This window comes from Haemaphysalis longicornis, unplaced genomic scaffold (assembly GCF_048455015.1).
Source record: "Haemaphysalis longicornis isolate Haplotype H1 unplaced genomic scaffold, Haemaphysalis longicornis Haplotype H1 scaffold_26, whole genome shotgun sequence".
Classification (NCBI taxonomy): domain Eukaryota; kingdom Metazoa; phylum Arthropoda; class Arachnida; order Ixodida; family Ixodidae; genus Haemaphysalis; species Haemaphysalis longicornis.
Window position 1 is genome coordinate 1,974,099 of NW_027526319.1, and position 144,179 is coordinate 2,118,277.

The 144,179-nt window shown below is 45.8% G+C and overlaps 1 protein-coding gene and 1 non-coding gene across 2 annotated transcripts; one reads left to right on the forward strand and one right to left on the reverse strand.

Annotated features, from left to right (window-relative positions):
* Window positions 1–47,759: 47,759 nt before the first annotated feature.
* Window positions 47,760–110,325, reverse strand: LOC144172791 (cytochrome P450 3A4-like). Its single transcript, XM_077701397.1, has 14 exons — window positions 110,167–110,325; window positions 97,304–97,403; window positions 96,996–97,048; window positions 94,035–94,131; window positions 89,218–89,343; window positions 88,560–88,797; window positions 87,657–87,787; window positions 84,809–84,902; window positions 78,773–78,836; window positions 67,844–67,952; window positions 56,277–56,368; window positions 54,165–54,305; window positions 52,248–52,410; window positions 47,760–48,221 (listed from the first exon to the last, which is right to left on the reverse strand). The coding sequence occupies exons 1-14, from the start codon at window positions 110,244–110,246 to the stop codon at window positions 48,132–48,134; spliced, it is 1,578 nt and encodes a 525-aa protein (XP_077557523.1). The 5' UTR covers window positions 110,247–110,325; the 3' UTR covers window positions 47,760–48,131.
* Window positions 90,497–90,568, forward strand: Trnat-cgu (transfer RNA threonine (anticodon CGU)). The gene has a single exon. It is a non-coding gene; the product is annotated as a tRNA-Thr (tRNA).
* Window positions 110,326–144,179: the final 33,854 nt, after the last annotated feature.

The window sequence follows — 144,179 nt, forward strand, 5'->3', positions numbered from 1 at the left end:
TGTATTGCAAATAGTCCCATTTAAGTTACTTATTTAGGTCTGAAGTTACTAATTATTTAATTAGCTCTGGCTCATCTTCCATCTCATCTCGCATAATTATCATCTTCAATAATTATCATCCCCCATCTCATATTGCGACTGTCACCGATCAAATAAAATTTCACGAACTAATAAGCACTACCATCACATTTTAATTTCAATAACTGTTTTCTTAGGTGTGTACAGACGGTATTCGTTGAAAAGTTTAGCGGTCAATTTCTTCGCTTGCAACACTGCAAAAGGCCACAGACATGGCCGATGCGCCACATACACGGCGCAGCCTGGGCCGCTGCGGCCGCACGCCGAAGAAAAAAAGACACCGGCGTGCGTCATCTGCTCCGTTCCAATCCGATTCTAAACTGTGGCGCCAACAGAGATGTTATTAATCGCACTCACAGTGAACTCGACGCAATACTGTGTGTTCGGCGAAGATTTAATAACGTGAAAGACAGTCATGTGTTTCACAGTCGTGCTTAGCACGGACAAGTGCCGCCATCTCGCAGAGCCCGACGTAACGAGTGACGCCTCACTCACATTGTGGCATGGAAGAGAGGAGGGGTGCCTGATCTGCGGTCCGTGTGCACAACGTCGCCTAGCAGCAGACGCTTGGCCACAGATATGGCGGCGCACACTTGGTTGCCTGCATGCATTCCACGCCATTGAATACCGAGGATAAGTGTTTTCGAGTTGTTATTTTTGCTGTAATTTTATTTTTCCTGTGCACCAACTTTTATCTGTGTCTTGTGCCTATAATGTGTTTGTTAGCTTTGTTTGCACTGTTATTTTGTAGTGTTTTCGCCCCCTATATAATACCCTCACAGTGAGGGCCTTTGGGGGTATTTTGAATGAATGAATGACGGAAATAATTAAAAAAACGGTATATGATGCTAGGGACAGTTTTGTCTGCAGTATTGAACATTCAAGGAGTGTGCCACAAGGATCGAAACTAGGTCCCCCGATGTTTTTAATTTGGTTGAATGATATTATATGTATACCAGGATCATCATAATGGGTATGTATACAGATGATGTAAACGTTTTCTTTTCTTCCTTGGTATTACTGAACTGGAATATAAGGTAATGAGTATTTAAAGCATTTAGCAAATGGAGTTTGCAAAATGAGGTGGGGGTCAAGCGTAGAAGAGAACATCTACATAGTATTCAGACCCCGTCAAGAGTGCACACTAAAGAAACTTCTGATTGATTTTTATGGTGTCACAATAAAGCAATTGAAGGAATAAAAAGTCTTGAGTGTCAGGTTTGCAGAGAAGTTCACGTGGTCTAAACAGATCGCTCAGTTATACAGCGAATGTGGTATAATATTTAAAATTGCACACCTGACAAGGCTTTAGCTGGAGTAATATAGTAATCTAATATACTCCTCAGTTCAAAACTTTGCTATTGTGCACTGCTGTGGGGCAGAACAACGATAACAAACTACGAAGCTAACCACTCTGAAAAAGGATACTTGCCGTATGTAGCAGTTACACCGACGCGTGCGGGTCTGCGAACGGCGCCTTTGTTTGAGCGCTTTGCTATGCTTCGAGCAGATGGGATATAGTATTTGAAGCAGTTGTCCCCCATACATAAAGGTAAAATACAAAATCATATAACCAGAATTATTTCCCACTATATTCTCAAGCGTAACACCCGAAATATACAAAGAACAATGAAAAAACAGAAAAAAAACTTTCTCATTTCAGTCGAGAGAAATATGAAAAAAAAATAAGAAGCAAGTTAAACGTATCGCTTTCTGACACTGTGTGGTTTCTTCAATGGCTTCGACTGTTGTGGTTTGCTTGTTTTGTTACCTTTTGCAACTACTGTAGAATTAGATGGGCGTTTTTTCTGTGCATTTTATTACCGCGCACTCCTAAGTAGGAGATAGGCTTTCTGTGCCTCTTGTTGTAAAAAGGTGAATTTATAAATTTCTGCGTTTTTCATTCTTCCGTTTTTTGTGTTTATGATGGTATTTGAACGCGGTTTTTTCTGTGTCGAACTGCGTATGAGAGTGTGTGTATGTAACATAGACAAATACCCATTTTCATTTATATTCGTTTACTCAGTTCTCTAAACGTTTTGGCTGGAATTCTTTGTTTTTTGTGCTCACTCTTTTTGTGATGCACCCTCTCTTGTTACTTTATCAGTTTTTTTCTTATTCCCCGTTTGCCATACAGATTGCTCCTTTTCGACTGAATACACAAACAGGTGTACCGCTATAAAAGTTATGCGAATATTGGCAGACTATGAAATCCTGCTAACATATTTTAAATCGACGGTAAATACCTCCATCAGTTTTTCTTCCTTGAGACCTGGTCTTTCGAGAAATAAAGTGTTTTTCAAGTCAGTGAAATTAAATTCAAATAAACGACCTGGGACGTTTGGTGTGGAATGACACCATATGTGTTTGTGTGCTTCATTTCGTTGCTATCCCTGTTTCTTTTCTGGGTGCTATAAAAGGGTGCTATAAAAGAGATATGCAGCGATGGCGTAGAGGTAGAACACCCGCCTCGCGTGCAGAAGGACCGTGGTTCGAATCCCGGTGCCAGACAATTCCCACCGGATTAAAAAAAAAAATCCGCGTATTGATGGAATTGCGCAAAGGGGCTTGGGGTGCGGCCTGATCCCGGCGACCATTGCCGGTAATGCACTCCCTCACCAGAGCAGGATTGGCCACCCTGGTGTAGTACAGGCCACAACCTCCCATGAATACGCCAACTAACCCTCGGCCCTCAGTCCCCAGCGGCTGCGAAGCAACTGACCACGGCGGCGGTCAGACCTGTGACGCAGCAGAGGGTGCTAAGAATCACTGGATCCGGACAGGCCGCCTATGGAATCTGAACCTGGCAACGTTTAACGTGCGAACCTTATCTAGCGAAGCAAGTCTCGAGGTGTTGTTCGAGGAATTAGAGGGCATTAAATGGGATGTAATAGGGCTTAGCGAGGTTAGGAGGGCAGGCGAAGCCTTTACGGTGCTGAAAAATGGACACGTCTTATGTTACCGTGGTCTAGAGGACAGAAGAGAACTGGGAGTGGGATTTCTAGTCAATAAAAGCATAGCTGGCAACATAGACGAATACTACAGCATTAACGAAAGGGTAGCAGCTCTTGTAATTAGGCTCAATAAGAGGTACAAGCTCAAGGTGGTGCAGGGCTACGCGCCCACATCCAGCCACGACGACCAAGTAGTGGAACGCTTCTATGAAGATGTGGAATCGGCAATGGCTAAAGTAAAAACGCAGTATACTGTAGTTATGGGGGACTTCAATGCTAAAGTAGGCAAGAATCAGGCTGGAGACAAGGCAGTTGGGAACTATGGTCTGGGCTGTAGAAATAGCAGGGGGGACCTACTAGTTGAGTTTGCAGAACGGAATAACCTACGCATAATGAATACCTTCTTCTGTAAACGGGAGAGTCGGAAGTGGACCTGGAGGAGCCCGAATGGGGAGCACAAAAATGAAATAGACTTCATATTATGCGATAACCCTGGCGTCGTGCAGGATGTGGAACTGCTCGGAAGGGTAAGGTGCAGTGACCACCGTATGGTAAGATCTCGAATTAGGCTAGAGTTGAGGAGGGACCGCAACAAGCTAGTACGAAAGAAGCCGATAAATGAGCAAACAGTAAGACGTAAAGTAGAAGAATTCAGGATCGCGCTGCAGAACCGATATTCCGCCCTTAACGAGGAAGCCGAGCTTACGACACAGGAAGCCAGCGACAACCTTACACGCATTATCACGGAGTGTGCAGTAGACGTCGGGGGCACTATGGCTAGACAGGATACTGGTAAACTTTCACAGGAGACGAAAGATCTAATCAGGAAACGGCAAACCATGAGAATCTCTACCGCAGCTGACAGAATAGAACTAGCAGAGCTCTCGAAGTTAATAAGCGCAAGACAGCTGACATACGGAAGTATAATATGGAGAGGATCGAATACGCTGTAAAGAACGAAGGTAGCCTGAAAGCAGTAAAGAGCGTCTTGGCGTGGGGAAAAATCAGATGTATGCACTTAAGGATAAGCAAGGCAATGTCATCACAAATAGGGATAAAATAGTCACAGTGGCCGAGGAGTTCTATAGGGATCTGTACAGTAGCCGGGACATACAGGATAATGCCGAACGAGACAGTAGTTCAGAGGAGATAGACATCCCACCAGTAACGACCGAAGAAGTAAGGAAGGCTTTGAAAGAAATGAAAGGGGGCAAAGCACCTGGTGAGGATCAGATAACAGCAGACCTCTTGAAGGATGGCGGAGAAATTGTACTTGAAAAACTGGCAAACCTGTATACGCAATGCCTAATGACCGCAATGGTACCGGAATCTTGGAAGAACGCGAACATCATCCTAATCCATAAGAAAGGCGACATGAAGGACTTGAAAAACTACAGGCCGATCAGCTTACTGTCAGTCGTCTACAAGGTATTTACCAAGGTAATCGCTAACCGAATCTCTGCAACCTTAGATTTCAGTCAACCTAAAGAACAAGCAGGGTTCCGTAAAGGTTATTCAACAATGGACCATATTCACACGATCAATCAGGTGATAGAGAAGTGCGCTGAGTATACTCAACCCCTATATATAGCCCTCATAGATTATGAGAAAGCATTTGACTCGGTCGAAACCCTAGCAGTCATTCAGGCATTACGGAACCAGGGGGTAGATGAGCATTATGTAAGAATACTAGAGGATATCTATAATGGGTCTACAGCTACCATCATCCTCCATAAGGAGAGCAGTAAAATACCTATAAGGAAGGGTGTCAGACAAGGAGACACAATCTCTCCAATGTTATTCACAGCATGCTTACAAGAAGTATTCAGAACGTTGGATTGGGAACAGGTGGGAGTAAGGGTTAATGGAGAATACCTCAGTAACCTCAGATTTGCTGATGACGTTGCCTTGCTAAGTAACTCGGGGGACGAATTGCAAAGCATGCTTTCCGCACTGGGCGAACAGAGTAGAACCGTGGGCCTGAAAATTAATATGCAGAAAACTAAAGTAATGATCAATAACCTCGGAACAGCACAGCAGTTTGAGATAGATGGCGAGGCAGTGGAAGTGGTAAGCGAATATATATACTTAGGCCAAGTTGTGACACCAGATCCCAACCATGAGGCAGAGATAATTAGAAGGATCAGAATGGGGTGGGGTGCATATGGTAGACATTATCAGATAATGAATAGCAGCCTACCATTGTCGTTGAAGAAGAAAGTGTATGACAGCTGCATCTTACCGGTACTCACCTATGGGGCAGAAACTTGGAGGCTCACTAAGAGGGTTCAACTTAAATTGAGAACGACTCAGCGGGCAATGGAGCGGAAAATGATAGGTGTAACATTAAGGGACAAGAAGAGAGCGGAGTGGGTCAGGGAGCAAACAGGTGTTAAAGACATATTAGTAGAAATTAAGAAGAAGAAATGGACTTGGGCAGGGCATGTAATGCGAAGGCAAGATAACCGCTGGTCATTAAGGGTAACAGAGTGGATCCCTAGAGAAGGCAAGCGCTGCAGGGGGCGGCAGAAAGTTAGATGGGCAGATGAGATCAAGAAGTTTGCGGGGATAAATTGGTCACAGTTGGCACAGGACCGAGGTAATTGGAGAATAATGGGAGAGGCCTTTGCCCTGCAGTGGGCGTAGACAGGCTGGTGATGATGATGATGATAAAAGTGTGCTGACTGGTGTTCTGTGAGGGACCTCTTTCTGCTGAACTCTATTGTACCCCTTGACTGCTGATGTCCCCACTGACGTCTGCCTTCTGTACCTCGACCCTTTGTGTGCTTCATCAATTTTTTGTTTCTACCACATTGCTGATGGCGGCGCACACACCAAGTGTAAACTCTTTTTATTTCCTGTAATTTCGCAGCGACAACTGTCTCCCATTCATCACCCTTCTTCCTTTGTTGATATCCCCACACTGTGCAGAGCTGGATGCTCGCTTCCCTGCTGCGTGCATGTGGCACACATGTGGATCAATCACATGCGTCTTCTTTAATTTCCGTCTTGTCGTGCAAGCAGGACACCTGCATTTGTGAGTCACATCTTTATGCCTTTTTCTCCTCTAGCTTTCTTGTGTATGCGCACACGCCGTTCAAAACACCTTTTTTTCCTTCTCTTTGTTTGCGCGGAGGTTATAGAAGAAAGGTGATTTCTATCTGTATGGCAGTAACGTGATCTATATAAAACCTGTCTGCGCTGAACGGAAGTGCCTTGCCGTGAGTACAAGTCCTTGTGATTGCTCTTCCGGTGTGTCCGAAGTTTTACTGATAAGGTATATATAAACATCTATATGCAAAAATATATATCATAAAATACACAATGAATGTAACAAACAACGCTTACTTAACTATTCTAAAAAGTACACTTCTGCGGTTTCCACGAGATTTCAGCAGAATACTTGCAAACCCAATGCTAAGCCCTCACAGAAAATTTTTGGTGGTCTCCAGCCCGCCATGGAACCGTAGAACTCTTGAAGAACGTTTTCGGCAAGGCAGCAGAAAATTAAGTGATTACGAAGAAATTACTAAGAAAATTACAGTTTTATCGCTCAATGGCGCATTGTTTAAAAAGCAAAACAAATTGAAAAACACGTTTTTGTGGACTTACCACCTCAAATAAAATCGCTATGTTGCAGCCACCATCTTTACGAACAAGAGTCCTTAATCGTATCGGTGCTTGCAATCTCCCCTGCAGTGAAGTATTTTGTACGAACTTATTTTCTTTCTTGTCGTTTGCACTAACATTTGGCGATTATAACGTCATCGTTTCTGTGAAGGCAACAGCTGTTTAAATGTCAGCCGCAAGCAAAGTAGCCTGTTCAATTACACACGTTAAATGGCACGTAAATTGCGAGGAGAGCTTTGCAAAGTACTTCTGCTGACTGCGCTGAGAGCCAAGTAGGAATTTTCAATATTAAAAAAAAATGGTTTTATATATATTTCACTAGTAAGGCACCGAAAACATAACCACGCATTTTGCAGTTAGAAGCTCGTCAAATACCCATCCGGGGACTTCGCTCTTGAAGGTATAAGAAACTTATTTTAAACCATGTTGATCGAATAACTTCCGTGCCATGGTCAGAGCTGGCATGTTTTTCCAAGACTTTGTTATTAACATATGATCTGGTTCACAAATAGGGTTGTTCATTTACGGGTTTAATGTTTTTTTGAAAGTTGTGGGGTACAAATCGGGTGGTATTTTTCGCACTGATTTTCGGGGAGAAATCGGGTTTTCCTGTGAAACCATTACGAAATTCAGGCTTTTTTCGGGTTAAGTCAATAAATGTACTATCGTTTATATAGATGCAATAAAAATATGTGCTAAATTTAATACACTTAGTTTATTTTGCAAGGTGTTACGGGATTTTTATCTCTAACGTGTTAAAATTGGTGTTTAATTCAAGCTGGTAATCGGGGGGTGGCTTCAGGGTTCTCTTTAAAATTCTCTCCGACATCTAGCTTTTGTGGAGAATCGAGTAAATAATGACAGTAAATACAATTCATAAATTCTAGCAAATGCAGCATATTATACAGGAAAAGCTGGTCATCGAATGTTCCCTCATCGTTGTTTGCATACATTATTGTGATCTGCTTGTGCAAGTTGCCGATTTTCATTCGAGGCCTGCCTGACCGCTGAACGTATCCAAACTGGGCGAGGTTTCTCTCGACAACACACATTTCATTATCTGGGCAAAACAATGTCAGATTAGCATTTGGCAGTCTTATGTTGAGGGTGGTAGAGTCATTCCAATGAATGAATTCCGAAGGTGTGTTTGTGCGCTTGCTTCCAGCAAGTACCGTTTGAGAACGGGGGAACGTCAGATCCCAATGGTGCAGATCGCTCCTTTTGAAAGGTCTATTCAGTATGAAATCGGGTTGAACCCGAATCTCTACGACATGTTCAGGGTGCAAGAATCGGGTAAAATCGGGTTTTACTACCCGAAAGCGAACAACCCTATTCATAAAGCACTTTGGAATGCAAAAGAGGCCAATTTTATCTAGAATTACATGAATTGTTGAGCCTTCCTCAAATGATAATTAGTGAAGTTAATTAGAAAGCTCTTTACGAAACTTGAAAGCAGTAAAAAGTACGGCTGCATTTGTCTTATCTTGTGTTATATCGTACAGCCAATGTCGCGTTCTGGAAACGCCAATCAAGACCGACTGGGGTTAGGTTGTCGGTGTTTGCTTAACATTTTCTCTCAATAAGAAGGCATGCGAAGAATAGCTTATGGCATTAAGCTGAGCCATAACTTCAATATCCTTGCACTTGAAATGCAGCCAAACTGTCTATTTGTGATTGTTATTGTTATAAGTGTTTTACTCTTGTGTGAAAGATCCAGGCTTGTTGTCTCCCGTTCATGACTCAAAATCTGCAAACAGTTGCAGTGTTCGGGATATCTCAAACTTCGCTGATTCAAACCGTGTTTCTACTAACAGGCAAGGTGTAGTCTAGCATTTAAATACCAGGGAATTTTCGAAATGAGGAGTCATGCTCTCATCCTCAGAAACATCACTCTGTAGGCGATGACGAAAGGCCACCTGCGCGAGGCTTGAAGCAAGCGTGTCTACGTTGCACTTATTCAGAATTCAAGACAAGCTTGCGTCCAGTCACTTCATCACTTTCTCAGATGCCCTTGAATAACTTTAAAATAAACAGCCCCGTCATCCAAGGTACCTCACAGGCAGAATTTACTTTAAAAATCTATGGTTCATTAAGGGGATCCAAGAACAATATAATGGTGATTGCATTCACGAGTTCTCTCATGAAAATGGAACATGCACCTTTCTTACAATTGGGGTTCGAACAATTCAAACGCTACTGTAGGAAATATGAGCACGGCAAAAAGGCGAATAATAAAAATAGCGCGCAATGCACGCGTAGTTAAGCAGTATTCGGAGCACCTGGTTTGCCTCAATTTTGCTATCATCTATCAGTACACTGAAGGTCGAGAATAGATCGGTTGAGCCCTGCCAACAACCCAGTTTACTTAGCCAGACGGTCATGAGTTCAGCCAGATTCCCTATGTATTATAGTCTCGTAAGTTGTTCTCCACGAATAAATTCTGCGTACAAAGAAAACATGTTCCAATGTGAAGGCTCTATCATGAAACAATCGCGCATTAGTCTGGGAATCTCTGAAGCACTTAAGAAACGTTTGAGCAAATTATTCTCCACACGTAATAGATCTGCACTGCTTTAAATCGCCCTTGATATAAAGAGGAGTTTAAGATCAAAGAATAACAGGAAATAAAACACTTTTTAACACCAAAAGGCATTGAGAACGTTTCAGAAGCTTTAACATGAAGATCAACCAGAACAAAACATAAAATGTGAATTCATGTAGTCATAAAAAACACCTCAAGCAAACTAAACAAACTTGTTAGTTTGAATAACCAACAAATAGCTACCATATCTGTCTATCATCAGTGTATAAAATTGTGAAACCTGCATTTTTTGTGGGGCTGACTGCCCGAACTTTGTGCATTTGGCAAAAAGTCCCCATGACCGGAACTCTCCCATTGTGTGAACTGTGACGTTCACTTTCCATCAACTTACTTCGTCAGGAGCTTATGATCTCTAGCTTTATTAAAGTGTTTACCTTACACAATTTCCAATTTACTTTTCTATAGTCAGCATTCACCATCCAAACAGGTTGCCGAAGGCAAATTTTTTTACATGAAAATAGATTTTGTGTACCCACCGCGGTTCGCACACATAATTTGTTTTTATTACAAACGACATGTTCTGCCGACTGCTTCCGGAATGCAAGCGAAGAGCCCAGCTTCAGCTACTTTGCTGGGGCCGCAAAAATCACAGTGCATTCCGCATATTGTCCACAGTCACAAATTCCCACGTTCTGCGTCGAATATCATTGTAAAACGTTTAACGCGAGCTGTTGTACAAGCCATATGTTCGCCGTTGCCGAAAAATACACCAAGAAAAGATTGAGCCCTCTTGAGCACGTGCGGCGCGCCGACAACCGAGTGTTTTCGGCACTTGCAGTGGTTTTAGCAAAAATAGGCAGCGACCTCGAGACGTGAGAAAATGGCAACCGCTCGTGAGCGCGCGCTTCGTGGCGACTGCCGAGTCCTGAGCTTTCACAGTGGCCTCAGGGAAATAAAGACTGCTGCGGCTTCGGCAGGTGTTATGGCACATGTAAAAAAAGAGCTCCAGGCCTAATGCCAAAGCTCAAAATACACTCAGCTTCGGAGAGGTCATCGCGGCCACCGCATTATCTAGAAGCCATTATGAATAATTGAAGCCATGGCCACGAGTGTACCGATTCGTTCTGAGACCACTGGCAGATGCCGCCACCGCTGCATACAGTCGATGCCGAAGAGCTGGTGGAAGTCTGCAATGCTGCGAATGAATTTGTATCCACCACTCGTCGCGAAGAAGGTAATGACGTATTCCATACATATGAAGGTTATTACTAGCACCGCAACGGAAACAAGCAATGATACTGAAATTTAACTATCTGTCCGCCAATGCTCATCTACGACAGCTCTGCCATTGAAGTGTTGCGCATGAGTGCAAGCTTCTCTTAATTTTTAATATTATTTATACCCTCGAATATTGCTGTAAAATTGTTCTATTTATGGCACGTTGCCTTTCTGTTCGCCCCCGATAGAAACCGCAGAAAATTCTCAAACCGGCGTCTATGACTCTTCATTCCGCCGCCGGTGCTAAGAGATGCAGCACATTCACGCGTGATAGCACGCAAAGTATACAACAAAAAAACGGCCACAGCTTCGCAGACGCGAGAGCAGTAGAGAGGGGTCGAGACGGTCGAGACGTCACGTAGAATTGCCAGCCATGAACCACGACGATGTTTCAGGAAGGGTGAAAGAGGTATTGTAGTCAGCCCTATTGCGGTGGGTGCTTTGTGTGGTATATTAACAGAAGCCCTGTTGCAGCTTGTAGGTCCGTTGTTAAGCGTTACCAGAAAAAAATTCACGCATCTCCACGAAGTGAATCATGACGAGTGGGTGAAGCACTGGGGATCGTTCTTACCATAAACCACCCGTGACATTGCCCACTCGCGCACGTAAATGAGTGACAACGCATGTGTACAGTATATACAATTCCAATCCAATTAATTTTAATCCAATCCAAACCAATCCAATTTAATCCCATCGATTCCAAATCCAAATTTATATTTAAGTCAATTGAGTCCAATCCAATCAAACCCAATGCTGCTCGCGCATGCGCAGCACGGCTCTCCAGGAGCCACGCGAAACTGCTCGACCTCTCTCCCTCCCCCCCTCCCTCTCTCTCTCTCTCTCTCTCTCTCTCTAACCTTTTGTGAATCTCTGTCTCTCTCTAACCTCTTGTGAACTTTTTATTTTATTGTTGGTAACCTATTTCAACCCTTTGTTCACAGATGTTTCGATTTACACGGTGCTGTGCCGTGAGCACGAACGCCGGACATGCCTCCCCTTTAAGGGGCTTCACACCTAAAAACACCGAACGAACGTGAGCTTGCGCCTCGTGAGGAGCGCCCTGCGTCGTCCAGCTCGACGTTATAGAAAACTCGGTGGCGTGTCCTTTCTCGTGCTGTTGTCCTCGCCAGTTTCCGTGCGCACTCGCCTGATGTGGGGAGCACCGACGCCTAATTTGCGTTACAGACCCCCATTTCGTGGTGCCGGTTTTCGCGGGTTCTAGAGCGTGCTAACGTGGTCGATGTATTGGAAGAAAATGAAAGGCTGCCAGCAAAGCGATCTGGGCCTTCCAGTCATAGAGAACTTCCAGCGGTAAGTTCTTCATAAATTCCTGTCAGGTGCAACAGCCGGTTCTCCAGCGACACAAGATTCCGACAGCTCGGTTGTTTCTCCAGCCTTGCACCACTATTGCATGCTATGTCATTGTTTTTCTTTCTACGCGTTTGCGCGGGCAAGAAATGATCTGCCGCGCGCCAATACTCCAGCAGTACTCTGGTGGAACATAGTATTTGTTCATGAAAAGAAGAAACAGCGGAAACAAAGCAGAACTGAGGAATAGAAACACGTAGTACACAACGGGTGCTGACTACAAACTGTTTATTTTTCAAAGGGTTTACGTCTGGGCCAGTTGGTTTTACTATTTTATGCTACAGCGTAATAAAAACACAAGCAAGGACAAGTTAGGGATACACTGGGTATGTCCCTAACTTGTCATCGTGTGTGTAGGTGTGCTTAACTTGTCCTTGCATGTGTTTTTATTCCGCTGTACCCTAAGCATGTTGTTTTTTCGAGCGTCCAAGCAAATTGGCATCAAAAAGCGAAACGAAAGTTTTTAAGATAAGAAGATATGGACGGCTAAAAACTAACAATATTCAAGACATCTTTGATTAGAGAAACCAGTCTAAGAATTATATCTCTTCAGCAAAAAGTGACATGGATGTTGTGCTTATGCCTCTTCATTCACTATTTATGGTAATGGGCATCTATTATCTCCCCTTCGTTTTATCCGAAGCTCACTTAAGGAACTTTATTTCCTCAAGTAGCGGCTGATAACCGCATCTTTCACAACGATCCATCACGTGCCCGCCTGATTTGCGGTGTATTTCAAATTTGTGCTCTCTGGCTGGCTGACTGAAGCATCGGTCCGTCGGTCCGATATAGACATGACCGCAGTTAAGTGGTACTTCGTAAACCGCGTTACTTAAGAAATCAGTGAAACGTTTTTTGCAATCTCCCCTGGCTTCCTTGTTTTCCAGCATAGAGCCTATTTTTGATAACTTGCACGGAGCAGAAAAGAGGACGTTTACCTTTTATCTTGCCGCACCCTTCTTAGCATTGTGGGAGATGCGTTGCAAGTGTAGAATAGCATGAGGGTTGTTTAATTGCTGCAGCGTTGACGCTCTTTTCTCCTTTCCCTTAATATTTTCGAGAAGAGGTGTACAAACATTCGTAATAAAAGCTGCAGGAAAGGAAGCATTACTTAGTCGCGTGGTCTCGTTTTTAACTTTCGTCTATTTTATGCTCACACTACTTCACAAGAGCAGATTGAAGGCAATTTGTAGTTATGGCCACTTTTAGCAACTTTGAATAGGCACTATTAAAAGGCAGGCGGCTTTCTTCCTTCTCGATTTGTGTATGTAAAACATAGGCTTTGGCGTAAAATCTCGTCCCAAGGCCAGAAACTGAATTATTGTTTTTGGCGGCTTTATGAGAGTAAATTTCATTTCCTTTGAGACGGCGGCGAACTTATTTATGACAATAGCGATTTCCAGAAACATTGATGAACACTAAAAAGTCGTGTACATATTTGTGGATCTGCAATACCTGGAGGACACCGATTTCATCTGCTACATGCCTATCTAAGGATGATAAAAGATGTCACTACTGGCAGTTGCAGCGGAAGAGCCTATACATATGTCTTTCTTTTGTATGTCAAAGCCATTGTCAAAAAGAGTGGCAGTCGACTACAAATAAAATTGAAGCAGTTCTAAAAGCTGCTCCAAACTGACAGCTGAAGAATTCTGGAAAGTCACTACTCCACTAACTTCAGAACCTTCACGAACAGCAATAAAAAGCTGTCATGAGGTAAGGGGTAAAAGGTATTTGATGTCCAGTGAAGAAGGGGTGGTGGCACAAATCAGTTTTCCGCATTTGAAATCCTGTACGACATCCGGTGCACTCTGTACAAACAAGGGGTCACCATTCGTCAAACTCCTTAATTGCCGCTGAAGCTATCAGCTGATCAAGTGTCACCAACCGTCTTTCTCCGAAATGATGACCCTAAGGGGGCACTCGGGATTGTGGGTCTTCCCTGTGAAAAACGCCCTCAAAAACCCTTCTCGGTCTCTTCCACTGAATTTTTAAAGAGTGAAGCTTGGCGACAACCTCCTCCTTCAGTTATTGCGGAACAAATCTTGTGCTTTCCATGCATTTTCCCCCCCAAAAATGATCAGGTACCCGAACAAATTCACCCTCCTTGTCTGCCTGCAGGTTTTTAAGCTTCTTTTGTGTGAGCAACTGACCACCTTCTTGACGGGACTTAACAAGAGGTTCTTCACTTACTGTGCCCCGCACAGCAAGTCGATGCTGTCGCCCGCAACTCTATCCCGCTGCTAGTAAGAAATACGATCTCCGACATGGCGCACCATGGCGAGTAGCGGTAACTCCTATGCAAAATGTTTAGGGAAAGAAGAAAAGAGCGAAAACCCAGCAGGACCTCCACAAACCTGATAAAATTTTATACTTTCAAAGCATCTCACCCAATGCCGAAAAGGTACGGCAAGTTAAAGGTGAACGTCCAGTTTTCTGCCCTGTGCAAGTTTTCAAAAATATGCCCCATGCTAGAAAAGAAATAACCCAGGGGATATTGAAAAAAAACAGGCAACACGTTTCACAGACTGCTTAGGTAACGTGGTTTACGAGGTACTACTGAACAGCGGCCATATCTATATCAGACAGACGAACCTATGCTTCAACGAACGGGAAGAGGGCACAGTTGCAATACGCAGCAATTCAGGCGGGCACATGAGTGACCTTGCAAAGATTCGGTTTTCAGGCACCACTCGAAGAAACAGAGTTCTTTAAGCGCGCTTCAGATAATATTGGGAGGGAGGTAATAGGGGCCATTTAACTTAAAAAGTGAATGACGGTTGCGTAATCCCACCATACTTTTTACTCTAACTACGGGAGTCCTCGATGCGTTGCTAATGGCACCGGTCGTGACGTCTTCCGGCTTCAATTTATCTGGCAGTAGCCCAAACTCGGGCGGGAGGCCTTTCAGTCGGCGGCTGGCTCTAGGTGGACTGGCTTGGTGCCTTCCAGATGTCGTTGGTAGCATAAAAGGTGCGTACCCCGCACCTCCACCAGATGTCACATAGCCAAAGACGACAGAGCTGTCCCGAAGAAAAAAAAAACAATTTTATTGGAGCAAACTTGTGCTCCCCTAACAACCCAAAGAATACACAGGCGGCAAAACAGCAGTCAACAAAGTGACGTGCGTAGACTGGTGTCGGCGATTAGAATGCCGCGGCATCTGCTCAGCGGGAATTTAGCACTAGGTGCGAGCGTTTCTGGAACAGTCGAATTGTATCGAGAACACTGTAGATCAACGATGATTATTCTAAGCTGTTCACATTCGTTCGGAACGCTCTCCCTATCAGAAAAGATAACACATGCGGCACAGACAGTAAGAACGGAACGCGCGCTTCCCTTTGCACAGACACAAAAGCGATAACACGGGCCGGCGCAGCCGGGCGACCAAAGCAAAACACAAATAAACAAACCCAATGCATGGTTCGTGGCATTACCCCCTCTAAGAGTCCATCGACCCGATGATAACAAAAGCGAGAGTCCGAACAAAGAAAAAAAAATTGAAGTCCGTCAACGCGCGTAGAAAGGTTTTAAGCAAACAACTTGGACGACTTCGGGCCGGGTGCGTCGTCGTGATGTTCCGGAATCACCTTCGGGGATCACCTCGTAGGTAAGGTGGCCAACACATTGCAGAATCCGGTAGGGTTCAAAATAACTCCGCAGAAGTTTCTCACTGAGTCCACGTCGTCGGATGGGAGTCCAAACCCACACACGATCCCCTGGGCGGTACTCGGCGTCGGAGGTTGTGGCGTCTCGCATCCACCAGCTGCTGCACCGTTGTGCGAACTCGAGTGAGCTGGCGGGTCTCCTCTGCACTCTGAAGGTATCATTGGACGTCGGCGTTGAGGTAGTCTTCTTCCATGGGGGAAAGATGGCGTCAAGCATCGTAGTCGGCCGTCTTCCGGAGACAAGCTTGAACGGTGTAATCGGTGTGGTTTTCTGGATGGCCATGTTGTACGCAAACGTGATATACGGTAGGACTTCGCCCCTAGTCTTATGTTCAACGCGGACGTACATAGACAGCATATCCGCGATTGTCTTGTTCACGCGTTCCGTTAGTCCGTTCGTTTGGGGGTGGTACGCCGTAGTTTTTTGGTGATCCGTGTTGCTGTAGCGCAAGATCCTTGCATAAGCTCCGCAATGAAGGCCGTACCGCGGTCCGTGATTAGGACTTCAGGGGCTCCATGTCACAGCAAAATTTGGTTTATGAAGAACTTGGCGAATTCTTGTGCAGTCACCTCGGAAGAGCGGCGGTCTCTGCGTAGCGCGTCATGCGGTATGTCGGTACGACCATCCACTTGTTCTGTGATGGTGACATAGGGAACGGGCCTAGAAGGTCCATTCCAATCTGTTGAAATGCCTCGACGGGACAGCGATCCATTGCAAATGTCCGGCTGATCTTGTCGGCGGCGTTTTTTGTCGCTGGCAGTCACGGCAACCTTCGCCTTGATTTTTGCAATAGTGTGAGCTGTTTTGAGGTGTCCGGAAGACGGGTCGTCCTGGCACGCTTAGAAAATTTTGTCACGAAGGTCTGCGGGGATGACAAGTAGATAATTTGTTCTTGTTCCGGGGCTGAAATTTTAAGTGCGAATGCACTTCTTAAGCGAGCCTGAATCGTCCGCCGCCGTCGTCCGCATAGCAACAGGTGCGGGTGCGCGCGCTCCCCGTCTTCCCTAGCAACGGGGGGAGATGTTCCTGCTGACATGGCACATACCCACGTGGGGGATTGGCCAGGAATCGGGCGTGAGAAGGGCTAATGCACCCGCTTAAAGGAGTACTGACACAAAATTTCAAAGCTGAGATAACTATGTAAAACGCTTCCTTTTTATCAGGAGATATCTCTCAGCAAGTTTTAACAGCAACCGTTCAGCGAAACATATTTAAAATCCATTTTAATCTTCGCCCGCACGAGAAAGCCCAGAGCGGGTCGACGTGACATCATCTGCTACGTGCCCCAAACTGCCGACGTCGGGGCTCCCGTGACGAAGCCGAGGCGCTGGCTGTGGTTGGCGCGAGCTGCTCGGGCGTGTGTACACGTCATGGTTTTGGGACTGACGTCATGCTGCCCGGGTCTGTGGGGACGGCGAAGACCTCGACCGGTTTGGGCGCGCGCGTGCGCTCGCTCGCGAGCGCTTCCAAAGAGGCAGCGATACGGCAAGAATGGTGACGTCACGTGATACATCCTGTCATGGCGGCCGCTCGGCGTTTTTAAGTGCGAATGCACTTCTTAAGCGAGCCTGAATCGTCCGCCGCCGTCGTCCGCCGCTCCTCCGAAGGTGTTATCGGGCGCCTCCTCTCCCCTAGCAACGGAGCGGAGCTGAATACCCCGGAGCTGAATACCCCGGAGCTGAATACCGGAGCTGAATGCGGAGATGAATAAATGCATCTTTCTTTCTTTGTAGTTGTGTGTGTGTGTGTGATCTCTCTTTCGCGAACATTACCGAACCGCGCAAATTCAACTCGTGCATTCGCACTTTCACATTCTTCCCCTCGGGGAAATGCGGGGTATTTTTTTCTTCACGAGGACGGAGTTTTTGAGGCTGAATGCTGGTAAGTTCCGCTTGAACGCCCTAGGCACGGCAACGTTGCGTCCTTCGAGGTTGCCGATCATAACGCGCAGGTCGGGGTCGGCGCGGTGCTGGGCAGCTAGGTCACTCTCTGTCACGACTCCGAAGAACGCGCTGTCGTCATCGGAGTATTGTGGTGGTGGGTCGACGGGGGCGCGGAACAGGCAGTCGGCGTCGGAGTGTTCCTGCCGGATTTGTAGATTATTGTAACGTCGAACTCTTGCGGGCGGAAGCTCCACCGCCCAAGACGGCCAGAGGGGTCCTCCAAATTGGCGAGCCTACACAGCGCATGGTGGTCTGTCACAACCTTGAACGGTCTACTATAGACGTACGGGCGAAATTTTGAAATGGCCCATATGATAGCCAGGCACTCTTTTTCGGAGACAGAGTAGCTTTTCTCCTCCTTGGACCGACCACGGCTTGCATAGGCGATTACCTTTTCGCAACCTTCCACGGGCGAAGTCAGCATTGCAACGGCAGTTCGGAGATTGGTACGCGTAGGGCGACGGGTAGGTCATAGCCTGTGGCTCGCGGGGTGCTTCGGATGGCATAGAAGTTCCCAAAACCAGCTGTACTTCTTCCCGGATGACGTTAGTCAGGGAAGCGACTTGAGGCTGTGACGTCATCCTCGGGAAAAGTTTCCGCAGCTCCTCCCTCACCACTGCACGGATGGTCTCGCGTAGCGAGTCGCAGTTATTAGCGCCGGCACCAATCGTATCTAAAACCAGCGCATTGATTGGGCGGTCGTACTGCCTCGTTGGTATTTGAAGCATCTTGTCCAACGCGGCCGCCTCAGACGCAAACTCCGACACAGTCTTCGGGGTGTTGCGGACAAGGCATGCGAAGAGCTCTTGCTTAACCCCTTGCATCAGCAACATTTGTTTTTTTCTTCAGTCATTTCTGGGTCCGCACGGAGAGAAATTCGCTTAATCTCTAAGGCTGGAGCCCTACGGCTGGAATCTGGCCGTGTGACCGTAAGCCGGTCGACTGGCCGACGGAAACTGGCCGTGGGACAGCCATCGGAGTACGGCCGTATACGGCCAAAAGGCCCACATTTGGACATGGGCCGAACATGGCTGCCGGAAAACGGCCGGACAGAAAATCACCGGCCAAAGTACACCGGCCTGTTTTAGGCCGGTTCTCTGCTGCCTGGGACCCTGCTGCATGGGTGAGTTGACGTCTCCCATCTCGTAAGGATGCGCACTCGACGATTGAGACAGAAGGACTTGCTCTCGTGTGGGTCTTGAACAAGTTTCACCTTTGTTTATTTCGGAAGCCCATAATTCTACAAAGTGACCTCCAGCCCTTAGATTATATAAGCCCTGCAAAGCACATCAATACCCGCATGTTAATTTGGTGCTGGATCTAACAGAATATCATTTCGTGGTGAAATAGAATAATTGTAGGGAGGATATTGGATCAGATTCCGCGAGCCTGCTGTCCACACACTAGCTGTGTCTATTTATCACGTCTGTCGTCCCCCCAGTACAGTGAATTTTTCATTAGTTTTAGTCCGACTGATAATGTGGTTCTTGCTTGAAGCTCATTATTGTATTTTGCTTTCATAATCCCATGTAATATTGCTTTTTTATCCTTTACCCTAAATATCCCACTCGCCGGTGTGTTCGCATTGTAAAAGACACTGCACGCTCCTCATCACTGCGCACGGACGCCCTCCGAACAGTCTGGGCAGGTTGCGTGAGTGCTAGAAGCTCTTGAGTTGGGGGGTGATTGTGAACATTGGCTACAAAAGTGTGCAAGAATGGGGACCACGCGTTGCCGCAAGAAAAGCTAGAAGAAGAGGAGGTGCTCAATGTGTGGAACGCGGTGTTGGCGGCGGCTGAAAGCGGAATTCGAGAAGCTGACAAGTAGACACGTACCGGGGACAGTTCCGCAGTTCCTGTGGTTACATTGGTTTCAGGCACGTGAGTGTGGGTCCGCCAACGCGTGTGTGTCCCGTAGATGACCTGGGCCTCATTCTACAACTGGTTAAAAATCTTTGAATAACAGCGTAAATACACAAACACTTTAGAAAGAAGACGACACGACGACTATATCTTCTTTCCCTATTTTCTTTGCCATACTTCCAGTTTTTTCGCTTTTTTGTAACGCTGTGAATATATTCTTTATTGTGCTCTTTTCTGCAGTACCGTTCGTACTCGTCACACGCCTGCAATGTCTAATGATGCCATCACAATACTACGCCTAGAATATAGCCTCGAATCTACTGAAAATGGAAGCTTCGTGTAGCTTTTAGAGTTTGTAATCTACCAAAAAGTACAACTTGCAAAAACAGAAAACAACTATAACGCACCCGGCTCAGAGGCAGCAGGTATTTATATGTTTATCGATATTGTTAAGAGGCTTTTTACATTCCTTAACAAGAGTTTTCGGGTCATTCGAGACATTTCTTACCTTCCCCTCATGTAGCCCCCCTTGTTCTCCAGCGTACCCGTATTACTTCTTTGTCGAGTACTTTGTAGCTACCTAGGATACTTTTTGCATTCAAAGAATTTTTTTTTATTTTTAGAGCAGACCCGTGTGTGCTATGCTTGGTCTAGCCCCTTCAGGTATTGCAATAAATAAAAGAATAAATTTTATCTGCGGGGTTTTTTTACTGAAGCCTGGCGCTTTACCTGATCAAAAAAAAAAACTTTGCTGATCAGATGGAGAAAACAAGTCAGCTAGATTTTGAAGATATGTTGCGCTTGCTGTGAACACAAAGACTTGCACGGGGAAAAACGTAGACTTTCACGAGAAGACGGCGCAAGTCTTTGTGTTCACATAAAGCGCAGCGTACCTTCAAAATCATGCTATACCAACTAGCCCGACATCAAGCTTTACTGAAGACAGCTAGGCTCAGTTCTCAGCCAAACATAAGATAGCCAAGTGAAGCCAGGCAGAAGAAAAAAAAGCACAATGGAACCATCACCACAACACGATTACCGGTCATGTTCTCATTCAGTGCTGCTTGTATTCGTTTGAATTTACTGCCCAATAAAGCAATAGAGAAATATTTTAAAATGGGGACCTCTGTGTTGGTGCAATAGCGACCCTTTTTGAGCTATGGTATGTACAACGTTTTGAATAAAGCCTCATAAAAGATGGCTGTAGTAAACAAATTGTTAAAACAAATATAAATTTTGCGAGTTGTATTGATGTATTGAGTAAAATGCCAGTGAGAATTACTGAAAGTGAAGAAGCAAAGTTACGTATCTGTGAAAAACATTGCCATTTCGGCTAGAAAGATCATACATTATTTTTTTCCAGCAATTCAAAGGGTGGTTTGAGGAAGATGATAGTGACATTATTTTTGATTTTCGTGCGACAAGTCATATCTGCCCAAGACACTTTTGACTCACTGGAAGTTGACAAGAATGGTAAGTTGATTTGAAAGTATTAAATAGGACTTTTTTTCAAATTTCGTCTATTTTTGTAGATGTAGAGCAGCTCATGAGGATAGGTTCGCGCAATACAATAGGTTTCAGGCACAACACAATCCATGACTAAACATTTACGGAGTAATATCTGAACTGCATGGCCCTTTTCAAAAGTCTCCAATTGCCCTATCTATTGAATAAACAGTCTGCTATGTTGCCTGCCTCGAAGGCGACCGAGTCATCTACCAGCTGTGCATGAAAGGTTCAAAGCGTATGGGAACGCATGAAAAGCACCTTTGGTCATAGCGCCGATGCAGTTGGGGTTTGGAAGAACAGCAGTTGAGACAGTAATGCTCTAGCGCAGAGAGAAATAAAGCAAACAAATATCGTTTTTGTCTGTAGCATAACCTGCCACAATTGGCGCAGGTTTTTTGTTCTAAAGACACTGCTAACCTTCATAGTCATTAGAAGGCAACGAATAGTAACTCAAGAAATTTGAGACGGTGAATAGGGAAGCTCAATGGTTTATATTTCTCAGAAGTGGTACAGGCAAATTGCATTGTTCCGTATAGGCGGCGGTAGAGATCACCTATTGCTAGTGCCACCTCAACTCCTCCAACGAAACTTGACGTGACTGCCAAGTGCCGTTAGGAAGGTGTACATATTGTCGGGTGTGCGTCAACGCCGCCGAGACATAGCTGCAATTCCCAGTGTGGGCATGTGCAATGGCATGTGGAGTGCTTTTAAAACAGACGGCCGAAGACCGTGGCAAAGAAGCGCGCGTGTTTGTGTTTCGGTAGCCATATGCACAACAACTTCGGTGCTGTATCACCTCGCCAACTAGGAGTATCACCTCACAAAGCCCTCTGTTTTGTGTGAAGACATCTTGCCCCTTCCTTTGGCAGGACGCAACAATACGTTTCCGTAGTATAAGCTTGTAGCCCCCCCCCCCCCCCCCCCGCCCACCACGAAGACTAAGATCCGGCAGTATATATTACAAGATGAAATTGTACAACACTAGGGACATGAGTATGGATAATAACCCCGAAAAGCATCATAAAGAGGTAGCAGCCTTGTCAATTAAGACATAAAATTAAGTCAATACTTGCATACAGTCCCAACAAAAAATTAACACAACACACTTGATACGCACATTTCTTGGTCTACACGAATATATACTGGAAGGTTCAATGCACAAAAGCTGAAGAAATGAATATGTACAATTCTTTCAGTGACTTAAACAGGGAACACCTAAAACAGAACTCAAGACGCAATTCATACAACCATAAAACATATCGCATTGAAGACATTAAAATCAGTTTGAAACATATCCTAGGTTAAAGAACCATTGTAACGTAGTTTTGTATATGCTGCTGTCATAAATGCACGTCTAGGAAGCGACGTAAATTTTCTTGGTTAATTTGGAACCATTTATCTGAAATACTCTGCCAGAAGCAAGTAGCAGTCGTAAGCACATGGACGTCTAAAGTATTTGTAAAACCATACATGCGGAAAAAACGTTATTGGCTAAATATTTTTCGGGACATTTTTAAGGCGATTTGGCTTTGCGGTGAGGAAGGACCACCGTTAAAACAATTTGGAGTGCCATGATAAAAGAGCTATACAGCGGCGGAGACGCAAATTCAAGAGAAAGGATCTAGCTTTAGGTGTGTAACACTGGAGCGGAGGCCATAATAACACGAGGTGAAACGAGAACGTTTGTTTTGAACCGTTTTAATAACGTCATTAAAGATGTGATTCAAATAGATGCCGCATGCTAGAGTTGCAGGCGAAATATTGCTTGACATGACAAAGCTGATTTACAAATTTAACGATGTAAACATTGCAAGGCCATAGGAGTGTAGCCATGCCTTAGCTCAATTAAACATGAAATCCCGCTGCGCATCCTAATAATTGGCGTGATGCGTTTCAAACGCTACAGTCTCCATCAATACCTTTTCTTCGTGTGTACAGTTATTTTTTGCTACATGAGCAAATGCAATTGATGAATACTTGGCCACTTAATTACGCGCAAGGTGAAATCAGACGAAAGCTTAGCAGCGACGTGTTTAACATCTATATTTCTGTTACCGGCTACCGACTCTGCGTAAATTTATTGCGGCGACTGATGTGTTTTCATAAAATTCGAGGTGTTCACTACCATAGACTTACAACGTCACAGCTAGACAAATGATTGAAGCAATGTGATAAAACAGCCTTTTCTTTCACAGTCGGACAGCGGGTGTTACGGGAGCCACGATGGTTCTCAGTTTGAGACTTAAAACCGTACAGAGGAAGGTATAGGAATACTAATATAGTGTTTTAGTACTACGGCTCGGTACGCCGCCCTAAGTACAAGGTAAATCGTACAGGTGCCGTCAGAAATAATTAGAACACGGGAGCTGTGGCCGAACCGTGTTGGAGCATCCTGTAGCGGCATCGGCGAGAAACGAAATGCCAACGAAATAATACCAATGCGTGCCTGCCGACAGTGATAGCATCTTTATATCTCTCCAACCACTTCATTTAATCTAGCTTCGAGCATTTTTCGCAGCACACTGGTTTCAGCGATGGAACTGATGGCATACACTCGTAACAATATCTCGAAGAAAAACTGTCACTGGAGATTCCAGCGATAGCGCTTCGCTTCTCTGGCAGCTCACGTGGTCTGTAAGCGTGCGAGAAACACTGCCAGATGCGTGTCTCCTATCAGCGCAATCGCGGAGACCAGTATGATACGAACAATGCTCAAGCCAGGTTGAAAGAAATGGTTTGAGAGGCATAGAGGGGTTATCACCAACGGCAGGCGCGCATGTCTGTTCTCGTCCTGGCACAGCTAAATGGAGCACCATTTAGCTCATTGGAGCACCATTTAGCTGGCACAGCTGGCACACAGCTAAATGGCGCTCCATTGAGCTTTGGCAACAGCTCCGTGTTCTAATTACTTCTCACGACACGTGTACGTCGGAATGGGGAAGGCGAACGTCAAGACACGGGCGGTTCAACTCGCTAGCGGGACAATTTATTTGCTTTGAGTGAGCCTAAAACTCGGCATGCTAGTCAGTGCATCGTCCTTTGGGTCCCACGGGCCGAAGATATACCTGTAAATCGAAACCGATCGAATATCCCAACAACAGCCCATGTAACGTACTTGACTCACGCCGTACCTTCCGTGCACTGTTCCCAGTCTCGCCGGTGTTACAACTTTGTCTGGTAGCCTATGCGTGCGATTTGGCGGTTTCGTTTGCAGTGAAGCAATCGAGATGCGTGGCTCATCTTTTTTTTTTTAATCGTGTTTGCAGCAATCACGATGTCTAAAAATGAATTCGAAACGACAAATGTAATGATGCTGTGGGGCTACATGAGTCGTCAGTGGAATGGGTGATATGCCTCATTTTTAATCACTTTGAATGCCCCGGCGTCGAAATGAATTGTACCAAAACACCAGGACGACCAAAAGCGGAGTAAGGAAAACCTGCCGTGCATAAGAGATAGGCCACTGCGATGGTGTGTCCACTAGCCGAGTTTCAGCATTGGCCAGAAAAAACGCGAAAATTCACCCATTTGTGTTTTATTTTTGTACTATAATTACCCCTCAGCAAAAGTTATTGAGGATATCCATTTTCTCTGCAGGTGTCCCGGTGCAGTTTTACGTAATTAAATTGGACGCCATGCTCTGCCACTTAGCGGCGTCATACCGTTATTGTGGTTACACAATGAAAGTTTTCTTTCGTAAAGTTTTTGCTGGTATTTATTTTGTTCCTTTTTGACAAAGCCTTTCTATCCAACTTTCTCGCTGATTGCGAAAACAGCATGCATACATTAATAGAAATCATTGGTTGGTTTATGTGATGCGACTAATTCACTGGGTCGCCATTTTCACTACGCCTACACGCGATGCCCTTGCAGGCAAGCCAGCCTCACTCCTGCAATACGGGGATATTGCCCTGCACTGCCGCCTTCTCCGCCGCCGATACCCACCCCCGTACCCACACATCTCCCCGGAGGCGGGCCACATGCTCCGCATCCTACAAACACACACCTTCCCACACAAAACACAATAATACGCAGTCATTCACACCTTTTTACTGACCCTACCTGTTCAGCCTGCGGGGCACTCGACACTCACTACCATTCCCTCTGCGGATACTCGGCAGACCCGTACTCCTCCCCCCCCCCGTTCCCTCCCCTCACCACTGGGAGCAGATGTTGCGTGACCCGGGGGAGTCAGGCTAAGTCCTGACCACCTCCCGGGCCCTGGCGGTCGCGGCGGCCCTGTGTGCCTCCTCCACCCCCAACACCTGATCCCGATGGACGAAAAAAACGTATTTCTTCCTTCCTTCCTTATGAGATGTTTGAATAAACGTTTATTAGGAAAAGCAAATGTTACAATCCCATCTTTCAATGAGAAAGATTCTACGACATCTACGCACCCCTATTATTTTGTGTGGGCCCCTGCAACAGCGGCTGAGTGGCTTAGTCGTTGTCCTGCCGAGCCACGCCAGGGACGCGGGTTCGCTTCGCGGCCGCGGCGGGAGCTTTTTAATAGAGGCGAAAAGCAAAAACGCCTGTGTGTTCGAGATTTGAGCGCACGTGAACCATTCCCAGGTGTCCAAAGTTAATCACTGGCCCTTCATTACGGTGCCCATTATCGCCTGTGTATCTTTGGCTCTTTGAACTGCAAAATCAATCAATGTTGTGTGTGCAAAAGCATCAAGGTTGAAGTGTGGGACGAATATGCGGGTGCCGTTTGTCCAACTATGCTTCACAACTGCTTTAGATGTAGACATTTCAATTGCCTTGTCGCATACATCGCAGCGGTAGAAATTATGGATCATATCTATCGGGGAAAGCAACACGTCCTTGCACTGCACGCGAATTGCGTAGAAACTCTAATGGCACGTGTTGAGCGGCACTTATGTGTCCCCTAATCATCATCGTTTCCCCTTGGTGACGTATTCTTCTTTCGGTCCTGTTATAGAAGGGTTCGTCCACTCGCCCTTGTTAGGCCTACATATACGAGGTTGGTGTGAAACTGCGTTGCTGCTTACTTAGTAGCCGTTTGTGCTATTAACCAGGTCATATTCTCTTTTACTGGTGCATGAATGTTTCAAGCACACGTTTCAGTGTCGAGGTTTGCAACTAATTCGCCAAGTTCACATTTAGGCAGCCATAGTTGTCGAGCTGTGGATGTTCAGCCGCACCTAAATACTTTTACCTAGCATGAAGGTTCTGAACGACCTTCCCTGCGTATAACGTGAATAGCAAGAGTTTACTTCCGGCTGAACATTGCATTTTTTTGACGCGCTTCAACACAAGTCACCGTTTTCTGCTGCAAATGAAACTAACTGTTATATTTGCAAGCAGCCAGAAACGATACAGCGGGTTTCTTGAATTGTTGCGCTGGGATTTTTCTTTGTGAAGTTATCCAGAGGACTGCTCGGGAAGACCTCTCGCTGAGCCCGCATTGCTTAGGCGTTCTTTCCAGAGACATGGAGCAGGGAGCGTTCTCAGACGTGATTATGCTACTTGCGCGTAGTGCACTACCTGGCCTCATGGTGACGTTGACACGCGCTCTGCGAGGCAATGTTTTCGATAATCTATATCGCAGTATGCGGAAGTGCAGAAAACCACGGCATGTGCTCCTGAGTGGCTGTCAAGGATAGAGCCCAAGACTGCATTTGGACAACCTTAAATCACAACACCAGCCTATATCGGGTCTGCGGCTTTTGTCTTGATTTGGTTATGTACAAACAGTTGTGTTTTGTGTCCTTCACGACTGTCGAAGATCCGCAACAAAAAAAGTTGTCGTGTCCTAGCGGTTCGGTGCCCCTTTCCATTCTGTATGCCGTTGTTTGGTATACACACGGCGCTAAATTTACAGAATTTTTTTTTCAACTCCACTGTTCACTATGTTTATGGAAGCTTTCATGGTAAACGTGGTGTCACACCCAGTCTTCACTGATTAGTTTTTTCATTGGGTGAGCACTTGGAATTTTTGTGCCACTGCACGTTGGTCAAACTTTGTGCTATCTTCCTCTGTTTATATATGCCATTGGCACCGTATTTCGAGAAACGCAGTTATTGTTTTCGCCCTAAAAGCCAATGGGAAAGTCTGATTTATCAATGAGAAGTGCACGTTGAGGCTGCTGGAAGAGACGCTCGTACCGGGGCAGGGTGAAGAGAGTGGCTTTGAAATGAGGAAACACTGGTCTTCGGTGGCAGTGCGGACCGTGGGCCCCAAGGGTAACTGGTGGGAGGTGTCAGAACTGGTCTCCAGTGCAGCTCACGTCTCCAGTAAACAATAGGAGGGTAGGTTGGGCTAGTTGGTAAGGGTACATCTGGATGAAAAATGGCTCACGTGTAACACCTGTAAATCTATAGTTATCACGAACGAACGAGCAAAAGCAAAGACTACGCACGTAGTATTTCGTGAAAGTTGGCATTTTCGTGCGCTTTCTTTGTTTGCCGTACCGAATGGCTTGATTCGTCCTTTCGTTTGCGCTTAAGGGAGTGCACAGACAGCCGAGCTGGGGCGCCATAGATGGCGAGAATTCACAGCTCCATTGAAGCCGCCGTAGAACGCTCACATGGCCCTTGGGTCACCTGCGCTGAAGCGCACGCACAGAAGGCTCAGCCAGCAGTGAGCGATTGAGAGTAAGCCAGCAGTCGTCTATACGTAACCTGTTCATGAGCAACAACTGAGATGCTACGAAGAAGCGAAGCGATAAGGAAGGCGCAGCCACTGATCTGGGCGCAGCTTGCCGGGGGCTGAAGGTCAATCCGACACGATGAACCGCCTTGACAGATGCAGGTTATTAGAGCTTTCGCTTTACAAAATACAAGAAACAAAAAAGAAGTAGACAACACGGCGCTACCTGGCGACTACAAGGTTATTAGGAAAACACACCAATGCGTAGCGTCCGGATTTTAATGTCATCTTAACTATCACTGAAAAATAAGGTCAGAAACCCATTAGAAAAATAAAAACACCGCCACGGGCACAGAGACCATAGAAAAAGGATGTTAGATAAATTGTATAAAAAACAATTATTGAACGGCACATACGGCTCAAATAAAAATGCTTCGCCCATACACCCAGTAGAAATGGTTGCGTCAGAAAACTTGGAAGGTGTGGCTATCATGTTTATCTCGCGCATTTATTAAATTCTTTCTGAAATCTGTTACGCAATTATGCGTCGCTTTACGCGCCCCCTGGTGCAGAGCACGGAAGGCACGGACACGTTTGGCTTAGATTTATCGCAATGTTTGTTTGAATGCTTGCATTGCGGGTTCGCCAAACCGTCATAAATGAACGGACGCATGGTCGGCATGACGCTGACGCTTGCGTTGCCACCACGGCAGCGGCGGTGGGCAGACTGCCGGTGCCATTTCGATGATGATGATGGTTGTTGGGTTTTGATGGCACAAGGCCGACTAAGGGCAAGAAGCGCCAATGAAGAGTGGTTTTATAAAGATGAAGTGATAGTAAGTGTAAAAAGTTAACTAAAATGTACGTGAAATGACATAAAAGACAATGAAGGTGACGGGTGTAAAGTGCCAGGGTTTCAACATGCATGGTAAGTACGGACGTGTAAAAACTTGACATCGCTGAGAAACTTAAGAGTGCGCTTGTGAGGGATTATGGGGTCGTTTCCTAAAAAGTACAATGGGTGTAGTGGGCTGTGTTGTCTGTATAGTTGTGCAAAGTGTTTGTGTCGTGTTTTTTCCAGTGCCTTGCATTGTATGAGTATATAGATTACGGATACGCCCTCTCCACACCCGCTGCACATGGACACATGGATCTTGGTGATCCAGTGCGCAGGTGGGAGTGTGTTGTATGCGTGTGGCCTATGCTTCACCTTTCTAAGGCAACTTCAGTGTGTGTTTTGTGTGAATCAGTTGTGTATAGTTCCAAGATCAGCTTTATTATGTCTAGTTTGTTGTCTGCCTGTTCATTCCAGTGTATTCGCCAAGTTTTGCGAAGGTGTTCCTTGATGTAAGGCTCGAGGCCACTGTAGGGTACTGCTGTTATGCCCAATTTATGTGTAAGTGCAGCAGCAGTGGCCATCTGATCCGCGGTCTCGTTGCCAGCGATCCCAGTGTGGCCTGGAACCCAACAAACGATCACATCCAGATTTAATGCATACGATGTCATAATGCCTGATATACTACATTTAGAACATGGTTTGTATGACATGGGATGATAACGCATGTAAAATACTCAGCTAATCCGTGAAAATGATGGACTTGGGTATTGTATGATGGAATATGTTATTTAAAACAATCAAATCCCAATAGGCTTCTGCCGTAAAAATGCTGCTTTTTGAGTTCAGGGTCTTAGAGGCCCTAAAATCGGATCCATGTGCGGCACATGACACGTTAAGGGCAGTTTTTGATGCGTTACTCAAAAATTTCTAATAACTTGTACTTCTCTCGCAGAAACAAGAAGTGCTGCAGAATTGCCGTCGTGGATACTCGCTTTCTATTCAGACCTACAAGCGAAAAATGTCACAGAGCGCAGGGCAAAGCTTCCATGCCGGTAAAAGGTCAGAGAGAGATGATTTGCAGGTGTCTCAAAACGTGACAGCAAGGTTAGACGCTTCATCTCTCGCTCTGTGTAAGAACGGAGGAACATTAAACGGACGGTTTAAAAAAGGTTGTAGCATACTTGTATCACAGATGACAGGTCTAAATGGATGGCGGGTAAATGATGAAATTTTAGACGTGTAGCTGGTAGCTGGTCCACTCTGCCACGGCCGGTTTGAACGCGCCCGAGTTCGCGCGGGAGTCGCAAGCGACACAAGCGACACCGCTGCGTGCCCATGTATAGCGGGAAAGCCTGCCGCATGCCCAAGGAGAGCGAAAAATCCCGCGCGGGAGGGTTCGATATATCCATTGTGAGCAAAATCGCGCTCGATATAAAAAGTTTTAAATGCATGTAACCTTTACCAGTCTTTTACAAGGGTTTGATATGGGCAATAATTCGAAATATCTGTTTCCGATATAAGGGGGCTTTACTGTATACACTTACATGTTTTCTGAAAACAAGTGCTTTCTCTCCATTCTTAACTGTGAACAGCAAGTGAAAAGACAGTATTTTTAAGAAAAGCGTTGATCGACAAACCACACGGGCTCAACGCTCTTCCAAAGGCCATAAAAATGGACTCTATTATGCACCTCTTGCACATGAGCAATAAAGAAGCCGCGTGAACCTGGATTCGACAGCGTTATAAATCGAACTAGCTGTCCAGAATTGGAGTTTGTGAACAGGTCACACACAACGAGATTCTGTGAATGTGACAGCAGGAATATGAAAACCTCAGTCTCGATAACAGGTTCTGATTTCTCACAGTTACACGGCAAAAATTTCTGGTTTGTGCGTATTAGCTTTGAAGGAAATTTCTAACGTACCGTTTTTTTACTTTTGTACAAATGTAGCTAGTTTGCTCAATTTGTGCTCATGCAGTAAGGCCGGGGCTCTGTCTTTTGATTTCACGGGGCACATATTTTCTTATCAATGTTATTATTCTGTTAACATTCATTAGTACGGTGGGGGAATGCGATAAAGATAATGTAGAAAACATGCTGAAGCTGCATATCGAAAATTGCTCTGAGCCAAGCAGGGGAACAAAGTTATTGCGTTTGCAACAAGTAGAAGAGAAGGTGGGGAAAAACTTCTTTCTTGCCTTTCACAATACCTCTGAATATAGGTGGAGAGATATCCAGTGAAAAATGGCGACGACACCTGCCCCTGCTACGTATGTGAGACCTTTCGAGGAATCGTCTCGCAAGCTGGGACTTGAGATTTCTATGAGCGTAGCCATCTAGATGCGACGCCGTGTCTAGGTGTGCAGACGTGTTGGTTGAATTCGTATCGAGCCCTGAGGAATTCGCACCGTGATTTAGCTATGTATAGCCGTAACTTTGGCTGAGCGACAAACAAATTGCGTGATAAAACACTGGTTGAAAAATAGGGCATCAACTTTGCAATGGTTTAGGATTGAGTCTGTGTAAACTTCCTCTTGGTATAGTAATGCCGAGCAACTCTACTCAAGTGAGGAGTCGTTAAGGCATCAGCTAACTGAGATTACTTTAAAAAAAAAACCTTCATAAATAGCTTCCAATGCAAAATCATATAGCAAGGTCAGGGGTATTTGCCAGTGCCCTAACTACACAGTTTGAATGTGTTCAACCCGCCGCGGTGGCTCAGTGGCTAAGGCGTTGCGCTGCTGAGCACGAGGTCGCGGGTTCGATTCCCGGCCGCGGCGGCCGCTTTTCTGATGGAGGCGAAAAGCAAAAATGCCCGTGTGTGCGAGATTTCGGCGCACGATAAAGATCCCCAGGTGGTCAAAATTAATCCGGAGCCCTCCACTACGGCGCGCCTCATCGCCTGCGTTGCGTCGGCGCGTTAAACCCTACAATCAATCAATGAATGTGTTCACATTCAGATGATATATCGTCGCAAATTTTTCCCTCTGTGTAATAAATGGCATGCTGCGCCGCGGATTATTACATGGGCTTATCTCGGGAATATATCACATTTAGGTATGCGCACAAAATGGTCATTTTCTGTAATTTTACGTGCTACTACGTTCTACGGCTATGCAATATCACTGCCAAAGTGTAGATAAGATATTTTTAATATCAAATACATTTATATTGTGAGTGGTGAAATTACACGGTTGAATTATTTGTTATAAGTCTTCGCAACTATAACAATGATAATTACAACTATAACAATGATTTACTGTGATATTGTCGCGAGGAGACGAAGAAGGGCGCAGTAGGGTATGCGCCGCTGTGGTCCCGATGAAGAACGACGACGAAAAGCCGTGTGTAGGGCGTGCAGCCTGGGCGAATGCTCTGCAACGGCTGCCTTCTAAATAATGTAAATAGCTCATCTCGTGCTGTAAATAGATGGCGTCGTCATCCTCCATGGTTCGCCTCATTCCTTCTGCCGCCAAGTAACATTTGGTAGAGCTGCTGGGTCTCGATCCCCATCGCGGTCTCAGCCTCGCCCGGTCTCGTCTCCCGAAGCAATTCCTACAAGCCTCTTAGATCCCGTCGGCCCGCCCCAGTCCCGATGAGCCATGGACATGACCATCCCCAGCCCCGTTTCCCCAGCCATTGACCCGCCGTGACCTTCCGACGTGACCAGCCGCAACCCAACGATACGAGGACGCCGATCCCCTGCCCAGTTTTCCGGCGGAGCTCCAAGGGCTTTGGCCGCTGCTTAGCTCCATCGGCAGGAAACGCTGTCCGGGTTCCGCAGCTCATCGAACCATCGTAATCCTTGGCGGTCAGAACATTTCCCCTCTCTTCTCCTCTTATCCGCATCCTCACCGCATCAGAACATTTATTGTGATCTCGACCGGGACTGTCGCCTCCGACGCGGGGGATATGTCACGAGGAGACGAAGAAGGGCGCAGTAGGGTAGGCGCCGCTGTGGGCCCGATGAAGAACGACGACGAAGAGCCGTGTGTAGGGCGTGCAGCCTGGGCGAATGCTCTGCAACGGCTGCCTTGTAAATAATGTAAATAGCTCATCTCGTGCTGTAAATAGATCGCGTCGTCATCCTCCATGGTTCGCCTCATTTCTTCTGCCGCCACGTAACAATATAATATGACCAGGTACATTAGGACAATATAAAAGATTAGCATCATGAATACTGACGTAAGAGTGTGACTGATTACGGCGGTATAATGACTTGTCGGATTCAATCAGAAAGTAGTTTCATGCGTCGAGGTGTATGTGCAGGCGCAAGTGGCTGGAACAATACTTTGGCAATCTTCTCACTATATCCGCTTAGAAGTTTTCTAACCCCTAGTCATCAGGCGCCTGTGAAAAATCTAATTTTTTCGCTTGCTGATACGTACGAGGAGTTAGCATTAGAACCCCTGTAGCATAAACTATGAACATGTTAAAATGGTCATCATCATTTATTCTTGTGGTGTATTACTTTGGGATTAGTCCTTTTACGCGAACCATTTCATATTTGGTTAGTACGGTTTGATCATTTCATACTTTATTTTCGCATTTTTTTCGCGCTTTATGTTTTATTCGATAAGGAAACCGATCATACTGGGTCGAAATACACGTGTGCATGAATCCGGGCTCATAGCTACACAAGTCATTTCAGGTAACACTAACGGAATAAAGAATAAGAAATGCCTTGGAATGCGGTCACTGCGAACAATATTTTAACAACAATAAAATGCCCTGCTGTATTTCTTCCAGGGTCATGCTACTATCACGGAGAAGAATTAAACCATGGCCAATACCATCATACCAAATATTCTTGTGAAGAGTGGTACTGCGATGGGAAGAATGAAAAGCTAATTATCAAAGGGTATAAGATAACTCTAAGGCAAATTGATGTTTGTGCAAGGAGAAGCGGTAATGTTAACAGTTCCATCACACATGCACCGAAGGCAGGATGAAATCCAGTCTATCTACCGCCAGAACGAGTGTATAGCAGTCTATTTGCCTGCGCACCGCAATACCTCAGAGACGACAACCTGAGCTCGGTAATATGAGATATCATCTCTGAAAAGTTCTGTGATTGCGGTACTCCTTGTGCTCTCGGTGCTCAGCCTCGACACTCTGCAACTGGCCTGCGGGAAATGCTTTAACAGGAGCTTCCGCAATGCCAGGGCTCGCTCCTCTAAGCACTCCTACCCTTCTGACGATTCCATTCTACTGAGAGGTGTCTGGGCGACCACCTATTCCAATGGAAGCGGCCCTGGCTCAACCCGCGACCATTGCCTGGCGGCCATTCCTGCGAGGTTTGGTCCGCGTTCGCTCTATCAAGCATAGCCGCTACGTCGCAAGTATCAGTTGTGGGCCGACCGGTTTCCCATTATTGCCGCACCCGCGCCACATGTCCCGGTTTTGCCACCGCCATGAACAGGACGAGTGACATGGGTACGACACATACCAGTGCGACAACATGCGTGCTAGCTACGACTGCTGCCAAAAAAGTTATACGTTCCCCGAACGTCGTTCTCTCTTTCCACCTATCGCAGCTGACTTCCTTCACAACTCCCCAAAACGAGCGACGACCGTAGCGTGCGTGGCCTAAATAACGTAAAATTATACAAGAAAATGCAGACCAAACGCTGAAAAGAAACATTGCTCGCCCATCGGTAAGTGTTTTGTCATCACCTGTGGTTCTAGGTTAGAAGAATCAAGGTTCAGTTACGTTTTGCGGTGATTATCGGACAATATTTAAAATTACACATAAAGACGTCTACCTGAAGCCACGCATCGACGAAGCTGTTGGCACCTTACGAGGCGGTGAATATTTTTCTACCACCAGCTAAAATCCAGATATTGGCAAATTCCTATGAGCCAAACAGAGAAAACTGTTTGCGCAACACCTGGTTGATTCTACGAATTCAATGTGATGTTCCACGGGCTTTGAAACGGTCCCGCTGCTTTCGGACGCAAGATTGATAATGTTCTTCGTGGTTTAAAATAGAAAACGCGTACTTGCTAACTAGACAACATTGCAATCCTTTCTTCTAAATTGCATGAGCGTGTTCAACGCCTAGACCATGTTATAACCTGTCTCAGGAATGCGGGCCCGTATTTGAACGCAAGAAAGTCCACTCTGCAAGCAAATCCAAGCTATTGGGTCACGTCATGAAGAAAGATTTAATTCGACTAGGCCCCGACAAACCAAGGCCCGTATTAAATTTCTCCCGACTTGTCGGTCAGAAACAATTTCGCAGTTTTTTTGGATTGACTTCATACCTTCAGCGTTTTATTACAAGGTTTTGTAATATTGCTTCACCCCTACACAAGCTCCTAACGTCTGGTACACCATTTGGTTGGTCCGAAGGTTGCAAAACACAAGGAGGCTATTATTCTTGCCCCTTTATTGAGCTATCTTGCGGCAGCGCTCCGACAATATTCCCCACAAATGCCAGTGGGCATGGTATAAGCGCTGTGCTCCTGCAATTCAGCGCCTCCTCTTCGGAGCAAGTGGTTACATTCGCCAGCTGGACGTAGATGCCAGCCGAAAAAAAAACTTCACTATAACAGGGTAAGAATGCCTCGCTGTTGGTTTGGTCCTTTGAAAAGTTCCGTACATGCCTACATGGACGTCAATTTATCGTTGTAACCGAGCACCGCACCCCCTGATGGCTGTACTCCATCAATAACCTAACCGGACGCCCTGGCCGCTCGATATGTCGGTTGCAGGAATAAAACTTCCACCTGACGTACAAGTCCCCAAAGAAGCACATGGATGCCGACACTCTCATACGCTGCTCGCTGTAGTCAACACAGGAAAGCTGTGGAGCGTCTGCGCAGCCAGCAGCAATTCTAACAATGCATTAGCGGATCCTGTTCGAAAGACGCTACCCTCGGATGTTGTTTCTCTCCAGCAATCTGATTTTTATTGCCTTAACCTCATTCACCTCCTACACGGTTAAGCCCAGCCATCAAACAGTCGGTCACGCCGCCAATTTTAGAAATGTTTACGGATGAATGGTGTCGGGCCTTTACCGATATAAATATCAGACCACCAGCAGCTGATACGTTCCCGTCGTTCTTGTTGTCTTCGCCCTGACATTTTGCGATCTTTTTATGAAGCCGCCACTGCAGGTCGTCTGGCCTCACTTAAGACGTTTGACAGCATAAAAAGCCGCTTCTTTTGGTCCCATCTCTCAAAAACCGCCACTAAACACATTCCATCCAGAAAATCCTGTCAAGACCGTGAACGACTAACTTTACCTCCCGTGAGCATGCTCCAGCCCCGGCCTCGTTCTTCCGTCCCATTCGATGTCTCTCGCATAGCTCTGTACGGACCTCTCCCTGAGCGGTTAGTCGGTAAACGGTGGGTGGCGAAAGCAGCGGATCACTGGACCCAGTATGCGAAAACAACTTATACTCGTACGTGCTGCGCCTCAGAAGTTTCTTACAAGCTATCTTCTTACGTCACCGTCGTCCGTGCTATCTTTTAGCGACCGCCAAGAACATTTCTCTCTATTTTCCTTTTCGAAGTGCTTCGTGCAGCGGCAAGCGTACAGAATGGTACATCCATCTACCATAATTGAGTGAACAGCCTGACTAAGTGCTTCAATCCTACCGTTTCCGACATGCTTTCCTTTTACGTTCTCCATGACCGAACCAAGTGGGACACCATTCTACGGTTCGTCACCTACGCTTGTAACACAGCTGTTATACGAACTACTGGTTTCTCTCCGTTTTCATTCGTCTACGGCCGCTCCACTTCTTCTGTACTTGACGGGTCTTTTCTCTGTGCACCGCTTCCTTCTCCGACAACCGTTCGGGACCTGTTCGCGTTTCGACTTGCTCACTACCGCAATCTTTACCGCATGAACACGGCAATCAGCTAGGAAAGCCGCAAGTTCCACCAGGGTGAGGCACATCGTTCTATCTATTTCGAACCTAAGGAAGAAGTCCTACTGTACACTGTTCTCCTTGTTCCTCGATTATGCGATAACTTCCTTCCTTGCTTCATCGGCCCCTACGCAATCCTCGATCAGTGTTCGCCCGTCAATTACCGTGCAACATTTGCCTCCGGTGTCACTGATTATCGATGCGTGGAACTGAGGTTGTGCGTGTGTCTGATTTAAGCCTTCCCCTCGCTGGGATTACTCTACTGGGTAGTGACGGCCAAGATGGTCGCTTCGGCCGGGTAGGATAATAGTGTAAAGCGTACTCTTGTGTGCCTCCTCAATACGCGAACGGTCACTTTTGTGGCTGGTCAACATCGCCTTCATATTTTGTCTTAATTCATTCACTGCGTGGTGGCATCATTATCACATCATTCTTTGTCTTTTTATATGCGCCATTATGATCATAGTGATTTTTTCTCTGATGGCTAAGGTGCAGCTCAGTAAATGTCTTCCGCCAACCGTCCGGGCATTGCCTCCTAATATATACATAATGAGCACCTTGTTAGCATCGTGTACTTTTTATGCTGACCGGCTCGCACATGCAAGGCACTGTCTTCTGCTCCGTCTTTTCCCCCTCCTTACCATCCTCATGAACATATTTCTCATCGTCTTGCTAATGTAATCGGCATCGTAGGCTCGTTCTGAAATCTGTGATGGCTGGAACGCCTCGTAAAGAACTTCCTGCTGCACCTGTCTCTCAAGGCCCTCTCGAGTGGTAAATATATAAATAGTACGTGAGGCTTGGAACGTGCTCACAATATTCATAATTCGTGAAACCTGTTTTAGTATTCCAAGTCCACTGACAGGTTCTACCCACCCAAGCAACCTATATTGGCAAAAACAAATAGGGGTAATAAGGGAAAATATTTAAAACGGTGGTTAAAGTGACAATTCTCGGTTTACTGCGCCTAGTTATTACCTATTTTATTCATTTGAACTACAAGTCCCACTTCAGGTGTGCAATAGCGTTCAGGTGAATAGGTTGTTTTTCCGTAGCTGATCACACAAACAAATGCGGGTTCTCCATTCTTCGCGGTTATTTCATGTCTTTGTCTTAGAATATGACTCAACGATTTGAACCAAAGCTATCAGCACAGTCCTGCAATGGGGTCGCGCAGGTACAATTTCGGTGCCCGACAGGGTGCCACAAACTAATCACGCAGACGTAGCGGAAATGTGTAAAGGTGGTGGTTATGATACTGCTATGAAATCTGTTTTTCTTGTATATGCTATCATGATAAATAATTTGATCTTCTCATTAAATTTAGCCATTTAGGTATTTTGGTGGGGAACTTTTTCAATGTTTTTTCTGCATATTCTCTTTTGTTTTTGTTTTCACTGACTGAAGGCAAAAACTTTAAAATGTTTTGGACTGTTTCCAAATATGTGACCTTAGCTGCATTTTTTTTTCATTTTCAGTTGTACAGTACGACCGTATGGTGACTGTGAACTATACCTCCCTAACAGGGATTACCCTGACTGCTGTCCCAAACACGCGTGCTGAAGCAGCATAGGAATGTATGAATACCTGCCTGCTTTCCGACGTGTTTCACGTGGGTTTGACGAACTCCCTAAATGAACAAGCGAAGTGACCCTTTTAACAAGTATAACCTTGTAACATTTATTACATGAATAAAGTTCATGCATATCTTTGGCTCTGTAAATTAATTCATAGTTAAATCGTGCCTCAGCTTCCTGACCCCATTTTTCCATCTTGCGAATAATTTTAGGGATTCCTAAGTGGCTTGTCAAATGTAACAACAACTTACTGCGGTGTGTGAAATACCCGCCCCCCAAAAAACTAACACAGTCGATGTGACTATCGTTAAATTGTTTCCTAATTGCTGATGCCAATTTAAAAGGCGTCATGATGATACATATATGCAATGCCAATACACTAACGTCAACGGCTCAAATATGAGGTCTTATCAGTGTGTGAAGGGTCTACGGTTTTTAATAAATTACAGTATTCACCATTGCCACTAGGCGTGCGAAATCCAGCGTGGGATTGCGTAGTGCCGTCTGGTAGCTCGCTTGGCATAAACGCCGCCGCGTATGAGCCCAAGTGGAGTCTCGGCAAATTTGCCGTTCTGGCCCATTGCGCGCTTCCCATCGTTGTATACGTTCAAAAGCAAATTTGCATGGCAGCGATAACATAAACAGTTCTAAGAGGGACTTTTTGGCAGTGGCGAAGCTAAATTGCGTCTCCACGTAGCCGACGTAGCGTCATTCATTGCGGGGAAATCGTGTGGAATTCCTCGTACTGCTATTGCTTCCTCCCACAAGTTTTCACAGTATGTACCTGGGATCAATTACTCCAGAGTTTCTGAATATTGTTCGGCAAATACCTGCGTATGCGAAAACAATTTCCCCACTATGGACAACAAGCATAAAAGGTATTAGTACAACAGACTACTGGTTGAAATCTCTGCAGGGCTTAATATAGGTCGTTTGTTTAAACTTCGTGAGTATGTAGGATACTTTATTTTAAAGTAAAACCTGGAATCGGCATGTGATCACTCATATCCTCGCCTACCACCCCTGCCACCAACATTGTATTTCTGCTGAGTGGAATACACAGCATCTCGTACATCTGCCCTACATGATTAGGGTAACAATAAATGCCCCGGATCAGCTAGCTCCTCTGAAAATGTCGTCGAAAGACGATTATATTCTTCATTCTATGCCACGTGCTGCTTCTCTCCTCTCTTCGTCTACTTACAACCCTCTTCCCATCTCCTATAGCGGCCTGGCAGCGGGACGGGTGTTGGTGCCTCGTGGTGCTCCTCTCATTACTGTAGTCAGAAAGCACATGCGACTGCGCAGCCCACAGTTGTTTTTCTCAAGTTTATCTCGTTGCCAACAGCTGTGTGCTGTTGGCAACGAGGCAAGCCAACAGCGGTGCACTATATAAAGTCAACTTGTGCTTCTGGATGCATAGAAAGTATTTGCGGAGTACCTAAACATAAACACTGCAATTGAAGTATAATGGAGGGGTTTCCCGTTACTACTAAATTAATTTAATTACTTTACTTGGCCTCATTTTTTTCAGCTTCATCTTTGTTTGTACACAATTCCCTTGTTAGGCTTTATTGCACAGTGGCAGTGTAAAGTGAAAACCACCCTATATGACCCCAAGCAATAATTACGTTTCAAGAAGTTTGCAAAGTTGACGTGAAGGCAATTTTCACTTCCTATTGTTTGCATTGAGACACGTTGAAAAAAGTGCGTCATCCCTATTTCATATTTGCCGCGCTTTCGAGGCGCTTTTTCAAAGACAGTGCTACAAGTTGTGCGGCGCCTCTACCAGATGGCGCCACGGGTCCCGCGACCGAGAGAAGACGCAGTGAAACATCTCCCTCGCGAGGGGCACGATCAAATGCAGAGCATTTCCGGGGGCGCACGACGTTAAGTCGTTTGCGTTACGTTAATAATGTTGCACTTGTGGCAACTGCTGACGAGAGAGCGCTCGTCAGCAGTAGTTTGAATGAGTCAACGATATAAGGCGCGTTCGTAGTATCCCATTCTGTGTCGGCTTTGTGCCGCAGTGGGTAGAGCACCATGTTCGTTGCGTTCCGCCCGCAGCGTCGAGGGATCGAAACCGGGCGCCGGATAGTATTTTTTTATATATATAGTAGGGAGGGGTGCGGTGCGGACTACGGACGTCAACGCGGGTGACATCGTGAGTTACTGAAATGCTCTGCATTACAAAAAAATCTTGAAGAAACGTGTTTTCCTCCTCATCCCAAACAGCAAAATACGCTCTGTCAGCCTCAAGAAACAGTAAGCACTGTGGACGACTTATTGAAAATTTCCAAAATTTGCACACATATGAATGAAATTTAGGCGCCATGCCCACCTTAAGAAAAAACGCTTGTTTATATGACAGATGCCCACTAACAGCTTCGCTTCGCAGTGACGGCGGTTATAAAGCTCTTAAAAAAACATGTCACAATGCTACAGGGAAACACGTCTAATCGCGTTACTGCTCCGTCGCGGTTTTGCGGCACCACCACGGCACGGTCAAGCAGTGCTTGCAACGATAAGTATGCCTCCGTGGGGGCGTAATCTGCTGGCAGTACTTTTGATGTCCCTGAAGTCTTGTCGTTATGCATCAGCCTGATTGTCCACCGTAGTACTTCTCGCTTGACGATAGCAAATGTTACTGCCCAATTTTTTGCAGTGTACGAATTTACTGTCGAGTTTCGTAGAGCAGGCATCATGCTATTTTCCTGTCATTACTTACCTTTTTAAAATTCCAATCGATTTGTGGGCACCGTGAATACAATTGGAAACGTATGTATAGCAGCAGTTTGTTTTTGAGCGGTGTGCCATCTTATAGATATACAGAAGAATAAACGCCCGCACCTTGTTCGCCTGCTACCCAATGGCTGCCTGTCCTTCGCCAGCCGATTCCCTAACTCATTTGCGGCAACTGCTGCTAACATATAAAAAATCTTACTTGTTTCTAACCTCTCAACGTGAACCCAGAGGCTTGTCCACCTCTCGTGTGCATGATTTTTTAAGGCTCAGAATCGTGGAAAACTACACAATCCTTCTTTTCACCAGTTTTGAATATCCCGAATAGTAGCTTGTCGAATCTTCCACCCATCTAGTCCTTTGCCCCACAATGTGTGGCTACCACTTTCTAGTAGCTTCATTTGTAAAAACCTAACAACCGAGTCCCCTGGCTGCTGGAAAGTAAACTTGAGACCCTGTCGCGGCTTCTTGAATAGTGAGAAATCTTTTCCAGTATCACCACTGGTCTCTTTGTGGAACGGGAAGCACAGACACAAATCTCCAAGCACCAGGCAACCACGCCACTAAGCAACCACGCCAAGTGAGAACTTTCGCGTAACGAAGTGGTTCCCCATAAACAAAATGGACAGTACCGGGGTAGGCATGAACCAATACGGACCTTTCGGAGCTGACAGTGTAAACTGCCCGCAAACTGCAAGTGTCGTTACTACAGGTACAGCCGCATCAATTGCAAAGACCCAATGGTGGCATTCACTCTGGACCCTAGTGCTTGTGTACCTCTCGATGCTTTCTTCAACTGTTGGCAAAGCTGCTACATATAAACGCGGTAGTTAAAACAACAACAGTTTTCATAAACGTTTATGAAAACATCTGCCTCATGAGGGCTACGTCCGCATTTGCTTTGCCTCATCGAGCTTGGCCTCATCAGGGCTACGTTCGCAGAATACAGGCATTTTTGCAGTAGGAACTGGAGTGGGCACTCCTATTCCGTTCCGGCTTAACTTATAAAACGCAACAGCCACCTCATCTTTAAAACGCAATGAACAAAACTTGTAGAAACGAAATCCGCGCCTGCCTTTCCGTTGTGTGGGGATCCGGGCGCCTGAGCCATTGCAAGATCGCTGGGTTTGTGCCATTGCGCGGCGCTTTTCCCCTCTCTCCTCGAAATTCCGGCTCATCTCGGCACCACTGTGTAGAGCCGAGCCGTCTTCTCAAACTCTTGCGTGAGGTGAAAGCTGTAGCGACCGTTGCGCCGATAAAACACTGTCGCGCAGCAAGTTCTTCGCCCTGGTAGTGGAGCTAACCTCACCTCATTGGTCCGTTTGAACGATTCCCGAACCACCCTGTCGCCGGGACGCGAACGCGCGCCCTGCGCTGGGGTCCATTCGAGGAGACGCTTTCAGGACGCCGAATGCATTGGTCGAAGGTATGTGACGCTTTCTTTACCAGCCGGCTGCAACTCTGTTGCGCCGGCGAAAGCCCACCAGCCCTCCCGGCTCCCGCCCGTGCCTTAGGCTGTTCCTGTTATCTCTACGCTTGCATATAGTAAGGCCGTACCTAGCACTTGAGGATCACGCCGTGCGGTACGCGCCTGTGAGCGAATGGGCCACGCCTCCCTCGCTGCGGCGAACCGATCTGGCCAGCACGGTGATGCGCGCGCACAACAGTTGCGCCACGCCCCCGGATCTTTCCCTGACCAAAGAGCCCACTGGCTATGCGCTGACGACGCGCACACTTGCGCGTGGCGCCCCATCGCCCCTATCACCTAAAGGGAAGTGCGTACCTCTACTGTAAATTACGTAACTAGGACGTTGGTGTAAAATAAATGTCTTCCCTCCACAGCCTGGGCATTCTCCTTTGTCGCCCCCTTCTCCACCTGCCAAACATAGCCGGTGTTAAGTTGGCGCGACGGCATTTCAGTATCGTGAAGTGCCCAACTAGCTCAAACTCACGGTGGTTCCTCGCAGTGTGCATGAGTGCATGTCTTGTGCAATGCTAGGGTAATGCATATGGCGTGCGTCGAGATGCTACTTGTCTTGTAGCAGGCGCGGGAGGGGGGCGGAAGTCTGCGTGTGTCGCCGACGCCCCGGGGGACTCATTTGTGCTGGACGGTGAAGGACTCGTGCTGAAGTACGCAGCCGCCGATAAAGAGGCAGTTGGCCCATTCAGTATGGTAATCCCCAAAATGTGAGGTTCGGACTGCTGCGCTACGATCATGACTAACCATTGACCGGTTATTTAAGCGGCTCCAAAGTTTGAGTCGCTCCGTGACCTGGCGTGGTACGAAGCGAGACATTTTCGCTGTTGCCGATCCTGCCATGTCTGTCAAACGGTGAGGACACGCAGTGGGAAGCCGCCTGGAATTGTGAAAGCAATTGACAGTTTGCGTCCATGGAAGGTAGTTGCTTGCGACTTGTAGGGACCTTTGCCGAGAAGCAAGCAGAGCTATATACTTATATCGTGTCACCGGCTGACTATTTGGCGCTAGAGCACAGTGGCTCTGCGCGGTGTTGACAAGGCACCCACGCTTATCCAGGCTTCTCTCGGCCAGCTCATCAATATAACGTGACGAAGACGTCACCTTAATAATCATAGCAGAGTACAGGGAAGGTACTTTAGCCGCCCGTGCTGACTTCACATCTTTCAGTCTCAGTCAGCGCGGCCGCCCTGGCCGCCCCAGCCCATTGAGCGTGTTCAGTTTCAGCTACCCTCCAGCAAGTTGTAAGCAAATGTTTTCTCTTTTTGTTCGGTTTGTAAGAGTGTGCATGTTGCGGGCGGTTGTTTGTAGTATCTTGTTCCATTTTATGCCAGGGCGAATGGTGTATTTCGCACCCGTTTGTTTGGGTGATTATTTTGTGCGCTCGCTTTAGCGCACTGCAGGTTAGAGTTGCGTTGACTTTTTACCTTAGCGTGTAGCGTGAAAGCATTTTTTTTGCTTATATTCATGGTTCTGAATGGTCCGAGTGTTTGGACTTGCTGAAGGCGTTAAGTGTTACTTTTTTTGGTTGCACGATGTAAAGAAGTGTCGGTTTGCTGCGTTTTTTTTTAGTTATTGGTTTGGGTACAGGAAACCACCTTTAATGTATGCATGTAGGACAAGGTATGTTCTATGGTTCGTTTTAGTTACTTCTAAGTAGTGAGAAGAGCTATATATCTTTTGGAGTTGTTCTTTGGGAGCTGTACGGGGTTGGCTGGAGAGCTAGGGTGAGGGGGTGGAGGGTAGGTCAGTCTTCGAGGACATCCCCCTGCTCCTTGCTGCGCGGGGTTCGAGAGGTAATGGGCTTGCTTTTCAAAGTGTCGAATTACGGCCGTCCATGGCCCCGGTGTTCTGGCGAGCAGCGTGTTCTGGAGGCCGTTGCGTCAATTGTGTGAAGTTGGGAGACCTTATACTTAAAGCCAACGGGAGGTGTTGTTTTCCTGGAAAACACGGGCTGGGCGTACGCTACGAGTGGGGCGCCCCGCGTTGTGGCGAAGTAACTTGGCCCCGGGTGGCACGAACACTGTGACGCGCTTGTGCGGCTATTCGTGAGTGCGTGTGGTGTGTGCTTCTGCCGGCTTCAGCGAACCCAACGGTGCATTCCGCGAGTGGCTTCTGCGTCGTACGGTGCGCCCTCTGTCATGTGGTGACTCGCCAGTGTGGTTAAGGGTCCGCGGGCAGAGAAACCGGCGGATGGGGTAAGGGTTCCCGCGTCGTGAACTTGACCGGGCCCTGAACAGCTGTGCTGACTTGGGGGTCAACGGCATGTACCCCCTGCGCACCGCCTTCAGCAGGCGAACGTGGCCGGGCTGCCCTGCACCGACGAGGGCGGGAGTGGCGGCCGGTTGTGAGCTGCGGCATAGGTGCCCTCTCGAGGTGCGGACAATATGGCGGTGTCATCGGAACCGCACCATGCGTCATGGGCACCAGGGCTCAACAACTGTCGTCTGGCTGCTGCCTCGCTTACGCACAGCAGCGGCGACCACCAGCCCAAGTCGCTCCTTGGCGGGGCACCCATCGAGTGTCCCGCGAGGCCCACACCTGAGCAGCGCCATCGTGGTCATCATATCTGCTGGCGTATTGTTCAAGCGACATCCCCTGCTGGCTGGCACCGCCTCGTCACAAGTCGTCACTGGCCTGAGAAGGTGGGCGCTGTCGCCCTGCCGTCGGGACGCGGGTTCACGCAAGCCTGCTTACCCCTGTGTCGGTACGGGCCCGCTGCTGTGTCGAAATAGGGGTGAGCTTGTTTCGGAACTCTGAGCCATTATCTCGCCTTCTGGACGTTTCATCGAGAACCTTTTGCGCTCCCAATTGCCGGACATTGGCGAGACCCGCGAAACGGACTCGTCGGCATTTTTGCACATAATGTAATTTTCGAAGCAGTTTTTTAGCGTACTTTGTAGCATGCCTGTTGCTGCTGTCTTGCCCTAATTCCTTTCTTGTTGTAGTGTGTGCTCTTTTCTTTTTGTAAGAATATATACCTTAGTATCGCACTGCATGTATATATTATTACCATTATTGTTAATATATTTTCGCCTTCATAGTAATCATTGTATATTTCAATAGCTTCGTTTTGTGTATGCATGTGGAACCGATAACTATGTATTATGTAGCTCAGCATTGCGTGTAGTTTTCCTGTATGTATCATTCATGCTGGAGGGGTTAGTGTTGGTAGTGTAGTTTGAAAATCTTTTGAATGGGCTGGGGACTGAGAACTCCCTGTGCATGCATTCTTTTCTACTCTTCGCTATCTTTTGCATGCCTGGGCAATGGCCGGTCAACTCTTCTCAGACCGGCGAGGGCATTTAAGGAGAGGGGAGTGTTGGAATCATGGCGCCCGAGCCATTGCGCGATCGCTAGGTTTGTGCCATCGCGCGGCGCTTTTCCCCTCTCTCCTCAAAATTCCGCATCGTCTCTGCGCCACTGTGTAGAGCCGAGCCGTCTTCTCCAACTCTTGCGTGAGGTGAAGGCTGCAGCGACCGTTGCGGCTATAAAACACTGTAGCGCAGCAAGTGCTCCGACCTGGTAGTGGAGCTAACCTCATGTCATTGGTCCGTTTGAACGATTCCCGAACCCCCCTCTCGCCGGGATGCGAACTCGCGCTCTTCGCGGGGGTCCGTTCGGCGAGACGCTTTCAGGACGCCGAAGGCGTTGGCAGAAGGTATATGACGCGTTCTTTCCCAGCCGGCTGCAACTCTGTTGCGCCGGCGAAAGTACATCAGCCCTCCCAGCTGCCGGCCCGTGTCTTAGTCTGTGCCTGTGGTCCCTACGCTTGCATATAGTAAGGCCGTACGTAATACTCGACGATCACGCCGTGCGGTACGCGCCTGTGAGCGAATGGGCCGCGCCTCCCTCGCTGCGGCGAGCCGATCTGGCAAGCACGGCGATGCGCGTGCACAACAGTTGTGCCGCGCCCCCGGATTTTGCCCTGACCAAAGAGCCCACTGGCTATGCGCTGACGACACGCACACTTGCGCGTGGCGCCCCATCGCCCCTATCACCTAAAGGGAACTGCATACCTGTACTGTAAATAACGTAACTAGGACGTTGGTGTAAAATAAATGTCTTCCCTCCGCACCCTGGACATTCTCCTTTGTGGCCTCCCTTCTCAACCTGCCCAACAGAGGCGGTTTTAGGTTGGCGTGACGGCATTTCAGTATCGTGAAGTGCTGAACTATTTGCTAAAAGATTAATCGGCGCTAAAACAGGGACGAAGAAGAAACACGTAACACACAACACGGCACCGTGTTGTGTGTTACGTGTTTCTTCTTCGTCCCTGTTTTAGCGCCGATTCATTTTTTAGCAGTATGTAGCAACTCGCCCACATCAACCTTTTGTTACTGAACTATCCCAGCCCACGGTGGTTCCACACAGTGTGGATGAGTGCCTGCCTTGTGCAATGCTAGGGTTATGCATATTGTGAGGTAGAGAGGCCACAGGTGTCTTGTGTTAACAGCTCATATATTTGACGTACCCATGGTTTCATTGGTTTGGCAGTAGGCAGACACAGTATAAAACCTGTAAAAACGAATGAACACCATCCTGTCACTAGCATTCACCTCGCAACCGTCGCTAAAGATGATTGCACAGGACACAAACTGAAACGATGATTACCACGCTTTTATGACTCACATTCACCTGCACTGGCGGAAAAACATGTCATGACCACTCCTCACTGGATGGATGCGTGCACCTTCGTACCAGAAGAAATTTTGTCAAGAGAGCGACGTCACATTGAAGCGGTGGCGGTTGACCCGGCTGGGCAAACCACTGGGTCTCCCATCCCTCTTTTTTTGCTGTGTTACGCAGTCGCCGCTCTCAGGACAGTATCAGAAAAGGGCAGGGTCTCCCGAAATGAGAAAGAAAACAAATTGACGACGTATCTGCTCCCTTCAGTCTACTTTCGTCGAAAAACGATATTCTTCTCTCGCGCCTGCCATGCACACGTCTTTAGTCGTTTGGGAATTTGACATTGCTTTGAAAGCTGACAAAGTTCGCCTTTCTTGGTCAGTAGATTATAAAAATAGTTTTTTGTTCTTGTACTGTACTGTGCAGATAAGAGAATTTGGGAGAGAAATATAAGCCTAATGCCAGTGCAGGAATACACATTTCCGGAAACAGACCTACCGCGGTGGCTCAGTGGCTAAGGCGTTGCACTGCTGAGCACGAGGTCACAGGTTCGATACCCAGCCACGGTGGCCGCTTTTCAGGTGGAGTCAAAAAGCAAAAACGCCTGTGTGTACGAGATTTCGGCGCACGTTAAAGGTCCCCAGGTGGTGAAAATTAATTTCTGAGCCCTCCACTAAGGCGCACCTTATCGCTGCGCTGCGTCGGCGCGTTAAACCCTAGTCAATCATTTCTGTAAACATGTCATACAAACAGCAGCTGCTTATCGATGTGCAATAATGGTGCAATGTTTATTAATATTTATCGAAAAATGTGGGTTGAATGGTGAAATGTTTTGTTACTGCGGCTGGAGGGGGAGATAGTTGGAATGATGACTGATGCAAGGTTGTTTCTGGAAGGGTCACTCACAGGGTTGGTTAAATTTGTTTTTTTACAGGTGGTTAGACAAGTAACACGTGAGTTAATCTTTATTTCTTGCACTGGTTCGAACTTTTGACACAAACGTTTGTTTTAAATATGAAGGCTTTTTAAATTTTAATTGCGATTGTAGCAGTGTTCCTCAGCGCTTAAAGCAAAGCAAAAGCAAAAAGAATACTTTATACCTCTCGAAGATCAAATTATGCCGTCAGTTGGTGTTTTTATTTCCCCGTCAATAAAGGAGAAAATGAAAATCCGAGGTTTTTTATTTCTAGTATGTACAGAGACAAATCTGTGCCGGTCGGCCAAATATATGACGGGCGGGGCATAATGTTTTCATGGTAGTGGCAGTGGACACCACTTAAACTTTGTTGATTGCCATAGCTGCTTGTATCTATGAAGGAGAACACTGATAGAGTGATTGCTTCTGTACCCCATGCTAGAAGCTGACGTGTTATGTCAGCCCTCTAATGCGTTTCTTTCTGCCACGATTCCTCAGGTGTGAGCTGTTTTAAACTTTAAACAACCAGCAGACATTATTCAGAAGGTTTATTAGTTGAAGAATTTCAACTAGGTAACTTACTCAGTCAGTCATTGGCAAAGAAAAAAACAAGCGAAACATTTAGTTAACGGGGTTGAGCTTCTCAAGCTTGATCCAAAGATTGTCCTTCGGTGCCAGCATGATCGCATATGTGCATAACTCCAGATGGGGCTGAAACAACACATTGAAAACGCATGTTGACATACAGCTCCAAACAAAACTTCCCTGCACCGTTCTGGGTAGGTCGTATTTTCCAGTTATCTGCGCACTCTTTATTGTAAATATTTAGCGACAAATCATTGCAAGTTGCAAATCTTCGAGTAAAATCACGTACAACAGGAAACAAATTTCCCAATGCGTTGCAAATTCAGAGTTACCGGGTAAAAGAAGAATGCCAAGCTAGCGGGAACGTATGGGATGAGTGGGATCACGGTGCTCGTGCCACCATAATTAGTGCTTTCGTAACGTTTATTGCCACTTGGGATGCAATAAAGTGATTCTCTTTGTACCTCGCCCGCTTCCCAGTTTTCAACACATTGGCGCTTGAGACCTGGATATGTAATCCTACCGTTGAAGGCGCTACCGAACAGTGATCCTACTGAACAGAACTAGAGCCAGCAAAGCCAGCGGATCAAGACCAGGGAATCTTTAGCAGCGCCACACATTCGCCATGAATCGACTGAAGCAGAAACGTGTGCGCTTTCAAGCACACACTGGGGTGATTAACCAACTCAAGCATTGATGTACAGGACACCCATTTCCCCGGTGAGCTCAACGATAAGCTTGGCCTTTTAAAGCTTGAAGAATTGTCACTCGCTGCGTAAGACGAAGAATTTGAACAGCTTGTTGTGGGTGAATATATCGAATAAGAAATTACTTCAGTAAACCTATATCAGGAGTCAGGTGCCTCCAAAAAATTTCGTACTGAATACCCTTTCTCGAGTGCTACGCTCACCACGCAAGTATCCGGTAATCTTCTCGGGACTAGTGCCATGGCACAAGGATGAGCTCGACTCAGGTTGCCCAAACTAGAGCTCAGAAAATTCCGAGAGGACATTGCAGTGGCCTGCCTTTTGGGACCAATTTGAATGTAGTGTAATAAAAATTACAGGTTCACAGACGTAGATAAATTAAAGTATTTACGGAGCTATCCTAAAATAAAAGCCTGAAATGTCACCCCTGGACTACCATCAACAAATGAAGGCTATGGATCCGCGATTGCCAATGTAAACCAATTATTAGGCCAGAAAGCATTTAATATGAACGACCACAATAATGGTCCTACATAGAATAAAAAAGCTGAGTTTTATTACAGTTCTGAAGGTTTGCGGTGATTGCATGAAGGTTTGCGAGCTAATCTGCTCTCTTTAAAGAACTTCGGATTCGACACCGAGGCTCACAGCGTTCTTTTCAAGAGAGAATTCTTCAGAACCTTGCCAAATGAGCTTGTACTAAATTGCAACCAACACCTGCTAACGAAACCATCGCCGCAAGGGAACGGGGACAAACACGACAATTTGTGTACTCTTCTCCCAATCTTGAATACAGAAACGAGAATTTGGGCAGGTGATGAAATCAAATGAGTACAAACCCCGATAGAGAAGTCAAAGCATTCACCACTCTCAAGGCTGAGCGTGTGTATTTTGGCTTTACATCAGAATACTGATTCCTGCCTTCTTCTCGCAGGACTGGACTTTAGGGCAGATGCCTGCACGGCTGAGCTGACAATCGAACAATTAGACGCAGATTGCATAAACTGGGCTGCTGATTCTGCTGCATTAAACCATTTCATTGCGCCAGGGAATACATGTGCGCCGCCAAGATTACGTTGCCTCAACTTGAGTGGATGCCGCATCTCATTTATGTGTGACACCAACTGCATATGGGAGGTACCAGACAGCACACCAACCGTTTCTACATCAGCAACGGACAAACAAACGCACCGTACATTCGCAGGCAATGCTTGTTTGGGCCAATGGTCCAGAATAAAGAAGTTTTGTTAGGATCCTTTTTGATATAGCCAGTCATCGCAGTTTTATTACAGAAGCGCTGCCGAGAAGATTATGAACTGAATCGCTAGGCTACGAACAGTTATCTATTCCAGTGTTGGGAAACAATGCATATAAAAAAAAACGATATCGGAAAGTGAGATTTATTTGATACAATCAGTTCGACAACAGACCATTGGCAATCGAGGCACTGGAAATGCCAGAAATATGTAACAACCCTTCTCGTCTTACAGACCGCTATGACCTTCAATGAAATGAGGAATGATTTTTTCTTCACTGACGTTTTCACCTTCGAAATCGGTCCCGACCGAGGCATTAGCATTCTTACCAAAGCAGACTTTTACTGGATGTTCGTCGCCGGAGACATCGAGCGTCTGAACGATTCGCTGATGACTTTAAACACGCAGTCTAATGGGCTCTTAGGAGGACAGTACCCGCGTTACCAGTGTCACGTTGCAAGAATTAAAAAGCCTCCACGTGTCCACCTAATCACGAAGCGGCCCAGCTGTGCCGAACATGCTGCGAAGAAAACCGACGTAAACCACCACGCAACAGATGCACATGGCACCAAAAGCGATGATGGCTCGGAATGTACAGGGGCCCCCTTATGTCATGACGCAACAGGTACCATGGTTTGAGGAGGTTTGCCTGATGCAGCAGAACATAACAAGATGTATGAAGACGTGAAGAGATATTGACTGAGCTTCACGTACTGAAAGACAGAGCGGGAGCTCGAGGTTTTTAGGAAGAATCTTCGAGAAATAGACAGCCACAAGGAAATCTACAGCGGCACAGTGAACGCCATTTCGGACGTGTGCGGGCAGGTGAATGGAAACATGCCAGATGTGTCTGAAGAATTTAGCGCCATCTAAGAGGAGATGTGGGTGTATGACACCTCTGCCCTGGAACTGAAAACGACGGAGGAAACAATGAAGAAAATCGGGGAAAATGCGGCCAGCAAGGTTAAAATCTTAAAAGACTGCCTCGAAGAGTATGCTTAAGCTGAGCGGTAAAGTGGCTTACATGCAGAATTCATGTGCGGCTATACAAAGCAAGAAGCACACAATAAAATTCGCTGGCTACAAACTGAACGCCTTCACTCAGCAAGCCGAGATGCCGTGAAGATGCGTAGAAGTATCTGGACAATTCAAGTCCTCCGCCAAGACCACGCACACGGAACCACTGATTTCTGAGCTGACGATGATCAAACAGGACGCTCGACGACAATTTAGAGCGGAAACCTCAGATATGACTGAACTTAAAGCCGCAGTGAAAGATGCCGGAGCCTGCAACAAAAGTGACACCCCAGCTAACGGGTGTTGCGCCTTGGCTGAGAATTACAGGGCTGAATTTAGGATTCTTAAGAAAGATTGCAGGAAATTCGTGAGGAACTTAACAATTTCAATATTTCTAAGAGCGCAAAAGACGTTGTCAAGAAACTGGAGGAGCTATCTGGAGGCGATGTTGCATCCCTTTTATACAGAAAAACAGCCCAAGTTTATGCAAGAACTTCGCAACGAACATTTTAGAGATCGTTGATCTGGGATGCCAGCTAAGTTTGGATACCTTGTCTATTTTTAAGAGGCGCACCGTAAAAAATGTGGTGACGGCTGTTGTGATGGGACTTTTCCCAAGCCAAGATGGAACAATTCGTTTAAGCATTGCACCTCGTCGGGGACAATGTTGCATCCATTGTAACATCAATACGACATAGACAGACGTTGTTGCTTCATATCTGACAGTTGTAAATTTAGTACGACTCTGTTAATGGGTGTGAAGGGAAGACAGCGAAGCAAGCAGGAACATATGGGATGCTCGGGGTGGAGGCATGCGCCCGCATCATTAGTTCTTATGGAAGCACTATTGGCGCTGAGGACGCAACAAAGTGGCCCTCCCTCTACATCTCCCGCCCCTCTGTTTTCAACACCATGCGAACTGTGCTAATAATACAAAGCTTCTTGGTATATGCTCCTCTCTCGCCTGCTAACCCTATAGTACATCTACCCTGCTACACAAGAAGAAATACTTGTATATTTGTAATATATATCCTAGCTCGCTCTAATGGAATTAAATACTCGCTAAGGTTTAAAATTTACTTAAAATGGTTTATGCCTCTTGAACCGACACCCGCACACTTTTGTCAACACGCATTTTTCTCAATTTGGTTCGGGGAACCAGCAATCATTACCTTTTGGCTGGGACCCAACGAAATCCGGAAATGACGTAGCACTTGCGTGGCCACTGATGCGAGCTCGAGAAGGGAGAGACGTTGCCCAATGCACACTCGGGGACCAATACCGAAAGGCTGGTAGGCGATGGGGTTGATTAAGTGCTTGTTTTCCGGACTGAACCTGAGTTTGTGCAGGAAGAATGAAACAACCAACTTAATATTGCCGAGTATAACCAATGTATAACTGCCAATCGAAGCATGGCTATATATATTTCTTGTTATCTAAACAGGAATTAAAGCATGGTTTTATTTCCGCTAAGGAGAGAATAAGTAGTAACTGCTCCCTTAAGATGATTCACCGGTAGAAGTAAAACATGCAGAACTGTTGCTGTGTGTTCTAGGTTTTGCACCATTTATCTTAATGTTTGTTGGCTGGCAACGCACTGTAACCGATGTGTGCATTTTGTTGGAGTTACGAATGATTTGCTACGTGCAGTAATTTTTTTTTCAGAGGTGAGGAAGATAAGCAGTTTGTTTATTTGTGACTTTGAACGGCGTAGTAGACATAGATAGGGCCGTCAAAAGGTTGTACGGAACGTTCTTTACCACGAATACATAATTGAGGTATTACGAACCATACAAATATTGGCTCAATAATAGAGGAACTTAGCAGCTTCGGCAATTCAGCATATTTTGTCGGCCAGTAGTGATAATTGTCATGCTCTCAGGAGCGCACGCGGTGGATGATCTGTCCCTATATCATTTCGCAATGATTTCATGGAAACCACTGCACTTCAGTTAAAATTCTCAGAAGAAATAGGGACGTTAAGTAATTTGAAAATACGTTCAGGCATCGTATTAGGAAAAGCATAACAAAATCGGTTCTTGGTTGTGTTCCAGTGTCTTTTGCATTGAAAAAATGATTTGCTAGGCTCGTTTATTTTACATTTTTATTCTTTATATTAAAGGGGTACTGACACGAAATTTCAAAGCTGAGATAACTATGTAAAACGCTTCTTTTTTATCAGGAGATATCTCCCAGCAAGTTTCAACAGCAACCGTTCAGTGAAACATATTTAAAATCTATTTTTAATTTTCGCCCGCACGAGAAACCCCCAGAGCGGGCCGACGTGACATCATCTGCTACGTGCCCCAAACTGCCGACGTCGGGGTTCCCGTGACGAAGCCGACGCGCTGGCTGTGGTTGGCGCGCGCTGCTCGGGCGTGTATACACGTCATGGTTTTGGGACTGACGTCATGCTGCCCGGGCCTGTGGGGACGGCGAAGACCTCGGCCGGTGTGGGCACGCGCGCTTCCAGAGAGGCAGCGATACGGCAAGAATGGTGACGCCATGTGATACATGCTGTCATGGCGGCCGCTCGGCGTTTTTTTGTCGAAACCGAAACTGGCACGAATAAACAACACCGTAAATGAATGTTTACGCTGCGCTTGACCGTCTAATCTGTCATTATATGATTAGTGGGCTGGTAGGCACGCATAGCAGCAAAAAAAAACGTAACGTAAAAATTTCGTGTCAGTACTCCTTGAAACATCCAAGTTTAACCTTTTGCCCGGCGAGGGCATCAACGGTATTGCTTGCGTACCGTGGCCACAATTTGAACTACCTTTCCTCTCTATGCTTACTGTCCCCAGCCTGGCAACCTATTCTACGTAGCATGGGTGTGCCAACGCAATCGAGACTTGCTCCCGCTGCCCAACCTCACGATAAATCAGTGGATGGCTTGCCTGACCATCCCAGACCCGGATACCCAGCTCAAGCTGGTGACTGGATTCAGTACAGCCAGCCGAAGCCAAAGAATCATGGATTAGGGATGTCGTCTACGGGGTGAAGCCCTTACATCAGCTTCTGCTCAAAGAAATCAAACTCTCTTTCTGCCTCTCTTGTTACTAAAAAATGAATAGAAAAGCACATGCCTGTCAGGGTCAAACTTTTCAGGCTCAACCCAGAACTGTGGGTCGTGGTGTAGCTGATACAAGGGCACCATCACCGAGGTGCCCTTCTTGATCAGATACTTCCCGTAACGCCAGTCCTCTTCCGCACTTCGCGTCGTGAACCTGCGGCAAAGAAAGCAAGTTTGTCAAATAAAACAAATGATTTCCTCGCAGAAAGTACCACCTTGGAACTATAAGTATAGTGAGATGTGGTACCTAGCCTTAATTCACATCCTGCAGGTTAACGTAATAGAGATTAGCATTGCGGCACCCCTTTGTTTATCGCTGTGCTTAGAGCAGCGATGTATTACATTCTGAGGGTTGCAAAAGCGCAAAAAACAGGTTTTGTATACTTTTATTCAGAAAATGAAAACTTGACAAAGTAGAATATCGCAAAGTTCTATAAAAACTCGACGTAGATATTGCAAAAGCCTTACATGCCTCAACAAACGCTAAAATGACCATACTTGCTGGCGACTACACGAATGAAACAAAATTGCGGCCGCTGTAAAAGAAAATCAGTAAAATATACATATCAGGTTATTTGGGCTAAATTTGGATTGGAACCTGGGTCACCAAAGCCGTCGCCGCATCTGGTAACTACAGTGCTAACCCGGTACCGTGCAAGGATAGAACAACAACATTCAAAATAGCCCAAAAAACATGAGAACTAAGAGTGAAGGAAGTACGGACAAGCGCTGTCCGTGCAGCCGTCGGCTCTTGTTCGTGCTTCCTTCACTCCTAGATGTCATGTCTTTTGAGGTGTTTTGTATGTTCAGAATAAGCCAACTGGGCCCACTTCACACGTTAATACCACCTGAATTATCAAGATGCCTGTCGCATAACCGGTGAATGCACCGCAAACGCGATGCAGTAGTGATGACGTCTTCGGCAATCGCAGGCTTTCGCCTTCAATTCACTTAAGAAAGTTAGGTGTCCGATGCATTTTTCCAGTAACATTGAAAAAAAAAATAATTGTTACATTTTGCAACACAAAATTCCCAGCATAGCGTCCTGCTCTCAAAATATGTCCATGATTTCACGTGAAGGCATTTATTTTAAAAACCGTTTTGCTCACAGCAAATTGTTTGCCTGTGCTTGCAAAAAACTTTCTTCGAGAAGCTCTACCTTTTTTTTAAGTTATTCTGGTTCAAAATTACCCACTTTTTAAAGTTTGTATGCTTTTCTCAAGCATTCACATCGCTAGTCCAAGAGCTCTGTGTGACGGCGCTCCAGATTAGTGCTGCACTCATAGCTAGAGGGCCATTCAACGGCCTTCTTAATTTGGAGGCCGGGCTGACGCAGTATGTAAGGCATGTGGTATAAGGATGTAGAAGTTGCGTCTCAGCTTTGTGATTCAAGGTGTATAGCTTCAAACACAATACCTGTTTTTTTTTGTTACAACAAATATTTTAATTCTGGTTAGTATTTATTTCTGAGTATCTGACATGAACGGTATAGTTGGGTGAATAACGTTACATTGGGTCGATTAACATAAGTTTAGGTTAGGTCTGGCCACGTAGAGTTAGGTTATATCATAGTAAGTACGTTAGGTAAATCCTAGCCAACGTATACAAACCAATCTAAAGCCACGAAAGCCATCTTAAAACAGTTTGGGATTGTGAATCAATGCCGGACACAATGGTACACAAGACAGCACAACCGGACGTCACTTTAGTGGGGCGCTTATAGTGACGTCCGGTGACACTGTAGGCACAAAGTTTATGCAAACCCATCTGTAGGAATTTCTGAGATACCTGCAAAGATGTGCTTACACACCCGATGACGATCGCACGAAGTGCAAGAGATATGTCATAGGCAATGTATATTAAGATTCAAAACACCGTTAATAGGTTCATTCATGATTGCTGCAGTCTTAAAGTGAATTCAGGTACGCAGCCCGAACTGTCATAACATTCTGCCAGTGTTTTCGAAGTAAAACTGTGAAATTATGGTAAGATTGCGAGGCAAGGGAAACTTCGGCTGGTCAATACAATAAAACTTTGATCTCCACACATGGACACGCACAAATTCTATAGATAAATGGAGCTGTGCTCAAGCGTCACATTGACAACTGTACAAAGCATTGCTCACGTCATGAGCGGTGGATACAGTCTCAGTGTTTCTGAGATTACTTGGTTTGTGTATGACAGGTTCGTCAGTGTCTCCATTGATAGGTGGTCACCCTGTAACCAAACCAAAGAAAAAAAGGAAGGTTCACAGACAGCAGGACATTTTGAGGAGTGCAAGGAATAATAATACAACTGAATCAGTTAATTAAAATATTCTGATACGTTCTCCTTCATAAAACGTTTCTTGCACTCTCGCGCAATGTGAGTATTTGAAAACAGTTGAACGCAAATGACCAGTGCTCCGACAATTTTTTTAAACATTCGACTAGTGCCTTCCAACTTTTGTGAAAAATAGAGGGCGGTAGTATCCTCTCCCGAAATAATAAAGGCAGGCGCATAAGAAATCAAAGTTTACAAGCGGTTCGGCTCCATCAACCACGGAATACAGTTCGAAAGCAAGATGAACTCCTAATTATATCCCGGTCTCCATTACCCCATTCGAACAACTTTTCCGAAGCAATTTTCCTTTGGTTAGCGCTCTTTGTTGGGGTGTTGAAAGTGATAACTTATTGAGTAGCACGACGCGTGGGGCAGCAGCAGACGTTTTTCTGTACAAGCCTTGTGCAATATACAAGGGGAAGTTCTGCAACAGTGAAAGATATGTAGGGGGTTGTTACAAAAACCGCAACAAGTGACTGGCATCTTCCAGAGAATTCCCTTATGATTAACGTCTCTCTAGGTTTTACGACGAGAAGCACTTCCCGCACCGTAAAACACTCTGCGTGCAAGTATTCTTTCCAGCCAAATACTGGCTTACGATGAAAACCACAAAGCCTGACGTTAAGCCTGGAGTCCTATACTTAAGACCAACGGTAGGTAACCTTAAAGAATGCAGGGCCCGCTTGCAGCCGTCACACTCATAAAATATGCAGGTTGAGATACCGGTTTACCACGCTAAGCTTCGAAGCGTGGCGCTAGACTCAAAGTCGGGCCGTCTCCCTCTAGCTATGTGAGCCTTAGCGCAAACTAGGTGCAAGCTGTAAAGTAGAAGAAGCTTCATAAAAAGTGAGTTGACAGTTCTGCAAACTGATCGAGTTATATAGACTAATAATGCTTTTGTAAAAAGAGGCCCGAGTACCCATTGTAAAAGCAACAGAAAAACCATGGCCTTGTTTGCATGGCAGACACACGGGAAATATATACGCCTGCAAAATGAAACCGTAGAGTGAATAAGATACCAAGTAGGACGTAAAAAAGAGAATACTATTATCATAATACGACAAATTAAAATAGGAATTTGAATGCTACAGCTGGACAGATGCGTACAGTAAAGTGAGAACTCTGCACAACCAGAAATGGCAGTTGTGGTTGTTAAATCTATTCAAAAAGGAAGGCAGGAGGTCTCGTGGGGGAGTTTGAAGTGGACGGTGCATGGATGAAAAGGATTCGTAGGAGTTCGTGGTCGTCGGGAGGTGGTTTAAATTTTTTCACAGGGGGGTTGTTCAGAATTGAATGGTTTTTCACTGGTGTAGGCCATCGCTATATAACTTGCTCTATACCTCTCTTCGTGGCGAACTGTACGATAAGGTCAATGGTGAGTTCAGATAATGTCAGGGGATCAATATGGCTTGAGCTATTTAGGTTTGCGGGAGCGAAATTCCCGTACCCAGAGAATTTCCGGCAGTATCCAGACCAGGTGGTGGAAATCAGCCTCGATGGCTTGCAGGCAGTACAGGCGTTTTGGGTTGATGGGGGGTAGTATGTTTTGCGAAGTTCTTCCGGTGAAAAGATGTGTCTATGCGGCATTTGTTAATTGTTAAGAGAGAGAGAGTAAACTTTATTCAATTTGCCAGCTGTGTAGCTTTGTCGTCGGCCGTGAGCCCTTGGGCTCTGGCAGCGTCCTCAGCCAGCTGGACGGCCCAGAGTTGATCTTCCAGGCTGGAGCTGAGCAGCACGGTCTCCCACTGCTCACTGTTAGTGATTGTGCGGCCATTTGTGATCGCCTGCGGACACTGCCATAGCATGTGCGCCAGGTCCGCTCGTTCCTGACATCTATGACACTGGGGGGAGTAGCGCCCTGGGTAGCAATAGCTATACACTAGGGGATTTGGGTATGAGTGGGTCTGTAGCAGTCGCCAGACCACCGAATGCCGTTTACTCAGGGATGGGTGCGCGGGTGGGAAGCGGGCCCGCCCTAAACGGTAATGACCGATGATATCACTGTACGATAACAGTCTGTCCCTGCCTGACATTGGGACAAGTTCCGCATCGGAAGGGCCGTCCGCTCGGTCGGTAAAGCCTCGAGCGGCTTCGTGCGCAGACTCGTTACCTGCAAGGCCGGAGTGGGCGGGGGTCCAAATTAAGTTGATCTTGCCTGTCCGGTTTTCGAGGTGGAGACCAGAAATGAGGATTGCGAACGCCTCCCTTGATATGTTTCCTCGTGAAAAATTTAGAATTGCTGATTTGGAGTCGCTGATGATTGTCTTAATTTTTGTGGAGGCAACCATGGCTAAAGCAAAGGCTGCCTCTTCTCCAACCACCGAGTCTCTCGCTCGGATAGAGCAGGATGCGATGGTGTTGCCCTGATTGTTGACCACCGCTATGGCCATTGCCTCGCGACCAGCGTAATCAGCCGCGTCCACATAGGCAATGTTCTCGACTTTCGCAAAGCGTCTTTGCAGGGCACGGGCTCTAGCCTCTCGCTGCTCCTTATTATGTGTAGGATGCATATTACGCGGGAGCGGAGAGACCTGAATATTTCCCTGTATTGTTGACGGGATCGCGAAACTAGTAGGCGCACTGTGGGGGTGAGCTATACCCAGCGAGTCGAGTATGTGGCGCCCCGTTGTGCTGTAGGTCAGCCGTACGAGTTGCCCTAGCTGTTGAGCCTCGATGAGTTCGTCGAGACCATTTGTCAGGCCCAGGGCCTCAAATCGCTCGGTGGACGTGTTTAGTGGGAGACCGATGGCCAGCTTGTAGGCTCTGCGGAGGAGAGCGTCTATTTTAATTGCCTCTGCCCGCTGTAGCCGGAGGTACGGAGTGGCGTACGTCACCCGACTTATTACAAAGGCCTGTACAAGGCGTAGGAGGTTGGCTTCTTTCATTCCGTGGTTGCGACCAGCTATCCTGGATATTAGCCTGGTTGTTTGGTGCGCCACTTTTTCGAGCGCTAGCAAGGATTCGGAATTGTGTCCATTCGCTTGTATTCGAAGCCCAAGAACGCGAATACTCGAGACGATGGGAATGCGGTGCGAACTGGCGGCACAAAATTGGATTGAAGGAGGAGTGAAAGTAGATTTTCTCCCTCTACTGGTGGGACGGTAGATAAGAAGCTCTGATTTTTCGGGCGAGCAGCTGAGGCCCCGGGGTGTAACGTAATTTTCGACTGTGTTTATGGCTTGCTGGAGAGTGTCCTCAATGTGACCGTCACTACCGCCGCACACCCACAGTGTTACATCGCCGGCGTAAAGACAATGCGGGAGCTCTTCTATGCTGTTGAGGAGATTGGGCAGACCGATCATTGCCACGTTGAAAAGGAAGGGGGAAAGAACCGAGCCGTGGGGGGTTCCCGTACTGCCTAGGTGAATTTTGTCTGATTTAAGTCCGCCAATAGTGATAGTTGCTGTTCGATCGGTGAGGAAGTTGCGAATGTAGTTGTACACCCTTCTTCCGATCCCCAGGCTGTTGAGAGTCTCTAGATTGCCGAATGTTTGACGTTATCGAAGGCTTTAACGAGGTCGAGCCCGAGGACGGCACGAGTATCTGTTGACGAGGAGCGCGCTCCGTCAATAACGTCGTGTTTCAGTCGAAGCATCACATCCTGTGTCGAGAGTTTGGGGCGGAAGCCAATCATGGTGTGTGGGCATAAAGATTTTTTTTCCATGTAGGCGTTGATCCTGTTTGAATGACATGCTCCAGGAGTTTTTCTACACAAGAGGTGAGGGAAATTGGACGAAGGTTTTCAATTTGGAGCTTTTTTCTGGGTTTAGGAATGGTGGTTACGTTGGCCGTTTTCCATTGAGCCGGAATGTGGCCCGCGTCCCAACACACGTTAAAGTAGCGCGTGAGAGTCTCGATGGAGTCGTCATCTAGGTTGCGGAGTATCTTATTTGTTATGGCGTCCGGCCCCGGCGCTGAGCCGACCCGGAGGGTCGCAACGGCATCCCGTACCTCGCTTAAGGTGATGGGACTGTCGAGGAAGGCGTTATCACTTCCCGAGTAAGGGGGGAGCGTTTCGGTAGCCGAAGGGGCAAGGTAGAGATCCTGAAGGGCCTGGAGAAGCTGTTTGTTGGTTCCGTTAAATTTGTGGAGGACAATATTTAGACTGTGTCGATGCGTGGTCTTACTTTTGTCAGGGTCTATTAGACAACGCATGATCCGCCATGTCTTAGCCATCCCGATCTCTTTCTCCATGCGATCACAAGCCGCGTGCCAATTTTGTCGCAAGAGTTGCTGAGTATAGTCTTCGATTTCCCTGTCAAGTCGGGCAAGCCGACGACGCAGGTTGCGATTTAGTTTATATTTGCTGAGTCGATGTTGTAGACTGTTCTTGGCCTCCCACATGTGAAGAAGCCGTGCGTCTGCTTGAAACAGGCCTGCCTCTGCGGGTATACTTTTGGTAGCGGTGTCAGCATCTCGACGTAGTTGCTTAGCCCATGCCTCAATATCGACTACCTCTGCCGCTCCCGAGTCAAATTTTGAGTCAGAGTGGAAAGCTCGTTCTGCTGCACGAATTTTTCGAAACGCGTCCCAGTCGACCAGTCAAAGCGTTTTTCCAGATTTATGCGTAACGCCGCCGAAAACGCTTGTGATGGCTACGATGTAATGGTCGCTACCAAGATTTTCTTGCGTGTTAAGCCACGTGGCCTCTCTCCGCATGTTTTTAGTGAAGCATAGGTCAGGCGTCGTGTCGCCACTCACACCATTGCCAATTCGGGTTGGGTACAAGGGGTCTGTAACAAGGCTGAGACCTTCTTGTTGGGCGTCTAGCCAAAGGCTACGACCCTTAACGGTGTACCGTTTGTATCATCACTCGGTATGGTGGTAATTGAAGTCGCCTACAATAAGTAAACCGTGGCCACGGGAGATTTCGAGAGTTTGCCTTAGGAGCTTGGTGAATTTGGACTTGTTCTTGGGCGGGCTATATACGGTTAGGACAAACATGCTACCACAGTCCTTTTTTCGGGTTGGAATTAACTCTACGAGAACGTGAGCCACCGACACTGTGTCCGCGCCGGTCTCGTGGCGAATGGCCATGAGGTTACGCCTGTTAATTGTTAATAAATCTTTCTTTTTGCTTTCATTAGGAAAGGTTGGTTGGAAACGTCATCCCTCGTTGTAAGTTGCTTGAGTCAAAATCAATTTTCGTGTTTGTACCGGTGTATGCGGATGGGGGGGTAAGCTGGTACTTTCGGTCGTCACCAAGCATTCACGAAGGTCTGAAGTGTGGGCGACTGCGCGGTCAGCGAAGGAGAGAAAGGAGCAAGCGTACTGCGCAGCTTTGTGGGCTGCCCGATTCTCGGGTGCTGCCAAATTATGGACAGGAATCTGTCCATGACCCTACAACTCTATGGCCTTCAAGTCTCTGCCGACTTGAAGGCCATAGAGTTGTAGGGTCATTGTTTGCCGGATAATTTCATTTACGAAACGTTGCGTTGAACGCTGTAGTCAAAGTTCTAGTAATTTGTCGTAGAATTGGTTATAATATTCTGATATTTTTTGGTATGGGTTGATGGTGGTCGTAAATAAGGTAGTCAAGAGAATGGGTAATTGCGAGGAGTTCTGCTTCCGTGGGGGTCAGCGTAATTATGGCGTGCAGGGTTCCTATATTGGTTTGGCCATCTGGGGAGACCCAGGCAGTCTGGCTGGCATCAGAATAATGTCGATTTTGTGCGATTCTTTTGTTTGAAATAGCCTCTGACAACGATTCTGTAGCGAGGCAGCCGTTGTGCGTGTGATATGGTGGGATGTTGTAGGTTTGGTCAGGAGAGGTCGTTGCCACGGAGGAATGGGTATCGGGAAATTGGGTAAGCGGATGCGATCTTGCTTATTCCAGGCCGTGAGTGTTGCACCTTAAGGAGTAAGTTTCCGCTTGATGTTGTATTGGTAGGTTCGCTGTTGAATGATTTTCTCACTTAATGGAAGGGCAGCTGCAAGTTATAGGTTCGGGATTATTGTATGACGTGGTAAGCCAGGGAGAATTCGAAGAGTCGCATTATGAAGAACATTGATAGCGCGTCGTTGGGTATAATACAATGTGTAAGATTGCACTCCTTAGGTACAAAGGCCGACTGCGATGGTACGGGCAGGTTACTGCAATAATTTTTGCTTAGGTCCTCCGCGCTTATAAGATTGTCCTCGAATGGCATCTTGAGCCGAGTTCCATTTCTGTTTTATTTGGTTGAGCCATATAGCCGGGCTACTCTTGTAACTGACGGGGCTGCCTAGCAGGCGAATGTGGCCGAACTGCGTGGTGATCGGTGTGGCGCCGACCATGATGCAAGGCGGAATAAAGTCAGGAGTTGGCTTGCGACAAAAACTGATAGAAGCTCTGTTTGATAGGGGCTAAGGAAATCCCGAGATCCGGTAGGGTAGGTGCAATGCTTGCTACGGTATTTTGGAGGGTCGTAATCATAGATTGTTCATTCGAGTAGTGCCTTGACTCGGTTCATATTGTGATGTCAACCGCCGAAATAATAAGCCTCGCGCTAGTCTCTCGTTGAAGGCTCCGGGCGATGCTAGTCATGGCCTGAATAAAGAGTGTGGAACTGAGCATCGAGCTTTGTGGAACTCCTCTGTCGAGGTAGAAGGTACAAGGGTTCTAACCTGGGAATGTTCCTTCAAGCTTTATCAGGGGCTTTAGGAAGTTTCGAATCCATGTATGTGCTCTTTGGCCAGGAAAGGCCTTAGTCTTCATCGACGATGGCGCTCTGGCAGACACAGTCAAAAGCCTTTCGAAGGTCAAATGCGAGTACAGAGTCCCTGAGTCTTGAACAGCGATTAATGAAGCGTCGCAGCTGCCACAGGCTTTCGGTAGTGCCGAGAATCGCGCGGAAAGGAGTTTGCCCTGGGTAAAGATAGGGTTCGAGATACTCAAGGTAGGGCACTATTCGATTAGTAACGAGTCGCTCGATGAGTTTGCATAGGACAGGGGTGAGGCAGATTGGCCGAAAATGGGAAAATGTTTAAGGAAAGAAATTTTTTGTTGGGTTTTGGTATGGGATAAATGAGAGATAGCTGCAGTAGTAGAGGCAATGGCCCAGTGTTGGCCTTAGTAATTTAGTAATGGCCCAGTCAACTGCCAAGCTTTATGTCTGTGGTTGTGTTGTTAGCCTCTGCACAGAAAAGTGTGCGGCTCGCCAAACTATCACTCGCTCCATGCCCCCTTGCAACCGCACAAGCACCGCACCCGCACTGATTATGCTTCCGTCGGTGTGCAACGGGGTTTCTGCTTGCTCGCCAAAATGACCAAGCATTCGTGGACTCTAGAGTCGAGCTTTAGGTTTTCCAAATGCATTGACAGTTCGGGGGCCGAATTAAATTGCACGCTGTCTTGAGTCAAGCGAGTTAACGCTTCGGATATGGTAGAGAAGGTATGTACAAACCGTCCGTAGTACGCGCAAACGCCGGAGAAGCACCGTAAACTCATTTGTTGGTTTGGATTAGAAAGGATACGACAGCAGCCATTTCCTCGGGTCGGGTCGTACACTATCGAGGCTCACTACATGGCCTCGAAATGGAAGCTCTTCGTAAGCACAATGTACCTCTCCGGCTTCAGGGGCAATTGGGTGGAACGACTGGCTCTAAACTGTGCGAAGGCTTAAAACAAGTTATCGGAATATTTCTGAAAATGCTACGACGTCGTGCATGTACACACGACGTGATCGTGATTTGATACCTGATGATACCGTGTCCACTATCCTTCGGAACCTTGCAGGAGTGAAACACAATCCAAATGGCTGCACCTTGAATTGTTACAGACCCTCCTTATTAACAAAGGCAGTTTTTGACGATCCCGGTCCGCTTCCACGATTTGCCAATACCCGCTACGTAAGTCACTCGAGAAGAAATCCCTTGCAGCACAACGACGATCTAGTGAGTCGTTGATGCGTGGTGAAGGGTTGACGTCCTTTTTGATGACTGTTAAGTGTTGTGTAGTCTACACAAAAGCGAAGTGTGCCGTCTTTTTTTTTAAACAAAACGACAGGCGAGGGCTGTGGGGCACCGCCAGCTGTATGACGTCGGCCTGGAGCTCTTTCCTAAAGTGGCGACGAAGAGCCTCCCGTTCTGCAGCCGGAACTCGGTAAGGATGCTTGGAATTGTTTGCTCATATTCGTCGCCGATGACTCGATGTTTTGCGCAGTTGTTTGCCGAACTTTGACGACAGTAGAAAACAGTTGCTGAAGGAGTCGATGAACAGTGAAACGTTCTCCCGCTGCGACACTTCCAGGTGGGAATTGACGTATAATTTTTCTACCTTTCGTTATTTAGTCCACGCTGATTGTCCTGGAAAAGCACTCAGTTCGTGGGCATCAAGAACCTAGCCCAAGTATGCGGCTGCCGTCTTGCGGGGCAAGTGTTGGTCTCATAGATGTAAACTTCTGACGAGTATTTCGGGTCATCCAATAGTGATGTCGACGAGACCGCGAGCAGCACAGACTGGTAGAGCGAGTCGAAGTGACACGCTTTGTTCAGAAATTCCACCAGTGGCGGGTGATCGGTTGCATTCCACTGTGACGGACATGCTTGCTCGTGGTGGCGCTGCTATGCTCTCTACACAAATACGTAACGCTGGCTTCGTTTGGTCCTCTTCCACTGGCCGTATTCCCGAAGAAAGTCCAGCTCGAGAAGCGATTGTTTTGAGCAGTCACGCTACACAAAAAAGCGGCCAGGGGAGGCCACGCCACGTATCTCAATCTTGGCCCTGCACATACCGGTCGCCGTAACGAAATGGCCTCCCACAGAACAAATTTTCGGCACATTCGATTCTGTTGTGACATTCCGCAGCTGTGCCGCGAGCGATGCATTCATGGCGGAATAATCGGCGGCCGGTGTCCGCAAGGGCAGTAACCGCGGGACTGCGGACGAAAACGGGCATTTCAGCAGAAAACACTTCGCGTTCATGGAAATACGGCGTTTTTTCTATTCATCTGAGGACGTCGTCGCATCGATGGAGGCCACGGTACACAGCGGCCCCACGACCAGATGTCCCAGGCATCAGTTTCCCCTGTGCGTACTCTGGGATCTGGCTCCTGGTTGGTAAGAAGAGACGGGCCGCCCTGGCGAAAAGTACTGTTAAAGTGACTGTAAGCAGGCTTGATTTACTGTCCGCGGGGTCGAAGGAAGCTGGTTGGCGGAAACGCACTGCTCAATTTCCTGGGGGTCGCTCACAGTAATAAAGTCGCGGTGCATGCGGCGAAAACCCGCGATGTCCCATTCGGTGGTAGGGGCAGTGACGAAGTATCAGGTCTGCTTCTCCACAACGGTAGAAAAAGGGGCGGTTGCCTGAGGTACGCCACACAGCAGCTTCCTGTTCAATCTGCCCTCGTTCGTAGCAAACGGTGAGAGTCCAAAGACCGCTGGAACGGGTGTGATGAAGCAACCTGAAACTGGGGCTCTGCCGTAGGCGGTGTTATGAGCATTTCGGTGTAGCGTGCCAGGGGAATTGCAGGCACTGGTATGTGTACAGCAATTGTGTAAGTAGAATGAAGTCTGAGGTTCAGGTGGTGGCACTGGCACTACTGCTGACCGTACTTCGTCGAGGATGGCGTAGTAATGTCACCGACCATTGGCCTAAGAACAGCAGCCTGAAGCATCTGAAGGTTACCGAAAACAACGCTGAGGACAAGCGCTCGAACAGCTTCCTGGTCGTTGAAAATGGTCGTGCAACCAGGCAGGATTGCCTGACATCCGTACTACGTTGCCCGCTGCTGCAGTGAGCGCACTATTGTGGATGCTTCCGTCTCGAAGTCGGCTACAGTCGTTGCAGCGCTGCGCAAAAGTCCAGCGAAACGCTGTTCTTTCGCTCCGGTAATGAGATCGCGCACCTGCTTTCCTCGCTCATAGAGGCGTCCGCACGCCTAAACAACCGCGACATGTCCTCCACAAACATGGCGGCGTTTTCATTAGGGTTCTAAACTCGGGACTGGACGCCTAGTTCGGCTTTCTCTTTGCGCTTTCCGCTACATTATCTGTAAAGTCGTTGCCGCCGAAACTTCTGCCATGTAGTCAGTGAACACTCATAGTTCTGAAACCATGTTCTCGATGAATATCCAAGGGAGAAGTAAACGAGCCTAAACTTCCGTTCATCGTCCCACTCGTTGAGCTTGGACATGAGGTCGAGGTGGTCTAAACAGTCCTCCACGTCCTCGTAGCTGTCGCCGTGAAATGATCGGTGTGTACATTGCGTGTTAAGAAGACACGAGGAGGCTTCAAGGGACTGGGTGGTTTGGCACGCTGTTGGGGCTGTAATCGCACTCGGTAGTGTTATCATAGGGCGAAATTCCAGCTGTAGGCCTTCAATGCGACGATTTGAATTGTGCACGGTCGTTCACTCCATGTGACTTGTGCATAGGCTGACAAATTGGCCTGGGTCCGATTGCATGGGTTGTAACCAGCACCTCCGCCAAAAAATCTTACAAGTATGACAAAGGAAAATCGGACTTGAAAAGCAGCTGGACAAATTCGTCCAATAAATGGAGAATCTGGCACCACAAGAAATGGCGCAACGCCCATACAGGTCCCCTCCATTTTCTTCTAGCTCCGTCTTCATTGTCGAGTCAGTGGCATGTCACTCATTGAAAGTTTACTTTTACATAGTTCCAGGATCACACTTGTGGCAATATCAGAGCTACGTATATTGCGGTTGGTAAATATTCAGTAATGTTCTGGATCTTTCAGGCTGAAGTATTTCTTGACTACAGAACGAACGGATCCACATTTATGAAATCCACAGTCCGACTTATTGGCGAGTTGTATATAATTATCAATCTCTCCGCAATTACGAGTCGTGGGCTATTGTACACCGTGAATATTTTACGCGATTTGACAACAAAGGTTTAAAACTTTTGTATGCACCACCTGACAAACACAAATTGTACATAACAGCGGGGCATTGTTCAACCACACGTATCTGTTCATGTGCGGCTCCGGACAAAGGAATTGGACAGGCGCTTTGCAGTGCTGTAGAAGTGTCTGTATATTGAGGCCTTCATCATGAATTGAGCGTAAGTTTCCTGCTTTGTAAATAAATTATACGATGCGGTTTAGTAAATCCTGTGTACGTTTCTGCCTGGGGAGCGATACAGAACAAAACGTCAGATAATCCGATAATAATGCTTTTAGTTTTGTGAAGGCGAAGAGTAAAATGTGAGTATAAATTTTGTGATCTTGCGCATGACTTCCGCGGTTACTTGCCATATGCGGAGGCCACCTTCGCAGATATGCGAATTATATTCGACATGTCATATGCAGTGCCAAGTGTACAATGTGCAATTGAGAAATGTACCTTTTTCAACTCGAATAAACTCACGTGAAACTGAATTGCAAACAAAGTTGTTGTGTATGATATAAATTATGTGGTAACCTCACCTGTTTTTCATAAGCTTGCAGAACTTCCTCTCTCATTCGTTCTTGAACATCAGGGTTCTTGCCCATGCAATAGAACCAGAACGTCAACGCCAACCTTGTTGTGTCATAGCTTAATAAAGGGGAAAAGAATATACCAGAAAAAAACAGTTAACGCATCCTGCCACAGAAATTGAGCCCTGCGATATATTGCGTGAACTGTGGCAATCCGGGTGGCGTAACAAGATATTATATATAAAAATATCGGTTTGCCTTAGTGCGCAATTCATCACGAAAGAGCAGCTAATGTTGTCGCTATGCTAGTAAAAATTCAGTTTCAGCTTAAATCTCAATATGACACAAACTTAGGGGTTTAGAGTCCTGTAAGACGTTTTAATTGAAGCAAAACCGTGTGCCAACAGCTTTTTTTAGGTTGAAAGCCTTATGTTCCCTATGATACTAAAAAATCTGTACCACAAGGCCAAATCCTTGTGGTACGGATACCCCAGCTTTTTACCAAACTAGGTCTCTTCTTCAGCTTTGTTTTTGTCCTCTCTTGGTAGAAATTACATTCACACACATCTCTACTGTTAAACCATGTTGTGTTTTGTTCTGTGCTTGTGTTTCTTTGTCTATTAGGCGATTTACTACAGCCAGCATACTGCAAGACGTCACAGCTTCAGTGCATTTATGACTCTTCGAGGTTTGTGTGCACCTGTTCTGCTAACTAGTCATAACATCCAAGGCCCACGTGGCAATCAATCTTCTATACCTCAATTTTTTCTGATTTTTACTTTTGTAAAACATTCGCTGAAACACCTGAAAGATACCGAATATTGGCATATCCCCGTAGTGGGTATGTGCCAAGAAGAAAGGAAGAGCAACAAAATCCTTGAGCCCTTTGGTATGCTTAGGTATTTTGAGTACGGAAGCCTGGCGGTACCAAACGTCTTGTTTGCATTTTTGTCGTATTCGGTTTATTTCTTCGCAAATGAATTGTTTGTCTTTTGGCGCGAATTGATTTAGGTGTTATCTTTTGAATTTGAATTTGAATTTGAATTTATTTAATTTTGTGTTACAACAAGAATGTATACAATAGAAGATTTCAGAAGAGGTCCCAGAGTCAGAGACTGAAGAGGGGACCTCCTGTTACACATTAAACAGGCGGAAACACACGTTATAAGCACGAATATATCAATCAACGAAACACAAAATAATATCAGCAACATCAAGTACGGTATAATACAAGAACGTAATAAGCAAGAAACGTATTAGAAAGGCATAGAAAAAAGAAAAAAACTATCACCAGGATAACAAACGGTCCATATAAAAGAACGTAATAAGCAAGAAACGTAGTAGCAATGCATAAAAAAAAGAAACAAAACTAATATCAGCAGCAGTGTATAGGCAAGAACATCATAAGCACAAAGCATATAAGTGAAGCCCGAATCAAAGAAACAAAACTAAACATGGTACAACCAAGTTACATTATTCAGGTTGGGATAAGAACGCCCGCAAATTATTTTTATATGCATACACGGTACGGCATGTTTTAATAGAGAGCGGCAGCGTATTCCAAAAGTGTATAACCGAAAAATTAGTTGAAATCTTTCCGCAGTTCGTTGTTACTTTTGGAAATAAATAGTTCATATTTAAAAAAAATCGAGTGGAGTTACCACGAGGAAATTGGTCAGTACTAATGCACTGAAGAGGGAGGTTTCCATTAATAAAATTTAAAACTAATAGGCCATGGCCATTTTCAGCAGCACTATTCATATGCCTTTTCTTTCGCTTTGTTATCTTCATCTTAAGGAACGAATTACGTCAGCCGACACACTTGCACACAGCACAGATAAGACTTCTGCGCCGCTAGTGGGCGCCTTTCCTGCTCACGTGGCATCATGTTTAGTACTTACGTTGCACGCACTGTTGCACAACTTTTACGATTCTGATTTATACCTTCTTGAGCTTAAGAGAACATTGCCTCTCAAAACTCGCCAATTCTGGCCAATCCTGAAACAGCGTCTATGTATGAAGAACAGAACAACCTGAACCTCTGTTGTACACTTGCAGCGTGCGTTTAGAGCGCACTTAAAACGAAAGAATAGCCGGTTCTAAGCCTTGCATAAAGCCATACCGGTGTGTTATAAAAGCTGTACGACCAGGTTTGTCATAAACCGCAGACTCTACGTCCTAATGCCATCGCATCCTCGGCACGGAATGGTTGCCCATAATCACCTCTTTTATTCGGTTTGCAGCTGGGTCTCCTGTGCACTTGTATTCTCGTCAGCACTGTCATTCATGGTTTCACTCGGCCAAACTATGGAGTCGAAGCTTTAGCCTTTGTATATGACCTGCCTTTTTGTAGGGACAAGAAGATTTTTTGAGGCAATGACGCTTACACAGTAGTTTTGCTATGTACGAGGATATGGGCTAAATCTTCAAAAATCACGAGAAATTGGGAAGGACTTGTACGGTACCCAACACATCATTTTGGCCGTATTAAATAAGATTCTGAAATATTACAGTAGCTCTGGGCTCGCCTACATCAGATTCAAAACAGTAGACCTCATTGGGCTTATGCGATTGCTGGTGGGACGTGTGATATGATGACCAGATGTGGTGGGAGCTGTCAATATTTGCGCGCGCCGAAGTGTGTAATGTTTCCTAACTTGTCCGTATCAAATTTTCTTAGGATTTGTGGGTCTTTAGGTGTGCATAAAAAAAGGTTCAAGGAATTCATAGAGCGTTGGCAACCTTCGTATGGCGGTCCAAGTGGAACCCAAGCGCCGCGGTAACCTTTTTCTTTCGTTCAGGTCTGCTGATGCCGTTTTGGGGCATTTGTTTGTACATCAGGTCGTCTCGCCGTTGTTCGTATTTTAAAATGGCTGATAATTGTCTTTCGAGGCCACTTATTCAGTATATATTGAGTGTTTATTTACCCTGCTATAGCCTCCAACCAACCCATCAATGCTTGAGCCGCCTTGGGGATTTCTTAAAGAGGTTACGGGCCCTTTCAAATCTCTTACTGTATGATTTTCTATCGAACAACTGCACGGTTTCTGCAGGAAGGTGTTGACTGATGTTTTACTAACTGTTTTTTTTCGGCGCCCGTTTACCGCCAAGGGTAACTAATGATAATATGCAATTGTGTGTTGAAGCGAGTTAAAAAACGTCCATTCAGGCTGCTGCGAAAGCTCATTTTTAGCGTTGCACAGATATACGCAGGTTCAATAGTAAATGTGTAAATGTGCTTTGGTAGCTTGAGTAACCAACTTTCGTTTTCGTAACCAACCCGAGAAAAGTTATCACTGCTTTGTTTTGTGTCGGAAAGCTGTATTTTCTTTTGGGGGGGGGGGGTATGTTCTGCAACGGACTCGTAAAAGTAAATGGACATGCCCCCGTGTAGAATACAATTCATGTCAGTGGATAAAAACTACTCCGAGTCCCACGACCTTTTTGTGATCATCGGATCGTTTAGCCTATCAAAGTGTCCCATTACTGACCGGAACGCGCAGGAAACTCATGGAAATAAGTCAATTCTTTTGCGAACAATGTGCGCTTGCATATGGGGTCTGTGAGGCATAATCGCCGCGCCGTACTAGTCGCATCTTGTAAGGGCGTGCGTGCGCCTGCTGACCATTAACGAAGTGTCAGTGAACATAGTGTCATTGTAGATATGGTGTGACTTTAAAGCTTTGCGGAATAGTCTTCCATACAATAAAGAAAAATGAGAAAGTGCATTTGGTAGAGTGCTTATGTTGCTGTGCATTCCTTGCCACCATTTGTGAGTTTTCTATGAACGATTCAAATCTCATGGGATCAAACATCATTCGTTTTATTGTAAACAGCGGCGGCCATTATCTTCACCTGACAACTACAGCAATCCCAACAGTGGTTGTTCATAGAATGGGGTCTCTTGCGCACATAAAACTAGACGTTTTTGCAAAACCGTGGCACCTAAGGCTTTCACTCCATAACTTTGGTTCCACAGTAACCAGAGTACTGAGATAGCGCAGTGGTTACTGAATATGCTGGTGTTCCGATGACCCCGGTTGAAATTCCATGAGGTCCAACACGTGGCTTTTATATACTCCCTGCGGCAGCCACTTTCTCGGCAGGACAACAATACTTTTTCGCAAAATTGGGATGCTTAGAGATTTCGCCTCAAAATACCACCGCTGTATGTAGCAGAGCAGGGCCCTCAAATTTTTTTTTAGGTCGTAGAACACTGTTTTGCTACCCAGGTTAAATGTACAGTACCAAAGACGTGAACAGAGCGTTGGTGACTAGTGGCTCTTACAGCGCCAGGGGAAGTCGTCAGCATGCGTTATGTCGGAGCTGTCGTAGGGACACGAATTGTTGTCTAGATGGGATATGATTCGACGTCGAATGTACCCGCTGTTTTGGAGTCGGCTCAGCCCGATCGACACGCCAGTACGCCAACATGGCCGACGTGGGGGAGGCGTGCGTCCAGCGGAAGCCATGTTGTCATTAGAGCCAAACAAGCGAACTAAAGCGCTCCGATGCAATGAAACACAGCAAACCTTGCCAGTTCATAGTTCCGCCGACAGGAAGATGGTTGCCTTACTAGATGTTCAGAGGGCGTCAAAGAAGACGTAATTGGCAGCAAGGCTTCAAAAGGAGCAGCACTACATAAACCACATCAGAGGGCACGGCCCCTATCTAGCGAACAGTATAAAAAAACGACTCTTCATACATTTGCAGGTTATTTCTGAGAATTATTCTCCTTCTTAGCGTAGTGCTGATAGATTTTTGTTGTTTTGGCCACGCCGTGCGTGGTGTTATGCTCAAATGATTGATGTTTAGTCTGTGATGGTATTGTTGTTGACATCGGGAGATGTCGAGGAACATCCAGGTCCACCATCGGACAAATGATGCAGACCATTCAGGAAAACCAGGATACGCCCCATAGCAAGGTAGATGCCATCAAAGAGTAAATTTCCTGACTAAGCAGTAAAACGGAACGACTAATTGATACTTTTCTGATATTCCAGAAACAGTCAGCAAAAATTGATTTTTTGATAATGATATAAAAAAGGCTCACTGATTAATGGAGTTAGAAAATAGAAGCGCGTGGAACAACCCCTTAGTTTATGGCGATGAAGAGCAAATTAAAGAATTGTATGCTGACTGGGACTACGCTGGTGTGAATGAAATATTTAAAAAGCTGTTGGGCGTTGGAGTGAATTCAATAGAAGAAACACCACATTGGTAAACAACAACCCGGCAAAATGCTGAACCATAATAATGAAATTCTACGACTATAGGGTAACATATAGCGTGCTTCAGGACAGCAAAATGCTGAAAGGGAGTTTGGTTAGCATCAGCAACGATTATGCGAACGAAGCTGCAGCCATTCGCAAAAAATATGGAAAAGTAATGCAGCGGACAGGGTGAATGGCGAAAAGATAACGGTTCTCAATGACAAAATTAAAGTAGATGAACAAATGCACTCATGGGACGTCACATAAAATGAGCAGTGCAATTATCAGAACCGCCGAGATAAACCCCATGAGGGAAGACACTTTGAACCCAGCACATGCAAAACCCAGCCCATCGCATCAAAACACGCTTGAAGTATACCTATGTTTTATTCTCTTAAATTCCCGCCGCATTGTTTATGCATTACTCATCTGGAATATGTCCTACTATCAGCGAGCCTTCACATAGAAATAATAACCGAACCGTAGTTTAACACCTGCATACCAAGCAATTTTATTGCACCATTAGGGTAGACCAGGCTTTGGTGGAATAGAGATGCAAGGGGTGGGGGTGTGGCCGCTATTGCTAAAAACTGTTTTCGTGGCATAATGGTTGAGACCAATATGGGTGTGTCGGAATGGTGCATATTACTTTAGGAAATATTGCTTACCTTAAGGGTGTATACGTCACCTGCCAATCCGTCTCAATTTTAAACAAACTTAACAAATTTTTCTGCGCTTATGTAAACGGTAACATCCGACTAGTACTGGCTGGCAACTTCAATTATGGGCACATTGTGTGGGGCGCTCTATCGCATCACCACACTGAGACGGCAAGTGCAAATAAATTATTGGGAATCGTTTTTATGTATATTGAGACAGATCGTTAAAGCGTATACGAGGGTAGCATAGAAATCTTGATCACTTTTGGATTAGGTGCCCCTGTCCTGTAAAGTCTAAGATTGCAGTGTACCAATTACAGATTCTATATCCGGCCGCAAAATGGTTTCATTGAACGTACTGCCATCGGCATGCGATTAAGTTCTAACTGAGGACGGAAGAAACAAGTCTCGGTCAAAGATTACGAAAGATCGGATGATACTCCTGTTTACGTCTATCTACAACAATGTTAATACCAGTTTGATATCACTTCACGGTCGATGTTATTCCAGGAATTGTTGCACAGATTTAAGTGCAATATTGCCACTTTCCGTGATATATTTGTTTCAAATCGTTAAAAATAGAAAGCACCAGAATCCATAAATAACGCTAGAGATTATACCCATGAGACGAAAACTGGAACTCCCACGGAAACAGCCCAAGGAGCTAAGTAAACTCTCGCAGGTACGTAGAAGCTCTAGGATCGGCTTACAAGAATTGGAGAAATTTCTTCGGTGCCACTCTTGTTAACTTCGTTAAAACCTCACCACAAAATGTTTGACGTTTTTGGCACCACAGAAATTAAAAATAACCCACATAACAATAGCGGGCCACGTTGTGACAGACGCGCGACAGGTAGCAGATGGTTTCAGTGAGTTTTTAAGTCAGTGTTTGCTCGAAACACGTGCAATGACGTCGCAGATGTTGCAAGCTATTCTTCCGCATTTCTCACGGAGCTTCTTTTGTTTAACCAGGAAGGTGTTTTACAGCTGCTGAACTTAAATTCAAAGAAGGCAGTGGTCGTGACGAGATACCAAGGACATTTCTAAAACATACGCCGAATGGGTGGCGTTTTATCTAGTAATTTTATTTTAAAAAATCTTGCCAACTGGTTGAATTCCATAATGATGGTTTTGCGCAGCTGTTATTCTTGTGATCATATGCGGAAATCGTTTAATTCCGAACAATTTGCCTGTTTATAAAGCAGTTTCCTAGCAGACAACTTATCAAATGGTTTCCTAAGATGATGATGATAAAATGGTTTCCTAGCTGATGACATCTGTATTCTCTCGATATTCTAATGCCACAGAGCAGCCGTGGACCGTTTTGCCTAGTTTCGCAATCGTCGAGAGACCCCACCTAAAGCCATGTCAGTTTGCATAAAGTAACCTTTTTGTTTCAAGAAAGTGCATAGTGTATTTTCGATTCGATGTTCCTTGAGCTTGATGCAGGCATATGACAGGGCAACAGGGATTAGTTGTTTCGAAGCAGGCGACTTCCGCTTTTCGTCAAACTCGTATCTCTAATTATGTTTTAGAATGAACAAAGCATATGTAACAAATCGAAAACAGGTTGTAGGCGTCAGAAATTCGGCGACGACTTTTTATATTTATTTTCTGGAGTACCACGCGGGTTAGTACACCACCTGTTATTGTAATTGCTTTGTAATAATGATGTTGCTACGGCTGCGGAGCCACCACTGGTGTGGAGGTTATTTACAGATGACTGCTTATTTTATTCCACAGTTACCGGTGAACTGACCAAGATCAAAATTAACGAGTGTCTCCAGGGTCCTGATGCTTGGTGTCGAAAATGGGACATCAAAGCTCATTATGTCTGAACCCATTTGTGCCCACCTCAAGAAAAGGTGCTTTGCTTGTCCAGTATCACATTACATTTGGTATTTGAAATAAGTCAAGAGTTGCAAATACATTGGTGGAGTCATCACTGAGTACCTCAACTGGCGCACACCACATTGCAAATGTGTGCTCGGTGAAACCTAAGTTTCATTCGGGTAAAGCTACAAAACGCAACAAGTGACGTCAAGCTGATGGCTTACAAAACATTTATTCGCCATGTCTAGAATTGCCTGAGTCGCTTGTAATCCCCATGGCTACCAGGCACGCTGAACTTGAGGGAATTCAAAGACTCCCCACCAGAATCATGCGTTCACAATACGAGAAAAAAATTCACTGGGTTACCGACATGCTTAATATTTTTTAGATAATACTGCATGCCAGGATTATGCCCAAGCAGGTGTGGAAACATAAAAACCGAGCATATCAGGCAAATGTAATTATACAGTCCCATCTTAGAAACACGAACAAAAGAATGACGACGACAAAACATTTCTACGTGTGAAAAACCTGAACATACATGCATGCAGATTTGGCGAATTTAACCCAGTGAGAGGCAGACTATTCTAGTCAGATATTATTCACTTAGCCCTTGCAATTAGGAATTCTTAGCAACTAGGCAACAAAGGAACAGGATAAATTTGTTATTTCAGGTTCTCCATAGCAAGGTAAAAATTGATAAAACGTGAACCTACGAGCACCCGGTAGACATAGCAAGAGGTTAAATCTTTATGCAGCAATCCGAGCTTACGCCACTGCAGAAACGTCTTTCGTTGTTAGTGTTATTTTCCTATGTCATCAAAAACTGGAATGATGTGCTGGTACAAAGTGCTGAATGTGCTGATGTTAAAGCTTTTCAAACGTTTACGCATACTTATTTTCCTTGAGGTTATTCTCCTTGAAACGCATTCGGATTTATATGTATTTCGGCAACTATTGCATGACACTTTTTTTTTGATGATTTCTATAGTGTTCGATAATATGTGTGTTTTAGTCTGTTTCGCTTTCCTACTTGAAAGTCACCTTATGTAAGTGTTATGCATGACGTATTCTCTCTCTGTCATGACAGTCAAATCAGGGTAGACAGTATGCTACAAAAATTCAAAAGTTATTCTCGAGCAGCAGAGCTACTCTTAGAAAACTCTATTGGGGATGTTGCTGCCGAAAAAGATAACTTCGTAAAACAAAATAAACTGAAGAGCGATGCACAAGCGATACGCGTTATTACATTGTAATTTCTGCACGCAAGATTTAAAGTTGCACCCATTTAGGTATTTTGTGGCTACCAGGCATACCTCGGCAAGACTTGGCGCCACTCACTCGCACTCACATAGAAAAATATATTTTTGCTCACGCACTCAGTCACACTCACGCTAAGCACTCGTCCTCTCCACTCGCATTCACTCGCACTCACGTTCACTACCCACCCTGCACGACTCCTGTTTACTGATTACTGATTGTAGGGTTTAACACGCCGACGCAACGCAGGCGATGAAGCGCGCCGTAGTGGAGAGCTCCGGATTAATTTTGACCACCTGGGGATCTTTAACATGCGCCGAAATCTCGAACACACGGGCGTTTTTGCTTTTAGCCTCCATCAGAAAAGCGGCCGCCGCAGCCGGGAATCGAACCCGCGACCTCGTGCACAGCAACAGAACGCCTTAGCCACTGAGCCATCGCGGCGGGTGGCTCGGTCCAATTCGAGCTCATGCTCACCACTCGCCGCGACCCCCCCGCACTCACTTGCGCTGACGCTCACCAATAGCCATCACCATTCGCACGCACTCGCGCTCACGCTCACCACTCGTCGCCTCCCCTTAAAACACGAGCGGGTGCAGCAGGCCCTTCATGAATCATGAAAACGAACAGTATTATTGCATTACGGCGTCAGATAGCCATCCAAATCATATTCCTAAATCAACACGCCACCGTAGAAAAAATTCGACGGTGCCCCATAGCAGGAGCTCAGTGACGACATCTGTCACAGCAAGCGGCTCCTGCGATGAACAGCCAACAGCGAGTGCAAGCGCAATAGTGGCGCCCACCGTGGTAATCCACGCAATTGGCGCGAGTAATGGGAGTGGCACTCGCACTCGCGAGTGGTGAGCAGGGCTCCCGACGGGTTGCTCTCGCACTGGCGAGTGGTGAGTGGGGCTTTCTACGAGTGGCGCTCGCACTCGCGGGTGGGGAGCGGGGCTTACTGTGCGTAGGTTTCGCACTCACTCGCACTCGCACTCGCCAGTCCAAAACGATGGCGTGGCTCGCTCACCAATCACTCATGAGCGGTGAGGGGGGGTGTGTGAGTGCACTCGCGAGTGAGCCTTCCGGCCTATGCTACAGGCAGGGGCTGGAACATGTCGCGGAATCATTTCATTTCAGAAGCTTGATATGAGACATGGCACGTGATTAAGGAATAAGTCATATGAAAGGTGTGTCGCTTCTGAATGACGTTCATAAAATGCCAATTAAGGAAACCTAAGAAAAATTAAGTATACGTTTTGGCCACCTCCCAAAATTGTGTGAACTTTCTCACGTGAGCTCAGTATTAATTTAATTTGAATGCGGTTCGGATTCGACCGGGCGAACTTTACAACGATAAAGTTTGAGGATGTTTATGTTACTTGGAGCGATTATTTACCAATGAGACTTGAACAAATCGCAGTTGTTTAGTTTATGGGCTAAAGTAAATCTCATTTATAAATTTTCGTATAAAGCCCAACTACGAACGTGCAGACGATGGCGTCAAACCGAAATGATAAAAACAATTACTACGACCTTCGGACTAAGGGTCACTTTGAAATATGCAAGCTCACTCATGCAACAAAGTACACATATCGAAACGAATTTTGGTAGCCTTGGTGCTATCACCCGGCATTACCTCATATTTGAAACAAAAGAACTTCTGAGAATTATAAGCAAGCGATAGGCAGAAATGACATGCCGTAAAGCCACTTATTCTCTCCATATCCCTCTGCTCCGGTTTGAAGCCTGGAAAGTTTGCACATAACGTTTGCTGCCTATAAGAAACGGGGAGCTATGAGCGTTTGCGCTTTTGAGGGAGAGTTCATGTGAACCGCATTGTCCGCCTTTTGCAGGCTGGATATGAGTTGTACATATAGGTCAGGCCACACATTTGCACAACACGCTTCAAAAATATCAGCTTTTTCTGCATGAATTCATTATTCCTACAAAAAACATTGCAAAAAACTTACCCCGCAGTGAAGATGGACATACAGTTTGAGGCGAGTCCGTCCATATCGGCTGAGCTTAATGACTCTAAGTTTAAATGAAGAAGAAAAAAAGAAAAATGTGAGAATAAGATTTATATACACGCAGGTATGGGCATTTGCAACCTATGGTCGAAGTATTTTTAACCCGATGGCATTATGAGGCTCATTTGCACAGACGTCTGCTATCAGCTGTACTCCTTAAGCGTGCGCGGAAATACGTCGCCCCTGCTAACCGGAAACTGTGACAGCGGCAGCCAGATACCATGGTTAGCTGAGTATGGAATACATAAGCAGCGACAACTGGAGTGTGAAAAGGAGGAAAGAGGAGAAAAGTGTAGTTATTTTAGTTGGCACGGTCCTGCGCAGTGAAGTCAGTTTTACGCCTCATTGTTAGTCGCATGGTCAACCGACAAGGTTGCCAGCCGTGGCCGCAACCTACGCCGCCATACCAAGACACCTCTGCAAACGTAACTCATCCACGCGGCAGTTTTGCCCAACCCTACAAAATAGGCGCAAAATAGCAATGCCAGACTGAAAAAACCAAGGAAGGCCTACACGTTGGCCAGAAACAAACAAAAAGAATTCAAAATAAAAAAACTCGAGAAAATAGCTCAAACCTTTGAATATTTTTCGATTCTCTAATAACCCTGCCACCACCGAGAGCTCTGTCCGGCAAACTGTAGATTACGCCATGCGGGAAAGCTAAACAATCACACAAAGTGTAGGTCACGATGGAAATCACAGCGAATGTCACGCAAGAATATTCGGCATTGCTCTGCATCCCAGCGGCGAAACCGACCACAAAATGGCTAAATAAAAAAAACCTTTAACAATGTCGCCCCGAACGAAACATGCTAACAAGGGGTATCGCTGAGAGGGGAGAAAAAAAGCAGTAAGACTTGTGCAGGCACTGATAGCAATCGTCATTATCATCATCAGGCTAAAAAGGTCTACTTCGGGAAGAAGGCCCCTGCCATGGACCTCCAACTTAACCGGTTTTGTGATGCTTAGTTCCACAGTTTACCCCCTAATTTCTCTATTTTTCCATCCAATCGGTTACTGGCCTTCCCCTTCTTCTAGACCCATCTTTTGGTATCCACTCCGTTACCCTAATTGTCGACCGGTAGTCGGTTTGCCTCACTACATGGCCAACCCAAGTCAATTTCTTTTTCTGTTTTTCCACTATGATATCCTCCATTATACTTTGTTATCTGATCCAGGTAGCCCGTTTCCTGTCCCTCCGTGTTACTCCTAACATTCGTTCCATGGCCCGTTGACGCGAGCTAAGTTTGATTCTTAGTTGTTTAGTAAGGCGCCCAGTTTCAGCTCCATACGTGATAACCGGCAGCATGCACTGGTTGTAGATTTTTCTTTTTGAGTGACAGAGGTAGCTTACGTTTTATTATTTGGGAGTGCTTGTGGAGTATTCCTCAACCCATGCCTATTCTGCGCCGGGTGTCTCTTTTGTGCTTCGGGTCAGCACTAGGCACCTGTCCGAGGTAGTTGCATTCTTTAAAGCACTTTACTCCTTCAGCTGATGAAGCCGGTTTTTACATGCCTATTTCTGATTACTTTGATATATTCATATTTATTTTTAAACCAATGGCCATCCTATCGGATTGTAGTTCCTCAAGCACTGATTGATTGATTGATTGATTGTAGGGTTTAACGCCCCGACGCAACGCAGGCGATGAGGCGCGCCGTAGTGGAGGGCTCCGGATTAATTTTGACCACCTGGGGACCTAAAACGTGCGCCGAAATCTCGTACACACGGGCGCTTTTGCTTTTCGCCTCCATCAGAAAAGCGTCCGCCGCGGCCGGGAATCGAGCCCGCGACCTCGTGCTCAGCAGCGCAACGCCCTAGTCCTCAAGCACTCTTCGCAGGTGTTCTGCAGTCTTACTCGGCAATACTATGTCGACCAAAGTCCTCAAATTGCATACGTATTGCCCTTTTATTCTTAATCCTACGTATTCGCAGTCACGCTTTCTAAACGCCCCATCCAGACATGCTGTGGATAGTTTTGGCGAGATGGTATATCTCTGTCATACTGCCTTTATCGCTTTGCTTTTGGAGGGTTACCGCACCCGTGCATTCTTCATATATGTCTTCTAGAAGTTTTGTGTAGGTCTTCTCTATTCCGTGGTCGTTTAGTGCTTCTAAGACGGCGGCGGTGAGTGCAGAGTCAAACGCTTCCTTATACTCGATAAATACCATATAAACGAGTTTAGTATATTCTCCGCGTTTTTCTATCACTTAATTGACAACAAAAATGTGATCCATGGTTAAGTACCGCTCCCTATAGCCACACTGGTCTCTGGGTTGTAAATACCGACTGTCACCTATGCGGCTTACTCTAAGTTTGTGAAAAAGCCTGCACAAAACAGAGAATAGGCTAATGGGCCAACATTTCTTAAGATACCTTGGAACTCCTTTCTTATGCATGAGACTAATGTTGGCGTTTTGCAGGATATGGGCACTTTTTGCGTTTTCAAACACTCCGAAAATATTACAGTGAGTTTTTTTTTTCAGAATAATATCTCCATCCTTCATTCAAAACATCAACGGTTATGCTGTCGTCACCTGCAGCTTATCCTCTTTTTATAACTTTGAGAGCATTTCTTGCCTTCTCTTAGTTACTAGTGGCGCATCGGAAGTTAGGCTTGTACTATCAGCAGTTTCCCCTGGTATAACGTTACTGGCATACAGCCTGGTGTGCAATCGCTCTGCTATTTTTTTATCCCGTCCAAGATGTGCGTTATGTTACTCTGCTCGCCTCCGGGTGCGTATTTCCTGTCTTTGCCGATTGCTAGCTTACTCTTATTTGCTTTCAAGCTTCCCACCATTTGCATCGTTTCCTCGATGGCTGTGACTGCCAGGTTATACGCACGAATTTCGTTTGCTTTGTGCGAGTTAATCACTTTCGAAAGCTCGGCTACTTCAGTCTTATCTGCAGTATTAGACCTTTAAGGTTAATAAGTTTGGAAATTGGTTGCTTTGTCTTTTCAGGTAATTTTCAGCTTGTTACCAACATGTTGCTTCTCCCAAACCTGCTGCTAATTCAATGATTGCCGGTGTTAGGTTCTCACTTAGCCTGTCTTCACTGACCTCGTTGTGCTCAACTAGAAGCACAAATGTGTTTTGAACAGTTATTTTACACTTTGATCTGGGTCTGACTGACTCCATCGGGGGTTTCTTAGTTATCATGTGTTTCGTATTTTCTTTGTTGAGACTCAAACTTAGCTTGCGTCTAATCATCCTGTGACCGCTGCTTCCAATCTTACTTAGCACCTCTATGTCTTGCATAATTACTGGGCTGTTACTTAAAATTAGGTGAAATTCTTTTTTCTGGTTTCATCAGGACTTTTGCAAATCCATATCCTATTTTTTCTTTTCTAAAAGGATCTGTTCATGAACCTCAGGTTATTTCTTTGTGCATATTCCCACGGGTTATTCTGCTCGACTTTTTCGAGTGTTAGTACTGCAGTTTCCAATTGAACTTTCTCCCATTTGCGTCTTACCAACCTTTGCGTTAAGGTCTCCCATCACAGTCGTGAACTGTCTTGTTACTGTCCTCATTGGTAATGAAGGAGGCACTGATGGTGAACAGAATGTTCTATATCCTGGTGTAACGAAAACTTATACGCACTCATTACCAAATAAACAGGATCTTTACTGCAGCATATCAGACAGGCCCACGGTTCCTATTTTCACGGTCACTGGAAAAGTGCTCACATTCGGTCCTGAAAATGTTTTTAAAAAAAATATGGATACAAAATGAGTGGCTGGGAAACACAATAACGAATGAGCAATCCTAGTTAATATAGAGGCACGACTGGTAAAATACAACTCAATGTTATGATGAACATGTCATAGATACAACGACTGCATAAACGCTCTCCCCTAATAAAAGATACAGATCCAAACCTACACACGAACACCTGACAAGCCATGACCAAATTCCTTCTAGGAAAGTTTCAAAACGACATCCATAGTACGATTCCGGCGTGGCAGAAAGTATGAGTGAAACAATTTTCCTTATGATCTACGTGGCCATCGTTGTGACTTCAAAACCCTGCTACTCACAGAAGTAGAAGACGTGGAAAATCAGCACCATCCGCTCGGCGGTTTGCCTGTCGGGCCTATCGACTAGAAGCTTAAAAATCCTTACACAGTACAAAAAACCAATAGAGTTTTGGATGCGGGTAAGCTACTGAACACTACAATAAGATTTCCCACTCCACACTGAATAGAGTCCACATCACAGTAATAATCTGCCATAAGGGTCTGGAGGGGAACGACGCAGTCGCCCAAGAAACACGAAAACTTGCTCTCAATGCTTCCTGTGACGACAAATCTCCAACTGCCACTCAGAAAAATTATAACGACCGTCTTCTCAACCTGGGCCTATGAAGAATATATTTCGTTGTGCCGAACTTTCTGCAGGACAGATACCAATACTTGTATCCACAAATCAAAATGAGCGAAGATTTTTGGCAGAAAACATCCCACAATAACTTACAATATCTTTTAAATATGACATGTCCCTTCTACTCAGACATGAGAGGCAGCCGTAAGAAGCTTATCGCCTCAACATGAGCGTCAACTGTTTTGAAGGGTATGGGGGAGGAGCTGATGTACCTGGAGTGCTGAGCTTCGTTTTCGTTCGGACTGTACCCATTTACCCACTTTTCCCAAACTTGCACTATTCTTTACTCTATAGAGGCCTAGCGAAATGGAGACCCATTTTTCTCGTAGCCCGCAAGGCATAAGTTCAGTCTGGCCAGAACATTACAGAACAAATGCGTGTAAGCACTGACACTCTCGCCTGAAATCTCAAACTGGCCAGAACCCCGAAACTTCAATCTTTCCTGGGCACACAGAAAGGGTCACTGAACGGAGTTTGTCGAAGTTGTCGAAGTCGATTGCCTTCTTCAACCTGAGGCAATTGGCAGCGAAGAATCGAACCTGCACACCAGGCCTTACATTGGGGGGGGGGGGCATAAATGTCATGCATGACAAAAGGTACGGGTACTTGTACACTTCACTGGAAACGACCAGACCTAACACGTTCAGGCGTTCAGAAACAACCAATGGAGTCTACAAGCTGTGTTTCATTCGAAAAGATATGTTTCAATAATTGATACGAGAGAACACCTATCAAGTTATTTTCTCAACCAGTTATAATGAAGCATGCGATTGCCATTAAGTATTCTATTGTTATTTTTGCTTTCGTTTGTGCGTCCACCTGTCACGACCGTGTGGCAGGCCGGCACTTTCTCATGCCATAAAAAGCGTCTTTTTTGGGCTACACACCACGTTTCCTGAGGGCTGTACTGGCGAAAACAAAAACATTTCTACTGATTGAATGATTGATGTTTAATTTATTTTTTTTATTTATCTATTTAGTTATGTATTTATTTATTTATTTTTTTATTGATTGATTGATTTGCTTATTGATTTATTGATTTATTTAATTGAATAATTAAAGATTGATTGATCCGTCACTTTTGCGACGGACGCAGTCAAAACTTCGATTCTCCAAGAATAAATTGACTCTAACCCGGGATATGATTTACCGGTTATACCCATATTCTCAACTGGTGGCATTTCACTGATGGCAGAGTGGAACGCGGTGATCGGTGCTGAATGATGCGATAGCTGTAGCGCTCGACAAAAAAACACCTATGTTTAATGGCCTGTTATGTTATTCACAGCTCGAGGATATTAGTCAAACGGAGCGAAAATTTCTCGGCGTAAACGGCCTAATTTTGTGATTTGCAGCAGCACTACCCATACGCAGCAGTCCATGGGGAAACAATAATGCGGGAACACGCGATAACCGTTTGGTGTATGCTTGAAAAATAAAGTGCAGCCGGGGCAGCCTTATTACCTGTATATTTCAGAAAGCAAAGTATATAAAGTTCAGTCACGTAAAATAATCCACCAGAAGTTGAGGGACGAAGAACGGGGTGCATAATTGGCTTGAGAAAATAAAACATACAAGATATACCATGTACCTCTATTATTTTCTTCACCAGCACCAGAGCAGAAAGCCTTCCTGCGGCCGAGTTCGTTGTCCAAAAGGATTTGGGCGAAGTCGGGCCGGTTCACCTGAAAGGTGAATTATAGATATTTCTTTAAAATACGCAAAAGATCTCAGTCTTGTCAATTTCTGTTCACCACGACTTCAACGTCTGTCGCAGTTTTAATGAGCGATGACCAGCTGAGATTTTTTGAACCTCTTACAAAAAAGTCTGCCGGAGCTGCGCCTCCAACAGCCATAAGATGTTTTCACCCGGCCGTCAAACTTGCTGAAAAGAAGTTTCCCTACGCCGTATTTCCAATCTTTCATAGCTGTCCGCCCAGCCGCGTGTCTTTGTCGGCCTTTTTCAGGGTTGGTGGGTCGTTTTTGGGGGTTCAAGCGTTCCCCGTTTAGTTAATCCCTCTGGAAAAGGCAAGATTCATGTATCTCACAATACGATAAGCCGCAAGAGCAACCGTGTTCGTCGGTTTCCGGAAAGTATGTATTTCCTGTAACAAAATGTACTTCGCAAATTGTACTATCGAAAAGGTGCCATTGAGACTGCTGATCTGCTGTACACATGTAGATTTATAAATCTACAAAGTTACATGTACCTTTATAAGGCTTTGCAAATTTCCTCCGCGGATATCTCGCCATAAAGAAAGATTTAATACGTTTTAAAGCAGTCATTATGGCAAAACGCCGCGTTTTAAATGCAGAGCATTTCTTTAACTCACGATGTCACCCGGCGTTGGCGTGCCTCGGTATCCGCAACAGCCGTTCCAGGTGCGCCCTCTCCCCCACTCCTCCTCGCCTGCTCTCCGCTGCTCCTCGCTTTCGCACTTCATCTCACCCCCACTGCTCTCTGCGCATGCGCCGCATTGCTATGGCAACGGAGGCGCGTCGCCTGCGTCGTCTGCTTCCTCTCCGCCACGGCTGCGCTCCGCGGCGCCGAAGTCAAAGGAGAGCGCGCGGCCTCGTCGGCGACAGCCGTTCCATGTGCGCCCTCTCCCCCACTCCTCCTCGCCTGCTCTCCGCTGCTCCTCTCGTGTTCTGTGCGTGTTCGGATCGCGTTCAGCAACAGGTGGGGCGCGCATGCGTCGTAGTTTGGCGCGGGAGCAACAACAGTTGTGGCGTGATCGTGACGTAGTCGTGACGTGGTCGTGGCGCGGTCGTGCCGTGATGGGGCGGTTCTCAGCGTTCGCTCTCGCTGTCAATTTCTTTCGAACCAGATAATAAATGATGTCACGTGACCTTTTAATTACTACTCCTCATTAATTAAAATAATAATTATAATAACAACAACAACAATTACAACCAACAGCAACAACTGCAACAACATTAACGTAACCCCCACCTACATAAGGTCGTGCGCCCCCCGAAAATGCTCTGCATTTGACCGTGCCCCTCGCGAGGGGGATGTTTCATAAAATTTTTGTTCCTGCGTGTATTTGCGTTCAAGCACTCTTCCACCTGGTTTGGTCCGGGCGGTTGAAGTGAGTGACAAGTGTATACATTCAGACTAAAATTTTTTACTTAAAAACGAGCCTTTTTGAACTCACTATGCTCAATAAAAGCATTTTTTCTACCAAACAATGTAAAAAATAAGAATCAAACGTCGCGGCACACGACATCAGCAGTGACTCAATAAAGGGAGCAGTAAAACATGCATTTTAGTGCGTTGACTGCGCGGTAGCATTAAAGGATACAATCAAACAGAACTAGATGTCCTGCTAAAATTGCAGAGTCACGTACCTTGCTATGGTCTTTAGGCAGCTACAGTTCATCTCAGAATTATATTTTGACTTGATAGAGACCTCATGGGAAAGTAGATAAGGAGTCGCCAGAGCTTCATCAGTTTTTTTTTGGTATCTAGGCTATTTGTTTGAATTTTTCGGTAAAATTGTTATCATTGTTGTCTGCTAAAAGGCGACTTTTTGATGACTCGAACTAGTATTGTGTCGTCTGCATGGCCCAATAAAGAAGTGCTAAGAGTAAAGCAGACTAATAAAAAATTTTGGAAAAAATTATGAATAGCGGAGTCAGATGGAGAGATAGATAGATAAATTAAGAAAAAGAGAGAGAGAGGAGGCGATAGAAAGAAAGAGAGGGAGGCAAATAAAGATAGGGAAATTTTTTTATGTAGGTCGATCTGGTCAGGCGGGCATAATGGCGTTGCTTGTTGCTTCAGTCGATTCGTGAACATATAATGAGGGTTCAATGGGTCAAATGCCAAAGCACAAACCCTTTGCGATATGTCGGGTACAATTGTACACGCCACTTTAAAAAGCATTTATGAGGTACAATCGTCGTCATCACCAGTTGAAAAGCTCCGCGAGCATTAAAATTTAATCCTCTACAGCGGTAACTGCGATTGCTGGCTGAGCGGTTCAAGTGGGGTTCCTGAACACCTACTGAACTGTTCAACAACAACTACTTCACACGGCGCGTGAAGTAGGTGTTTTTTGTTTTACGTTTTCAATCTAGTTAAAACGTTTATCAAAGTAAAACCTAAGCTGTCACTTTAATATATAAGGGCTACAGATCTGACTATTGTGTATACGTTTTATATTGTAGCAGTATTTAGAAAACGGTGGGTACGTTTACGATAGCGGGTTTGCAATTAGGATTATGACGAGACCTAATTTATTAACTAGTTATGAGATCGATCGAGTTGTTTATGGTTTTTATATCGCAAACAGTTAAAAAGAAAGAAAAAGGAGGAACGATCACACGAACACACGCACAAACATACACAGAAAAAACTGCTACAAAGGCAGTCACAAACTTGCTTGTAGTCCAAAGTCTCTAAGGAAAGCCTGAACAAATACACAGGTGAGTACCTCTGGATTCTTTCTCCGGAATTCGATTACAAGCTTCGCTTTGTTGGCCATTTCAGTGAGTGGATTTTCGACGCAGAGATTGATAAGTCTGAGGGGTAGCTTGAGCAACCATGGCCAGTGGTACAGGTTCTCTGGAAGACCACCATGAAACCACAGTTTTATGGATTGTTTCTTCAGCACCGATTTGTCACAATTACATCAAAGTATAGCATATACAATCAGTTCGTGGGCATTCTAGTGTGTTTCCTGCAAGATCTGGGGTTGACCGTAGACTGAACGTGGGGTAAAAAAGCGCATACATGCAATTTGCCTATTCTCCATTTCACCAACCTTGCGAGGCGCTGTTAAGAACCGGTGGCTCTGCAGCGCTCCTTGCATTGTGCGAAAGCAGTGACGGGCAACTCAACCCGCGAAATAAAGGCGGTCTGGAGTTGCGCGACAGCGTTTCAGTCTGGTGAGCGTGCTCAATGAGCTCAAACCCATGGTGGTTCCTCGCAGTGTGTGACCTTGCATTTCTTGTGTAATTCCTGGGTTTATATATTTTGATGTAGACACCATGACCTCCTACCTTGATCTTACACAGCTTCCTTAGTCCTTATATCTGGCTTTTTGCAGATTGTTGAAAGCAAATGTCAGACTACGAGACCCTTACCTCGGACCGTAGAACGAACGTGCGCAATACAGTAACCATGACATTCGGTCTAATATTCTTCTAATTAAACCAGATTACCTAGTAAAGTCAGAAAAAATTGGGTATTGAATGGAGTCATATTCACAAGCCTAAAGTTGTGGGCACGAGCCAACCCAATATTAAATTGCGTTTATGATTTCGGGCCACTGACGATTAACAAATATAGTAACTTACTGTTACATACCGGCACTTAGAGTCGCACGGTCACTTACGGCTTATGTGGTACACGTATCCTTCCATGAAGTTACGAAGAACCCTACGTGCCACTTGGAACAGAGGGCTCTGCGGGTTCCGCTGCACGTCCGTGTCGATGCCAAAGGCCATCTTCGAAATAACGTCGAAAGTGAATTGCTCGCAGTAGCTCGTGATATCGAGTTCAGCCCCTCCTTCCGCGTTCACACCAAGGTTCTCAATAAACTGGCGCTGGGCGTCCATTAGAGAAGGCATCACCTGTGAGAAAGTGGAGTTCTCGTTGTGTGAAATTCTGGCATTTTAAACGCGTCCGCAATTCCACAACGGTAATACGTTTGTAATGAATAGTTGAGAATTCCCCTGCTTTGGAGATAATATTCTGTACGAAAACAAAAAGATTGTCTATAGTTTGTCAGTTAAAAAGGGTCAAGGGTGACCAGATTGAGTTTTCTGTACATTCGCACTCCAAAGTGCCATTACAATTTTAGATTACAGACACTATCACCTAACGAAACATTTACCACTCCCGGGTTAATCAACCACACTGCCTTTTTTTATTTTGTGGCCGAACTACACTCAGAGCCTTTGCTGACGGAATATTTAGGTGTAGCACTCGAGAAGAGGAGAGGGCCGCAAACGAGCTAAACAGTCTCAAATCTGAAAAAAGAGGCACCATACCATTTTAAGTTTCGCTGGGCTGAAAAATTGGCCCATGCAAGTCCTGGTGTCCTTGTGCACTCTTCCCTTGGAGAACGCCACTTGCTTTAAAAAGAGAGGCTGCAGCTCGTACATGTGTAAAATGTGCTGGTAAAAAAAAGACAAATAAGACATATTTCGTTTATCACTTAACAATCTTTATTAATACCCAATGGTACATTACTTTGTACAAGGAGTGTTAATAGTATACAATGTACATTATACTCATTAATACTATAGTTATTAATAAACCACGAATTACAGCAGTTTTCTGTAACCCCAATTTTTCCATTAAAGCCCACTTTTGGATATGACACGTGAATTCCTAGGTGGTACATCTCCAACGCGACCTAATTATAACAAATACGCTTAGAACTGATGGCAACATATAGCTTCAATGGTAGGACTTCAGGGCAAATATATATATGTGTATATATATATATATTTGAGAAGAGAAACTACGAACAAGGTAAAAGCACGATTGTTGCAAGTCTCTTTGCTGAAACGTTGGCAACAATCGTGCTTTTACGTTGTTCGAAGTTTTTCTTCTCTTGTGTTCTCTACCACCTTCAAAGTTCTACTGCTCCCTAAATATGTATATATATATATATATATATATATATATATATATATATATATATATATATATATATATATATATATATATATATATATATATATATATATATATACATATATATATATATATATATATTTGAGAAGAAAAACTTCGAACAAGGTAAAAGCACGATTGTAGCAAGTCTCTTTGCTGAAACCTTGGCAACAATCGTGCTTTTACGTTGTTCGAAGTTTTGCTTCTCTTGTGTTCTCTATCATCTTCAAAGTTCTACTGCTCCCTAAATATGTATCTATATATGTATATTGAAAGGCGAGGATTCGAGGCAGCCTTTTATTCAGGCGATCGGGGCCGAAGAACACCAGATCACACAATGATGATGATAATCTACAAAATGAAGAAGTGGCGGAGGCCACTGTGTGATGATGGGGATTGACAGGTGATGCATAGAAATGCGCCCTTGTGAGGGGATTGGCCCTCACACTAGTTCGTCCCTCCAAGCGATGCAGCCACCTGACTCAATCCATCCCCACACTATTTCCTCCCTCTTCGCGAAGGAAGGCGCCCGTCGCCATCAGTCCTCACAATATATATATATATATATATATATATATATATATATATATATAGATAGATAGATATATATATATCTATATAGCACAGAAAGTGAAGGAGAACACAGTCGCCCAAATAGCCGAATTGGTAAGGCATTCGACACGTAATCGAAAGGCGTGGGTTCGGTCCCCACTCTGGGCGCGTGTTTTTCTTTCTTTCTTCTGTATGTTAAAAAAAATGTTTACTTCATTAACCGTAGTGAAAAAGAAAAGAGCCTCACAACACCCCTATGCCTCCTTTGGCGTTGTAGGCTGCTGACCTATCTTTCTGTATTTCTTCAACGAGCCCCTCATTTCCTTACTATATTATTCTGCGAAAGCCTAGCGAGGGTCTCGGTTGTGGCAGCCTTGATGCCTCGGTAGCATAAGAGGGCTTCCCACCAGTTACCCACTCATGACAGGCTGTAGACGTCCGAGTCACGCCCCGGGGGTTGAAAAGAAGGTCCCCTTCTCCCCGTGTAGTCAGAGTGGCGCTGGCTACCACCCTCAAGCGTCAGATACACTTCTAGTAAATATAAAAAGCACAGAAATTGAAGGAGAACATAGTCGCCCAGATAGCCGAATTGGTAAGGCATTCGACATGTAATCGAAATGCATGGGTTTGGTCCCCACTCTGGGCGCGTGTTTTTCTTTCTTTCTTCTGTATGTTGAAAAAAATGTTTACTTCATTAACCGTAGTGAAAAAGAAAAGAGCCTCACCACACCCCTATGCCTCCTTTGGCGTTGTAGGCTGCTGACCTATCTTTCTGTATTTCCTCAACGAGCCCCTCATTTCCTTAGTATATTATTCTGCGAAAGCCTAGCGAGGGTCTCGGTTCTGGCAGCCTTGATGCCTAGGTAGCATAAGAGGGCTTCCCACCAGTTACCCACTCATGACAGGCTGTAGACGTCCGAGTCACGCCCCGGGGGTTGAAAAGAAGGTCCCCTTTTCCCCGTGTAGTCAGAGTGGCGCTGGCTACCACCCTCAAGCGTCAGATACACTTCTAGTAAATATAAATAGCGCAGAAAGTGAAAGAGAACACAGTCGCCCAGATAGCCGAATTGGTAAGGCATTCGACATGTAATCGAAAGGCGTGGGTTCGGTCCCCACTCTGGGCGCGTGTTTTTCTTTCTTTCTTCTGTATGTTAAAAAAAAGGTTTACTTCATTAACCGTAGTGAAAAAGAAAAGAGCCTCACCACACCCCTATGCCTCCTTTGGCGTTGTAGGCTGCTGACCTATCTTTCTGTATTTCCTCAACGAGCCCCTCATTTCCTTACTATATTATTCTGCGAAAGCCTAGCGAGGGTCTCGGTTCTGGCAGCCTTGATGCCTAGGTAGCATAAGAGGGCTTCCCACCAGTTACCCACTCATGACAGGCTGTAGACGTCCGAGTCACGCCCCGGGGGTTGAAAAGAAGGTCCCCTTCTCCCCATGTAGTCAGAGTGGCGCTGGCTACCACCCTCAAGCGTCAGATACACTTCTAGTAAATATAAAAAGCACAGAAATTGAAGGAGAACATAGTCGCCCAGATAGCCGAATTGGTAAGGCATTCGACATGTAATCGAAATGCGTGGGTTCGGTCCCCACTCTGGGCGCGTGTTTTTCTTTCTTTCTTCTGTATGTTAAAAAAATGTTTACTTCATTAACCGTAGTGAAAAAGAAAAGAGCCTAACCACACCCCTATGCCTCCTTTGGCGTTGTAGGCTGCTGACCTATCTTTCTGTATTTCCTCAACGAGCCCCTCATTTCCTTACTATATTATTCTGCGAAAGCCTAGCGAGGGTCTCGGTTCTGGCAGCCTTGATGCCTAGGTAGCATAAGAGGGCTTCCCACCAGTTACCCACTCATGACAGGCTGTAGACGTCCGAGTCACGCCCCGGGGGTTGAAAAGAAGGTCCCCTTTTCCCCGTGTAGTCAGAGTGGCGCTGGCTACCACCCTCAAGCGTCAGATACACTTCTAGTAAATATAAATAGCGCAGAAAGTGAAGGAGAACACAGTCGCCCAGATAGCCGAATTGGTAAGGCATTCGACATGTAATCGATAGGCGTGGGTTCGGTCCCCACTCTGGGCGCGTGTTTTTCTTTCTGTCTGCTGTATGTTAAAAAAATGTTTACTTCATTAACCGTAGTGAAAAAGAAAAGAGCCTAACCACACCCCTATGCCTCCTTTGGCGTTGTAGGCTGCTGACCTATCTTTCGGTATATATATATATACATATATATATATATATATATATATATATATATATATATATATATATATATATATATGTATATATATTTATATATATTATATATATACAGAGAGAGAGAGAGAGAGAGAGAGAGAAACAATACTTTGGAGCAGGTAGTGTCCTAAGACCTCTGCCAACCTTTCGACAACGCATAGTCTCAGGCCGCTACCTTCTCCAAAGTATTATTTCTATCTTGTGAGCAGCTTCAAAGCCACACCGTTTTCTGATTGATTGTAGGTTTTAACGCGCCGACGCAACGCAGGCGATGCGGCGCGCCGTAGTGGAGGGCTCCGGATTAATTTTGACTACCTGGGGATCTTTAACGTACGCCGAAATCTCGTACACACGGGCGTTTTTGCTTTTCGCTTTCATCAGAAAAGCGGCCGCCGCGTCCGGGAATCGAACCCGCGACCTCGTGCTCAGCAGCGCAACGCCTTAGCCACTGAGCCACCGCGGCGGGTACAACGTTTTCTCACCCTCTCTCTCTCTATTCAGATAGTATTCAGTATTCAGATAGTGTAAGCTCTTTACAACTTTTAGGTGAAATTACGGACAAGAAAATGGAACTCGTCGGATTGATCATGTCATTTTTCTGCTTATAACAGTATGAAGCCTTTATATGCACTTTCTCTTTAAAGTAACGTCTTTCAAATTGAAAGTACACTGTTATTCTTTTACACTGGATTGACAGCTTGAGAGCAATTCCACGAAAGTTTGGTATTCCGCAAGCTTGTTATACCACGTTTTTGTCTTCGAATGTTGGAAACGGGAAGGCCTTTTGAGCATATTGGTATAGAGTGCCGACAAAACAAACTGCAACGGCTCTTCTTAAATTCTTGACTATGTGGCGTGCCGTTTAAGCCATCAAGCTAGAGTATGCTCGTATGAAAAATGTTTATTATGTCTAAAACATTTCATACCAGCGATACTTGAACTGTGGACCTCGATTTGAAGCACATCTTACTCGATTAACGAATACTCTAATATCTGTAATATTGCCGTTGGTATGTTATCACACCAGTGGATCGCTTGTTACTACCGCTTGTCTTACACAATCTGCATTGTTATCCTCCTTATCCTACGCCTGGTGTAAATCCTTTTCCGAGTTTCTGTGAGTCATCTGGATAAAGAAAGGATTGCTATTTATTCAGTTTTTGCAAAGGCGTAGACGGTGCGCAGTATTGTGGCCTCCCCAGAGATAATCGTGTGACTGTTTTTACAGAATAAAGTACATTAGGTGAAAATTTTAGGGTGTGCTTGGTTGCACTTGCGTGTAGCCTAAGATCAGACCAGTTCGTTAGTTTCACTTTTCGATCGCCTATTTGTTAGCGTATATTTGGAGTACACATTAGTAAAAGTTTTTAGGTGTATGAGCTGTTGAAAGTTTACTTACTCCACGCCCATTAAAGTTGCTGAAGTCCTTGGTGCAGATTTGCTTAATCATGTCCAGGTCCTTAATGACAACGATGGGAACGTCCCCCAGAAAGAACCTTGAGGGATATGCAGAAGGAATTAACGCAGATGCCCACTCTAGCAACAATGACATGTATCCACAATGGCATTAAGATGAGCACACTGAAACAAAATTAGTGCCCTTTAACTCTGTGAAGATGGATAGCCTGCAAAGCTGGATGCAGTCCACAGAGTGCGCGAAACAAAACACGTTTATCGTAATTTGCGATGCAGCATATTTCTTAGCCAATTAGCCGAATGAACATCACACGAATCCAAGCTTTGTTCTTGCAGATAAACATGGAACTGCCTGTGTCCCTCCCGTGTCGTAAGCATCTTACTGTTTGTGTCAGGCCGGGTTCAGACCATTGCCGCACCGGTCGTATAAATTTTAAAGAATGACGTCATTTTACCTCTCAGCCAACCGAACTGCGTGACATAGAATTTTTTACGTCCATAGACCACGATACGAGTTTTGCATCGATAATCTGAACATAGCCTAACACATAACCCAAGCCGCTCTACCACTAAGCAATCCGGACAGGTCCCATTGGACCGTTTAACGTCCGCGTTTACACGTCGCGTCAGCACAACGGACATGCCATTTATGAGTACGGGCATGAAACCTATACCTGCGCGTCCACGCCTCCACTCCTTCCTCTCACTATTCTCCACTACGAACCTGCGTACGCATAAGCCGGTAACCGGTCATGTGCGCTTGCTAAGAAGTGACAGACGCCGTCGAAACATCCCCTGAAAGCCCTCTGAAGAAGCGATATTGGCTCACGCGTGCGTTCGATGCGGGCACTTTGCTGTTCATCCGGGAGAGATTCGCCGCTTCTCGACGAGCTCAACTTGAGGCGGTAACAGCGGCGCCGAAAGCTTTCCGTTGTTTTTGCACCCATTCGCGCTTGTGTCCGGGACAATGCTTCAATTCGTTCTCTTCTTCTTACAAATGAACGGCATGTATTCGTTCCATAACGAAACAAAGCCTGGAAGCCCTTGATTTCTACTCTCGCGTACAAACATGTGGCTGTCCGTTTTCCTTCCCTCGTGTGCATCTTACTGTGTGTGTAAGATGTCTGTGTAACACATCAAACCACACCCGAACGACTCTATTGAGGAGGACAGCCGACTAACCGCATTGAGCCATGTAATTTTGACATATAAATCTCCCACCAGCACAACCGGCGCTTCATCGGTAGCGGCATGAAGCCTAGCTGTGCGTGCACGCCCCCCCCCCCCCCCTTCCTTACCGCAAACCATGCACGAATAAACCGGCAACCGGTGATGGCGCATAATAAGCGTGAAAGACACCGGGAAAATGTCGCTCGAAAGGCCATCCAAGCTGAATAAGAAATAGGAGTTCAAGCCGGCGTTCCAACTGGGAAAGTTTCTCTTTTACCGGCAGGGATTCGGAGCTATTTGGCGAAGTGAATTTGAGTGGAAACGGCGACGGCGGATTTTGGTCGTTTTAGGGGGCAGCCCTTTGGCAGCCGTTACCTGGGCTTCACGGGAGCAGCTTCTGTTCACATCCACGTAACCCAGTGAGCGAACGCGGTAACGACGAAAGAAAAAAAATGGAGAGGAGCGTCTAGCGAAGGGTGAAGTGGAGTACGACACGTGCGTCTCTCTCTCACTGCTTTTCTCTGATACATGTTTCCGGTGTCGCCGCCAAGGAGTGCCCTTCCCCTGACACATTCCCCATATGCTGTTCTATTCTCTACTAATCCAAACCACGTGACGTTTGCGTGGGAGGTTCGAACACGATAGGCAACAACAGGCTCACTGCTGCCTTGTGCGGGGCTAATCCGAACCACGTGACATTTCCGCGGGAGGTTCAAACACGATTTGCAACATGCTGGCCGGCGGCGGCGCACTGCCAGGCAGCTGCCGATTAGCGCACGCCGCCGTACGTTCGCTGATCACGCGAACCCTCCCTGAGACGCAGCCGAAATGTGCCGTGACCGATAAGACTGAAGCTCGTGCTGAGCACAAATTTCGAAGTAGGGAGTTTAGTAATCGTCAGTGATTTTTTTACGCCCATTCGTGCTTCTGTTTATTTTTCGCAATCATCTCATAACCGCACTACCGCCGTTAGCTGCCGACTGCGCAACTTGCCAAAGGGGCATTGGTGAAGGTGAGGGGGTAAATAGTTGTGAAATAGGTGTCGACTGTGGTGACGATATGCCCCGGAGCGGCACCGAGTAAAGTGATGACATCGGAATGAAAATTGGGGGGACGGGGGTTGACATATACTGCTTTGCAGTACAAAGCGATTGATTTATTGATTGTACGGTTTAACGCGCCGACGCAACGTATGCGATGAGGCGCGCCGTAGTTTATGGGCTCCGGAATAATTTTTTCCGCCTGGGGATCTTTACGTGCGCCAAAGTTTCGCACACACGGGCGTTTTCGCTTTTCGCCTTCATCAGAAAAGCGGCCGCCGCAGCCGGGAAACGAACCCGCAACCTCGTGCTCAGTAGCGCAACGCCTTAACCACTGAGCCACCGCGGCGGGTGCAGTAATTAGCGAGCTGTTGTATTGATAAAGCCACAACAAAAGAGTATGGTACGGCGCTCACCAAATATCAGATGCCTGACTTTTCTTCGAGTCATTCAGGATAGGGCATGCTTATTCTTAACGGACAAAAGTTTGGCCCTACTGCAACCGTTTACAAAAGGGCTTAAAAAGCAGTTTACATGTGATTCACACGTGGGATAGGGCCATTCACGGCGACAAATTTTCTTCACACCTTTCACCCGTTTATTGCGTACTGATTCAAAATGTGTGGCGCAATCACATCAGTCAGCAAGCCCACCCGATGGTCTGCAACAAAGGCTAGTAAGTGTTGTGTTGGGAAAACGCGCATTGGTAACTCAAAGCAAGTAATCTAACTTACCCAAAAACGTCCCCGTATTCTTTCAGCCATCGAGCCAGACTTTCGATCTGCGTCTGAAACCAGGAAGAGTTAACAACATTCAGCGTCTCCGCCACTTAATAGCAATATTCCTATCTCACAAGAAAATAATATGTTTGCGTGTGCGATAAGAATATTAAGCGGAAGTCAGACACGGACGTGAAACAAAAATTATTTGCTGTATATATTCGTTTGCGATAAACTCATCTATGCGGTGGCGTAGAACAAGAAATATGATGCGCCGGCATTGAATCCAATGTGCGGTACGAACAAACAGTGCGTTGACCCACCGGTTTCCAAAATGCGCTGGCATTTCCGTTGATGAGGCTCTGAATCGGTGGTCCAGGCACACCAGTGTCCTTAAAAGCATTGAAGCATTTCCGGCGCTCTCTGCACGGCAAAGACCCGTAAAAACAGTTAAGCAGTAGAATCTCTGCCAGATTAATAGCTAATGGTACAGGAAGTGACCGGAAAAAGAAAAAACTTTACAATGCCTTTCTAAAAATGTTTCTCACAGACGTTCCTCGAAGCAAAACTGCGTGAATTCGCGCCAAAACTTTCGCTAACAGTGCGTCCGATCTTCAGTAAAACTGCGTGGAACCACCAAATCTTCAAATACCAAAATCGCACACGAAGAAAGAACTCACGCAAGAACTTTTGGCACACTAAGAGAGCGCGATCACGAACAATGTAAATGTATACCGATACCTTGTTTATGAGATAAAGGTGTAATTTTGTACTCCTTCATGATGGATGCATGCATTGTCTTGTCTAGAACCGTTCCTTTTTCACAATTCTGAAGCACCCGCTATGACACAATCGAATCTCGGTTTTGCACCCGCGTCGTGTGTCCAGCCACCTTACAGCTTTTCGGTCGACCCGCCGGTGCGTGAGGAAATGCATTAGCTTTTGCCGGAGACTTTCCCACTGAGAAAGCATTCAATTTAAAAGGTTACTGCTTAGCTCAGCAAGGCCGGGTTCTGCAAGTCAAAGCTTGGATGATCAGCTCGGCGGAGATGGACCAGCGTCCTCGCCCCTTCCGTTCATTGCACAATGGCTGAAATGAAGCATCGGACAGGTGCCTATTCTCGCCTGCATTAATTTACGGTAAATTCGCAATGTTTTTCGCGTAAGCAACACGTAATCAATCAGTGACGTGATGCACGTATGGCTATGATGACATCCAGTGTAATTTGATAAAGATAACAACCAAGCTATGAAGTATTGCGCATTAAAGATATGAAAATACTTGGTATGTAATATAAAATTACGACTGGAGGTTAGGTTTGCAAGAGACAGGAACTTCTATAGGTTAAAAGTGCCTTCAGAACCATAAAGCGATAGAGTAACGTTGATCCAAAAGCTAGCAACAGGCGGGTGTTGAGCTCAAGTACATCACAAAAACATTTAGGGGCGAAGCTCCTAAAGCCATGGGTCTGTCCATCCCTTGTGTCTCGTGGTACGTGACCGCCGCATGCTTTCGGAGATCTCGCAAAGTGGGCCGCGTTGCACGCGCAAGAACCGGCAGCAACCGGCAGCGCAAGCTTGGCACCGGGAGCGCGAGCCTGTCTGTGTTCGCCAACGGAAGCGCGAGCGCACGTGCACTGCGAGGGGGAGATCACGCAGGAGATCACGCCACGAACGCAGGCAGTCGTTCTCGGAGATCGAACGAGACGCAAGGACCTTTGCTCGTTTCCGCTCGTCTTGTTCCAGCACAAGTTCGCCCTAAATATCTCGTCTAGAAAGTCGCGCTTAAACCACGCGTTGCCAGCTTCGTGCTGAGCTCGCTTGATGCGTTTTGCAGCCGCCTCGCGAGCTCTCACTGCATCGGGGTTTGCCTGCCGATACGAGCGCTTGCTTGCAGTCTCACGAACCCTACAACAACAACAACAAACGAACAAGAACAAAATAAAAGAACAAAATAAAAGTTGATTTGTACAATGTACGCACACAGTCTTACGTCTTTCTTATTGATGTAATGGGCGAACTTTCACGGGAGACTTACGGTTATCGATGATCTCCCCTCTCGAGCTTCGCCCCACTTATCATCATTCATTCCGTGGATATGGCGAGATTTTTTTTGCTGAACCTATTTATTCCTTTCAATCACTTCTAGTAGCATAGCTGAGCTCTCTGCTTCAATGCAAGCTCTGGCGCATCATCACCCTCCCGGCCATCAGCGCCGCCACGCTGTGGTCTGCTGCTATGCTACAATTTTATGGGGTGATCACAGAAAAAGACGGCTATGACCATCGCTTGTGTGACCCGGTAAGGAGCGCCATACGCTACGCCTGATAACGGTTGAGCGTGCCGATGCCGCCGATTCATTCATGCGTCAAGCTCGAACTCAATGAGCGCAGTAATGAATAAAACTGCCGCCTCTTTTGTTGTTTTTATCTTGAAATCTATTATGTGACCCACCAGCTTTTCAGGAAGAGTGCGGACAAATGCCACGCGTTGGGCTCTTCATATTGAACAGGCTTGTACTGCCCTCATATTTTACTGTTACGCCAAACAATTATTTACTGTTTTAATGGCAATTATAAAAAACAAAATACGTGACGTTATTTTGATAGTAGTTATCGCTGACTTGAAAACAGTCAAAACTACTGTTTATGTTTCTAGATCACAGTTTTAAATTGCGCGTCATGCGAAACGGCGGCAGCTGCAAATTCACGGAGATTTGACTGTGCCGAAGCTCAATGAGAACTTTTGCATGTTTCACTGCAACAGGATCCGCCATTTGCAGCTTTTACGTAACATCACGTCACGTTTACTCAAGCGGAAGTTCCCAATGTGTAATGTAATTTTTCCCGCCAACAACCTAAATTACGTCGCGCCTTCTCAGCCAATCACAGGGAGGGAGTGATATACCAGGCGCATTTTTGTTGAATAGCAAATACAGGCCTGTATTGTCATGTACGTTGCACTTCGTCTAGTTTTGCATTGCCGGCCAAGAATTAGGCGCTCTCAGTAAAGCGAAACAAGTCAAACGTGAGGTCTTGTGCCAGTAAGTATCATGAAACGTCAAAATGACGAAAGCACACAAAACCGCTTTGTCACCAAGAAGCATGTCACAAAAATTGAGAGCCAATCGGAAAAGACTTCCGGGGTTTTCACAGTTCACTGTGAATTTAGTACGTCGACAATAGGTCCCGGCTACCGCGAGGAAATGCAAGGTGGCAGAGAGAGCAGCATCATAAGTTTTTCAAACGATCGTCGACTCACGTGATCATTCACGTGGAAACAGGTGGCGAGGCTGCGCGCTACCGCGGCGACAAGTCCCACGGTATCACTTCAAGGTCCAACTGTCACGCAGGACGAGACTCGCTGGACTAGCCCAGTAAAGCTTTCACTTTGAAAAAATACGTGATCAAGAAAGTCGGCTTACTTGTCGCGAGGGTAGCTATCACGCATTGTCTTTTACACACATGCGCAGAGTAAGGTTTTTACCTACAGGTGCTCCAAAGTTTAAACGGAGTGCGAGAGACGTGGCCGGGTCGGACAAAAGTGCGTGTTAGCGCGATCATCGAATAGCGTACCGCAGATAACGAGGGGACGGGTGCACATCTGGCTGACCCAACTCGATAATCTGACACTCGTCTTGTCGCCTGCTCGCCTGCTCGCCACTGTGCCTGGAATGGTTCACGCACGAGTACTTTACGGTTTCTGTTTCTGGGGGATCAGAGTTGTTTAAGCTCTCTGCTTCCTCAGAAATGCCACACCTGTCATATGCAGCCATTCCATCATTCCCGAATTGCTCGATTATCAGTTTCTTGCAAGCAGCTGTGGCTAGAATCATACTTGGCTCAAGTAAGCGCATAATATAAACAAAAATACTCAAAAAAACCTGCGGAACTTGGCTGAATTAACTTTACATTACAAATGAACAATCAAAGAGTATTAAACAATAAAATAACAAATAACAAATAAAGAAAAGGATTAGCACGAGGGTCATTTTTTAAGGGCATTGTACTAGGAATGGAGCTTTAACGAGTGGCCCGATTTGATGCTCAACGCTGCGGGAATCTCACTCAGTCACGTTTTCTTGGTTTGTTCGTTGGTGTATTTTTATGAACACTTGGAGTTGTTCGATGAGAGTGAGAGAGCCGAGTCGCAAGACTTTCATGTCGATACCTGCGGTTGGTTGTTGTGGACAATGAGAGGCCTAGTGTGGAATATTGTTACGCCGTCTTCACTCTGTGTTGTGCCGTCTCTTTAGAAAGCGGAGATTTTGAAAAAAATCTCATTTTTTTTTTTGGGGGGGGGGGGGGGGGGTGGGACGGAAGAGGCGACAGAGTTAGGGGCTGGCAGATGGGTGCAGACCCCGGGATGCTGTAACCACTCAGTCATGTTCCGCTAAGTGTGTTTGGGCATTTTCCTGTGTAAAAATAAAAATGTGCAGCATTCCGAATCGTATGCACTGACATGCAAACGCAAATGTCATCGCTAGTAAATTACACAGGTACAACTACAGCCTCCAGAGTCATGAGTACTTCATCGCGGGAACCGATATGCAGTGGTCGCGTATATATAGGACGAAACCAATCGCTACAATATCACCAATGGATAACGTGTCACGCCGCGATACCCTTCTTTTTCATGATAATGCACTGAAGTTTGTTTGTTAAACCCGATTTCTATTGAAAGGAGCCATGAAGAGAAAACACAAGTTTGGTTCATTCGAAAGGTTGCCTCGTTAGAACCATAACGACACCACTTATAAGGCAAACTTCGCTCAAATAAGCTAGCTACATAATTAGGACAAAAGGAAATGACCATGCGACCCACCAGCTCATTTTCCGCAACAGAACCTATGATGTCACTCGAGAATGCTCTGCGATTGGCGGAGGCCGGCAAAAGCAAACGCATGTTAGGCAGGGCTTACAGTTTGCATAGCGAGCTATATGCCCGTGAAACATACTGCACATTCTTTTTATGACAAAGAACGGTGGAGTAAACGGTTGAATTTCTGAACGAACACGCAAGCGTGTGTGCCAATGCGTACGAAACTACCGCCGGCCGAGCTCGACATCTCGCCGTCGCGCAGATAAATTTTCGGGTTCGAGGCTCTTAGGGGCCGACGAACCATTCCAGCACGTACAGCCGCGACCCTGCTTGTTATCTTAATCCCTTGACAGGATGTTGGCCGTCATATCGCCAACCAGCAAAGGTAAAAATAGAAACGGGGGGAGTAAGGAACAGCAAGAAGCGACGAGATAGTGCCAGTCGTCGCATATGTTTCGAATGGTGTTGGCTTGCTGCGGTCGTTACGAGCTTGTTTCTAGTTTACAACCACTGAAAACTTCAGTTTGTTCGAGTACTTTACAATGAAATTTCGTTGCTGCGTTTTGAAATGCCCATGTAGTACTGGCAAATCGTCGAGGGAGTGCGACATCCCGGCCGGTGAAGAGATCTCCTTTCATGTGCTGCCAAACGACGAACCGAGGCGAAGCAAGTGCCTACGTTTTGTGAACTTTGCAAACGGAGGAGAAAGGGAGCTAAATGAAGTACGAGTGTGCTCGCTTAATTTCCGACGAATTGATTACGGCAGGGACCCTTACGTTACCTCACTCCTGGGACATGCTGGCGCTCGTCGCCGACTTCGTCAAATCGCCGTCAAAGCGCTCTGACCTTGGGGGAAAAATGCTGTACACAGCGCGCATTGACGCTCGTATATTTCTGGACGGAGCAGAGAGCTCGCGCGAACGGCTTTCCATACACGACACCGGCCAACTGGCATAAGCGATACTGCTGCTGAAATTGAACTATTATTAACCGTAATAAAAATACTGCACGTACGTACCAGTTTGTATTCGTCCGTCGCGACGGGGCTGACGAGGCAGCGGTGCCGACGGCAGGGCGTTCGTCTGTTGTGGCTATCGCGGAATGGTCGCTTTCCCGTCCACCGCGTATCCCACAACTCCTGCCGCTCGTGCACTTAGAAGCATTGAGTGTTCAAGTGGTGTGAGGTTGTTAAATGCAAGCCCGAGCTCCTCGGCGAGAGTTTTGTTCTCCAGATCAGGTGATTCCATGACTAGGGCTGCGGGTGCACTAGGTTTTACTAGTATTTTTAAAATGGCCGCCGTCTTGGTTTCGGCACGAGTTTCGGTTCCTGTCTGACTCCCGCGTGTGGGTGCTATATGGAGTCGACATACTAAGTATCTGTTTCATGGACCGGCTCGTATGACGCCATTGTTCACGTCACCAAATGTGCAATTTAAGCGGGAGATGTAAAAGTTTGGCTTACATTGCCGTATTTCTCAGTGAATAAAGCATCATTTGCTTCCGGGAAAGCGCTTGGGGTACTATGAAACACCTAATCTTTCGAATAAAACAAACTTTTGTTTTCTCTTCATGGCTCCTTGAAGCAACTGGCCCCCAATCGGTTCACGTCCTCAATTAACCGGAGCACCAATTACAACTACCAAAGAAAGCGGCCACTGCAAGCATGTATTTTGCGGTTTATTCATTTTTAAGCGTTTTCTTGCCCAAAGCATGGCTCTGGCCACTGCTGCTGATTGATTTTCGAGCGTTTAAACCTGATGGTATAACGACCATCATGCAGAGAGAATACAGAACCACGGTTAGTGGCGTACACAAATAGTTTGCGGTCGTAACATAACCGAACCTCTCCCCCGCCGCTGAAGATTAGTGTTCATCCCGACGCAAACAGATTCATACATAAAGCATTGCACGCGTCCCTAGCGAGCAAGCAAGGCAGAAGCACCGCTTCACTTCAGCCTGCGATAAGGCGGGTGTCAAAACAAAGAGACGGGTGAGCCGGGCCGGATGTGTACACGCACTCGGCAAATATCCGAGGCGCAACTATATACAGATCGCGCTGGCGTGCGCTTTTTCCGGGCCGGCCACCGCTCTCGTGCTTGGAGCACTTGTACAAGTTCAGAAGAGTAGTTTCACGCGGTATTATACAAAGCGGCCCCTTGTATACCAAACCAAGCCGCACAACAACACAAAAATGTCACGTGATGTGAAACGTAAATGTTTTAAAGTTGCCGCCATTTATTGTAATTAAATATCCTTTTACTGTAATTAATTCTGAAATTTTTGTACGATGTTGTGTCCGGTGCTTTAGGAAAATGATGCCACAGACAACTGCGCCACAAGACACCCAAGCGACGCTTACAGCCATTTCTCTCTACTGATCACTGCTCCTTTTTGTTTTACTGCAAAAATAAGGAAATGGAGATATTGCCAGCAGCCGGATGTTTAGCCGGTACGGATATTACGCCGGCCTTGTCTTCTGATTGGTTGTTCAGGCTTAAATCACGGTGACTCGTATGCCTGCCTTAGCATGTAGGGCAGTCAGACGTGGTTAGGGTGGCGCAGTTGGTGGGCCTCTGATATGTGATCGCGAAGTGGAAGGTTCGGTCCTATTTTCTTTATTGTTGATTTTTATTAACTTTTTTCTTGTGATTTTCTTTTCCTGATTTGTTGTGTTTATTTATTTGAAATATTCCATATAGGTAAGAGAGACCCAATCGGTTCTGTTGCACCATTTTATGTTATTTGCTTTTTCGAAACGTTCTTTTATGTGTTGGATTATGTTAGGATTCATTAGGTTAGATGTTCGCTTACATTGACTGATTGTAGGGTTTAACGCGCGAACGCAGCACAGGTGATGAGGCACGCCGTAGTGGAGGTCTCCGGATTAATTTTGACCACCTGGGGATATTTAACGTGCGCCGAAATCTCGTACACACGGGCGTTTTTTGCTTTTCGCCTCCGTCAGAAAAGCGGCCACCACGGCCGGGAATCGAACCCGTGACCTCGTGCTCAGCAGCGCAACGCCTTAGCCACTGAGCCATCACGGCGGTTGTATTCGCTTAGATCTAACCTAACCTAACAGCATACGAATAAAGAATGCACTGGCGAGGTATGTATTAAAATATGACTACCGGAAGAAGGAATGGCGGCGGAATGGACACACGGTCGCGACCAGCCAATGGAGACGCAGTGCCAGCAACATTTCGCACAATCTACATTTCCCGCTGCAGGCACAATAGCCAGTCTTAAAGGGGCACTGACACAAAATTTTGAAGGCGAGATAACTTCGCAGATAGATTGGTGGGAACACATATACATCATCTGCAAAATATCAGCGGTGAATACAGACTAGAACATATTTAAAATAAATTTTGAAGTGTGCGAAACGCAACCGAGCGGCCAGCAGAGGACCACGCGCAAGTGTAAATAAACAACATCCAAACACATCACGAGTTTGTGTTTGCCGCTTCCGCACTGCTGGCTCGCCGCTCCAATCGGAGGGCCGGAGGGCGGAGCTTCTGCTTTCGAGAACGAACGACCCGATCGTTGGCGGCGGAGGCGCCGTGATTTCGTCAGCTCATCGGGCAGCTGGCCGCGACCAAAGTTCTACAGCGATTCCAGGCACTCTGTTTCTATTACTCTATTACCATTGGATGCGGAAACGCGCCGGAGGCACGAAAAGCCCACTGAGCAAGCTGCACGGTCGCTGTGCAGGCGGCGGCCACGGCCGCGAAGTGGCCCACGCAGGCGCAGGTAGCTCGAGTGATAGCTTGTTACCGCTGCACGAAATTAATTTCGTGCAGCGTGCAACTTGGGGACAATTGTCCCCAAGTCCCGACCATGGTGGCTTACATGAGAAAGGAGTTAATGATGCCATGGCGGGTTGCATTAAAAATTGTCATCTGCACCGCTTACGAGAGCGGCACTCGAATATCCGCCGCAGTGCTAAGCCGAACACATCTGTAGGCGGACCTGTAGGCAGGCCGGCCGGCTGCTCCCAGCGCGCGTCTTGCCACCCACCGTCTCGAGCGTCGCGCGTCGTTCGTTAGCCGCGGTAACATTTGCACTCGCAGCGCCTGCGTCACATCCACTGTCGCTTTTTAATTAGGCGCCTCACGAGATCAGTCCGGGGGGGCATTCGCAGAAACTGCGGTCGATGCGGATTCGACAGTGCTACGGCGGCTCTGCTCTGTAACTGTGATATCCCTCCGACGGTCACGTGGTCAGCTTTGTTCACACAAAATCCATCGTTTCGCGGCACTCGCTGAAACCGAAACTGCGACTGGCCGCATTGAAAATGCCTCTAATTAAACAACCGTCGCACGCTGAAGCAAATGAGGTTTCTACCCCAGTCGAAAAACACAACAGAGAAATACGACAGAATGATCCTGTGAGGGAATGGGACATTCTGTAGTCTGTAGTAAATCCTGTCCTGTAGTCTGTAGTAAACCCTGTCCTGTAGTCTGTAGTACATCCTGTCCTGTAGTCTGTAGTAAATCCTGTCCTGTAGTCTGTAGTAAATCCTGTCCTGTAGTCTGTAGTAAATCCTGTCCTGTAGTTTGTCGTAAATCCTGTCATGTAGTCTGTAGTAAATCCTGTCCTGTAGTCTGTAGCAAATCCTGTTCTGTAGTCTGTAGTAAATCCTGTCGTGTCTGTTTTCGTAGTAAATCCTGTCATGTCTCGAATTTCAACTTGTTTTGCATAAGAAATTTACTTCCCGTGATGTTTTTTCTATTAAGTACCTGAAGTGTGCAGGATATGCATAACAATTTCAATAAAAATATGACCAACAAACATAACCATTTGGGGGAATTTTTGCCTTTCTGGAACAAGCTTAAAATTGTTTTCCCTGAATAATTGATTTCAGAAAGCTGTACCAAAAGGCAATGTAAGCAATGCAAAAAGTGGTACATTCATGCATGCAATACAAAAGTTTGATGTTACGCAGATTGCACATGCCTGATGCATGTGCAGTCGCGGAAACTCGTGCACACGCACACTGCACACGCGGAAACTCGTGGATCCGGCAGCCGCAGAACGTAACGCTGGAACACGCCGGAGACAACGTGGTCTCCAGATGCTCGCGCTAGGTCTTTTTTCTTTAATAGCCGTGTAACTACAAATCCGCGTAGCTGTTAAGAAGAAATACAGAAGTCTTTCCTTCAGGGACACCTAAGTAGCGCTACAAAATTTAGCTAGACTCATTTGGGCACTTTTCAGCTGATTTGGCCGTGCTTCTAAAGCAGGGCCAAAACGCGTCCCATCATCGCGTTCCGTCAATGACGCTCAATCTGTTCATGAAAGCAAATTTATTCTCCCGGATAGAACAAAAAACTATTACACGAGCATGGACAATAACCGTTCGAAAATTCGTACCTTATACTAGTTAGGACCATTAAAACACAAGCAAACAAATATTTCTTGAACCTGATTTATTTAAACAGCAAAACGCGAGAGAACGTGAGAACATTAAAACGGAAAGTCAATATTTAGCTGGAATGCTTGCCTTGATGAACCTTGATCCGTTGACAATGCATTCGCACAGCAAAACGTGGAGGGGTATCATGTGGCGAAAAACGCACGTTTCTGTGGTGCTGTACTATCTCGATGAGTATGCACGCCCGATACCTGCCGAAGTCACGCAGGGGTCATTGCAAGTTCAGTCGATTGTCGAAGCACATCGCACGTATTCGAGATCACACTGCCTGCGAAATTCGTCGTATTCACTCGCATCAGTGTGCCAATAATCCCAAGCGCCACGGTTAGTCGTGGCTAGAGGAGTCCTCACTTCGAGATGCTTGAAATCCGGACCACTGATCTTGCTTTTACCACAGCTTCCGAAGCTTCAAATGTTGCTGCTGATACTTCGCGGAGACATCATATGCACGTTTTTAGAAAAAGTTACGCTTAACTTCAGCTAGGCAAAGCGCCGATGTTAAATGTGAACGAGCCACTCGGCCACGCTGCCACCGCCAAATTTTGACCGAAAGACGAAATGCAGGAATGAACAAAGCAGGAGGGAACAAAGGAAGGGTAAGGAGGGAACCGGCCGATCACGAGAAGTTGCTTCGCGACCCCTCCGCACCCCTCTCGATTCTTGGTATTGTGGTCTCCCCATCCCGCGAGTGCTGTCGTGCCGCGACATGCCTTCAGTGGTGACGATGCTTCCCCGAACTTCTTCCGAAGGGCCGGGCTAGAGGGAAGACGTGCGTTTTCTTTCTTTCTACATTTATTTTTTTTAACACATCTCGGTAATGCAACGAGTTCACTGGCGCCGTGCCGTTTCTTTCTTTTTTTTTTCACACAGGTAGCGGCAACTGGTTCGCTGTTTTTAAAATCTTTAACTATTTAGGCTTGATTGGGCACATGTTTCGCGTTAAAATAAACAAATTGCGTGCTAAAAAATAAAACAGCACGCAGATTGAAACAATGGGGCTCTCAAAGACACCCAGAAATACGTGTCAGAATGTGCACTGCAATTATTACACCACGTCTTCAAAAAGCTTGTCTTGCTTGTCCTTTATGCGTCCGCTTTGCCGACGGGCTACCCTTATTGCCTCATTCTTTTATCAAAGATTGTCCACAGTACAATATATGCAATTGCAATTCCCTCAAAGAATTAAAGGAATTTGCGAAGTTCTTTATGTATCCATTTCTTTGGTTATACGCTTAGATGTTGCAACATTACAGTGATTTGTGCTAAGTTGCGTTGTTAATTGCAAATTTGTAGCGAAGGTTTTTTCAAACACGGCCGGAATGCTAATGGCAGTAATGCAACAAACGTTCATTACAACAGACGCTTGCGATGCAATTCAAAGAGATGACCGTCACTCGCACGCACCATTGTTTTCGTGCAGCGCACGCTAAAAAAGTGGGAATTCGAGGCACCGCACAGGCCGAAAACACCAAGTTTCGGAGCATCTGCGTCGTTCGCGGTACTGGAATACAACCAGTCCACCCCTTAAGCGGCGCGCGGCATTCCCGTGTCCAGCCAAGCAGCGGTACCACACTAACTATCCTGTTCGTGCTGTCCCGTTTATCCTGCCTGAAGCTCTGTCCTCAAAGGCAATGGCCCCGTGTTATTCGATGCTCTCCAGCAACCACCCCGCGTTGCTGTCGTTCAGCGCGGCGTTTTCCAATGTTTCTGTTGTCTCCAGCGTATTACATCGCTCTCTCGATGGAAAATGCGGTCCCCGCGTTGATGTTGTCCAGCTCTGCGTTTTCCAGTGTATTCCGTTCTTTCCGGCGTATTCCATCGCTCTCCTAATCCTGGAAAACGCGGGGTTTGCCGACAGGGTAAGCAACAGATTTTGTAGCAATACTGAACGGTCTGTCGTGTGACACTTTTGCAATGAATCTAAAATTCTCTTTCAGACTGTTAAAATCTGCAGTGACTACAAAATGTTCGGTCGCACGACAGATAATAATAGTAATTACGGAATCCAGTCGTAGTTGCTGAAGGACAGTCTGTGGTGCAACAGAAATTTGTGTAGTGCCTACAGGGTGTTGCACAACAGAAGTTTCTGTAGTACAACAGAAATGTCTCATGCGACAGCCATTTTGTAGTTCTACTACAAAGGTCTTTGTAGTGGGGCTACACAATGTCTGTCGCATGATAGATATGTGTGTTGTACTACATAAATTTCTGTCGTACGACAGACATTCTGCCGTCCTACTACAGAGATTCCTGTCTCACAACGGACCATCCTGCATTCCCAACAGAAATTCCTGTTGTGCGACAGAAATGCCTGACGTACGACAGATTTTCTGTAGTTGTACTACAGAAATTCCTGTCGCACGACTGACCATCCTGTAGTCCCAACAGAAATCCCTGTCGTGCGACAGAAATGCCTGTCGTACGACAGATTTTCTGTAGTTGTACTACAAAAATTTCTGTCGCACGACAGACCATTCTGTAGTCCCAACAGAAATCTCTGTCGTGCGACAGAAATCCCTGTCGTGCGACAGAAATTTCTGTTGTGCGACAGAAATTCCTGTTGTGTTTTTCGACTGGGACAGGTTATAAGTAGGTCACTAGCTACTTATCGCAACAAAAAAAAAAAAGATGCGCAATTTTTGTGTCAGTGCCCCTTTAAAAACAGAGCCACAATTTCGTTTCCTGCCAAACTTCAGGCCTTCACTCGCAAACCACCTCATGAGTATCCTTCTGTCGGAGACTGCGCGTATCTGATGATTGAAAGTTGGATTAGTCTATGTACCCTCATTGCAATAAAAGACGAAATGAGGAAGGCGCACTGTTAGTCTTTACTCCTCAATACTGCCGAGAAAAATCATCTTTGAACATCTGAGTACGTGTAAACCAAGGAATCTCAATGTCGCTAACGCGTGCAAAATGCCTGCTTACCTGATTAACCACCGGTATAAGCTGTAGCAGATGCAGGCCACTAGCGAAAAAACCCACGGCCAGTAGCCAACGTGCGACATCTCGAGCAGCCGTGGAGGCGAATATGATACCAGATTTGTACAGAAGAGACGCGATGCTCAGCGCCCAGTGCGCACGTGAACCAAAAAGATAAGCATAGTTCAACGTCTTCTTGAGCAGTGCAAAAGGGTTGTCGATGGGCAAAACAACGATGATAGCGCGGCTCTTCATATATATTTTCCCTTTAGGAGTGGTTAGTATACAGACAAGAAAGGTGGGACAATGCGCCATTTCCTGATAAGGGTCACGTGACGTGACAGTGTTTGGGCTAGATGCTGGCAGTGATGATAGTGAATAAAAGTGCGCAGCCTTTTATCGAGTCATCACGATTAGCATTCTTTCCGCAAAGGAACAAGTAATTTTGACCATTCTTTGGTGATCCGTTAGCATTCGTCCTGAGCAGCTTTCAGACAAACCTGCGTTTTCTGGTGGCATTGAATGAAAAAGTCAACCCACACAGCGCCTGGATATCTGGTTTTACTAGTTTATCGCGTGAGGGCCCTAGACTAAATAGATCCTCAAATTTTGAAAGATATTTTGGTTTTCGTTGCTTTAATTTTTATCTATTCCTCCGAGTGGGTGGGATCAGATACGCGTTTGTGATTGGGTTCCGTTTTTGCTTAGCTGGTGTATTTATTTTATTTTTGTTGATTTATTGAATGATTGTAGCGGTTAACACACCGACGCTACAAAGGCGATGAAGCGTGCCGTAGTGAAGTGCTCCAGATAATTTTCGACCACCTGGGGATATCTAACGTGTGCCGAAGTCTTGAACACACGGGCGTTCTTGCTTTTCACCTCCATCAGAAAAGCCGCCGCCACTGAAGGGAATCAAACACGCGTTCTTGTGCTCAGCAGAATAACGCCGTAGCCACTGAGCTACCAGGGCTTGTTCTTATATTTTGTTTTTAGTTTTTCGTGTTATTCTCGTGAATACATATCGATGTTATTTAGTTAATTTATTCGTAGTTTTTCAAACACAATGTTCGTTTTCTTTTTATTTTCTTGCGACGTGCGATGATTCCAATATTCAGCAAACAGCTTAATCGGGCGGCATTTATATTTTATTTTGTAGTTTTTGTTTTAAATGCTTAGGAGACACCTTGATGATGAACGCCTTCACTTCGCAATTTGCGGATTTTTTAGCAGATATGCGGCAATACGTTGCTTGAATTTCGGTACCAGGAGAGCAAAGCTTAGGCGTTGACAAACTATTCTTTGTTCTTTATTTTTCTTTATACAGTCAGTTCCGCGCTTTGCAAAAAAAGGAGTTACAGCAGGGGGGTTACAGACTGGAATAAAACAATTCTTTGTTCATACAGCACACTTGCTTGTCTTGCAGCCGTTTTCAATCTCTGATGGTCATCGCATAAAAGAATTGTAAAACATGGTCGTTCTTGCACGGTACCCTTTCACTTTGTGTCGATGGTCATTACGACTATATGTGCCACTTGGTTCACTGAAATAGTTATGACGGTCAATTTCATTCTCCCATGAAAAACAGAAAAAAAAACTTCAAACGGACTTTTTCCTGCGCAAAGAAAGCAATTCCCAACGCTATTCAGCTTCTGAGCAGTACAGCTGTCTCTCCGCTTGTACCGCCCTATACGGTCTGCCAAATCTAAGTTTTTTTGAAAAGACCTGGGTTCTCTAAAACTAATCCAAAAAGGTTCTGGAGGCCGATGTATTGTCATCGTGACACAAACCTCATAATGCTATACGATGATAACCACGAACCTCTTCCAAAGAGTGAATGCTGTTCTCCTCTTAATATTTTTTTCACTTACATATTCACTCAGGAAAATCAATCTACTCGCCCTGCCGTATCGGAATATGACCACCAATACACCCAGCCCATCGAAATCACCATCGAAGCTATCGCATGCATAATAAATGTGTTGAAGGTGTCCAGCTCAGCCGGTGTTGATGATATTAATTGAAAAATACTAAAAAATACCATTCCCATTACAAGTAAAATATTGTGCCTCATTTTTCACAATCATTAGCGTCTGGTAAATTACGAGATCACTATAAAATTGCCAAAGTTATACCTATTTTTAAATCTGGAGACAAGCGCCTGCCCCAAAATTAGCGCCCCATTTCACTTACATCCATTTATTGCAAACGTATGGAGCACATTATCGCCTCCCTTTTATTCAACCGCCTTGAATCAAACTATTTCTTTTCTCGGAATCAGCACGGGTTTAGGAAAGGTTGGTCATGCCAAAAGGAACTACCTGTATTCACAACTGACCTTCACACTAATATGAATAACAGTCTTGATATAGACTGCATTTTTTTCGACTTTTTAAAAGCTTTCGACCGCGTCCATTATTGCCGCCTACTTTCCTATTTGCTACCCAATCGGATTTGCTAACATTATCATGGATTCGGAATTTCTTACCACTCCGTAAACAATTCACTGTCATCGATGAGGACTCGCCACCTATCTCTTATGTAACCTCTGGGGTGTCGCAGGGCAGCGTCGTTGCTCCACCTCTGTTTCTCATCGATACTAATGACTTGGCAAAAGGCCTAACATCCTTCATAAGCATATTTGCCGATGTTTGCATAATATACCAACCTATTATAAACGTTAATGACCATTAATAATGTCTCGCAGAAAAACCTTGACCTAGTTAATAAATGGTGTGATGCATGGCAAATGACGTTAAACGCATCCAAATGTAAAACAATCCCCTTTTTTGTCTGCATGACCCGTTCGTGTTCTCTTACCGTATAAATAATGAGGTGCTTTCGCAGGTGTCCACCTACAAATACCTCGGAGTTCATCTCACACATAACCTTTCATGGGCCACTCACATCATCAACATGTGCGCCAGTGCCTCAAATCAATAGGATACCTATGCCGTAACCTACATTCTACTCCGTCTAGCATATGCAAATTAGCCTACGAAAGATTTGTCCGCCCCCAACTTGAATTTGCCTCTGCAGTCTGGTCACCTCACCCCAACTACATTATAAATATGTTCGAATCAATTCAAAACAGGGCTGTCCGTTTTATTTTCCTCCATTACGTTTACGGCTCCAGTGTAACGCAACTTAAAAATGATAATTCACTTCAACCCTTAGTCACTCGCCGCAAAATCGCTCTCTTATGCCTCTTTCACAAATACGTACACACGACTAAAATAACTAGGCTACCCATTCTACGATCCCCCTACTTATCAACTACAACGTGCAACCGGTTGAGTTTCTCGCGAATCCATGGGAAAACAAAACCTTTTAACGCATCCGCATTGCCCACTGCAATCAGGTTATGGAATGATCTTTATGATAACATAGCATCTGACACTAACCTCGCTGTGTCGCGTCGAAAGTTACTCTTACATTTGTCTTGATAGTTTGATGATTCAATTGCCTATTTTTCTTTTTTTATATGTGCGGCACGTGCAGTACGCCGTGAACTTGCAAAAACCGAGCTATGCGCTTAGTTTTTTTTGTTGTTGGTATTATTGTTGTTGATTGAACTCTTATCTTGTATTTTCAACATGATTTTGCTCGGAAATTACGGTACCTATCTTCTTAAAATCCTTCCCTTTTTGTCCAATGATCATTCATTTTCATTACGCATACTGTATCATTTGTCAAGTGCATTCTACTTTCTTTTTGATGCGATATGCTGATTTATGTATTTTGTTTTGCCACACTGTTTCCTTGTTGGGCATTCTACTTCGCTTTTGATCCGATATGCTGATTTATGTATTTTGTATTGCTACGCTGTTTCCTTGTTGTTAGCATTTTTTACGTGTTACTCCTGCACATTCAAGACAAACGTGTACTTTTTCTTTTTCTGTCCCCCTTACCCAATGCCCTATACAATGGGCCTGTAAAGTACTCGTAAATAAAATAAATAATCTGTAGGTTCCATGGCCGGTCTGCTCCATCAAAAAGGGAGAGCCTAGTTTTTCAGCTCCCAATTTTTGTAGAACAACTGATGAGACCTCTGCATTCAGGTGAATTGTGTAAAAGGCAGAACACGGCCTTTTCACCTACGTGCAGAGTGCACACAGTGGCCGCTTACATTTTTGTAAAGGGCTAAAGCATAGCGCACGATAAATTTACGAAAGTCAATGGCAGAAACTAAGACACGATGTGGCGTCAAAAGAGATCCGGAAATGGCTTACATCCATGAAAATTTTCAACTGCATCAGCATCCTGGAGACAATTTGAGCGCCATTTTTCTGCTCGGAAAAAAAAATGTTTACTAAACAAAATACTGGCCTGGCTAAATATAAAGTTAAAGCGTAATGAACAAAGAATTGAAGGAGAGCGTACCCCACTCTCGTCCACCCTACTACAAAACCTCAGGGCTCCGAACAATTTCTCCAAATCCATTCATTATCTCATGTCCCTTCATCATCATCACGTGAATAGCATTCCGAATTAGCTATACCGGAGTCCGTGCAACATTTGCGGTACATTTAAAAACGAACTTCCCAAATTCACTTAGCTAAGAAACACTAATGAGCAATAAAAGCAATGCTATAAGAAAGCGCGTGTATCTCTTGCTAGGTATTGTGCAATTGTCGCGGTCAGTAGGCAAGAAAGAATGGAGAAAAATGCCGTTGGCGTCAGGTTAAGGTATTTTTATATTTCTTCGGTAATTTTTCTCCAGTAGTTTTTGAAATACTTCCAGTAAAGTGGTGGTTTACCACCAAGTGTTTGTTTTAAATTTCTTTAATCAAGAATCTGATTGTTTTAGCGTTTTACGGCGGAGCTGTTCGCCTCTCGTTGGTCGGAAAATTTTGTGTCGTAAACAAACAACCCAGGCAAGACCCAGCCGTTCTCCCCTGAGACAACGAGCGCATGCGTTAGGCTAATCGGGCATACAATGGCGTCTAGTATTCACTTAAAAAAAACACAAACAAGCACCTGAATCGCATTATGGATGATAAGGCACCTATGAACAATTGGATCCCCCCCCCACCATGTTTCCCTGGTAAAGAGTATACTTGCAGATTATGCTTGAAGTCTAGGCAGGACTAGTGTCTTTAAATAGAGCCATTCTTGCCCAAGACGCCGATCGCATGCGTCAGGCTAGGCATGACTCAAGCATTTGCTGCCAGAGAAGTCGAGTGCGAGCGCCACGTCCGCCGAGAAAAATAGGAACATTTCGTACCCTTTCCCATCAGCGTGTGTAGCGGTTTACAGCAGCTTCGTTGGACATCCACTTTCGCAGGGCGGGATAGCAACCATTTTTTTCTTTGAACTTGTTAACAAATTGTTCTGTTGTAAACGTTAAGCACGACGAGCAAACTTGTACAGCGGTCATAATTCTACAGATCTCGCTCCCAATCGTACGAACGTGCTGCAGCTTTGGGATTGGGACAAACGGGCGCGTAATCGCGAGCGCAGCATTCGGGGTATGGTTTCTCCGGCCACAGAGATGCAATTCCTGGAGGATCATGCCTCGACCACCTGAAAGGAAATACGTCAGGTTTAACTCAGTGAATGCTAGACAAAAGGTTTAAAATACAAATATTTAAAATTGTTTAACAGCGCTTAGAAACATATCTTATTGATGAATAGCACGTAGCAAGCCGAAGGTTTGCGGCTTGGGCGGAGCTCTTGTTCTTTCAGTAAACTTTCACGTATCTAGATCTGCTCACAAGTAACCTTTCAGCCAAACATAAATATTTGTACACTTACTGAGGCGACCAAAATTTGTAGTACTAAGGAAATGTTTACACGCAGCAATGCTATTAATATAGTTGGAAAATAAAAATATAACATACAAATGGTGTGCGCAGTGGTTGCTTCTTCCTGTTAGTTGGCCATGCGTTCACAACGAGGCTGGCAAATGTTTTTTAGCAGTACACTGTACTCCCAAAATATTGTCGCCATTAGATCACGAGTAGAGGTATGTTCTTCAAGGGAAAGCTAGAGTGCGCGTTTCCTTGGGTCCCACCTTAGTGTGGGGATCGCAGCGTTTCTCTTTTTCAGCAGGCCGCCACGCCTTAGTTTTACGACTTTCTTCCTGGTCTTTGAGCGGTGGCGAAACTTCTGAAATTTCTGAAACTGTCATTTCAAAACACAAATTTTTCCACCGTCGTTTTCATTAAAAAGAAATGTTTCTTCTTGAGTCATTTCATAGCTGTCTCTAAACATGTGAGGCGTATGGAGATGTCTTTTGTTGCTACAATAAGTTTTCAGTATAATAATAGGTTTCTGGTTCGTTGGCTATATAAAATTCTGATATTTGCTCTTTCAGAGAAATCCCACATGCCACTTGACAAAGCCTAAATTTGTGTATTAACGAGAAAATTTCACGCGATAGCTTTCTTTCAGGGATAACGAAGGAGACCCCTTACGGGAACCGTTCAAAAGAAATGAACTCATTTGCACAGTCAAATTTATTGACAAATTAGAAAGATGTAACGGGCACAGTAGTTAGTATTTATCCTCGTAGTCACTGTAAGCACTATTTTGGCGCGACCTCAATATAAGTTCATATTAGCAGTTACTCTTGTTTAGATTTAGATTTACTTTTATATTATTAATTGAATTCCCTGTGTTTTTTCACAGTTTTAGCGTATTCACGCGCCCCAGTTAATGTTGTGGGCATTTGAAGAATGCTAGGGACAAGAACACTTTTTCTTGATGACATCGACAGCAGCGATAACAAGGTAATGTTCCGTCACCTCATGCTGAAGAAAGACAGGTTGATGGCCTCATTTGATAAAAATTCCTCACAATTTCTTTAGTAGATGAAGTAACCAGGAATGAAAGTCCGCGATTTAAATCAAGGAGAAGCTTACTTGTGAATGTGGCAACGGGCTGCTAAAGCGGGATCGCAGAATATCTTAACGTGGTAAAATAGGTTACAATAATAATACTCAGAAAGTGCTGAGTAGCGCACGCATACATAAGGAATTTAAAGAAGCTTTGAATAAACTTTGGAAAGTAAGTTGAAGCAGGTATCAATTTCTCCAGAAATAAGAAAGGCGTTTTTCGTGAAATAGTTTGTAATTAAATTTTTATATTGCCGCCATTTAATTCTTTGTTTGCAATTTGTTGTATAACGTTGCCCATTGGCCAAAATTCGAAGCGTTATTCTTACATCCCATGCATGGTTAAATACATTTTATGATTTTAGTGAGCTGGCAGTTTTTTTTTTTTGTCCTGATGGAAAGAAGTTCATCTCACAAGACAAATGAAAGGTTTTATGCTAATCAAAATGAAATGAAAATTATATGTTACCCTTCAATTTCCACAGTACGGTCATCTTAATTGCACGTCCATTTTTCACACGGGTTTGAAACTGCCATGGTTTCTTTGTTCTTTAACGTTCTTCCTCGAAAGAAGCATTTTTCTGTAGTGAAGCGGCCTGCGGTATGATTGTTGTTTACAGGCAGCACACGAACACTGTGAAATCTATTAAATACAGACGAGAATAACTTTTTAGTTCGCCTCTTAATATTTCTCGCGATCCTGAAACTTTGAAAAGCACTTAAGACGCTTTTTTTGATAATTTTTTTTGATATAGACCGTCACCTGCTCAGAGCACACGTCAGAACTCACGAGTTAGGGATCCTGCCGCGTTAACAGCCGGGGAAAGTAACTCCCAACACAGGGTGAATAGTAGTAACTGAGAATTAATTTTAGATGCTAGGAAAATGTAGCACAAGCACGGATAAAACAGATATCACGGCCATCAGAACATTACAGTAAAATTTAACCCCGACTTTTCTTTCAAGAGATGAAATCTTTTTACCAAACACGGTACCAACTCAATACGTATTGACTCAATTCCTGTGAATGGTTTCAAGTGGAAACACAGAGCTAGACAAAAGTCTTTGTTTTAGGCAAAGAAAGCACTAGGCGTATTAGGAGGGCGTCTTAAGAAATATTGTAAGATGAATTGAGCTGTTTAATTGGGAGGGTTTTTGTCATATCGGGTGTTGTTTGAAAGCATGATTAGTCTTTCGGGGATAGTGTTAGGAAGAGAGGAGAAGCCCCGTCACTCTAAACGGCTTTTACAAGATCGCTTGAGAGAAGAAACAGCGTTCGGTGAAGGGTAGAAGTTTCCATCGAGTAAGGGTTTATAATTATCACTGGATCTTTGGAGGCAAAAAGGAAATTGGATAGGGAGTTAAAATGGGGCAGAGCCCTATTAGCTAGTTTAGATCAGCTTTGGTTTAATTGTGTCACAGTGGGCAACGCAGTACGGTGGTAGTTTCGTAATACAAGTTTTCCCGCTCAATTTAATCTAGTTTCCATACAATTTAATCCAACCGCGAGTGAATTAATTCCAAGCGCAAGCTAGTTTATTTCAAACGCCAGTTAACTTAATTCAGGGGACAGCGAATTCAATACAAATGCCAAACAATTTATTCCGGTCGCCACTCAAATTAATCCATCTGTAAGAACATTGTTGAGAAGGCTTTTCGGCGAAATTAGGCGCAGCTTTTCGGACTTTGTTCGGCGTGGTAGCGTGAAAAACGTGGTCTTTCTTGATCCATTATGGGCAATATACCTTATCCGCTTAGATGGACATTTACTAGCACGCGCATACCAGGCAAGCGGACTTGTTTGACCCGTTGGTGCCGTATGCTGATCGTCTCCTAGATGGTCAGAAGTATCGTCTGCTCACGTATTGTTGCATCAGAAGACTTGCCAGGGTATTGTTACACGAGCAGACGCGAGAATACGATATTTCCGACGCGAGCAGGCGATAGTTCTAACGTTAGCAGACGATAGTATAATTTTTAAATAATATTAACACTGCATAAAAGCATTGATTGGTTGAAAATGACACTGGAAAGGGCACTTAAGTGGTGTGTTTCTAGCAAAGGGACTACTGAAGGCATTGTTACGCGAGCAGCAGATGATACCGCTTACGTGAGTTATCGACGGCACTTTCGCAGATGATAAGCTCACAGTGCGTGGCATAAACGGGTCAAGAAGCTCCGCTTTCTTGGTCTGCGCGTGCTAGTAAATGTGCATTAAGCTGTGACAATAAGATATTCTCCGCATAATGAATCAATAAACACCACGTTTTCACCGCACCACGCAAGACGAAGTCGCGAAGTTGCGCCTTATTTCGCACAAAACACTCCTAAACAATCTTCTCACAGAAGAATTATTTTTGTTTGGCGACACGAATTAATTGTTTGTCCCTTAAAATAAATTCGCTTTCACCCGGATTATATTTAAATGGCACTTCGATTAAATTCGCTGGCGTCTGGAACACACTGTGTGGCAGTTGGAATAAATTGAGCGTGAAAATCTTTAGTTTCGTAGGGTTTCAGGTGTATCAGTGCGATCGGCTAGGTGCTTGTTTAACAAATCAATGGATTTTGAGAGTTCACGTGGAGAAGCGATGAATCAAGAGAGTGTGAGCTATTTAAGACAGAGCTTTTGCCATGAAGTGGTGAATACATCGGTTTACACATAAAGCGTGCTTCAATATATCGGCGTAGAACGTAAATGTTTCAGTTTTTTGTGTTCACTTCTTTAACGCCCCGTAGTGTGACGCTTTTGCCCCTGTTGTCCCGTCCTGAAAAAATAAATTCCAGCGCCTCATCTTGCCTTGTGTCTTTCACGTTTAAGCACGCGCACATCGCCGCTGTAAGGTTATAGGTTCCCAGGTGGGTGGAAGTGTGGAAACGGTGGGCACGCACTCACAGCCAGGATTCACACGCTCTCCGATGACATGCCTCATTCACTTGGTGGGTATCTAAACGTGGGCGCCTTAAGTCCCCATGTGACCGGGCTGCAGTTCTGTGTGGTCGGGGAGACTAGTATGGTGTGTTACACGGACGATGAGATGCCTACGTCGCTAGAGGAAGTGGACAAACCCACATTTCTTCGGCAGAATAGATCTCCAGCCCTTCTAAGCTTCATTCAGCTCATTGGCTAAGATGTATGCTCAACCACAAATTTAAAAAAAACTTGCTTTATGTCGTGTAGCCCTCGGACTACGCCGAGTTTCACTGCCACTCCTTCTTCACCCAAGTGAAGAAGGAGTCTTCACTTTGCAAGTCTTTTGTCTATGGGCAAGTCTTTTGTCTTTGTTAAATGGCTGATTCACGCCGCTATAGATACTGAGGCGTTCAAGGAAAGCGCTGTAAGATACGGCATAGTGGAGTACTACCGATGAGTTCACCGGACGTGGGGACCCCAGCGTTTTTCCAATCTTCACACCCGTGCGCTTCCGTTTGTGGGCTTTATTGGAAGAAATTATTGCCGAGAAATTACGGTAATTGTCCAAAAATACCCAGCCATCTTTCGCCACTGGCTTCATTGTGAGCTTTTTGTAGCCAAATGTGTCTATGAATACATTTGTCAGATTACTTTAATATTTTACAGCTTTCATTTATTTCTTTTTGCGAGTGTTGTAAATATACCATGAAAAAAGGAATAAGCGCACTAACTCCTCAAATTATGTATTTTTGCGCAGGGGACGGCAGGTCTTTATCATGGTCTTTATCACAATTTTTGATTTTTGTATGAGTTAGCTTTCGTATTTGTTTTGTGAGGGCGGACACGCTAGGTATTTCAAGTTCAAGTTCAAGTTTATTCAAGACAATATTGCAAAACATTGCCTTGGGGGACATGGCTAGAGGCAAACCAGTTGCCTGACGAAGGCCACGCCACCCTCAGCCGCAAACAGTATGAAAAAGCAAATAAAAAGTACAAAAAAAATTACAAGAAAAATTTGCAAGGAAAAGAAGAAACTAGCACACACTGATACAACTGGATGCAACTGGATGGGGTTTCCATTTTTGTACCAAGCTGTTTATAATTATGGGGTACAGAAGAAACAAAGTAAAATGCAAGAACAGAAACAAATTCAAAACATCGTGAGCAGCGCGTGGTGTTACAAAATAGTTTCGCTTATAGTTACAATGATACGTTGTTATCTAAACAATAGAAAAGAGTAGCTGTTTAAAAAATTTCTTGTATTGTAGGTAGGTGCTTCGAGATTTGTCGTTTATTTTATATTTTATTATTTAGTGTTTAAAAATTGCTGTCGGTCAATTACCCCCAGTTTTGTTTACAGAACAAAAAAAGCCTTTCACGGCCAATTAAACAGTTTTGTGCAGTAAATTTCAAGGTCTTCTCCGTATCCAGGAATCCACCGCGGTGTCTCGTGTCGCCGTGAGGGACGAGGCAGACGCAGATATCCAAACTATGTACAGTTTATGTGCAAGAATATTCACTGGACATATACAAGACAGCAAAGAGTTAGCCCGCAGTGGCTTAGAAGCTGGCCGGTGTCTAGCCGGCGCAGGCGGGACTCCCCCCGTGACCTGCGGCAAGTTCAGAGCAAAAAGACCCCGTCCTCTCGCCGGGCCTGACATAAATACCCTCGGTGAGGGAAGGGAAAGTTCAAAGAAAACAAGAAACGGCAAGGCCGGGCACAATACTCCCAGACCGAGCAAGGTGCGTTCGGAGAGCCTCCACACATAGTCGTCGCCACCCAACTTGTCAAAGGGAGCGGCGCCTTTTTGTCCCGGGCCGGACACGACCCTGCTCTTTTCCGTAGGCGCCGTGCGTCGAGACGGCCTAATTGTTAGCGGCCCTCCGAAGGTTGACGGCCGTCTCCGCGTCCCCGTCGTTGGGGGCACCCGCAGTGCAACGACCTCCATGGTCAAACCTTACAACGGACAATTAAACAGTTTTGTGAAAATGCAAGGAGTACACGCTGAGTCCGCGTTAACAATGCTTTTATTCGTATTTCGGCTTGTTTTAAACAAGTCTTAATTTTTGTCTTTTTTATGTGATGGCGTGCATAGCATACATTTTTATAATTGTGTTAGTTCTCTTCTTATTTCACTTTTTCTATTTTCGTCTTTGTTGTTTGAAGATTTCACACGACTATCGCAGTAATTTCCACTTACGCTAATTTCAACGTGAGTTGTGTTAAGTTTTGAAATAGAGAGTTGTTTGTATATGCAAGAAAATTCGCATTTTGGTCTGGAGGGGGTCTGAACTTTGCAAATAATGGTACGCGAGAAACTGCCCCTTGCAAGCAGAATAAAACCTTGTATTCGGGCTCACGCAGGAGTGCAAATCTTGCCCATAATGAACACTGATGTGGGTGTAGATCACAGTGAAGCTACCATAGGTGGAATCGTACCACAAATGCGTGTGAACAACATTTCAATTTTTTTCTCTTTCAAAATAAATATAACTATTGTTATTTCAGTTACGTAAACGTACCTCAACGAATTAGAAGAGTCAATTTACGTAAATTCTACAACAAAAATTTGTGCCTGAATAGAGAACAAAAGTGCACTTTTGCATGCTGCAAAATGTTTGTTACAAAAACACCTTTACGTGATTGCTGTAATTTTTTATTACAAAGCACATCAAGCAGTCTTACTTGAAATTTGTTTTTCGTTTGTTCCACATGGTGGTAAAAATATAAATGGGTGAACTACACCAGCTAGTGGAATGTTTTCACCAAAAAGAAAGGTAAAGCATCCCTAACGATATCTTCTATAAACTGACAGAAGAGAACAGGAGCCGAATTTTGTTCGGTGCCGGAAGGGCCCCGGAAGATACCCGGCAGGGTTTATTTTCCATGGGATATCACGTAATTGGCTCAGAGGGGAAAGGCCATCCAGCCTTGGGTATATCATCTCTTTGGTTCTTTGTTGCTATCATTCGTTCGGTTCTTTCTGTTTAGTGCATTCCAGTGAGCATGGCCTCAGAGCATAGAACTATATAAATACGAGACGACGTTTCAAATAAATGTTAGTTCCGAGTGAGTGCTTGTACAGTCGTTCTTTCTGGTGTCGTTGTCTAACTCGCGGTCAATTTTTCGATCACGTGTATAAGTTTTGGTTATAATTCGGTGGCGTCACGTAGACCAGACGGGAAATCAACCCCACCGGATATATTCCACCCCCTTCTGATACCCAGTAGGATTCGGCTCCAGGGAACAAACGTCCCACAATAAGTGCTGGACCTTTCATACAGATTATCTTAGATAAACGTGCACAGTGGAGGCAGTTTCACCGGCGCGCATCTTAACTGATAATAGTGTGCGCGTTTTAGCCTGTAAAGTTAAAACCGCGGCGGCTTTTCGAGAACAGGGCAATCTACGGCACTTTTGTTTAAATTTTAGGTGGTTGGGAGCCAGGTGGAAATTTCTGGCTAGTCGGAATTCATTCATCTTGCAGTGCGTAAAAAACACGAAACACGAGTAAGGAATGGGTACCAGAAACGCTGTTTAGCGACTTATTTTGTACCGTTAAGATACACACTTGAAAACCGAGTCGGGCAACGCTACCCACACATAACTCAACATAAATGCCACAAAACTACAATCAAAATTAGGACCCAGCTTGCACCCATCGCGCACAAGAAAACACCACACGGGATGCATCCCGTCACTTATCGCGCACCAACGGCATCAAGATAATCCCCTTCTTTTTGCCTAGTGAAACCGACGGGTGGCTGCAGCAGCGATCGTCATTGTTTGATGTGAAATGTCGGAAATATTTCTCGCGTCAGCGAGTTTCTGGGTCTTCCGATTGCTGCGGTGTTTTTAAGTCACGACGTACACTTACATTCTCTGCAATGCAGTGACAGGTGCGACCCCACATCCTTCCCCTGCACCCGTTCGTGTGCTTTTAACGATCAGTGACGCGATAAGCGATCGAAGGTATCCCGTGTGTTCTTTTGTTGTTATGGCCTCAGGGGGCAAGCTGAGTCCTGATTGTGATTGTAGTTGTTTTGGCATTTGTGTTGCGTTCCGCATGCGTAGTATTGCACGACCCGGTGTACATGTGTGGATCTTTTCAATAAAAAAATTAGTCGAGAACCCGCGTTTCTGGTGTCCATTATCCACTCACGCCGTACAAGATAACCGGCGGTATTGGTTTCTTTGGCGTAGGAAGAATCAATGGGGGGACACCCTAACCAAATTTGGATATTCGTAAACTTATGAAACAACCAACTTCTCCCCCAGATTTTAAAAGGCTTCTATAACTCGACATTTAGCAGATACTCTGTTGCATTCGTTTCTCTGACAAAATACAGATTACTTAAGCACGTCCTCCCCTTCTAGCTCTAACGCGGCCCGCAACTGACCAAAAAGGCTATATACAGACTTACTTGAAAGAGCACGAAGACAAACACTTTTTGTGGAGTGGATCAACCAAGGAAAGCAAAGAAGCAGCAAGACGCATCTCGCCAAGCCTGTCTGAAACACCATGGACACTGGCTAATAGTGCTGTTTGTTTGTCATTACGCTTACACGTAGACATGTTCTTCAAAACTCGGGAGGAGATTTTTCAAATATGTTTATAATGTCAGGGTGCACAAAATGTTTTTATGGGTTTGTCATTGCTTGCATTTGTAGAAGCGATTCAGGGGCTGCAACGCATTGGGAAGCATCGCTTTTTTCTTTTATTAGGTGCGAAGTAACTTTAGGCCACACAATGCACGTCCGCGCCCGTGCGCATAGCATTTACAACGGCAAAAAATCACACATGAACCGACAGGATTCAAGCCTGTGTCTCGTAGACCAGACGGAGTTAGTGTCAGTCGTCTTACCCATTGGTCTACGACCGCTGTTTCTTTATTGCTAGACAAACACCACTGTTACAAACATAATACACAACAACAAAAAAAAACATTAAACTAATACACAAAATCACTGTTCCACTCTGGGATACAGTGCTGCCTGCTAAAATATTTCCATTTTTGTAAACTTCTCCACTTCTGACAACCAGTCTGCAACACAATGGCGTGCCTTGTGCACTTCAGGAAAAGAGAATATGGCCTCTCGGAAATACCCATTTACTGGGCGCGCATGAATGTCCGAGTGGCGGAATGCCATTCGGCATCTCCATATACTGTGCAGACCTAGTAATGTTATTAGATCAGAGGAACGCCATCATCACCAGTAACATTATTAGAGTAACATTATTAGAGCATTGCCATCGTCATCATCATTATTAGAGTACAATATTAGAGAAGCCCAATCATCATCATGTTCAACGGACAAATACCAAATACCCTGGGCATGGATTGGCAGATATTTTTTGAGCGTACGTTTCAGCACATCCCAGAAGAAGACCCCGTCCCAAAAGTCAATGAAAACATGTTCAATGTTTTTCGGTTTGTTGCATAACCAACACTGTTCACACCACGGCAAAAAAGGCCCTTTTCTTGCATCCATGTTTTCACAAGAACTGTCCGGGTGTGCAGTTGAAAGCAAAGTGCTTTACATCCCGTTGCAACTGGCATTGTTTTAACCACTTTCATCACATCTCGACCTGTGCCAGCCGAGTGAGCAATTCTGTACATAGCAACGGGAAAAACGCTGTCGCAGAGATCGTTATACAGTCGCGAGTTAGTGCCCGAGAGTCAAACAGCTTACTCCCTCGCCTGTAACGGTGCGGAGTACCTTAGGACCTGCCAATATCGATTCACGTCCATTCGTGCGCAGTCCGCCATCACGTGAAAATAAAGCGAAATTTCATTTGAGCCGTGAGTTGCAGTTTTATTTAGGGAATAATCAAGGTGCAACTCACGGCTCAAATCGAATGACGGTCGGGACGCAAATCGGATGCCACCCTCGGAGGAAATCGGATGTCATTTCGAGTCCCCGTACTCCCCACACTCGCCATCATCCACGGAGTGGAGATGCGGCCATTTTTATTGTGCTTGGCTTAGTCGTTTATATCACGGAACGCTGAGGAATGGCGAGTGGGTTCATAAATATCATACGTTAAGACAAAGATCAACTTTCATATCTCCAGGCACAAGGGACCAACAGCTTCAAACGCTCAGATGGTCATAGACGCTCGAACTGGGGCTTCGGCGTGCGCTGCCCTCCACCCCGGCATTCGCTTCTTGTGCCGGCCCCTTGGGCGATGTTTAATGTAGCCTGCTTTATCTCTCGTAACCTTTTCTCCAGAGTTCAATAGGAACTCTAAAGAAAAGCACATATAGTTGGGCAATCGAAGGGAAGGCAGGCTCAGAAGTTATAATTGCTCTTGGCAAAGTCTAACCGGCTGTCATAATAGTAAATGCTGCGTTAAAGCACTATAGCCCAGAAGAGATCGTCAGGGAAATATTTTTTTAGTTTCTTTGGAGCATAGATGCTGCGGTATATTAATGGGCTGCTGCACGAGAATCGTGGCTCCAGCATTGCTTTTTGTAATGCAGCGAAATAATACAACAGACCATGGATGCTCTACGTTTACATTATATGCACCAAACGCACGGTATTCGTTTTAACCGCGAAGCTGTTTACACATCTTTATTTTGCGTGTCCGGAGTTAAAAATACCGAAACATTACCGAGCACGCGTGAGCGCATGACTCGCGACGACCTCCCCGCAGTTAAACAACCAAGAAAATGCCTAGCACTCGCGTGTGCGTGCCTCACGGCGACCGCACGGCGTCCACGGCGCACGTTTGTCCAGCCAGAATACCCATTGAAGGGGTATTCACACGACGGAGCGTTTCAGCGGAGAAATCCGAGGGAGGTCGTGACGTCACCGCAGGCGGACTTCCGCTCGGCCAACTCCTTCGCTCACACAGAGAATGCGTCTGTCGGACGGACATCGGTGTTTGCAGTCGCCTATCTCTAAAGCAGAGCTGCCGTAGTACCGCCGACTCCGCTACGGCGGCAATTTGTGCTAAAGCCCCTACGTACTGATCCTATCAGCCGCCCAAAAATTGGCCGTGGAAGCGATGTAAGCGCTGCCGCGGGCAGAGAACGGCGCGCGCAGCGCGAGGCCGTGCCGGTCCACCTACCGGCCGGCCGGTCCGCATACGGGCCCGCATACAAATGTTAGGTTTAACACTGCGGCGAATATTCGATTGCCGCTCTCGCAGATGTCGATTTTTAATGCAACTTTCCATGACATCATCATCCCCATTCTCGCATCAGCAGCTCTGTTTGCGCCTCGGGGAGCGATAACTAGCTATCGCTCGAGCTACCTGCGCCGGTCTCAGCCACTTCGCGGCCGCCGCTCGCCCAGCGACCGTCCAGGAGGTATACGCGGCTCACTCAGTGCGCCTGTCGTGTTCGCGACGCATTTTTTCATCCATTGTAATAAGGAGCAATAAAAAAAGCGCCTGCAACGACTCTTGAACTTGAGTCGTGGCCAGCTGCCCGACGAGCGGACAAAATCCCGCCGCCTCCGCCGCCAAGCATCGGATCGTTTGTAGCTCGCCAGCAGAACTTCCGACCTCCCATGGGAGCGGTGCGCCGGAGAGAAACCGTGACGTAGGGGTCCCGTGATGCGCACTCCTAGGAGCCAAACCGCGGATTTCTCCTTCGTGTGAATACCCCTTTAGGGACAGTGGCCTAGCATCACCGAAAAAAAAAGAAACTCCAGCATTCGCCCAATCGTGGCAACACTTTCTCGGAAAGACGACACGCCAAAGCCTACGACCCTCCAAGGCGATGTCCAATGATTATCACTTCCACAAAAATGGAAGAAGCTCACAATTCTAGCAACAACGAAGAAGTAGAGGTTGCTGCGCAGCGAAGAAACAAATCGGCTGCTAGCTGGACTCAAACCGTCGTGATGGCCGTGGAGGTTACGTACAGCTTCGCTATCTTCAAGTCCTACGCATTAGTGCGATCTTCCTTCATTTTTCTTTCAAGTATTTCTTCGTACTCAACGCGTTCGTATTTACGAAACGCAGCGAACTTTCTTCTGGACGCATGACTGAAGGATTTCCATGAACATTCCTTGTCCGTATGTTTATAAATACAGTACAGGGCATGTGATCTCCAGGCCTGCAAGTACAAAAGTTGAGACAGTACACTGTTGACTTCGCAAGTTCGGTGCAATTCATGCGTCTAGTAATAATGTATTCGCAAAACCACCTCACTAGGGCAATGTTCAGGACATGTGGGTTTCGGAAAATTAGGCATGATTACTAGTATTTACCTTTTGACGTCAATTGCGTCCTCGTCCACGGCAAGTTTTGCATTAAGCCTGCCTTACATCTAAATTTCTATTGTTTTTAAGGGTCGGCCTATTATTACAATTATCGCAGCTATGGATTATCTCTAATTGTTGTGTTCTTGTATCCTCCAGCGGCTGTGGCATTAGGCATTACAAGTTTCCATGAGTGTGCACCATGAACAGCGTAACGTGTTTACATGCAGTGTGAATCTGGCGCTAACAATGTTCATGGAGTCCTGTGGTGGTGAGAGAAAGTTCTTTTTTCTTTTGGTTACCTTACAGCCACAGCTGTACCTAAGACACCAGCACTATTATGCATTATTGTGTTGTGAAGAACCGAAGACGTCAAAGGTGGGTACGCTGTAGTGACTTCAAGACCCTTCACACACATTGCACGCCTAAAATTGATTGAAGATATCCAGTGTAGAGATCCAATCCAGTATGGAGCAAGGCGCGGGTCCCGTGTATTGAAAAAGTAATGAAATAAAACAGACGTTGATCCACCGCAATCAAAGGGACAGTCGCTCATCTACGGCACCAATGTGAATACTTTTTAAGAGTTGATAAAGAGAGGTTGCCACCTATCTTTCTTGTTTTCCGGAAATCATTTTGACACTCACGAGTATCCACGTCGTATTGCTTTTTCTCGTGTGAAGTGGATATGTAATACAATCAAAGGTCGCTAATTCGATCTTCAGTCATTAGAATTTATGGATACATTGAGCGACGTGATTTCTCAACTAAGTCTGCGTAGAAGTTTACGTATCAAAAAGCTAGTAAATAGAACGCGAGTACGTTAGAAAACGGATAATTTCAACTGCAAAGCACCGCGGTAGTGGCTCGCGTAACGGGTCCTTAACGGGCTGGGTCACTGTTTCCCGTTTGGTTGGGTCCACGCAGAGTTGAGAGGAAAATAAACAAAGGCACCAACGGGCATCAACACAGAGTAGTTAAGTGTAATCAATAGGTGTTCAATCAATACGGGCTTCAACTGCCTCACCGGTCTCGAGGACGGGGTAGCGTCGGCGCTCGTTTGGCTCTTGTCCAGCAACAAGCGTGTCAGGAGGTCACAGGTTCCAGGCCGTGGAGTAGAGACCCTTCGCTCTAGCCCCGAGGTGCAGTGGAGGCGCACACTCACCGCTGGATCAGGGGTTTGAGCTCTCGAGCCGGGGAACGCGTACTTCGCTGGGCTGTGAAGGTGGTCTCGAAGTGCTGCTGCGGGCCCGCTGGTCCGTGCTGGTGGAAGTTACAGGGAGCGGCGTTCTTCCCCGTCTCGTTCTCGAACCGGAATGCAGGAAGCACTTTCTCAATTCTCCCAAGGCACCTTCTTATAACGGAATCGCTTTGTGTCACGTGAAGAAGGCGAACCCCCGGGCTTGTTTCGACGCCTTCTTCTACCTTCCGCGGGTTGCGTGAAGAGAAGGGATGGCGCGTTGGGGAACAAAGGAGGTCCGGTCGGTCATTGTTCGCTTCCCGCCAGTACGTGACCTCCACCAGCGTTGCGGGTGCTTCAAGGTCAGCTTGGGCTCGTTCCCGCAAAGGACGGCATTGTGCGCATGTGAAGTGGTACGAACGGTGGCACCGGCGGAAACGACCGAATGTCACAACCGCCTATCCCCTGAGAAGACTTCTGGTCCTGCAAAAGTCTTCATACGCACGAGTTTGGGCACATGGCGGGGGTGGTTATATTAGCATTACACGCCACGACACACCCTCGACACATGTAGTATGTTCACCAAGCATAGTAGGATCCATCCGTGACACTTTGAAGACCAGACTGATGCATGGGCACCGTTTAAACTTCTTACCAAACGCCATTCATAGAGTTCTACCTTTGATGCTTGACCCAAGCAAATTTCAACACACATCTTTAGGGGAACAAGATATGAACACAGGAATTTAGAATTTCCCACTCAGATACACAGGACAAACGCTGGTTAGCGATGATAAAGCACGCTCCCCTACTTAATAGTTTATAACTGTGCGTTGGCTGGGAGAGGAATTTCGCCGCGGGGGTTTTGGATTGTTGAATTATCTCCTGGAGCACGGCTCCAGGTAACGCGTCCGCGTACGGGGTTTGTAGCTGACTTTGTAGTTCCGGGAACGAAGGATGGCTTCTGTCTGCCCCAGTGCTCCCCCTATGAAGTGCTGGCTCGCCCTTTTTTTCACCCAGAGCAATGTGCACCTTGTTGACCTTTGCAATTTTTTCGCCTTTCATCGGCATCCCCCTGGATAGCATGTGACATAATATAGCTTTTCGACTATCCGGAACGGGCCTCCCAATTTCGGCGTGAGCTTCTTAGCCAGACTGCGGGCCTGGCCTTCTACTTTGACGTAGACCCTGTCGCCTGCCTGAAACAGGCGTCTTGGCTCTTCTTATGAATGCGTGACTTTCTTTTTTCCGCCCCTTTGTTCAGTGTTTCAGCCGCGAGATTGTGCGAGATCGAAAGGCGTTAAGCCAGCTCCTTGTGGTAGTTCTCCATGGTGTTATAGTGCGTTTTATAAGTGTCGCCAACAGTGCTCGAGTTCACCGCGTCGTGGCCGTGAAGGAAGAAAAACGAAGTTTCGTTTGTGCCCTCGTAGACTGCCGTGTTGTATCCGCGCACTGCAAAAGGAAGCCTCTTCTCCCAATCTCGTTGGTCGTGTGCTACGTAAAGAGACAACATGGTCACAAGTATTTATTTCAGCCTTTCTAACTGTGGTTACACTCCGGGTGATACGCGGCGGTCTGCAATTTCTTGATACACAAAAGGTCGTACACCTCCTTCATCACCCGTGAGACAAAGTTTGTGCCTTTCTCGGTTATAAGCTGCTCGGGTACGCCGTGCCTCAGTATCACTCCCTCGACAAACGCGCGCGCTACGGTTTCCACCTCCTGGTCTGCCACTGGAAAGACTTCTGCTTAACGGCTCAGGTTGTCTACAAAATAAGGTATGTACTTTCTTCGGCAGTGGTAATCGGTAGGGGCACCACTATATTCATCGCAGTACGATGGAACTGTGCGCGAAGTTCCCGGAACCACTGCAAAGGAACACGCTTCTCATTCTTGGCGGTTTTGTGAAGAGCGCAAAAGCGGCACTTCCGACAATAATCCAGCACATCACTTCGCATTCCCGGCCGAAAGTACGCCATACCTATCTTTTGGCGAGTTTTACGAACCCCTGAGTTCCGAGCGTACGGAGCATCGTGGTGTAAGCGCAGGAGCTCGCCTATCATTGATGCAGGCCCTACTAAACGCCCCCCACTTCCCGCTGGCCTGTCCCTGTACCGCAGTAGACCTCCGTCGTCCATGTAATATTGTCCCTCACTGTCGCCTGCTTTGAGTGGTTTGACAATTTTGTGGATGTTGCGATAGTCGAGCTTCTCCCGCTTCGTGCGGAACTCCTCCACCGATGCACAAAAATATCGCGCGCCCGTACAGGCCCCCTGCTCAAGGTGTATGCGTTTCGATTCATTGTGCACGCCCTGTGAACAGCTTCTAAGTCGTAGTCCAGGCTAGAGCTGGAGTCACGAGCATTCATGAGCCATTTGAGCGGCTGGCAGTCCGTAACGACCTCAAAGTGCAATCCGTATAAAAAAAAACGGAAAGTGGCGCACCGACCAAACTGCGGCAAGGCACTTCTGCTCGGTAGCGCCGTATTTCTCTTCCGCGGAGTTCAGCTACCTACTCGCGTACGCCACGGGGTGTTCTCTGCCGTCGAACTCCTGCGATAACACCGCCCCTATCGCCACCTCGGACGCGTCCGTCGCGAGTGAGAATGGCCTGCTGAAATCTCGAAACTTCATCAAGGGAGCCTCCGTATCTCGGGTTTCATACCCGAGAAAGCTGCTTGCTCGTCCTCACGCCAGCTGAATGATTTCTTGGTTGTCAGCTGTGTTAAACGGCGCGCTTCTTCGGCAAATTGGGGATTGTGTCGCCTATAGTAGGACAGTAGGCCCAATAATTCTCTGACTTCAGTTTTTGTTCTGGGTATTTTAATTCGGAGCACAGAAATTGGCATTTCGATTGTACGAGTTTAAGACAGCCTGCATGTACCCTTTGGAAAACATTACGCAGATCGGTTAGGTTCCTCTGAAATGTGCTACTGTGCACGATTATATCGCCCAGATATACATGACAGACTTTGCCCAAAAGTGCAGCAAGGATGACGTCTTCCGTGCGTTTCCATACCCCTGAGCTGTTTTCAAGGCCACTACGCATGCGTCGCCACTAGTAGAGCACTGATGCCGTAGGGAACGCCGTCTTTTCTTTGTCGTCCTCATGTGTTTTTATGTGCCAACTTCCGGAGGCCATGTTTACCACGGTGAAAAACTTTACAGAGCCGAGTTCCGACAGTATCGCCATAATTTTCGGGAGGGGGTAAGGGTTCAAACGAGTAACGCGATTCAAGTCGCGGTAATAGACAACGAAACGGTACCACCCATCCGTCTTCTCGACCAGCAGCGCCGGAGCACCACATGGAGACGTAGAATGGTCGATTTTGTCTGCGTCTCTCTCGATTTTGTCTGTGATTGTTTGCGATTGATCGATTGTTCTGCGATTGCTTGATCGATTGACCGATTGGTCTGCGATTGATTGATTTTGCCAATTTTGTCTGCGTTCCATCTCTGCTCTTTGTAGTAGGGAATTCGATACGCAGGGCGGTAGACCGGTGTCGAATCGCCAATCGTACCTCGGTGTTTGATGACCTCGCAGTGGCCGGTACCCGTACCGCTGGTGAAAAAAAACAGGAGGGAACTCAGTTATTAACTGTCGAAGCCGAGATTTATCTGGTGAGGCCACGTGCGAGCGGTCAAATTGGCCTAGAGGTCAGCTCCGCCTACACGCCGGCAAATGTATCTTGCGCTGACCTCTCGGCTACCGCCGCATGTGTCAGGGCACCGATGAGTGTGTTGCGGGGTAACAATTTCTCTGAAGTGTGGTGTTAACTACGCGCACGGGGACCTTCCCTGAATCGGTAGCTCTAACTAACCCGTAAGCGCCGGCGCAACTCAACACGTCGAGGAGATTGCTTTCCGCGACACCGAACTTTCCCCTAGCCAGCTCGGAAGTTACCTCGCCCGTCAGCCCGTACTCACTCAATGGGGGCTGTGGGAAAACCGCGCATCGGGTTTTAGTGGCGCAGAAGAAAAGACAGGCAAAACCCAGCATCCATCTCAGTAAACGTCGTGTTCTTTTCCAAAAGACAAAGCAAAAGGCACTGCACGCGCTGCGTGCTGCACGTACGTATCTTCATCGTATCTTCCTTGCGCGGCTCATTCCAACCACGTGACAGTTCAGCGCGATGTTCAAATAGAATTTACAACAGGGGCAGCACGATTTCCTCTGCGAGGCGTATGGGCGCGCCGCCGCAAAAATGCCGGTCGTTGCGTGTGCTGGTCTCCCCTTCTTTACCATCCCAGTTTACAATCGGGATCTCGACGCCCCTTAGACTGATGGCGCCTTTGTTCTTTTGTAGCAAATCTACTTTTTCTTCCGAAAGGATGTGTTGCCTGATTAGACAAGCTACCGGCAACCTTCCCCCCCCCCCTCCCCCTGTGCAGACAGAGAACGTTGCCGTAACCGCGCTTTCCCCTAATTTCAAAGGCATTTCACGGCACGTTGTAATTTCCAAAGGGTCGGCTGTGACGCCAAACAGGCATGTTTTCTGCTCTGCCGAGCAGAGTTTCATTCACCAGTCGGGCCAAATGGCGGTGAGAGCGCTTTCTTTGAGCTCGTGTCAATCCGGCATTTCATAGCTGCTCTCCTCTTTCGCACTCAATTATCAGGCTAGTCTCCCCTCATATGTTAACTGTGACCTCTACAGTGCCCCCTTCGCTTCTCTCCTGCGCGAGAGTTACGCCTGAAGGGGGCTCGACTAGTTTCCCTGGTTCGACATGGAGGCGGAATTAACTACCGCATTTTCCATGCTTCCTTTATCATACCCCCGTGTTCGGCCGGGAGAGGGATTGTGCTGCCTACAGTTCCTAGAAATGTGTCCTAGCTCACCGCACGCATGCTATCTCAGCTGTCTCCTCCTGTGGCGGCGACGCCTGCCGTTTTGTTGCGTTTCTTCACGCTGCAGCACGAGGCAGGATTCCAGCAGGCGTTTTACCCTTTTTAGGCCATCGCGGAGCTGGTCAGTTTCCTTCTTACCCTCCCACACGCTTCGGACTGGCATGTGGCCGTGATTTATTGCTCGTGGTTCCCAGACAGTTTATCGAACGCTGTTTTACCGAACTTCGTTTTATCGAAAAAATACCCGCTTTATCGAACGCCATTTTATGGAATGCCGCTTTATCGAACCACCTGCGTCCGTGTTGTAGAAAGTGTGGTTTTGCTGCTTTCATTGTAATTTTTGTCGTGTATTTGACTGGCCATGGCATGCACCTAACCTGAAGTTATGTTCATTCTATATTGTCTCAGCCGTGCTTACATCAGAAAGGCTACCTACATATGTTGTCGCGTCTTTCCTGTGCTTTCGGTAACTTTTGTTTTATTAGAATATTTTATTTTTGCATTTTCATTGATTGAACTCAAGCATGCATGTCCCCCTTGTTTATATTACAAAATTTGCCACTATAGTGCGAACCCTAACCCCGTGTGAAATATACGTTAGATGAGTATCGGTGCATTTAGGTTGTTGCTGCCAAATACATCCCTCGCGCCATGGTTCATCATTACGGGATCCAAAGTCATGTACTCCCCCAATTTTTCTACTCACGGGGTTACACGCGACTCCTATTCGGACCATGTGGTCACATTGTTTGCATCTGGAGAAATATCGTGCCAAGAACATCGGAAACATCAGGGCTATATGAATGGAGCAGGGCAGGCTCCGACAGTGAGAGTGAGGCCGCAAGAGAGGTGGTGGAGTCTAGAAGAACTTGTCACAAGTCCACCCGTCTCAACCAACTCGTCATAGGTGAACTCTTCAAGTAGGACAAGTCGTCATAGGTCATCTCCCACTAGACAAACTTGTAACCTAGGACAACTGGACAATTCACCATCCCGTCACAATTTACGTTTTTCATAATCACACTCAAATAAAAAACACAGAAATTCGTATAATTCTCTACTTATGCGTCAACAGCCTTCCGCCCCTTTTTCGATTCACTAACATTATGTTTCCTTTGTTGCTCGGAAATTACGCGAAACCAGACAGCGAATTTTGTTGTTTTCTTGTGTTCTTTGTTCAGCTAATCGCACAGGACATAATAGATTTTGTTTGCTCGTTGTCAATTTTTTTTCCATTTTACTTTTTTATTTCCAGGTACTTGGGTGACGACGCTCTGTTGAGTACACCTTCACGATTTCTCTCTTTCTGGTGTTTACTATTTTCATATTAATGTTTTTTATGACTTATGATAAAAAGGTAAAAGAGGATGGGCTAAAAACTCAAGACATGCTGGGGTGCAGTGAGGCGGAGAAAGATGAAAACGACCCAACCTGTAGTGTGGTGACTAATTTTGTAACTAACTTTTTTCTAGTTAGTCCTAAGCAAGGCATCGAGAACAGTAGGACAAGGCTTGCTAACTTCTTAGCAACTAAATTCATGGCCCATTAAGAATTACGAAGGCAGAAATCGGGATAGACTTTTGCTGGCGTTCCAGTTAGGTTTTTGACATTGGACTCACAAGCGCCAAGACGTGCCTTCCTGACGTAGAACATACGCGGCGAAATAATATGTGTCGACACAAAAGCGGTGTATACAATAAAGTACGACATCGAGGCATCCTAGTCTACACGCGACAATGCTGTGTTATGCTTAGGGTCAGAGTGGGGACTAAAGACACAAGGAGATTCGTAATGTCAGTAGCAGCTGCGCAGTGAACAGAACAAAAAAATTGTGCAGGCAAATTTCGCACATCACAAAAACAAAAAGAAAGCTCACTGGAAATAAAAGCCAACTAGTGCAAACACTACAAATTCTGTTAAATAGGCTCGCTTCGGAGACAACATTTGCAAATTGCATAGCGAGGATGAAAATAAAACACGTTCTGCAATTTTTTTTACAAGAACATGCCAGAAAAAACACTTTCCATAAAACGGCTTTGAAAAAACGTCCGTCGATTAAACGGCGTTCCATATCATGGCGTTCGATAAAGCGGCTTCGATAAAACGGCATTCGATAAACTGTCCGGATCCCACTGCTCGCTCATTTTTGTCTTCCCTCACAGGTGCTTCAACAACCTCTCCGATATTCCTGGAGTCACGCGAAACAATTGATTGATCGATGGTAGGGTTTAACGCGCCAAAGCAACGCAGGCGACGAGTAGCGCCGCAGTAGAGGGCTCCGGATCAAATTTGATCACCTGGGGATCTTCAACGTGCGCCGAAATCTCGTGCAAACGGGCGTTTTCGCATTTCGCCTCCATCAGAAAAGCGGCTGCCGCCGCCGGGAATGGAACCCGTGACCTCGTGCTCAGCAGCTCAACGCCTTAGCCACTGAGCTACCGCGGCGGGTGGTCAGGGTAAAAAGGGCATCTGCGGAACGGGTCTCACAGCCCATTCAAGTACAGTGTACAAGGCTTCTCGTCCAAAAGCTCTTTGCACAGCTTGTTCTTACCTCCGTCTCGGTGCCGTATTGCGTCCCAACTCCTGAATTGCTCAGCGCGCGGAGCCTGCTCGCGAACAACTGTACGTCTTCCATGGCGGGTAACAGCGCAAACAGGACGAAAACACGAGAAGGGAGAAACACAAACAAGCGCTCACGTTCAACTGATTTCATTCAAACAAATAACGCACAATTATATTCATATGTCGCATCCTCACGGAGAATGCGCGAAAACAAAAGAGGGAGAAAGAAACATCCCAGCTGCTGACACCGGCGGTACACAATATAAACGTTAAAGGAGTACTGACACGAAATTTCAAAGCTGAGATAACTATGTAAAACGCTTCCTTTTTATCAGGAGATATCCCCCAGCAAGTTTCAACAGCAACCGTTCAGCAAAACATATTTAAAATCCATTTTAATCATCGCCCGCACGAGAAAGGCCAGAGCGGGTCGACGTGACATCATCTGCTACGTGCCCCAAACTGTCGACGTCGGGGCTCCCGTGACGAAGCCGACGCGCTGGCTGTGGTTGGCGCGCGCTGCTCGGGCGTGTGTACACGTCATGGTTTTGGGACTGACGTCTTGCTGCCCGGGCCGAGGTCTTCGCCGTGCAGCATGACTGACGTCATACTGCACGGCGAAGACCTCGGCCGGTCTGGGCGCGCGCGTGCGCTCGCTCGCGCGCGCTTCCAGAGAGGCAGCGATACAGCAAGAATGGTGACGTCATGTGATACATCCTGTTATGGCGGCCGCTCGGCGTTTTTCAGTCGAAACCGAAACTGGCACGAATAAACGACGTCGTAAATAAATGTTTACGCTGCGCTCGACCGTATAATCTGCCATTCTATGATTAGTGGGCTGGTAGGCACGCATAGCAGCGAAAAAAACGTAACACGAAAATTTCGTGTCAGTACTCCTTTAAATTTGAGCCTATGCCCAGACAAGAACTCTCTTTTTATGTAAAAGAACAGATGGCTGGCTGACACAATCCGTCGACCGATAAATAATGTGCGCTGCCTCGACCAGCTCGTTTTGTTTGGCGAAAAAAAAAACAACCTCCGTAGTTTTACACACTCTGGCTCCGCATCAAACCTATTCGGCTCTTAAGTTTTGAAATGAGCGTCTTTGCGCAGCGACAGCCTCCTCATGCCATGTAAAATCGTAGGCCGCACCGATCATTTTGGAGCGTGCGATTCCCGTCATCTGTGCCTATGTTCAGCCACCGAGACCACCTCGTACCAGCCCCCCCCCCCCCCACCCTGCTGGGGCACGCATATGAAGTCCTGAATGGTTATCCCGTTTCCGCCCCTCGTTTATTCCTAAATCATTCCCCCCAGCCCCAGCGCCATGACGCTCGCGCCTAGCACATTCGCTGGGGTCATTGTGAGCTCGGTCATGGTGTATCGTCTCCTCTTACGCGTGGAGGTGAAGTCCCACGCCCAAACTCTGCGGTTTTAGTTAAAGCAATGGTTTACTGACGTTTCGACTGGGGGACCAGTGTTCACCAGATGAACACTGGTCCTCCAGTCGAAAGGGCATTAAAGCACTGTTTTTGTTTTTAATTGTGAGAAAACCAAATAATCGTTTTCTCATATATATATATATATATATATATATATATATATGCACATCCACTGATTAACCATATATATATATATATATATATATATATATATATATATATATATATATATATATATATATATATATATATATATGTATGCCGGCGGGAAACTCTCGCCTGGTCTTTAGCATGTCGAAAACTGTTTGACGTCTTAATGGAGGTTTTAGCGAAGTTAGAACGTAAATATATCATTAGGTAGAATATCAAACGCCAACTTATCACATCGTATTTCTTTGTCTGGCGAAGAAAGAAAATAGAAAATAAATAGACTGAGCATGTTTTTCACTTACCAATGGAGCTGGAATTGGGTATTTGTGGCTGCCATCTCAAGAACAACAGCCCCTAGTTGTAGCGTTGTTGTAATCGGCTATGCAGCAGTTGAACTTGTAGGCACTTTTTCTTCTCTCACTCATTGTAACATTTAGTGGTTTTAACGTCATAGTTTCTGAGGAGAAAGCAGTATTACGGTCAGCCTGAAAGTCGCCTATTTATTGCGATATGTTAAAGGCCAAAAATAAATTTGAAGAAAGCTTTTGCGATGTAGTTCTGCTTAGATCATGGGTAGGCAGATCCGGCTCTTCAGTATTCTGAAAGAGAAAACGGAATCAGAAAGGAAAAGGGAAAGCCAAAGCCATACGTACATTTTGTGGAGAGACGCTCAGCGCCTAAACATTTGGGCACTCCACACTTATCAGGTAAGTCGAAATTTAGTTTTTAAACCGCTGGGGTATGATTTTTTTATGCTACACTTCGAGGTTTCAGATTTCCCGTGTACTATATTAGTTTTAGTGATTATTGGCCATATTTTTGCAAACACTCCTTGAGTAAATTTTACAAACCTAAAACATGTGTGATCTTGTTGAAATTTCATTATTTCGTACAGCTGAGATTTCGTCGAGCCAAATTCAGAAAGCAGAGCTCTGCAAATCGTAGCAGTTTTTCTGCAATGCATTTCTCTTGAAAAAAGCCGACAAGCCGAAGATATTTCCTTCTACTGAAATGTACAAGCCCATTGAATACAATGTTGGAATTACAGTGGCGTTAAAGTGTGTATTTATAAAAGAAAACTCTTTTTAATATTTTTAAACGTAGATGTTATGCTTGTAACCACGACAACGGTCTTCCATGGTTCCAAGTTATAGTTATATAGTTAACAATTATTTGTCTTGCCTTGTGGCAAAAGTATTTTCTTATTTCACTGTTCAGAGTGCATCAAAAGCTTTTTATAGCAAGACACCCCGTAATAGTTACAACGTTACAGCTACAGGAAGGTCGCCATGGAAGTCACAAACTTCAAAATCGTGGTTGGAAAAAGTCTGATAGTCAAATATCAGTGCATGCGCCAGATGTATGGCAGAGCTTCCATTCGAACATAGGTCAGAGAGCAGGTGCTGCTGTCTGGGTGCCCTTACGCGGTGGGAGGCGACCTTTTATACATTACACAAGCATGACATTCAGGGGAAGAGGGAGGTATTGGATGGTGGCTCTGACGAGACAATCTCCTTTCTGATGACTTTGTGGAGGTCTTGCTTGCTCTTGAATGGTTTTGACTTTGTTTAATTTTTCTATGAACGAACTCTACAGATTCTAGGAGACTATTCTTGTGCCTTTGCAGTGCTTTTAAATCTGACATTTTACGAATATAAGATAACTAAGAAAGACACAAATTGCCTTCAATACAGCTCCTTGACAAAGGAACTAACCAACCCGTTCCGTACAGGGTGCACAGGTAGTGGTGCACGCGAAGATTGCCCAACCCTGTAAAACCGCAAAACGACATCTTGGAGAATCCCTGTCAAATCGAATGCCCATCCACTGATTAACCATAACGACACCCTTGATTCCAGCAGAGCGTAACGTTAACGCTAATGCCCCGCATTTGTGTATTGGTATGTGTTTCTGCATTTCCTGCTTTTGACCTTCGGTGGTCTGGACCGAGCGGAGCCTGCCCAAGCTCCGGCTGGTGCGCGCAGAGGGAGATCACCTCTAATTCCCTCCTTTCTACGGAGGAAGGGACATGTGATGGGTTTAGAGTATTGCGTCTGCCGGAGTGCTACTAGCAGGACAAGATGTGCAAGCTGAGGGCGAGGAGGGGGTTCCGGCAAGCCCGTATCGGCCTAAGCTAGTGACGTTGCTGCGCGACTGGTTACACTGCTGTTTGTAACCACCCATTTTGCAACCAGCGCACCTACCTTCCCCAAGGCTGATATAAAGAAACTCAGCTCAGTCAGGAGCTTCAAAAAGGTCCTGATACCCGGCACCGACACATTGCTTGAACATATAACAAAATCAAGCTGTGTTTAACAGATAACTTCCTTCAAAAATTTTGTTAAAGTGATAAGTAGCAGCTTCTAAAATTTAAACGAACCCCTCGCATTTTCGTGGCTCCGCGCTTCGTGTCCTTTTCACCAATCTCTTTTGTGTTGACGGAACGCCAGCGTTCCCTCCCATGACCTTTGCTTTTCACAAGCGACGTCTCCAACCATTTCCTGTTTGCCGGTGCACGCTATGGTGTTGTGATCAGCAGTACGTCAAAAAGACAGTTTAATGCATTTCGGAAGTCGCGAGAACGAATGCACTGGTTATTATTGCTATATAGGTCACACGAGAAGGATCGTACGGGTCTTGTTTCTTTCGTGCACTGGACACTATGTATCCAAAACTACCGTCTCACATGCCGAACCCACCGTTACAGGTCTTGCTTTGCGACGTTGCAAAAATTATTGCAGACGGCATGTAAAAGGCATTCTAAAGCTTCCGAGAAGTCGTGCAGAGAACCTCTTCGGACCGCTTTACAAGTCGCGATGAACGGCCTTCCAGGGAAACTACAAAGCGAACGCGATCCGCCCTGAAGCCGGAAGCACTCGTGTTTTGACGAACTGCAGCCATGTCTTGATTTGATTTGATTTTGATTGTAGGGTTTAACGCGCCGACGCAACGCAGGCGATGAGGCGCGCCGTAGTGGAGGGCTCAGGATTAACTTTGACCACCTGAGGATCTTTACCGTGCGCCGAAATCTCGTACACACGGGCGTTTTTGCTTTTCGCCTCCATCAGAAAAGCGGCCGCCGCGGCCGGGAATCGAACCCGCGACCTCGTGCTCAGCAGCGCAACGCCTTAGCCACTGAGCCACCGCGGCGGGTGCAGCCACGTCTTCTAACGGGAACCATGGTAACAGGGTAAAAAACGGTTAATATAGAAAAACCCGACAGCATGCAAGCGTGCTGCAGGAAGCGCTAAGTAACCAAAGGTACCGCCGATGGTGAGCAGGCAACGCTCCTTTTCGCCGGAAGTACGAAAAAAGCCGTCCAACAGCAGGATATCTGCTTCGGGATGCTCATGGGAGAATCAATGACGTACATTGCTATAAAAGGCGCTGTCCAAAAAACGCAGGAAATGGTGCAAAAAGGACGCTGAACTCTACAACAAAAATATGCACTTTCCGCTTCATGTAAAAGTTTATAGTTGGCGCATGTGAAGTTGACCACCCAGCCAGCCTAAGGAATGCGCTTGTTGGTTTGGTGCGATCGAAATGACTTTCATGACCTATTTCAGCGTTTATCAACGGTCATTTTGAAGTCGAAAAACGTGTTTACGGCAAAAATGACACGGATACGTTATCGGAAAGGTCAAAGGCATTATCGTTGCACAAAAGTAATTAAAACTTCTTCAACATGTTACTGACAGCCCACAAAGACACATTTTGTGCAACCCGAGGAATGATTGATAGTAAGGTGGTTCCCCTCCAAAAACCTGTTGATAAGCACGTGGAAATTAATTATGAACCTATATCTCTAACCAATACTTAATTGTACAACCTCGGAGCATCTCATAGTTTCGCACATGACACGCTTCCTTGAATTCTCGTCTTTTTTCACAGCGGCGTAATATGAATATAAATTTTTTTTCTTTTTAAACACAGCTATTTATGTGCACTGATTATGTATGACCGACGTTAGACAACGGGTTCGAAGAAGGTAACATTTATTTAGATTGTAGAAAAGCTTTTGACAAATCGCAAAAAAGTTTCTTCTAACAAAATTTACGCCGCAAATATTGACTTTCCATACTAGCATGGGTAGAATACTTTCTTTATAGTCTCTCCAAGTATGTAATTGCTAAGGATCACTGTTTTTTTATATCAGCTATGCCAAGACTACCCGAAGTATAAGTATTACGTTGTATTATGCGCCCATTTTTTCCTAATGATTTAGGAATGGCATTACCTCTCCAAATAAAGTGTCTGCTCCTGGCTCGGTTATTTACCGAGAATCCATAACAACAAACCACACCGCTCTAGTACAGGCTGACCTTGATCGTGTTTTGTATTGGCGCACTAAATGGGTCTTAGCCAAACAAAAAAAAAACGTTACGCGCTTTTCACGTCGAGCACCGCCAGTAGTTCTTCAGGACCAACGATAAAATTTCTTCGTCTGTCTGTCTGTCTGCTCCCTCTTATACTATTTACAGCAGTGCACAATTGGTCAGTGAGGAAGAGCCAAATACACAAACCAAGAGCGGTTATTGAAAGCGGTACCAACGTTTCGGAGACTCCTCGGCTCCTTCATCAGGGAAGACAGTGTATGACAAGAAGCAGCGGTAATGTAAGGTGTCTTCTTTTTTTTTGCTAGAATCCCCTTCCGCGTCGGAGGCCATGGGCATAGATGATGGGGGGAACTCCGAGAGATCTATTGAGGCCTTGCCGGTTCTCTTGTATGTGCCAGGAGTCAGTACTGAAGGAGTATTCTTTGTGAGCAATTGGTTTCGGTGCCAATTACCTGCGTGCAGTCCAAGTTAATCCTGTGGTCAATGAGGGTGTTTTTTTGTAAATTTTCTATGCTTGTTTGGTGTTTTGCGGATTTGTTTTATCATTGTTGTTTTCCGTCATACTGTTCCTCTTGATGTGGAAGCATTTATTGTGGCCTTTGTAGACAATATTTGACGGCGTAGCATAGGCTTCTTTTGCATGAAGCTTTGTTGTTCTCGACGTGGAAACATAGTGTGAACTTTTTAGCGTGCAATAGGTTTTTATTATGTAACGGTTTTTGCTTAAATAAGTTGCGCTCGCCGGCTACCATGTGAGTTATGGTCCTTTCCCTTCTGCCCACCTGCTTTGTCCTAACAGGGTTAGACTGAACTGAATGAAATAAAATAAATAAAATGGCGACAGAAGCAACCGCACTCACACGCGAGTCATTCATGTGCCTCGAACTTCTAAACACCACTTCGTTATTACTTTAAACACTCATGGTTTACACACCAAGCTACCGAAAACGCTTCCAGCAGCTATTGCTTGTACTTTGATACACTCGACCCACGATGCCTGAACGTTTTAGATCCAGAGGTCCATTACACTGACGCACATGTATCGCCAAGTTACTCTCTTCGCCATTTTTGAGGTTCGTACGGTGCTCGAAGATACAGTTTTTAATTCACTGTGGCGCTGGCCCTTGTAAACCTTTCCCCATAACAAAGAAAGCGAATACACGGCACCTGCTACGCATTCAACAAAGTTGGCGTGGTGTTGCATGTTGCAAGTGCCTTTCTTGCGCTCCTCCTCATGAATGCAAACACACAAGCCGGAAAGCTTTCAGAGGAAAAAAAATACGATACGTAATACGTGCTTGAGTGCAATATTTTTCAGTTTGCGAGACAGATCAAAGTAGTATATTTTTTCCGCATATTCTTGCGTGACTCAGACGTTCTTGGATATTGTTACAACATCCTGACCATTTACGCAACTCTGCAAAAGTTGGGTAGGAAACGCTGAAGATATCAGGCGTTCCCTTAATTGGTCGAATATCTGCTACAGAATGAACACAGTTTGATTTTAGGGCTGTTGGAAAGCCCACGCGGGC

What these genes read in the sequence shown, in the direction of transcription:
- LOC144172791 (XM_077701397.1), bottom strand. Translation starts at nt 110,246, where the DNA reads ATGTCGCACGTTGGCTACTGGCCGTGGGTTTTTTCGCTAGTGGCCTGC. An exon ending in GAATACGGGGACGTTTTTGG is followed by an intron (nt 94,132 to 96,995) that starts GTAAGTTAGATT and finishes ATATCCCTCAAG; the next exon opens with GTTCTTTCTGGGGGACGTTC. An exon ending in TGGTGAAGAAAATAATAGAG is followed by an intron (nt 78,837 to 84,808) that starts GTACATGGTATA and finishes ATTTAAACTTAG; the next exon opens with AGTCATTAAGCTCAGCCGAT.